The sequence below is a fragment of the Capricornis sumatraensis genome, chromosome 2 (assembly GCF_032405125.1).
Source record: "Capricornis sumatraensis isolate serow.1 chromosome 2, serow.2, whole genome shotgun sequence".
Classification (NCBI taxonomy): domain Eukaryota; kingdom Metazoa; phylum Chordata; class Mammalia; order Artiodactyla; family Bovidae; genus Capricornis; species Capricornis sumatraensis.
Genome location: NC_091070.1, coordinates 48,228,057 through 48,347,027, shown reverse-complemented (window position 1 = coordinate 48,347,027; position 118,971 = coordinate 48,228,057). Strand labels below are relative to the sequence as shown.

At 37.7% G+C, this 118,971-nt stretch overlaps 1 protein-coding gene across 2 annotated transcripts; it reads left to right on the top strand.

Moving 5' to 3' along the window:
* The first annotated feature begins 26,200 nt into the window (after window positions 1-26,200).
* On the top strand, window positions 26,201-118,030 carry NEDD4 (NEDD4 E3 ubiquitin protein ligase). Of its 2 annotated transcripts, XM_068964445.1 has the most exons (25): window positions 26,201-27,751; window positions 65,078-65,128; window positions 66,719-66,780; window positions 69,537-69,639; window positions 74,368-74,534; window positions 76,785-76,902; window positions 76,989-77,156; window positions 81,750-81,815; window positions 84,864-84,983; window positions 86,199-86,402; window positions 87,849-87,929; window positions 88,156-88,214; window positions 88,315-88,369; window positions 89,412-89,477; window positions 94,855-95,084; window positions 95,794-95,915; window positions 104,595-104,665; window positions 106,184-106,279; window positions 106,632-106,705; window positions 106,983-107,043; window positions 110,658-110,717; window positions 110,803-110,910; window positions 111,621-111,717; window positions 114,503-114,575; window positions 115,131-118,030. In XM_068964445.1, the coding sequence occupies exons 1-25, from the start codon at window positions 26,201-26,203 to the stop codon at window positions 115,231-115,233; spliced, it is 3,966 nt and encodes a 1,321-aa protein (XP_068820546.1). In that variant the 3' UTR covers window positions 115,234-118,030. The 2 variants fall into 2 exon arrangements, with proteins under 2 accessions (XP_068820546.1, XP_068820547.1); XM_068964446.1 differs by lacking the exon at window positions 65,078-65,128.
* The last annotated feature ends 941 nt before the right edge of the window (window positions 118,031-118,971 follow it).

Sequence of the window (118,971 nt, the reverse complement as noted above, 5' to 3'; positions counted from 1 at the left end):
CCCTTGGACAGAGGAGCCTGGCGGGCTACCGTCCATAGAGTTGCACAGAGTCGGACGGGACTGAAGCGACCTAGCAGCAGCAGTAGCACCAAAGTTGTATGTGGAAAAAAGTGGGTACTTGGGATCCCCAAGGGACATGAGAGAAATTCTTTTGCTGTGCAAACCTGAATATCACAAGGTTTTCCTTCTCCATGTCTCTTTGTACAAGGGTTACCTAGCACACAATTATTTTGAGCTCAAACACTTTGCCTTTATTTTGTAAGAAGAGTTTATACCTGTGAGATAACTTGAAACTACCTTGAGGTCTTACAAAGCTATTCTTGAAAATCATTGAATTAACCTTCTTAACCCAGAAGAAGAAGGCATGTAATAAAAAAATTAAACAAAGTTCCCAAAAATATTAAGAGGTTGGAAACCATTGAATTGTGATTAAAAGGTTTTCTTTCTAATTCTTTGTCTGTTTCTCTATCATGGCATTTCAGCTTTTTAGCTAGATACTACAATTACTAAAATTACTTACCCCTGCCTAAGGAACCCTTACTTTTAAGTGTAGAAAATAATTGTAGAAATTGTTAACAAGGAAAATTCTGTGGTTTTTATAGTTTGAGAAACCTGAGTTTGGGAATAAATAACAATTAAATTTTTAAAAATTTTAACAGTGATCCTTACGTGCGAGTGACGTTATATGACCCAATGAATGGAATTTTTACAAGTGTGCAAACGAAAACCATTAAAAAGGTTAGTATTCAAAAATTTTTAAGTGTATGTTGTTTTATTTTTGTGTAATGAAATATTGAAAAGTTAGTTATGCTGTGTTTATTGTCTTTTAGACTTTGAATCCAAAATGGAATGAAGAAATATTATTCAGAGTAAGTATGCATTTTATTTCATTATAACAGCAAAGATGTTGTTCTCAATAGGTTAGAACGATAAGTTCTCACAATATTCTAAAATGTATCTTACAAGAGTTTATAAAAATTTAAGAGTTAAATTTAGGTGTCCTCATGATGAGATGGCCTTGGAACCATTTATTTTATTATGAAAAACATGTGTAAGGTAATGAGATAAAGGATGATGTAAGCCTGAATTATCTTATTCTAATTTAATTCGGATGGAGAGACAGTCTTATTCCAATTTTGCAGATTTTTATGTTTTTCCTTAAAGATGATACAATATTTGTGTTTCTCTTAGTCATTTATTAAATACACTGATCCAGACAAGAGATGATGAGAGCCTACCAGCAAGTGGATACATTATACATCCTTCATTCACATTCGTGCCTTCTTAATTCCTCACCCTACTTCACTGTCCTGTAAGAACAAACTCCAGGCTCCCAAGAGGGCCCTCAAACTGACAGTGACACATGATGTAGATGGGAACAGCAATTCAGATAACTGTAGATTGCTCATCAGAAACTGTGTTGAAACAGCATAGTTAAGGTTGTAAAGAAAAAAGAATGATCACCTCAGAATCCTGTATCTAATAAAAATATCCTTCAAGAATGACAGTGTATTAAGGTATTCGAAGCTGAGGAAAAATAAGAGAATTATACTTGGAAAACTACTCTTTTTCTAAAACTAAAGCTAAATACTACTTCTTCTCTGGTAGAATAAATAGTCAAAAAAATTCAGTAAAGATACAGATGTCTTGAACAACATTATCAAATCAGTTTTACTTAATTGACATTTATCAGTTCAGTTCAGTTCAGTCGCTCAGTCGTGTCTGACTCCTTGCCGACCCCATGAATTGCAGCACGCCAGGCCTCCCTGTCCATCACCAACTCCAGAAGTTCACTCAAACTCATGTCCATCGAGTCAGTGATGCCATCCAGCCATCTCATCCTCTGTCGTCCCCTTCTCCTCCTGCCCCCAATCCCTCCCAGCATCAGAGTCTTTTCCAATGAGTCAACTCTTCGCATGAAGTGGCCAAAGTACTGGAGTTTCAGCTTTAGCATCATTCCTTTCAAAGAACACCTAGGACTGATCTCCTTTAGAAGCTGAGGAAAAATAAGAGAATTATACTTGGAAAGCTAAATATTCTTTTTCTAACACTAAAGCTAAATACTACTTCTGCTCTGATAGAATAAGTAGACAAAAAAATTCAGCAAAGATACAGAAGTCCTGAACAACATGATCAAATCAGTTTTACTTAATTGACATTTATAGACCTACCCAACAACAGCAGAACACATGGTCTTTAAAATTGCACATGGAGTATATACTGAGTAAGCTGGGCCAAACCCCAAACCTCAACAATGTTAAACTAATTTAAATCGTGCTAAGTATGGTCTCTGACTGTAATGGAATTAAAGTAGAAATTAGTAACACAAAAATATCTGAAAAATCCACAAATATTCGGAAGTTAACACACTTCTAAATAATACAGGAGTCAAATAAGAATTCTCAAAGAGAATTAGAAAACATTTTAGTAGAATGTAATAAAAATACAGCATCAGTACTTCCCTGGCGGTCCAGTGGTTAAGACTCTGCGCTTCCCCTGCAGGGGGTGTAGGTTTGATTCCTGGTGGGGAAACTAAGATCTCACATGCCACATAATGCGGCAAAAAAAACCCCAAAACACCAGCATCAAATGGATAAAGGAGATGTGGTATATATATACAAGGAATACTCATGAATACAGTGAATACTCAGCCATAAAAAAGAATGAAATAATGCTGCTTGTAGCAACATAGATGGATGGACCTAGAGATTATCAAGTTGTCATACTAAGTGAAGTAGTCAGAGAGAAAAGACAAACACCATATGATATCACTTCTATATGGCATCTAAAATATGATACAAATGAACTTATTTATGAAACAGAAGCAGATTCAAAGACATAGAAAACAAACTTATGGTTACCAATGGGGAAAGGGGGTGGGGAAGGGATAAATTAGGAGTTTGAGATTATCAGATACAAACAATATATATATAAAACAGATAAATAACAAGGTCCCACTGTGTAGCATGGAGAACTATATTTAGGAGATCCAGCCAGTCCATTCTAAAGGAGATCAGCCCTGGGTGTTCATTGGGAGGACTGATGCTGAAGCTGAAACTCCAGTACTTTGGCCACCTTATGCAAAGAGTTGACTCATTGGAAAAGACTCTGATGTTGGGAGGGGTTGGCGGCAGGAGGAGAAGGGGACGACAGAGGATGAGATGGCTAGATGGTATCACTGACTCGATGGATGTGCGTTTGAGTGAACTTCAGGAGTTGGTGATGGACAGGGAGGCCTGGCATGCTGCAATTCATGGGGTCGGCAAGGAGTCAGGCATGACTGAGTGACTGAACTGAAATGAACTGAATAAATTTTACTGGAAGAGAATATGAAAAAGGATATATATATATATATGTTTATATGTGTATGTATAACTGAATCACTTTGTTATACACCAGAAGCTAACACAATACTGTAAATCAACTATTCTTCAGTAAAACAAAAGCAAACAAAACCCCAACAACATCAAAGTTTGTAGGATGTAGCTACAACACTGCTTAGAGAGAAATATATAGCATTAAATTATATTGAAAAAGAAGAAAGGTCTTGAACAATTAATTTAAGCTTCCACCTGAAGAAACTATAAAGTAGCATCATTATAGAACCAACAGAATTTAAACGGCTAAGTAAGGGATGTTATGAACACTTCTGTGCTTGTAAGCTCATTAACTTAGATGAAATGGACCAATTCATTTAAAGACATACTCTACTAAAATTTTAATAAATAAATTACCTGACAAGTTTTGTTAACTCTTAAAGAAATTACACTTGAAATTAAAAACCATCCAATAAAGAGTAGTTCCACTAGTTGAATTGTACCATAATTCTAAGGAATAAATAATTCCAATTCTATGCAGTGTCTTACTGAAACTAAAAGAGAGACTTCTCCCAATTCATTCCTGAGGCCAGCATTATTCTGATACCAAAACCAGACCAAAGACTTTATAAGAAAATTAAAACTGCAGACCATTCATCCTCATGATCATAACCATTCTATGGTAAGTTTGTTAAATTGAGTCCCTTCCATTCTGAAAGGGCAGTGATTTGTTCTCAAATTACTTACAGAAGTGGGTTTGCCTTTCCTTTCTGCAGAACTTCAGCCAGCACAATTATGTGAGTGCTTACGGAATATGTGTTCATAGGGATGGAATCTATGCAACATTTCATCCTTTCAAGGGGCCCAGTTCACAGAGAAGGAGGTGCAAGAATGAGCCCATGACCATGGGATCCATTAATCACATCATCTACCACACCATCTAGAAGCAGGCACTGGAATGGCCTACTGAAAGCGCAACCCAAGCACCAATATGGAGGCAGTACTCTGTAAAGATGGCATGCCAGTTTAATATTTAAGCCAAAAACCTCAATATGAGCTGTATTCACAACAGAAAGTATACACAGTCCAGGAACAAAGGAGTAGAAGTAGGAGTAGCCCCACTTTGCCATCATTTCCAAAGACCCACTGGAGGATCCCTGGAACTCTGGGCTTTGCCAGGGTAGAGATCCAGGTCCCCAGAGGGAGCGCACACCTTCTAGGGGACACACCTTCAAGGATCCCGTTCAACCATGATCTACGCCTGCTGCCAGGGCACTGTGGACTCCTTGTATCCAGGAACCAGCAGGTGACTGAGGCTATTATGTGGTTTCTTAGGGACCAACGGGAGAATTAAATGAGCTCATTATAGGAATCACCCTATATCCTTTTAAGTATTTAATGGTGGTACAAATCTATGATATTCCCACTAGGTTGCCATATCTTTATTTGTTTTTTTAAACAGCTTTATTAAGATACAATTAACAATCGTATGCAATTCAGTGGTTTTTAGTATGTTCATGGAGTTGTTCAGTCATCACCAAAATCTTAAAATATTTTCATCACCTGCAAAATAAACCCCATACCCATTGTTACTCCTCATTTACCCTCAGGATCTGCCCCGTTTCCTAGGCAACTTCCAGTCTACTTTCAGTCTCTTAAAGAGATTTGTCTATTTTGGACATTTTGTTTAAATGGTATTATACATACCATATGTGGTCCTTTGTATCTGGCTGCTTTCACTAAGTATAATGTTTTCAAGGTTCAACCATGTTATAGCATGTATCAGTACTTAATTTCTTTTTATTGCCAAATAATGTTCCATTATATGGATTACCACACTTTATCCATGCATTGGGTGGGCATCTGAGTTGCTTCCACATTTTAACTGTTACGAATAATGGTGGTATGAACATCTGTGTACAGGTTTTTGTGTGGACATCTATTTTCATTTGGGACATATATACCTAGGAGTGGGATTGCTGGGTCAGATGAAGAACTGCCAAAATATTTTTCAAGTGGCTTTACCATTTTTACATTCCTACCAATAGAGTATGAGAGTTCTCACTTCACATCCTTGACAACACTTACTATCATCTGACTTTTTATCACAGCCTTCCTAGTGGGTGCAAAATGATATTTTATTACAGTTCCCTGATGGTTCATGATATTGTGAATCTTCTCGTGAGCTTATCGGCCAGTTGTATATTTTCTTTGGAGAAGTGTCTAGTTAGGTCTTTGCCTGTTTTATAATTAGTTTATTTATTGTTTTGTTATTGAGTTGTCCTAGTTCTTTTTATTTCTCGATACAAGTCTCTTGTCAGATACATGATGTGCAAAAATTTTCTCCCATTCTGGGAGTTGTCTTTTGAATTTATTGATAGTGTTCTTTGAAGCACAGAAGGTTTTAATTTTGATGATGTTTGGTTCCTTGTGCTTTTCTTGTCGTATTCAATAAATATTGCTTTAATTTACTGTTTTCACTGGAGAGAGGACAGTTTCAGAGGCTTCCACTTGGCCTTCTCACTATGATAGTTCTTATCCCACAAGCCATAGATGAAATGGGGTAGTGGTAGTGAGTAGACCCAACTTCCAGCACACTTGAAAAACAGGAAAGCGACTTTTGGGGGACCCACAGAACCAGTAAAATCAGTATAAATTGAACATTAGTCAGGACCCCGTTTGTAATCAGGTCCGTTTAAGTCCTGCATTTTTGTTTTTAAATTTTGTTTCTAGCTGTGCTGGGTCTTTATTGTGGCACATGGGCTCTTCGTTGCAGTGTGCAGGCTTCAGTTTATCTCAAAACATCCATAGAAATTTGGAAGTTAAACAGCATATTTTAAATAAGCCATGATCAAAAAGGAAATTATAAGGAAAATTAGAAATCATTTTAACTGAGTGGCAATTAAAACATACCAGGATATGGATGAGATAATTCAGTGCTTCTTCAAATACAAAAGAAAAAGGATATCAAATTGATGATCTAAGTTTCTACCTTAAGCAAAAAATAAAAAGTAGAGGGAAGAAAATAAGAATGGAAATCAATAAAATAGAACATGGACAAAAAGTAGAGAAAACAAATAAAACTAAAGGTAGTTCCTTGAAAAGATTAAGAAAATTGCTACATCACAGTAAGCCCAAACAAGAAAGAAAACTCAAATGACCAGTATCAAAGAGAAAAGGAATCTCAAAATGTGGGTAGAAATAGATAGTATGGATATCTGGTAGAGGAATTAAAATTATACAAATTTTAAATTTAAAACTGTAATTAAACATTTTCCTATTATTTTTTATCATTTTGATTTCCTATTAAAAAGGATATTTGAAAGTCGGTGCTAAACTCTTGAGTTAGAGATATTACCGCAAAAATAAGAAAGACGACCATTTGAAAATGCTCACCAGGCTTAGGACTCTATTGCCTTGTACTTGTTTCTTTTACCATAATTTCACTGTTACCAAATGTTTTAGCCAGTATTGCTTTATTCTGGGATTAAGCATAGGTCATGCATTTATTTTAATCATAAATTTCCAAATTTATTGTGAGGATAACTAGATAAATTTGTGTGGATCAATGCTAGTTCATCACAGCTAGATACAGAACTGAAAACACATGGTGATTTAGCACTTGCTGTACAAAGGACATAATTATGTGTGGTTTTCTATTTTCTTCTTTATCATTTCATTATTTATAGATAGCACAAACTGTTTTCTATTGAATGTATTCACAGAGAAATGACTATTGAGATAACATAGTATAGTAAAATCTTGGTTATCTGGCATTCAGCCAAATGGAAATTGTGGCCAGAAGTTGAAGGGAGATTTTATATCTTTTAGAAAACATGAAGTTCAAATAAAGCTGTTTTTTTGTGGAGAACTCTTGTTGTTTAGTCACTGAGTTGTGTTCCAACTCTTTGTGACCCCATGGACTGACTGTAGCCCACCAGGGTCCTCTGTCCATGGGATTTCCCAGGCAAGAATACTGGAGTGGGCTGCCATTTCCTTCTCCAGGGAATCTTCCTGACCCAGGGATTGAACCTACATCTCCTGCATGGGCAGACTGATTCTTTACTATTGAACCAGAAATGTTACTGGTAAATTAATAGACAGGACAACTCCAAATTGAAGTTAATCTTCAATCACAAAGTATAGTAAAATCTGCACTTACAGTTGCTCACGTGAGACCAGGAGAGGCGAGTTATCGGGAGGGAAAATAGTCTGACACATTAGGGAGCCATATACTCATTATAGGGGCTTCCCAGGTGGCTCAGAGGTTAAAGCATCTACCCGCAATGTGGGAGACCTGGGTTCGATCCCTGGGTCGGGAAGATCCCCTGGAGAAGGAAATGACAACCCACTCCAGGATTCTTGCCTGGAGAATCCCATGGACAGAGGAGCCTGGTGGGCTACAGTCCATGGGGTCGCAAAGAGTCGGACACGACTGAGCGACTTCACTTTCACTTTCATACTCATTATATGCTCTGTGCGTCAGCATAGCATAGGAGCCTCTGAAAAAGGACCACTCCACTCCCTGTACACCCATGGTGATCAGTTTGTATCTTTGGTATTCACACACATAATGTGTATGTATTCATGCATATATTAGTGTTAGGTTACAGAAGCAACATGTATACCTTAGATAGTTTTATTAAAATAAATAAAAATCAGCTGTAATTTAATTTCCATAAAGCCACCACTAATTGTGTGATAGTCTGGTATTTTTCCTATGTATTTTTATCCATTTATTTATCCTGGCAACCAACTCCAGTATTCTTGCCTGGAGAATCCCATGGACAGAGGAGCCTGGCAGGCTATAGTCCATGGGGTTGGAAAGAGTCAGACACAACTGAGCAACTTAATACTCACTCACTCACAAGGCTTACCATCTACTGTGGAGCCCTATGAACTAGTTTCTCAAAAGTATTACTAATGTGCTGAACCTTGTGAAGAGAAAACATGGGTGCTAGTGAGTGAATATCAGGGGATATTAGAGAATTTAGGGGAGTCCCTAAATGTAAAGTATTTAAAGTAGGCCCTTCTGTAGTGTATCATTTAGGATGCTTTCAGCTTCTAGTAACAGACTCACTGTAAGAGCTAAAATTGGCTTAAATCATAATTGCATTTATTATTTCTCCTCAAGAAGCAGGCATAGAAGAGAGGTAGTGACTGCAGCGGCTGAACGGAGTCATGTGAAGCCCAGCTTCTCTGGGATTCTCTTGGCTTTCTGTCCTTGGTCACAAGAAGCCTGCAGCAGTTCCAAACGACATAACCTCTGATGATGATGTCCAGAGGTAGACCCTATCAGTCTCCTTTAAAAAGTGAAGAACCCTTTTTCAAAAATTTCCCTGGGAGACTTTCATATCTCTTGGGCCAGAATTATGTTGTGTGTATATTTCTAACTCAGTCATGGATAAAGAGAGTGGAATTTCTGGAAAGCTTAGAGGAATCAGAAGTAAGCTCATAGGAGGTGAGGGGGGGTGGGGAGTAGCTGCTGGTATCCCTGACACACATTGTCATCCAGTATTTCAATAAAATCAGAATTCTGTTAGCTAGGAAAAAGGATGGGGGTATCACACAGATAGGAGGCAAAAAGTAAGGCTGCTGTGTAGCCATTTAAAAGGTAACCATTTAAAAATGTTAAAAAAAAAAAAAAGAAAAGAAAAACTGTTTTATGGGCTGTTTAAAAAAAAAAAAAGAAGCAGGTGCCTGGCAGGATTTGGTCCATAAGCTGTAGCTTATTCAATCTCTGTTTAGGGCATTAGGACTTAATTTTTTACTGAATCTGTTCAGAGAATCGTCTTTTTATTTTCTCTCATGTTTTCCTTCAGCTTAGCTATCTGTTCTACATTTTGAGACATTTCTGCAAATTGACCTTAGATTCAGTTCAGTTCAGTTCAGTTCAGTCACTCAGTCGTGTCCCACTCTTTGCAACCCCATGAATCGCAGCACGCCAGGCCTCCCTGTCTATCACCAACTCCCGGAGTGCTCTCAGACTCGTGTCCATCGAGTCAGTGATGCCATCCAGCCATCTCATCCTCGGTCGTCCCCTTCTTCTCCTGTCCGCAATCCCTCCCAGCATCAAAGTCTTTTCCAATGAGTCAATTCTTCGCAGGAGGTGGCCAAAGTACTGGAGTTTCAGCTTTAGCATCATTCCTTCCAAAGAAATCCCAGGGCTGATCTCCTTCAGAATGGAGTGGTTGGATCTCCTTGCAGTCCAAGGGACTCGCAAGAGTCTTCTCCAACACCACGGTTCAAAAGCATCAATTCTTTTAATTCAGCAGTCATTTTTAGTTGCAACACCACTCCATGCCTCTTAATATAGTTTCCTTTTTTGTCTTGTAGATTCAAGACTTCCGTAGATATTTCTAAGGAAACACTTTACAATTTTTAAAGGTGTTTACTTTTGTTTCCTAAGTTTTTTTTTCCCTTGGGGACAGTTTTTATGGTTATACATCTGTGATCTCTGCTAATATAGCTATACTTAACAGTGACACAATGGAAAAATCATCTATTGCTTCTACATATGAAAAGCACAAACATGTAACAATTATATTTTTAGTTATCGTTTATATATTACATATTAAAACTGATGGTTGCATTATTGTTGAACCTCTATCTGAAATCAAAGAGGAACTCTTTCATAATGTGTGTGTGTCTGTGTGTGTTTACCAGAGGTTTAGGTGCCATATGAATATTCTGTCATTAGGGCCATTGACCCCTTTGCTTCAACTTTCTGTTCTTTTGTTTTCAGTTTCTTCAGAAGCCCTGCTTCGTTGCTTTCCTCCCCACTTCATCTCTTCCAGGAAAGTGTTGATATTGCTCACCTGCTGGGCCCTTGCATGTGCATATGATCTTTGCTGTTTTGCTTTTATGCTGATAGCTTATGGTGAACAATGTCGGATTCGTGGTCTCCGAAGATTTAACAAGACCAGGGACCAAGCTTGATCCCTCAAGCGCTTTGGTGTAGCAGAGTTTTATTAAAGTATAAAAAGGGACAGAGAAAGCAAAGATATTACCAGTCCCACTCTCACTGTATATACATTTTAAGATAACAGGATTAGTCAGAAAGTTTTCAGGAAGGAGAAATATGTCCTCAAGCAGGATACGTTATTGTTATATAATCCTTACTAAGGAATGTAGATCTTTTTTTTTTGGTACAGTTCTTCTGTGTATTCTTGCCACCTCTTCTTAATATCTTCTGCTTCTGTTAGGTCCATACCATTTCTGTCCTTTATCGAGCCCATCTTTGCATGAAATGTTTCCTTGGTATCTCTAATTTTCTTGAAGAGATCTCTAGTCTTTCTCATTCTGTTGTTTTCCTCTATTTCCTTGCATTGATCCCTAGGGAAGGCTTTCTTATCTCTTCTTGCTATTCTTTGGAACTCTGCATTCAGATGCTTATATCTTTCCTTTTCTCCGTTGCTTTTCCCTTCTCTTCTTTTCACAGCTATTTGTAAGGCCTCCCCAGACAGCCATTTTGCTTCTTTGCATTTCTTTTCTATGGGGATGGTCTTGATCCCTGTCTCCTGTACAATGTCACAAACCTCATTCCATAGTTCATCAGGCACTCTGTCTATCAGATCTGGTCCCTTAAATCTATTTCTCACTTCCACTGTTCAATCATAAGGGATTTGATTTAGGTCATACCTGAATGGTCTAGTGGTTTTCCCTACTTTCTTCAATTTCAGTCTGAATTGGCAATAAAGAGTTCATGATCTGAGCCACAGTCAGCTCCCGCTTTTGTTTTTGCTGACTGTATACAGCTTCTCCATCTATGGCTGCAAAGACTATAATCAGTCTGATTTCGGTGTTGACCATCTGGTGATGTCCATGTGTAGAGTCTTCTCTTGTGTTGTTGGAAGAGGGTGTTTGCTATGATCAGCGCATTTTCTTGGCAAAACTCTATTAATCTTTGCCCTACTTCATTCCACATTCCAAGGCCAAATTTGCCTGTTGCTCCAGGTGTTTCTTGAGTTCCTACTTTTGCATTCCAGTCCCCTATAATGAAAAGGACATCTTTTTTGGGTGTTAGTTCTAAAAGGTCTTTTAGGTCTTCATAGAACCGTTCAACTTCAGCTTCTTCAGCGTTACTGATTGGGGCATAGACTTGGATTACTGTGATATTGAATGGTTTGCCTTGGAAACGAACAGAGATCATTCTGTCGTTTTTGAGATTGCATCCAAGTACTGCATTTCGGACTCTTCTGTTGACAATGATGGCTACTCCATTTCTTCTAAGGGATTCCATGGAACAACAGACTGGTTCCAAATAGGAAAAGGAGTATGTCAAGGCTGTATATTGTCACCCTGCTTATTTAACTTCTATGCAGAGTACATCATGAGAAACGCTGGGCTCGAAAAAGCACAGGCTGGAATCAAGATTGCTGGGAGAAATATCAATAACCTTAGATATGCAGATGACACCACCCTTATGGCAGAAAGTGAAGAGGAACTAAAAAGCTTCTTGATAAAAGTGAAAGAGGAGAGTGAAAAAGTTGGCTTAAAGCGCAACATTTAGAAAACTAAGATCATGGCATCTGGTCCCATCACTTCATGGGAAACAGTTGGGGAAACAGTGTCAGACTTTATTTTTTGGGGCTCCAAAATCACTGCAGATGGTGATTGCAGCCATGAAATTAAAAGACGCTTACTCCTTGGAAGAAAAAGTATGACCAACCTATATAGCATATTGAAAAGCAGAGGCATTACTTTGCCAACAAAGGTCCGTCTAGTCAAGGCTATGGTTTTTCCAGTGGTCATGTATGGATGTGAGAGTTGGACTGTGAAGAAAGCTGAGCGCTGAAGAATTGATGCTTTTGAACTGTGGTGTTGGAGAAGACTCTTGAGCGTCCTTTGGACTGCAAGGAGATCCAACCACTCCATTCTGAAGGAGATCAGCTGTAGGATTTCTTTGGAGGGAATGATGCTGAAGCTGAAACTCCAGTACTTTGCCACCTTATGCAAAGAGTTGACTCATTGGAAAAGACTCTGCTGCTGGGAGGGATTGGGGGCAGGAGAAAGGGATGACCGAGGATGAGATGGCTGGATGGCATCACTGACTCGATGGACGTGAGTCTGAGTGAACTCTGGGAGTTGGTGATGGACAGGGAGGCCTGGCATGCTGCACTTCATGGGGTCGCAAAGAGTTGGACACGACTGAGCGACTGAACTGAACTGAACTGACTGAAGGAATGTAGAAAAGGAGTTTGTCCTTTCTTCCTCCTTGAGAATCCCAGACCCCTGTCTCTGCCTTGAGAGCCCCAGACCCCTTTCTCCTCCTCAGAGACCCTCGACTTCTTAACAATTTGCTTAGGAATTGACTCTTTCAGTGCCTTTTAGAAATTCCTCTGCTATTATGAAAATAGGATCTCAAGAGGGAGAGAATTAATGTTTGTGTTTAAGCTGTCCTTCTTGATTTAGAATTCTCACCACACGTTTTAAATTGTATTCTTGCATTTACTGTGTGCCTTTGATATACCACCCCCCCCCAAAGTAAACAAGTGTTTTATGGTGTTTTTATAATTCAGTAGGCACCTATTCCTGGAGGAAGAAATGGCAACCCATTCCAATATTCTTGGCTGGGAATTCCCATGGACACAGTGTGCTACAGTCCATGAGGTCACCAAGAGTCAGACACGACTTAACTGAACTACAAGAACAGAGAGCTGTTACATACTGTTAACTTCAAAAATGGAAGGATGTAGTCAGTTTTCTAATGACTGAAAATGAAGGGGAGTGACTGGGGAGGTGACACTTCAGAGTGGAGTTGACATTTGAGCTGAGGCTTGAACAAGGGGTAAAGTTTGGACCTGTTGACTGGAGAAGATATTGCACATGGAGTGACCTTAGCATGCACAGAAGTGCAGATCAGAAAGCTCAGTAAGCAGTAATTAGACTGTTGTGGGATTAGAGCATAGGGTGTTGGTGTATTTGTATGGGCAGGGGACAATTACAGGACACAAGGCTCAAAAGGCAAGCTGGGCTCAGATCATGAAGATCATTCTGTGCCCAGGCATTCGATTGATTTTCTTTAGGCCACTGGCAGTAGCTTTTGAGTACAGCAGTAAAGAAAGCCTAAATTGTCTTTCAGATAAGTCACTCCAGTTACAGTAGGAAAGATAGATTTCAAAGATAAGAGAGTTGAGGTAGAGCCTCCTGCTAGGAAGCTATTAATTATAGTCTGAACCAGGACAGCAGAGGCCTGTTCAGGTCACATCTGATATCAGTTGTCTTAGCAGTACTCATTAAACATCTTCATTGTCTACCAGGTATTTTGTTAGGCACTGAGACTTTTTGTTTTTTTTTTCTTAAAATGTTTTTCATGGCCTTCTTCCCTGTTCTCACTGGGACCATCAAAGGCAAAGCTCTCAACACTTCATGCCTGAGTTACTACAGCCACAGTCCCCGTGGACTCCAGGGTCTCTCTCTAGTCTTGTTTATTTTGTGTATCACTCACAAAATAATATTTACATGTGATCTTCATCATTTTACTTTTTTCCTTTGAAAACTTAATTTTCTCCCATACCAATCAAGTTTTAGTTCATTTTCTGGATATCAGTGCCTTCAGCTTGGCTCTTCCCTAAATAACCAAATTTTTCTTAAGACTTTCTACCATAAAAATGTTATTAGTTGATTTTCCTAGAGCACACTCATTCTGCCCCCATGCCTTTCTCCCCTGTGATCTCCTTACTGTGAGTATTCTCTGTATTTTCTTACTCAAATTCTTCCCATCTTTCAAGTTTTAGCTCAAGTGTCATCTCCCCCAAATATCCTCTACATCTTCCTAGAAAGGATTATTCTCTTACACTGTTTTTCTATCCCCAAAGCATATCTAGCCCTTAATTGTGGCTTCCACCCTCATTGTTCCTGCATGATCACAGTATGACTGCAGGGGTGCCAGCTGTCCTAACCAAGTTCCACATAGGAAACAGGAGTACAGAGGGCAAAAGCAGCAGCTCTTCTAGCTGAGTCAGCCCCATTTAAAGAGCTTTCCCAGAAGTCCCACCAGTGACTGTTGCTAGACTGGCCCCTTTGGTCACCACTAGGTGCAAGAGAACTTTTTTAGAGAGTCTTACTGACAGTTTCCCCGTCCATCACTAACTCCCAGAGTTCACTCAAACTCACATCCATCAAGTCGGTGATGCCATCCAGCCATCTCATCCTCTGTCGTCCCCTTCTCTTCCTGCCCCCAATCCCTCCCAGCTGCAGAGTCTTTTCCAATGAGTCAACTCTTCACATGAGGTGGCCGAAGTACTGGAGTTTCAGCTTCAGCATCATTCCCTCCAAAGAACACCCAGAGCTGATCTCCTTTAGAATGGACTGGTTGGATCTCTTTGCAGTCCAAGGGACTCTCAAGGGTCTTCTCCAACACCACAGGTCAAAAGCATCAATTCTTCGGCGCTCAGCTTTCTTCACAGTCCAACTCTCACATCCATACGTGACCACAGGAAAAACCATAGCCTTGACTAGATGGACCTTTGTTGGCAAAGTAATGTCTCTGCTTTTGAATATACTATCTAGGTTGATCATAACTTTCCTTCCAAGGAGTAAGCGTCTTTTAATTTCATGGCTGCAATCACCATCTGCAGTGATTTTGGAGCCCCCCAAAATAAAGTCTGACACTGTTTCCACTGTTTCCCCATCTATTTGCCATGAAGTGATGGGACCAGATGCCATGATCTTCATTTTCTGAATGTTGAGCTTTAAGCCAACTTTTTCACTCTCCTCTTTTACTTTCATCAAGAGGCTTTTTAGTTCCTCTTCACTTTCTGCCATAAGGGTGGTGTCATCTGCATATCTGAGGTTATTGATATTTCTCTTGACAATCTTGATTCCAGCTTGTGCTTCTTCCAGCCCAGTGTTTCTCATGATGTACTCTGCATAGAAGTTAAATAAGCAGGGTGACAATATATAGCCTTGACGTACTCCTTTTCCTATTTGGAACCAGTCTGTTCCATGTCCAGTTCTAACTGTTGCTTCCTGACGCATACAGGTTTCTCAAGAGGCAGGTCAGGTGGTCTGGTATTCCCATCTCTTTCAGAATTTTCCAGTTTGTTGTGAACCACACAGTCAAAGGCTTTGGCATAGTCAATAAAGCAGAACTAGATGTTTTTCTGGAACTCTCCTGCTTTTTTTGATGATCCAGCAGATGTTGGTAATTTGATCTCTGGTTCCTCTGTCTTTTCTAAAACCAGCTTGAACATCTGGAATGGTTCACGTATTGCTGAAGCCTGGCTTGGAGAATTTGAGCATTACTTTACTAGTGTGTGAGATGAGTGCAATAAAATTAATAATAAGTTAAAATCCCATCTGTATTTTTACATGCTTGCAAATATTTAAATTTTTGAAATTTTATCTTTTATTGTATTTCAGAAAAAAATGGGAAAATAAGAAATCAAATCCACTTTGTTGTTATGGTAAAACTTAGAAAATGGTTGACATGTGATGAGTCTTGGCTTTTGTATTAAGTTTCACGTGTTATTTAAAATACATTGTAAGTAACAAGAACTAGGAAATGGCAATGTTTACAAGCATTTATTTCTTCATGTCTGTGGCTTGTTGTTCACTTCTTTAAAAATTAAAAGTAGAGTTGATTTACAGTGTGCTAGTTTCTGGTGTATAGCAAAATGATTCAGTTATACACACAGACACACAGGTATGTGTGTATATATATATTCTTTTTCATTGTAGGTTATTATAAGATACTGAATAGAGTCCCAGTGTTCACTTGTTTTTAAGAAAAGGTTGTTTTTTCCTTACTTAGGTTCATCCTCAGCAACACCGGCTTCTATTTGAAGTGTTTGATGAAAATCGATTGGTAAGTCCTACCATACAAACATAAACTGTGAAGCGAGGGTGTACTTGTGTAACAAGCAAAAGTAGGCCAGGAATCTGTGAAGTGAGAGATGCTTTTGAGGTGGTTATGGGAAGACTGGGCAAAGTGGTGAATAGAATTATTTTCCCCCGCCTTTCCTGGTGCTCCTCTCTATTCTTCTTTTCTCCCTGTCACCTCTCCTGATTATCAGTTCTCAACAGATTTCATGCTCTTCCTCAAGGTCTCTCACGGCAGGAGATACAGAAAAGTCAGCCTCTTGGCCTGACCTTTCTGCACACTTTCTGTATGCTGGTACCCTGGTTGATAGTCCCAGGCTCAGGAGCCTTCCCCTCCACACTCCAGTGGAGATCTTGAGGTTGCCTGTATCCAGTTAGGACATCCCATCATCTCCCTTATCTCCACTTTTCTATTGAATACAAAGGAAACCTCTCTAACTCATGAAATTAAGTTCTCTAAAGAATTGCCAGTGTTCAGATACACAAAAAGCAAATATAACCTGTTTTTATTTTTATCAAAGGATAGTTGTGATTCCTAATTTCCTAAAGACTGTCTTGAAATCCTACCCTCTTCCTAATTTGTCTTGAAACTGTATTTCAAACCTTTTTAGCATTTTACATTTACATTTTAAACCTGTAAGATTTGAATATGGAGGCATAACAACAGTGTTATATAGTCAAAGCTTATCAATTACTAAACAGAAGCACAGCAAGAATTAAAACAATTTTATTCATTTTGTAGCTAACATAGAAACTAGATTTATTAAAAACTCTAATTTTATATAACAGTTGGTTTTATAGATGTGATAACTGTACTAGTAACAGAAGATATTGGAGAAGGGAATGGCAACCCTCTCCAGTATTCTTGCCTGGAGAATTCCACGGACAGAGGAACCTGGCAGGGTACAGTCCATGGGGTCGCAAAGAGTCAGACACAACTGAGCTACTAAGCTCAGCACAGCACAACTTAAGACATTTCAGATGAAATCATTAATTAGTATCATTATAGGCAAAGGTACTTTTTTTGCAGCCAAGGGAGTCTTCATCACTAACTTGGCAATCTAATTTTGTAAGGCTCAGTGACAGATGATGATTTGCTTATCATTTGGTTAGTCACAGAGCTTTTTATTTTCTGTTTGTATTTTTGCCTTTTTAAAAATAAAATGGAGAATGTTTTCATTTTTTCCTTCTGTTGCTACAGATCTGTTTTCCTTCTAGATGGGACCAGGTAAAATTTAGTATTGGTGTTTTGTAATCATGAAATAAACATACAAAAATATGTATACTATAATATTTATCTTAAATAATAAGACAAATATCTGTATGTTTATTATTCAACTTAAGAACTTGAACATTACCAAAATCTTCAAAGCATCCTTTAACCCTTCCAATAGCATCTCCTTTTTCTCTCCCACAAGTAGTAACCACTATCCTGAAAGTTGTGTTTATCATTTCTTTGCTATTTAAAAAAATTTATCATGTATACATGTATCCCTAAAAAACATAGTGGTTTCCATTTTCATATTTTTGGATTTACTAAAATAGTAGCACTATGAATACTTTCCTCTGTGACATGCTTTTGGCTTAAAATGATATATTTGTGAGGTCAGTCTATAAGAACGTATTTCACAAATGCATAGTTTTCCCTTCATCTGCAAATGCTGTAATACCACAATCTATGTATTTATCCTCCTTAATAGAGAGTGTTGTTTTCAGGTTTGTGCTATTACCAATTGATAAACACTCTTGCTGTGTTTCCTGATACACATGTATGATTGTATCTCTAAGATTCATATTTTGGGCTTGAATTGCTGGTCATGGTATTACTGTGTTATTTTTCCTGTTGTTCGTGATACCAGTGGACTTTCTCCTTGATTCTTGGGCACATCATTGGTGAACTGTTTTATTTAAATTATTTGCATATTGTACACGAGGAGGGATAGCTCATGCTGATGCTTTCTACCCTGCTTATAGCTATCTAGTCTTTTTACCAGTAATCTTAGTATGGTGTGACTCTTTATTGCTGAAACTAATATTTGTCATGCTGATTAGCATTAACACTCCTTGAGCATTTACTGTGTATAGGGTATATACAGGGTGTCATGATATGTCAAAAGAAAAAAAAGCATTGCTTATGATATTAACAATGGATTATTTCTAAAAGTAAAAAGAAAATAATGCATTTATCAGCATATTATAGATCCCTATACCAAAGAGTCAGAATTCCTTGTAGTCCAACTTGTGTTTTGGTATATTAGCTTATAACTCTAGACAAATTATTTAATCCTTCCGAAGATATTTTCTCATGTTTAAAAAATAGGGATAACAGTATTTGCCCTACCTATCTGATAAATACATTATGAAAATAAAATGAGATAGTAGCTATTAAAGCACTTGAAAAATTTTCATCATTAATATAATGTGTGATTTAGAGTTCATGGACTTGTGCATTTATGGTTGTCTGATATGTGAACCGTGAACTTCCTGATGTTCAAGCTGGTTTTAGAAAAGGCAGAGGAACCAGAGATCAAATTGCCAACATCCGCTGGATCATGGGAAAAGCAAGAGAGTTCCAGAAAAACATCTACTTCTGCTTTATTGACTATGCCAAAGCCTTTGACTGTGTGGATCACAATAAACTGTGGAAAATTCTGAGAGAGATGGGGATACCAGACCACCTGACCTGCCTCTTGAGAAATCTATATGCAGGTCAGGAAGCAACAGTTAGAACTGGACATGGAACAACAGACTGGTTCCAAATAGGAAAAGGAGTACGTCAAGGCTGTATATTGTCACCCTGCTTATTTAACTTCTATGCAGAGTACATCATGAGAAACGCTGGACTGAAAGAAACACAAGCTGGAATCAAGATCGCCGGGAGAAATATCAATAACTTCAGATAAGCAGATGACACCACCTTTATGGCAGAAAGTGAAGAGGAACTCAAAAGCCTCTTGATGAAAGTGAAAGAGGAGAGTGAAAAAGTTGGCTTAAAGCTCAACATTCAGAAAACGAAGATCATGGCATCTGGTCTCATCACTTCATGGGAAATAGATGGGGAAACAGTGGAAACAGTGTCAGACTTATAGGGCTCCAAAATCACTGCAGATGGTGATTGCAGCCATGAAATTAAAAGACGCTTACTCCTTGGAAGAAAAGTTATGACCAACCTAGATAGTATATTCAAAAGCAGAGACATTACTTTGCCGACTAAGGTCCGTCTAGTCAAGGCTATAGTTTTTCCTGTGGTCATGTATGGATGTGAGAGTTGGACTGTGAAGAAGGCTGAGCGCCGAAGAATTGATGCCTTTGACCTGTGGCGTTGGAGAAGACCCTTGAGAGTCCCTTGGACTGCAAGGAGATCCAACCAGTCCATTCTGAAGGAGATCAGCCCTGGGATTTCTTTGGAGGGAATGATGCTAAATCTGAAACTCCAGTACGTTGGCCACCTCATGCAAAGAGTTAACTCACTGGAAAAGACTCTGCAGCTGGGAGGGATTGGGGGCAGGAGAAGGGGACGGCAGAGGATGAGATGGCTGGATGGAATCACTGACTCAATGGACGTGAGTTTGAGTGAACTCCGGGAGTTGGTGATAGACAGGGAGGCCTGGCGTGCTGTGATTCATGGAGTTGTAAATAGTCGGACGCGACTGAGTGACTGAACTGAACTGAACTGATATCACATTTTGTGTGTTAATTATAGCATGCCATTTGGGGCATACATGGTGTTCAGTACTCTGTTATGCATTAGAAATATTGTTTTTCTTAAGAAGCTCACTTTACTAGCAAAAGGGAACAAGAAGTAATTGAGAGTGGTGCACATCATTGTAATGCTCTGATTTGTTGCTGGTCCTGAAGTGTACAGATTACCTGAGATGTATTAGAAGCTATAGCCATTGATGGAATAACAAGCTTGATTGTGTAGCAGTAAATTGACCTGTGCACTGTAAATGTCATTTTACCTTCTCCTGTAGCATTCACAACTAAGTTAGAGACACATCCTTTTCCTAGAAAGATTCTCTTTCGAAATGTATGGCAAAGAGCAAATATACTTTAAGGAGAAAGAATTCCTAGTATTCTGGAAAATGTTTGCAATATAAGTGATATGTTTTCAGCCAATTTTAAGAACCTGGGGATTATAAACTATCATAGTTTGGTAATGGTGTTATTGAGGGTGATGGGATGTTTGAGAATGATGTGCCTTTAAATGAATTCTACATATACCAATACAAAAGTTAGTGCTTCTGTGTCACTCAGATCAGTTCAGTCGCTCAATTGTGTCCGACTCTTTGTGACCCCATGGACTGCAGTACACCATACTTCCCTGTCTATCACCAACTCCCAGAACTTTCTCAAACTCATATCCATCGAGTTGGTGATGCCATCCAACCATCTCATCCTCTGTTGTCCCTTTCTTCTCCTGCCTTCAATCTTTCCAAGCATCAGGGTCTTTTCCAATGAGTCAGTTCTTCACATCAGGTGGCCAGAGTATTGGAGTTTCAGCTTCAGCATCAGTCCTTCCAGTGAATATTCATGACTGATCTCCTTTAGGATGGACTGGTTGGATCTCCTTGCAGTCCAAGGGACTCTCAAGAGTCTTCTCCAACACCACAGTTCAAAAGCATCAATGCTTAAGCACTCAACTTTCTTTACGGTCCAACTCTCACATCCATACATGACTTCTGGAAAAACCATAGCTTTGACTTTGTGGACCTTTGTTGGCAAAGTAATCTCTCTGCTTTTTAATATGCTGTCTAGGTTGGTCATAACTTTTCTTCTTCAAGGAGCAAGCTTCTTTTAATTTCATGGCTGCAATCACCATCTGCAGTGATTTTGGAGCCCAGAAAAATAAAGTCTCTCACTCTTTGCATTGTTTCCCCATCTGTTTGCCATGATTTTAGATTTTTGAATATTGAATTTCAATCTCCTCTTTCAGTTTCGTCAAGAGGCTCTTCAGTTCCTCTTCACTTTCTGCCATAAGAGTGGTGTTATCTGTATATCTGATATTATTGATATTTCTCCTTGCAATCTTGATTCCAGCTTGTACTTCATCCAGCCCAGCATTTCTCATGATGTACTTTGCATATAAGTTAAATAAGCAGGGTGGCAGTATATAGCCTTGATGTACTCCTTTCCCAATTTGGAACCAGTCAGTTGTCTCATGTCCGGTTCTAACTTGCTTCTTGACCTGCATACAGGTTTCTCAGGAGGCAGGTAAGGTGGTCTTATGTTCCAGTCTCTTTAAGAATTTTCCACAGTTTGTTGTGATCGACACAGTAAAAGGCTTTAGTGTAGTCAGTGAAGCAGAAGTAGATGTTTTTCTGGAATTCTCTTGCTTTTTCTGTGATCCAATTTCTGGTTTCTCTGCCTTTTCCAAATTCAGCTTGAACATATGGAAGTTCTCAGTCACATACTATTGAAGCCTAGCATGGAGAATTTTGAGCATTTCTTTGCTAGTGTGTGAGATGAGTGCAATTGTGTGGTAGTTTGAGCCTTCTTCAGCATTGCCTTTCTTTGGGATTGGAGTGACAACTGACCTTTTCCAGTCCTGTGGCCACTGCTGAGTTTTCCAAGTTTGCTGGCATATTGAGTGCAGCACATTAACTGCATCATCTTTTAGAATTTGAAATAGCTTGACTGGAATTCCATCACCTCCACTAGCTTTGTTTTTAGTGATGCTTCCTAAAGCCCACTTGACTTCACACTCCAGGATGTCTGGCTCTAGGGGAGTGATCACACCATCATGGTTATCTGGGTCATGAAGATCTTTTTGTATAGTTCTTCCATGTATTCTTGCCACCTTTTCTGCTTGCCATCTTCTGCTTCGTTAGGTCCATACCTTTTCTGTCCTTCATTGTGCCCATTTTTGTATGAAAAGTTCCCTTGGTATCTCTAATTTTCTTGAAGAGATCTCTAGTCCTTTCCATTCTATTATTTTCATCTATTTCTTTGCATTGATCACTGATGAAGGTTTTCTTATCTCTCCTTGCTATTCTTTGGACCTCTGTGTTCAGATAGGTATATCTTCCTTTTCTCCTTTGCCTTTCACCTCTCTTCTTTTCTCAGCTATTTGACTTCTCCTCAGACAACCATTTTGCCTTTTTTGCATTGGTTTTTCTATTGGATGGTCTTGAACACTGCCTCCTGTACAGTGTCATGAACCTCTGTCCATAGTTCTTCAGGCACTCTGTCTATCGGATCTAATCCCTTGAATCTATTTGCCACTTCTACTGTATAATCGTAAGGAATTTGATCTAGGTCATACCTGAATGCTCTAGTGGTTTTCCCTACTGTCTTCAGTTTAAGTCTGAATTTTGCAATAAGGAGTTCATGATCTGAGCCACAGTCAGCTCCCAGTCTTGTTTTTGTCACTGTATAGAGTTTCTCCATCTTCGGCTACTACCCAAAGTGACACGTCTGTGTCACTACCCAAGAGCTGTGTCTGCACACATCCAGCCTCTGAAGCCTTAGGAGACTCCTATATTTCGTATTCTAGGTGGACATGCTGTGCATCTCAAATTTAGTGGTTGTGTTAGTCAGGATTATCCAGAGAATAAAAACCCATAGGATACACATACATGCACACAGAGAATGAGAGAGGGAGAGATAATGAGGTGGGGGGGGATTGATTTATTTTAAGGCACTGGCAAGTCTGAAATCCGTGAGGTGGTACTGGCAGGTTGCAGATTCAAGTAGGAGTAAGGCATCTGAAATCTGTAGGGCAGGGCAGCAAACTGGAAACTCAGGCAGGGTTTCTTGTTACAGTCTTAAGGCAGAATTGCTGCTTCCAGAAATATGTCTTTTTTCTTAAGTCCTTTAACTGATTGAGGGCCACTACCACCCACTCCAATATTCTTGCCTGGAGAATCCCATGGACAGTGGAGCCTGGGAGACTACAGTCCATGAGGTTGCAAAGAGTTGGATACGACTGAAGTGACTTAGCATGTACACACAACTTATGGAGGGCATTTTGCTGTATTTAATATCTACTGATTTAAATGTCAGTCACATCAAAAAAATAGCTCCATAGCAACACTTGGATAGGTGTTTTACTCAAAACTTAGCCAAGTCAACATGCGCAATTAAGCGTCACAGGGGTCAGTGACCTTCAGAGTTCTAGTCAATGATTAGTGTAATCCTGAGCCTGTCCATAGGGGTATATAATCACATTTATTTTCTGTGTAGATAATCAAAAACTAAATATCTCAGAATGTGGGGTCCTGAGCTTCTGTCTAATCCTAAAATATGATCTGTTTCATTCTAGAATATAAAATGCTATATGATTTGCATAGATTCCTCCCAAGTGCGGTCTGCTATCACTCTCCAACCCTTCTCCCCTTGAGGTTAGGGTTGATACTCCTCTCTTGGCATCTCTTTGGCCAGGAGGCTACATCTTATCCCAAGTTCTCCAGGTTGCACACTGCTCTATTAGTGGTACAGATCCTGTGCAATCCCAGACCAGAGTTAGTAATGCAAACTGTTGAACTTTTCTAGAATTGAAATGCAGCCTAGAGTACAAGGAAGTGCATTTGATTTTCATACTTTTCCTTGGCTGAAGCCCTCTTTGCAAATGTTTCAAGTATTCTGCCTTCTTGTCCAGCTGCAGTATTTTGATATTTCTTTAGAAGTGGTAACTAGATCTATCCACCATCCATCCAGCCTCATCTCTGGTGTTACTTGGTGCTTACATTGTTCCAGCGTGATCTCAGGGGAATCAGAAGATATGCTTAGTTGCGATCCTGAAAGCTTGAAATGTAGTTAGGGGACATGAAGCTGATATTTATAGTGAAGCTACTGTAGTTTTACTATAAGAGAAAGAGAAAATGCTTATTCAATTAATTATTTTAACACCCAAAAGAGATTTGCTGATAAACTGGAATTTTTAGACTACAGGCATGAGTGGTTGATCTCATTGATTAGCTTACTACAAATAATCCATTTATTGAGTCATCCCTAACTTAATTCTAGAAGGAAAGCTGAAGTTTTTTTGAAGGCATAGTAAAAAGATTAGGACTCTTCCTTCTATAAAGAAAAAAGGATTATAAAGGAATATGTACTGAAGTCTATAAAATCATAATGTAGATTATACCAAACCAAAAGAGCATAACAATTTTAATACTAAGTTTACAACTGTACACATTCTAAAACATAGTAGTATCTCATTCTAGTCAGAAATAGAATCTAGTAAATTCCATATTTCTGCTTTGTCCTGTCTTAATTGATTAAAAATGTTGTTTAGAAAATTATGATTGAGAACAGATATATCCTAAGTTTTCTTTTTTAAACAAAGTGCAAGTATATGTTTTACATATTTGCTTTTACTTAGGAAAAAAAGCTTACTTAGGAAAGTACAACTTGGGGGTAGTACCATGTGGTGTAAACAACTGAACTATTTTACTTTTTACTTTCCTATGAATGAGCCAGTATATATTTATTACTGGAGTTCCAGCTGTAAAATTCAGGTAAGAAGTTTAAATATACCCTAGAGTATTATTTAAAAATAAATGTGTTTCTTTCAAATAGAATACCAACCTTGGTCTATGACATTTAGGGGAGAAATTAAAATATTAAACTTTTATTACCTAGTAAACTGAAAATAAAGTAAAGGTTAAATAAATACAAAGCAGAAAAAAATGTATATATATACAAAATCACAAAGTCTAAAAGGACAAACAGTTTACTGTTCTCTCCTGCGGGAGCTTTATCAGCAGTAGTAAGTAATTCCATCTTTAGGTCAGTGCTAGTACTCAAAAATGTAAACAAGTATGTACTTTGTCTATATAAAGAAATATGCCATACGGTTTATACTCTTTATAGATATCAAACAACTAAATGAATTGTTTCAATGCACCAGTAGGGGCCAGCAAAGAGCTCTTAGAGAGTTTTTCAGAATAGAGTTGGCATTGAGATATGTTTATTTGATGTGTTAAATCCTTTTTAGACTTCTTTACTTGCCACAACACTCTCTTAAGTGAATGACTTGCATAGACAGTGGAATAAAATATCTTGTGTGCTCAAACTATATTGGGGTATAGTTTTTCTGTCTAATCTGCATATATTTTTAATGGAATGTTTGCTTAGGCTATTTCTTGGCAGAGTTTTAATAGTCAAAATATAAATGGAATCATTTAAAGACTGTACTGCTTGGCTGGAAAGGCCTTAAAATTACAGGAGAAAATGCTTGGTGACAGCTTCTCACAAACGTTTTTTTCTCAGACGTATGCTCAATTTTTGCAATGGTATTACTAGGCAAATTTTGTATTTCGATCCTTCAGCTTTCACTTTTTATAAGTACGTAGTGTTTTGGAAACTAAAATATTTATGTTTGGTTTAATGCTAAACTTTTAATTCGCCCCCACAGTTTTGGTGTTTCCAAATATATACAAACATTTGAACTTTCTCCTTTTAAAAATATTAACAGTCTATATTCCTTTCTACATTTACTGAGTTGACTGGATTCCTAGTATGGCCACTATTTGGAAATGCAATCCTTGATTTGATACTCAATTACATGGAGTTTCGTTCCTACCAACTTCCTGTAATTCTATCCCTATGGGTAAAAATATTAGTGGTCAAACTCTGCTGGAGAAAGTGTAGGCACCGTGATTCACAGAGTTAAATGTTCATTTAGTAGAGCTGGAGTGAAAAAAATACTGTTTCAACTTGAAATGCTAGAAGATTGTTGTTCTTGTGTTACTCATTCATGCAAATTGGAGAAGGTATAATTGAAACAAGGTTGGCAGTGTTTGAGGCAGTGTGCTGCAGCTGAGCTCAGCTTAAAGGTCGCTGGAAATCAAGTGCTTTGTAAGTGAAGGCATTTTGACTACAAGCGATTCAAGACATTTTGGAAACGTCAGTCTCAGGAATGGGCCGTCTTTTTCTTTCATATGCTATCTGGTCTTTAAGGTTTTACTTAGGATAAAGACTACTACTTCTGAGCTCTTTCAGGCACACAAATGATTTTTTCTTTTGCTGCAGTGCAGCTGCTTCTAGCCTGTCTACCGACAGAGATCTTTGTTATGACTCTCAGCCCTTAACATGTTTGGAAATGAGAACAAATGGCACAAAGCTTACGATTGCACTTTGCAGCCAGAAGAAGCAATACTTATCCTTTGTCAGAAACCTCCGGAGATGATTTGGATAGCAGCATTCACATGTGCTTCACAAGACCAACACGGATTTCAACGGCGAACGTGGTTCAAATGAAGCTGACTCCCAAACAGACTGCATTAGCTCCGTTAATAAAGGAAAACCTTAAGTCTCGGGAAAGATCATCTTTTCCTTCACCTGAAAATGTTCATAAAAAGAGCAGCTGTCTGCAGATATCATTACAACCAACAAGGTACAGTGGATGTCTTCAGTCTGGCAATGTCTTAGTTGATGGTGATGATGCTTCATTTACTTGTGTCTTAAAGGATGGCAGTGCTGTGGTTGATAACGAACTGAATGCCACGGATGATGGTAACCTCTTAAGCAGTCCTGCCATTTGCAGTGGTAGTCTTAGTAACTTTTCAGCCAGTGAAAATGGGTCTTACAGCAGCAATGGTAGTGATTATGGGTCCTGCACAAGTATCACCAGTGGAGGTTCATACACCAACAGTATCATCAGTGACAGCAGTGGTTATACTTTTCCACCAACTGATGATACCTTTTTTGGTGGAAATTTATCTTCTGACAGCGCCTCCAATAGAAGTGTGCCAAACAGGAATACTGCTCCATGTGAAATTTTCTCAAGAAGTACAAGTACAGTTCCCTTTGTCCAGGATGACTTGGATCATGGACTAGAGATTATGAAATTGCCAGTGAGCAGGAACTCGAAAATTCCACTAAAACGTTGTTCATCCTTAGTCATTTTTCCTAGGAGTCCTTCAAATACACCACCAACTTCTCCAACAAGTACAGGTATTCTTCCAAGCAAAGGATCCTATCAGACCTCACACCAGTTTATTATTTCTCCTAGTGAAATTGCCCACAGTGAAGATGGCACTAGTGCTAAGGGATTTCTTTCAACAGCTGTCAATGGACTTCGGTTATCCAAGACAGTCTGTACTCCCGGAGAAGTAAGAGACATACGACCTCTTCACAGGAAGGGCTCATTACAAAAGAAAATCATTGTTGCAAATAATAGTCCAAATCAGACTGTCTGTGAACAGCCATCTGAAGGATATTCTTGTGTTTCACTGCATTTTACCCAACAGAAAGCAACTGCATTAGATTGTGAAGCAGCAAATGGTGATTGTAAACCAGAGATGTCAGAAACTGAGCTTAATTCTGATCCAGAGTTTATTAAGCTTATGCATAGGACATCTGCATGTTTACCATCCTCCCAAAATGTAGATTATCAAATAAATATCAGTGGACAGTTGGAAAGACCAAATTTACAGATAAACAAAAATCATGCTCTTTTACAGAGAAGTATTTCATTGGGGGGAACTTATCCAAATGTTTCCTGTTTATCTAGCCTTAAGCACAATTGTTCTAAGGGGGGACCATCTCAATTACTCATAAAGTTTGCATCTGGAAATGAAGGTAAAGTTGATAATTTAACCAGAGACAGCAACAGAGATTTCACAAATGAACTACCTAATTCTTTAAAGCATTCTTATAAGGTAAGTTTCCTTTGGTTTTGGAAAATGTTAGTTTATACTAGAATAGCTCTGTGAAATATTTGGTAAAATTTATTATAACTTGGCTGCTTTATATATTTTCTTGGTCCTTAGCTAGCAAGTATTTTGTAGTCATGAACTTGATATTTGTGAATCTGAAAAGTGCCTAATAGTTTTTTACTCTATTTATTATTTTATCAGCATACAAAATATGCATTAAAATAAAAAACCTTTCCAAAGTGATTTAAGCCATAAAACATTCTGTAGCATAAGAACAGGCTTTAAATAATAATTTTTTTTAATAATATTTTGCCTTAGTATATTTTCCCCTTGAGTGGCATGGTGTTTTAAAGTCTAACTCCGTATTTCATTCTTATTTTCAAAAATGCTCATTTAGTATTTATTTTAAAGCATTATAAATGCTTTAAGCATTAAGCATTTTGAAAAAAAGCCCTTTTAAGCCCTCTTTAAGCGTTATGAAAAAAAGTAAAATATAGAAAGCCACTTAAAGTATTAAACAGTAAAAAGTCTACTTAAATGTGAAACTTTTCTTATAAGTGAACATAGAGAAAATATTTCTTTGAAGTACATATATTTATTTGATCATTGATAAAAACTATTATACTGAATGTTTAAAGCAGAGGAAAAATAAATGGTATTTGCATTTGTATATACCCTTAACCACAGGAATTTTGTTCCACCCTGTTTTTCTTTAGCTACCAGTTAAGGGTGCCTTCTAAAATGTAACTCATTCTTTCAATAATATTGAACTCTAAATTTTACATTTTTATGATTTCAATTCCTAGGTGTTTTCTAGTTATCTTATTAATTTGTTAATTTTGCTTTATTATAGTAGTAATTTAACTCCAGTGAATCTTAACCAAAACAGTTTTTTAGTGTAATTTGGCCATTCCAGAGTATTTTAAGTGTTTTGAACTTGAATAGATTTTTAAAATTTCTGTGTTTGGAAGATCTTGCCAGATTTTAGGAAATTTTAAAAAAAGTATTTCTGACTAAACCAATTCTAGATGACAGTACATGATAGTTTGAGGCAAAAAAAACTTATCTGCTTATCTGTGTTTATATAACACTTACTATCAAAATTAAAGTGTTTTTTTAATTTCTGGGCAAATAAAATATTAAATATTTGCTAATTTGTTTTCTCTCTTTTGAAATCTGATGGATATAATAATTCTTATTATCAATGCCCAGATGTTAATATAAGCAACTACTTTACTGAGGATGAATAAAAATCACATTTCATATTCTGATGTATGTTTTAGAATTGTTAATTTCATTTGCAAAACTTTTAAAACACTAACTGTTAGGAGATTTATAATCCATTCAATTATTTTGTCTCCTAATAAAAGCAATTAAGTGATACTGTGAAAAAACACATTAGTAGTTTGCTAATTGAATTAATGTACCTTATAAATGTATTTAACATTTAATGAAATAATTAACCCGATACAAATAATTGACCTAGAAATATTTATAAAAATATTCTTTAAAGAATTGATTTTGTGATAATATTATAGTTTGTTGTTGTTGATACTTTTGAAAAAAATGGTCCTTTTAATGTTTTAAAATTAAATTTGACTGCCTTTTGTGTGGCTAAAATATATACTTTCACTGGTTTTTCTTTAAAATTGAGTAAGCTAACTTAAACATATTTTGTGACAGCTGAATGCCTAGCTTTCTGCAGATTCTATTTTTTGTTAGATTATTCAATTATAAAATAGTTGAAGTGTGTAATTTGCTGGAAAGCTCTAAGTTGTTCTTCCTCTTAATGTTTATTAAACAACTTTTTATATAAGAATTGTAAACAGCATAGGACCATTAAACTACACATACTAGATCTAAATTGATCTAATTGATTAGTGGTAAATTAAGGGCTTGTTTTAAGAGGAAGATAGTAATGTTGTTTTTTCTAAACATAGCAGTGACAACAATAATGGGGTTTTAGAAATAATCCTGTGTTTATCAATAATTATATATTAATCTAATTATAGTGTTATATTGTAACTCACTTATAAATAAACAGCTCCCAAAATATTTCCCATGACTCCAGTTAGTCTGGGTTAGTATTATGATATGCTGAGTCTGGATTCACATTTAACAAGTTGATATTAGAGTAGCATTTAGTAATGTCAGCTATCTGTACCCAGCAGCCGTGAAATTAAATCACTGCTTTGGTCAGGGACCCTGGTTTCTAAAACATGAAGAGGTCTACAGATTCTTTTCTTCAGTGTTTAGCGTCCAGTCTCTAGCAGAATAGTATCCAGTCTCTAACTCTATAATCAACAGCTCATTAATAGCTAATCAGTTCAATCTAGTGAGAACTTTTATATGTATCTGCAACTTGGTTCTGTGTGTTGTTTACAATTTAGAATGAAGAAGAGACTTTGTAACCTGCATGATCATGTTTATTTCACTTATTTGCCTTCAAAGGATGTACCAATAACTGGCATATATTTATTGTATGTACTTTTTGAGAGACGATATTACTTTTGTAAAGGCTTTATAATCTGGAAGTAGGCATTTGACATTTTAGCATTGTGTGTCTTATCAGCTTGATCAAGAGAGAGATTAAGTAGGTGAAATGGTTTTTATTCAGTTACAGAAATTACCATTAGATTTCTAAAATCTGTGTAATTGTTAGTTTACTCTGTTATTGTTTCACTTTCCCCTATGTTTTAAAAATTTCCTGTGCTGTTAGGATGCTCAGAAATTTCATTGCCCTGTTATTTTAAATACTTTAACATTTGCCCCAGCTTGTTAATGTCTTCCATTCTTCATGTATATGCATATTTTTATCAGAAAGTTTGGCTTTACATTTTTCTTTTTATTGTAAAGGTTTTTGTTTATTTTCTGTTATTTAATCTCAGATAGGTAAATTGCTTAAGCCTGGTATGGTGGAACTTAAAAAAACTCTCAATTATTTCAAAGCCTTTAAAACTAATCTCAAGATTGTACATTTCAATAATATATTTAGTTGTTCTTCCCAAAATAACTGTTTTAAATATACACTATTTTCAGTGTTCCATTATTTTCTGTCCTCATTTTATTAACTTTAGCAGAATATTTAGAGACATTTGGTTATGTTTATTTTGAACACTTAATCTTTCCTATAATAATCAATATAGTTTATAAATATTGACTCTAAAACTGTGATGCAACAATGTTAATGACCAGTTTTAGAAACTTGGCAAGAAGTATGTGCTTGTACATGTGCATTTCTTAGAACTGAAGAACTAAAATACTAATTTCAGGGTGGTTCAGGGAGCTAAATTGTTTTCTTCAGAAATATTTTGCATTTCTCTGGAGATGTTTCTTTAATTCATTCATCTAGCACATGTGTGAGTGCCTCCTGTTTGCCAGGCATGGACTCAAGCTCTGGGAATAAAAGATAATAAAGCACAACGTCTTCCTGGGGGAAATCCCATTCTCCTTAGAGACATATTGGTAGACAAGAAAGATCTCAGACTAAAATGTGATGTGCTGAAACAGAGCGGTTTATGGGAAAGTGAGAAAGATGCAACAATATTTGTCTGAAGGAGAGGACTGGGTTGGTAGTCAAAGGCTTCACAGGGGAGGTGACATTTGAGCTGAATCCTAATGGGTGAGTTGGAGTTCCCCAGGCAGAGAATCAAGGAGGATATTTAGGGCAGGGATTCTCAATCTCAGCACTTTTTTGTTGTGGAGGGCTGTCCTGTGTCTTGTAGGATGTAAGCAGCATCCCTGGTGTCCATTTACTCAATGCCAGTGGCATCATCTCCCTCAGTTGTCACAGTCAAAAAATGTCTCTGGACATGGCCAAATGCCCCCCAGGGGCAAACCTGACTGCTATTGGGATGCATTGCTGTAGGCAGAAGCAAGCACATGTACAAGGCTGGAGGTGTGAAAGAACCGCACTGTAAGCAGTTCAGTATGACTGGAGTACACAGAGTCCAGGTTGTGGTCGATGATAACACTGGAAGTGGTGGGAGTTCCATTGCGTGGAGCACCTCATGCTGAAGGAAAGCAGCGTGTCTCCTGCCGATAGACAATAGTTAGGCGATGGAAGTTGTTATTGAGAGTGTAGTATGCCTACTTTTGTGATTTTAGATGATAATTTTTTTTATGACACCATGGATTATAAGTGAATTACACTTTTCTTCACTTGGCCAACCAGGTGAATAGTGATGGCATGAACTAAGATAGGGAATTCAGGAGAAGGGGCCAGATTGGGAGGGCAAAGAAGAAACCATGAATCATTAAGCTTTTGTCCTGAGAAGTTGCCCTGGTAGTACTGCTGTCAAGTAGGGTAGTTGGAGATATGGGCTCTGGCTCAGGAGAGGAGTGAGAGCTGGAAATGTAGCTTGGGAGTTAAGCATCTAGTCAGACTTCAGTAAGGATGGACTGGAAAAAGCATGACAGTGAGATGGGAGGAGTGATAAATCAGAGTTCTGGGGGCTACTAACTTGGGAGAAACAGTGGAGGAGGAGATAAAAAGGAGAGTAAGAGTCACTAGAGGGGCACAGAGGCCAAAAGAGCTTAGAGGCCTGAAAGAAAAGAGAGTGGGAAATTCAAGGCGGGCAGCACACAGTGCCATGGAATTTATGTGTCCACTGAATGTAGGAGGTCTTCATGACTACTAGGAGCAGGCTCAGGAGAATAGTGTGAAAGCCTGGATGAAAAAAGAATGAAAGAGGCAAGGAAGCAAAGCAGGCATCGCTTGTTTGCTCAGTGTCACAGAAATAGTCATGAGTTAGTGTAGACAAGGTTTATATTTAATGGCTACAATGTAGAGGACATGCATGGTGTTAGGTGGATATAATTGCATAAGACAAATTGTCTGTTACAAGAATATTTCACCCTGTTCTCTAGGAGAAAAAAAGTTCTGTAGCTCCCTGTTATTTCACCTTAGAACAATAGAATAAGTGAGCACAGGCAGAGAAAACTGAAGTGGAGAGTCAGCAATATGAAATGAAGGGAAAAAATTAGGAGTGAAAATGTGAGATGGCCTATGAGTAGGCATAACTCTTGGTGAACAGCATTATTCAAATTTTCTCCTGCCCCTCCCTTCCACCAAAAATAAGACAAAACAAAAATAGAGCTTCTAGGTAGAAAACAAGTCAGGGTTTAAGGCTGCTTCCTAGACACTACTTGGAGAAGAGGCCCTCTGTCTTGCTGTCACCTGCTTATTCTAGGATATGGAGCCCACTGCAGCTACCTGTTGTGAGGCCAGTCCCTTCTAGATCTTCTCTCCCCTTACAGGGAACAGGATAGATGAGAAGAAGCTAGGATCAGAGCCTTTGTGGGCAGAAGGGTCTTGGCAGAGTCCCTGGGTGTGGCCTGCCAATGTGTTGAGGTCAGGAAGATGGTTAGCAGAACAAATGAGTTCTGAGAAAAGGATCCAATGATCTTGTCAGCATATCCACAAAATACCTGAAATCTTGCTCAAGTGTGTGGCTGGGTATTCTTTGTTGGCCAAACGTGAGACTGGAAGGCTATGCTCAGGTAAAGACCCAACACTGAGAGATACAAGAGCTTTTCAAAATAAGAGGTGAACACATCTGTGTTTGTTCAGTGAGATATTGGGAGGAAGCTCTCAACATAAAAGCAGCTGTTGGAAAGTAATTTTACTTTCACTGAAACTTAAAAAACCTGTATAATATAAGTAGAGCAGCTCTGAGAACTTGGAAGGGCAAGAAACTAGCATGTTTATGTACCTTGTAACCCAATTCGTGGGTGGGTCATAATAAAGAACACCTTGACCAAAAGATCCCATGATGTTTCTAGTGAGGTTCTGGAATATCTAGGGGTGGGGGGAGGATCATGCTTTCTCTTGATTTAGATATATTACATCTAAGATAGAACTGTAACACTTAAAAAATTTTGTTATTACCAAGCAAAAAGAAGTTTATATCAAAAATATTGGTGGTACAAGGGACAGTGTCTTTAAATGCAGTTGTTCATTAAATACAGAAACATTCTTAACTGAATTTTTATCTTTTGTCCTTCTTACCAAAGCTGAGTATAGCATTTTATGATATAGCTAAAATAATATATCTAGGACTGCTTCCTTTTTTCTCTCTTTTCTCTCAAATGTTTGTTGGTAAGCTGCCTTCTAATGCTTTAAGGATTGCAGTTAGAGAATAGTTCATGAGGTCATCGTTTGGACTACCAATTTTCAAATTTTCATGTGTGTGTACATCTCCTAGAAATCTTATTAAAAGGCAGATTATGGTATAGTAGGTCTGAGTGGGGCCTGAGGGTTCTGTATATATAACATGCTTCCCAGGTCATACCAATGCTGTTAAAATTCCTTAAACACACTTTGAGAAGCAAAACTTAAGACCATTAAAAAAAAATGAGAACAATAATACAGTTCATAGTTGAAATATCCAGCGAGTCTGTCTTCCACTTTTGCATAAAGAACAACTGTATGTATACCATGGTCAGGGCTAAGCTGATTTGCAGGACGTTTTAAATCCACTTGGACATTTACACTAGTTATTGGTTGAGACCACATAATACAGAAGAGATTGTTTGGACCAAAAGCCATTCAAGAGCTCACTTTAGGGTACTACTGAGAATGTTTGAATCTTACATTGGTTTATGTAATGAAATGAAATGCCATCTATAATCAGTGCTTACTATGAGCTATCCTTTTGATAGATCTATAAGGAGAAAGTGAAAAAAATCCTTTATGTGTAATTTTGTGATGCTACTTAAATGTATATATTCCTTCTTAAGCATAAATTGATATATGAAAATCTTAGGAACTGATCTTCCATTGGAGCAAGTGAAGAAATCTTATTGGTAGCTGAGTTTTTATGGTCTTAATGGCCTAAATTCAGGAAGCCTATGTGTGTGTCAGTTCAGTTCAGTCGCTCAGTCGTGTCCGCCTCTTTGTGACCCCATGAATCGCAGCACGCCAGGCCTCCCTGTCCATCACCAACTCCCGGAGTTCACTCAGACTCACGTCCATTGAGTCAGTGATGCCATCCAGCCATCTCATCCTCTGTCGTCCCCTTCTCCTCCTGCCCCCAATCCCTCCCAGCATCAGAGTCTTTTCCAGTGAGTCAACTCTTCGCATGAGTTGCCCAAAGTACTGGAGCTTCAGCTTTAGCATCATTCCTTCCAAAGAAATCCCAGGGCTGATCTCCTTCAGAATGGACTGGTTGGATCTCCTTGCAGTCCAAGGGACTCTCAAGAGTCTTCTCCAATACCACAGTTCAAAAGCATCAATTCTTCGGCGCTCAGCCTTCTTCACAGTCCAACTCTCACATCCATACATGACTACTGGAAAAACCATAGCCTTGACTAGATAGACCTTAGTCGGCAAAGTAATGTCTCTGCTTTTCAATATGCTATCTAGGTTGGTCATAACTTTTCTTCCAAGGAGTAAGCGTCTTTTAATTTCATGGCTGCAGTCACCATCTGCAGTGATTTTGGAGGCCCCCAAAATAAAGTCTGACACTGTTCCCACTGTTTCCCCATCTATTTCCCATGAAGTGATGGGACCGGATGCCATGATCTTTGTTTTCTGAATGTTGAGCTTTCAGCCAACTTTTTACTCTCCTCTTTCACTTTCATCAAGAGGCTTTTGAGTTCCTCTTCACTTTCTGCCATAAGGGTGGTGTCATCTGCATATCTGAGGTTATTGATAGTTCTCCCGGCAATCTTGATTCCAGCTTGTGCTTCTTCCAGACCAGCGTTTCTCATGATGTGCTCTGCATATAAGTTGAATAAGCAGGGTGACAATATACAGCCTTGACGTACTCCTTTTCCTATTTGGAACCAGTCTGTTTTTCCATGTGTGTGTGTTTAGTCACTAAGTCATGTCTGACTGTTTGCGTATCCATGGACTGTGGCCTGCCAGGCTCCTCTGTCCATGGGATTTCACAAGCAAGAATACTGGAGTGGGTTGCCATTTCCTTCTCCATCAGGGAGTATAAAAGACGTTAAACATTTCACGTTAAGCAATGAGAAAAAGGGAGCATAGCAAGAAAAAAGTTGAAGGTGGGGAGATAGGCAGGCAAAGAGGCAGGCAAATATAAATTTTCTAGAATTGGTTGAATCTAGAGAAGGGGTTAGCAAATGAATAATCTTTTCTGGGCTCTCATTTACTAGAATATTGTTCCCTAAATCAGAGACTGCTAGATCCTTAGTACCTAGAACAGTGCATAGCTCAAAATAGACACTCATTTAGTATTCATTAAATTAATGATCGAAGCCAAGGGACCCTTTGTAATGGGGTAGAGATGGCTGTAGAATCTGGTAGGTGACTAGAATCTGAGGGTGACCAGACAACCTCGCACAAACAGATAACCAAACTGGGGTATCTGAGGGATGACTGTAATGATGAGTGGGAGCTTCTTGATGCTTCATCCTCTGCTTGAAAGAGTGGCACTCTTAAATGAATACCTTGTCCCTGGGGTGGATGCCAATGGAATATTATGACCGTGACTCAAGGATTCGTTTCCACAGTGGAGTCTGATTCATAGCCTACATATTCCACTAACTGGTGCCGTAGAACTGTGTGTCTGGGTAGAGGCTCAGATCAAGTTTTCTAAAAAAGAAGATGGAATGGATCAGAAGTTTTAAGAATATTTAAACATAGGCCATTTGACTAGCTTTTAAGTTCATCATTGTTTAATAAAATGACTTCATTTCAGACTTGATGTAACAGCTGATTTCTCACCATTTTTCTTGGGGTTTTAAGTAACTGTTTTAGCTAAGAATGACCTTTACCTTTTGTACCAAGACTAAAAGACTGAACCCTCTTAAGGAGTCTCAGAGCTTAATGGAAACTCAAGTTGTCTTCTAAGCAAATGAGTTTAACAAGTATTTATCAGAAATAGAATATGTGCCTACTGAGAGTGGCAAATATTATTCCTGGCTTTGAAGAGTTTGTTCTTTAAACAAGAAGACAGCATTATCTGTTTAAATAAAGAACCAGAAAACAACATAATATATAATAATGTTCATATGCCTACTTCAGGCAGGTAAACACCTAAACTCTGAGTTATGGGTTTGTCTATATAGTTTTTAATTAATTCAAATTTTTATCAAGATGACACAGATGCTTGTTTTAAAACTCAGGTGTTTTCTTACTGAAAATTTCCTTTCTGCCTTTTTCTCTGTATTCCCTCTCCCCAGAATTCCTATTAGCCCAAGTTTGTACATCTTGGATTGATCTTATAATTTGCTTTTCTCTTCTGTTTTCTGTTTCTTTGCCTCCTTATTCTGCTTTCTGGAAGATTTCCCCCAAATGTTCCCTTCTCTTTAATTTTAAAATTTTGGTTGCTTTAGTTCCTAAAGTTCTATCTTGTTTTCTGATGATTCCTTATTTTTATTCTTGCTTTAGACGTGCAGTCTCTTATTTCTCTGAGAATATTTTACTTAAGGCTTTTTCTTTTGAGTTTTGTTATGGGTCCTACATTGTGTCTGGTTCCTGTGGGTCACTTTGCTGCTGTTGTTTGTTTCTCTTTGTTATTAGATGAAAAATTTCCTCCAGGTGTCTGGTGAACCTTGGCTGTCTGTTCATATTTGAGAGTGAGTCACTATGAAGCTATCTGGATGCTCTGTAATTGGGTGAGGCTTTTCAGATGGTAAGCTTCATTGTCAGGAGTCTTCTAACTGTCAGTAACTGGAGGTCTTGTCTCAGAGGTCAGTTTCTCCAGAGAAGAAACTTGCAATGATTGCCCAGTTATGTTTCATAGCTGTGGTGAGTGATAAACTAGGAATGGAGGTGATTTATTTCACAAGTTCTGAAACTAAGTTAATTCAAGGTAAATCATGCCTTTAAAGTGATATTTACTTATCAAATTCTTAAGATACTAATTATAATTTAATTAATATACAGTCCGTAAGGTGCCTGATTTGCATAACTTGTCTGAAATACATTGTGTATACATATTCTAGAAGTGAAGATGCTCCCAGAAAGACCAGATTTAAACATCCTTTAAAATAGAATACGTGGTTTCCTTAACACATCTCCCAACCTCTTAAATTCTTGGCAGTATATTTAAATGTAAATGGGGGTGCCTGTCCTCAGAGGAAGAGGATAGAGCTGTTAAAACTGTATTTTGGTATAGACAGAAGGGAGAGGAGACCAGAATGCCCCCCTGGTGGAGTAGAACAATGGATGCTCACTGGCTCACTGGCATGACATCACCTCAACTATGATTGTTTTAACTTGGACAAAATTCTGATGTATTCCTTTCTTTTCCCTTTAAAAAATAGACTTTATTTTAAAAAATTTTTATTGGGGTATAGTTGCATCACCAACTCAAAAGACATGAATTTCAGCAAAGTCCAGGAGATAGTGGGATGGATAAGCCTGGCATGCTACAGCCCATGGGGTTACTAAGTCAAACATGACTTAGCAACTGAACAACAGATAGTTGCTTTATGTTGTGTTAGCTTCTGCTGTATGGCAAAATGAATCAGCTATATGTATGCTTATGATATGTTCTTTTTTAAATTTTGACCCAATATCTGTGAAAGGTTGAATCAGTCAACATATCGTGTTATGTACCACATTTCAAAAAACTCTTTGTGTTAGTGATTATCTCCATATTACAAATAAGAGAAAAAGATCAGAAAAGTTAAAAATTATTTAGTCAGGATCGTAAGTCAGATAAATGTCATATTTGGACCAAAACTCAGCTCCAGTGTTGTATTCTAAAGCCCTTTTCTGCATTTCTAACCAGGAAGACTTCATTCCACACTGCATTAGGGGAAATCTACAAGGTAAATAAAACTGCTTGGGGAAGGTTATTCTAGTAAAAATAAAAGGACAAAAAGAGAGTTGTCTAAAGGAAAATTTCCACTTAGGCTGACTACTACCTGATGAATAACTTTTACTCTCTGAAGAACAGATCAAATCCTGTTCAAGTCCAAATCAAGTCCTTTTTTCTTGCCATTGTTGAGTGAAAGTGAGGTTCAGGGATTATTTAAGCATATTTCTAGAGAACCAGTTTATCTTTCAGACTTTTTCTTTTCTTCTGAGTTGTGATCCAACACTTATAATTACTTTCTTCTTTCTGATTAATTTTATGATCAAATAATGCATTCTGTGTGTTTCTACCTCCTACAACACTCTTTGAGTTTTATTTCTCTTCAATAACTATTATATCATAAACTACCTAAATCATAGTAAACCATAGGTCTTTTTTTTTCTCAAATATTTTTAAAGTTTTTATTGTGGAAAATTTCAAACACGCACACAAGTAGAAAGAATAATGCAGTGATCCCCCATGTATGCCCGCAGTGAACTCTTGAGTTTCAGTAGTTACTAACATCTTGTCAATCAGGTAATCCATCTTTCCCCCTCCTTTTAAAATTAATTTTTACTGGAGTATAGTTGATTTACAATGTTGTGTTAGTTTCTGCTAAGTGAGTCAGTTATATATACATATATATGTACACTCTGTACTATACAGTAGGTTCTTACTAGTTGGGGTCACACAGAGTTGGACATGACTGAAGCGACTTAGCAGCAGCAGCAGTGTGTATATGTCAGTCTCAATCTCGTAATTTATCCCTCTCCCCCCACCCTATAGCCAGGAGATTGTCTTCTACATCTGTGACTCAACTTCTGTGCTGTAAATAGGTTCATTTTTACCATTTCTTTAGATTCCACATATAAGCGATATCATACGGTGTCTGACTTTGTCTGACTCACTTCACTCACTATGACAATCTCTGGGTCCATCCATGTCACTGCCAATGGCATTATTTTGTTCCTTTTTATGGCTGAGTAATATTCCATTGGTACCATGTCTTCTTTATCCATTTCTCTGTCAATGGACATTTAGGTTGGTTCCATGTCCTCCCCTCCTTTTTTTTTTTTAGTAAATCCCATATATCTTATAATTTTACCCATAAATACTTGGAGTGGATCTGTAATGGAGAAGGACTGTTTAAATATACAAAGTACCATGCAGTCATCATTTTTAACAAAATTAACAGTAGTTCTGGACTGTTTTGACTGGATCTCTTTCTAAATCATCTAGGTCATCTTAGTATTGACATAGCTCTGTGTTATGATGTTCATTCACTTTGGGGCTGAGTGAGCCAATTATTAGGCATAGGGTTTTCTATTTCTTTAATCAGATAATTTTTGATGTGTTTGTTACCAACATGATTGAGGCTGTCTTCAGAACCTAAAAGAAAAGTTAGAATTAGGACTTAGAGGTGATCACCTAACTACACCTTACCTCCACCTTAATTACCACAGAGCTGCCTTGAGAGTTCAAATATCTGGGATATCTACCTTCCTAATTCCCTGGTAGTGTGAAAATGTGCTCAGTAACAAATTAGCTGTGTTAATTCCTCTTAAAGCTTCTCTGCATCTTAATTTCATGTTTAGGGAATGAGAAGGATATGAAACTTGTTTTGAAGATTGGAATTTTTTTATCTGTTTGGCAAATAGTTGGTGCTCAGTAAAAAGTGACTATTATTGTTTGCCTTATATTGTTGTGAGAGTATATGAAGGTGTACTTTATAAGGTAATACAGTGCATAACATAATAGTTATTTTTTATATGTACAATCTGAATCATATATAAATCTAAGAATCCAGGTTAACAGTTAAGTAATAGGAAATTAAAAGATGCTTGCTCCTTGGAAGAAAAGCTATGATCAACCTAGACAGCATATTAAAAAGCAGACATTACTTTGCTGACAAAGGTTCATCTAGTCAAAGCTATGGTTTTTCCAGTAGTCATGTATGGATGTGAGGGTTGGACTATAAAGAAAGCTGAGCACCGAAGAATTGATGCTTTTGAACTGTGGTGGAGAAGACTCTTGAGAGTCCCTTGGACTGCAAGGAGATCCAACCAGTCCATCCTAAAGGAATTAGTCCTGAATATTTGTTGGAAGGACTGATGCTGAAGCTGAAACTCCAGTACTTTGGCCATCTAATGTGAAGAACTGACTCATCTGAAAAGACCCTGATGCTGGGAAAGATTGAAGACAGGAGGAGAAGGGGACGACAGAGGATGAGATGGTTGGATGGCATCACCAACTTGATGGACATGAGTCTGAGCAAGCTCCGGAAGTTGATGATGTACAGGGAAGCCATGTGTGCTGCAGTCCATGGGGTCGCAAAGAGTCGGATACAACTGTGTGACTGGACTGATTGAACAGGAAACACATGAAAAGGACACATTAAAAAGTAGTGTGAAAATACAGACTAGAAATCTGGGGAAGCATTTCTTTCCAAGACTCTAAACCAAATATCAATATATATTTTTCAAATGAACACAGTTTTTCCAAAGCCCTATTAAAAATTAAAGCTCAGATCTTTTCACTTATACTCAGTTTTGACTATGCATATTCTTGGAGACAAAACTATGTCAAGACTTGATATTCAAAAGGAAGAAATAACTCAGCAAATTAATAGAAGAAGAGAATTAAAATCTAGAAAGCCCTCCAAGTGGACCACAAACCACTTTTTATGCAGTAACTGGTAGTGCTAAAGAAAGTGGTCCTCTTATTTTTCTCCCCCCTCATTGAAAATGCTGATTCATAAGAGACAGCCTTACTTATCTTACGTCATTGACAGAGTCAGCTTCTAGCCCTAAGGTGATAGATTCCTTCTGTTCAATTTGTAGACTAAACAATTCCAGACTCCTCAAAAGGTGTATTTTAAATAGACTTTATTTTTTTAGAGCTAAGTTTTAGATTCATAGCATTAGTGAGCAGAGGTACAGAGATTTCCTATATTCCCTACCCTGGCCTATGCAGCCTCCTCCATTATCAGTATTCCCCACCAAAGTGGTACATTCATTACAGTCAGTCAGTTTTGACATATCACTATCATCCAGAGTCCATAGTTTAATTTAGGGTCCATTCTTGGTGGTGTATATTCTGTAGGTTTGGACAACTTTAAAATGTCATGTACCCACGATTATAGTGTCATACAGAGTAGTTTCACTGCCCTAAAAATCCTCCGTGTTTTGCATCTTTATCCCTCCATCCCCTGTCCCTGGCAACCCATAATCTTTCTGCTGTCCCTATAGTTTTGCTTTTTCCAGAATGTCACATAATTGAAATCATACAGTATGTAGCCTTTTCAGTTGGGCTTCTTTAACTTAGTGTTAATAATACTCATTTAAGTTTCCTTCATCCTTTTACATAGTTTGATAACTGCTTGGGTTTTTTTTTAGTGCTAAATAATATTCTATTGTCTGTATATACCCTGGGTCTCCCTGGTAGTTCAGCTTGTAAAGAATCCGCCTGCAATGCAGGAGACCTCAGTTCAATTCCTGGGTCGGGAAGATCTGCTGGAGAAGGGATAGGCTCCTCCCTCCAGTATTCTTGGGCTTCCCTGGTGGTTCAGCTGGTATTCCACTGTCTGTATATACCTTAGTTTATTCACCTACTGAGGAACATCTTGGTTGTTGCCAAGTTTTGGCAGTTGTGGATGAACCTGCTATAAATATCTGTGTGCAGGTTTTTGTGCAGATGTAATTTTTCAGCTTCTCTGGAAATATCCCAAGGAGTGTGATTGCTGGATCATATGGCAAGAGTAAGTTTAATTTTTTTAAGAAACTACCCAGATGTCTTCTGAAATGGCTATATTAGTTTTGTTTAATATACATTTATTAATTTTAATTGGAAGTTAATCACTTTACAATATTGTGTTGGTTTTGCCATACATCAACATGAATCCGCCACAGGTATCCAACCATCAATGAATAAGAGTTCGTATTGTTCCATATCCTTACCAGCATTTGGTGTTGTCTGTATTCTGGATTTTGGTCATTCTTATATGTATGTAGTGTTTCACTATTGTTTTAATATGCATTTCCCTGATGACATATGATATTATGCTTATATGCCATCTGTATATCTTCTGTAGTGAGGTGTCTGCTAATGTCTTTGGACCATTTCTTAGTCATGTTATTTTCCTGTGGCTGAATTTTCAGCATTCTTTTTATATTTGGATAATAATCCTTTACAAATGTATTCTTTGCAAGCATTTTCTCCCAGTCTGTGGCTTTTCTTTCATTCTTTTGACAGTGTCTTTCAGAGAGCAGAAGTTTCTAATTTTAAGTCCAGTTTATCTGTTACTATATTTCTTTCATGAATCATGCCTACATTTAAAAGGTCATCACCAAACCCAAGGCCATCTAAATTTTCTCTTATGTTATCTTATAGGATTTGTATAACTTTACATTTAGGTCTGTGAACCATTTTGAGTTAATTTTTATGAGGGGTGTAAGTTCTGTGTCTAGATTCATGTTTTTTGCATGTGATTGTCCCATTGTTTCAGCACCATTTGTTGAAGAGACTATCCTGCTCTTTGCCAAAAACCTACATATTTATGTGGGTCTATTTCTGGGGTTTCTATACTATTCCACTGATCTGTTTGTCTTTCACCAATGGCACACTAGAATATTATAGTTCTACAGTGAGATACTATCAGTCCTCCAACTTTGTTCTTGTCCCTTAATATTTTGTTGGCTGTTCTGGGTTTTTTGTGTCTCTATATAGTAAGCTTTAGAATCAGTTTTCAATAGCCACAAAGTAACTTGCTGACATTTTGATTGGGATTGCCTTGAATTTATATGATATCTTGACAATATTAAGTCTTCCTATCCATGAACATAGAGTATCTCTCCATCTATTTAGTTCTTCTTTGAATTCATTCAACAGAGTTTTGTAGTTTTCCTCATACAGATCTTGTATGTATTTTGTTAAGTCATTTCTTAAGTATTTCATTTTGGGGAGTGCTATTGTAAATAGTACTGTGTGTGTGTTTTTTTTTAAATTTCAAATTCTACTTGCTCATTGCTGATATATAGGAAAACAATTGACTTTTCTTTATCAACCTTTTAGCCTGTGACCTTGCTATAATTGCTAATTAGTTCAGAAGTTTTTTGGTCATTTTTTTTAGACTTATTTTCTACAAAGATGCTCATGTCATCTGCAAATAAAGACAGTTTTGTTTCTTCTTTTCCAATCTGTATATGTTTTATTTCCTTTTGTTGTCTTATTACATAAACTAGGACTTCAGTATAGTGCTGAAAAGGAGTGGTGAAGGGGGACATCATTTATTTGTTCCTGATCTTAGTGGGAAAGTATCTAGTTTCTCACCAGTTAGTGTGATGTGAGGTGTAGGTTTTTTTGTAGGTGTTTCTAATCAAGTTGAGAAAGTTTCCCTCTGTTCCTAGTTTATATCATGAATTGGTGTTGGTTTTTGTTAAATGTTTTTCCTGCACCTATTGTTATGATCATGTGATCTTTCTTCTTTAACCTGTTGATATGTTGGATCACATTAACTAATTTATGAGTATTGAAATAACTTTACAAACTTGAGCTAATACCACTTGGTTGTGGTGTATAATTCTTTTTACACATCGTTGGCTTTAATTTGCTAATACTTTTTTGAGAATTTTTACTGCTATGTTCATCAGAGATATTGGTCTGTGCTTTTTTTTTGTATATAATGTATTCATCTAGTTTTGATATCAAGGTAATGCTGGTTTCACAGAATGAGTGATTGATTCACTTGATTTTGTCTTCTGAAAGAGTTTGGTGTAATTATCTTCTGAAAGAACTGAAAGAATTTCTCTTTTAAATGTTTGGTGGAATTCATCAGTGAATTCCTCTGGGCTTGGTGCTTTCTGTTTTGTTAGGTTATTAATTACTGATTTATTTTATAGATAAAGGCCTATTCAGGTCATCTATTAATAGTTGCTTTAAGATATCACAATTTTTTACTAATAGCATTGTTTTCATTTAAATGAGCTTATAATATTTGAAGACATTAAAATAAATATCTTATTTAGTGAAAGTTACATTGTAATTTGGTTTTTATTTTATTTTTTATCTTTAGGAATCAAATAACCTAACAGTTATCTCTACTTTTTAAATGTTTTCAACAAAAGGTTACTTTTACAAAAAGGGAACATATCCTTGAAGCCCATTTATCTTGATATTAAAATATTTGGTTGGCAGTTTTCGATAAGGTAAAAGCAAAGTAACTCACCATTGTAATTTCACATTTATCTGGTTACTCTCTTTAGGAAATTCATAAAAACTGAATTTTATACAATTCATATAAGCCATTCAGTTTTGTCCATCTAGTGTCCATCTTATGGCTATTCTTCCCTTTAACTTAAAAAAACTATATATTAATATTTGGCTCTTAGGATTTTTGTTAACTTTCTAAAATTAGTTTGGATATCATCTGAATTGTCATTTGTAACTTTTATCAGACAGGTGATAAAACTGCTCTAATGTATTGATGGAAACCAATCAGCTCTTTTTGTTCAAAATGTATAATCTGAGTTTTCCCAAGCTTCATCAGGCACAGGGTACCAGTGCAGGCAAAATAGCAGTTGCAACCCAAGTTTAAATGACTTACCAGTTTTCTTCTGCCCATGAAAGATGCAAGGCAGCTATGAAGTACTCTTCAGTATGGCTAGAGTTCCCAAGAGATGGTTTCCATGCGTTCCTGAATACTAATGCTGTCATCATTGCTGCTGTCTTTTCAGGCGTTGTTGCTTTGGGGTACTGCTACATTCTACTGGGATGCAGTTTCTCCTTCTTTTCTTAGGGTGACTTCTTAGGAGCATTCTTAAAGAGCTTAACTCAGCCTTTCCTCAGGTATGATGAGCTAACCTAATAATAATAAAAAGAAAGGAGTCCTGATTCCAAATACAGTATAGTGGAGAAATCAGTCAATTCAGGGAATACTTATGAGTCCCTGATAAAGAACTAAAATCAGTCTTGAAACAGAAAGTACTGCTTTACTGAAAATTCTTCTAGAATGTCACTGTTCAGTACAGTAACTCCATATGGCTAGTGAGATTTAAATTAGTTTCAATTAAATAAAATTTAAAATTCTTAACCTGATTTGCACTAGATACACCAATGCCCACATGTGATTAGTGGCTACTGCATTAGATAGCATAGGTACAGAATATTTCCCTTATTGCAGAAAGTTCTAATGGACAAAGTTCCTCTAGAATATTACATTTCAAGCTACAAGCCATTGACACCTCTGTAACTTTGACAGTGCTCCAGTGTACTGAGGAAGGTGCCTAAAGCTACAGTGCTTGGTAGTTGATATGGGTGAAGGAGTGAAACCACATTCCAATGGCCTTATTTTTCTCTACTAGTACCTGCCTTGCTGTTCAAGAAGAAAAATTTGGTTTTAAAGAAATCCACTGAGTTCTTATTTTCTAAAACAATAGTAACTAATCCACGTCTTCTTCCCACCACCCCACTTTCACTGATACATTATTTTCTTCAGTAAACATTATATGAGCTTTTAGCTCTTGGAGAAACTTAAAAATCTATTTATAGATCCCCTAAAGTACACTTGATCAGATAAATAGGTAATCAAATTATAAGAATAATCAGTTTCTACTTCTGAATTATGAAAACTTAGAAAGAGTTGTTTATTTCAAAAAGTGAATATTATTAGAGAAAATATTTCATCTTATCACTGTATAGATACTATTGTACCAAGGTTTACTTAAAGAAGAAGAGGAAAAATCTTTGGGGGAATCATTTGATAATTAATTATTTTCTTGTTCTTGAGAGCTGTTTTTGGCCAGTCCCTTCAGGTTTTGTCCAAATGTGTTCATTTTGCTGACAATCAACCTTTGAAAATATTTGCCAGCCACTGTGCATTTTTTGTGCTTAATATTATTTTAATACTATTTGCTGATGATTAGGGAAAATGCGGTTGAAACAGCAGATCACAATCTAAAAGCAGATTTTGCTTTTTAAATGGCTTTTGTTGTGAAACACAAAAGAATAGAAGACATCCTCCCAACTTTCGATAAGCCTATCTTAGCATGGCAGTCAAATGACATATAAATATATGTATATAATGATTTGAATTGTAGAAGAGTTGAAATGATTGTAGCTTCAAGGCTGTTTGCTCATGAATCAAGGGAGTTTGTGGGAGGATCACTTCATTCAAGTAGTCTGCTGCTGCTGCTGCTGCTGCTGCTGCTGCTAAGTCGCTTCAGTTGTGTCTGACTCTGTGCAACCCCATAGACGGCAGCCCACCAGGCTCGCCCGTCCCTGGGATTCTCCAGGCAAGAACACTGGAGTGGGTTTCCATTTCCTTCTCCAGTGGATGAAAGTAAAAAGTGAAAGTGCAGTTGCTCAGTCGTGTCCGACTTCGCGACCCCATGGACTGCAGCCCACCGGGCTCCTCCATCCATGGGATTTTCCAGGTAAGAGTACTGGAGTGGGTTGCCATTGCCTTCTACAAACTGAAAACTTTGATATATTCTGAATTGTCAGCCGTGTTCTCCAGACTCACTAAGTACTAGCTGTTGTTTAATACAATGAAGAAAAGTATTTAATATGAAGTTAAGGGACTTGTAAATTTCAGATTCAGTTACCTTTAAAGATGATTAAATCAGAATCTGGAGCAGTTAACTTAACAATGAACTAAGTAACTTCTTAGCTATGTGTGTGGTATTGTAGGCCCAGTACTATATGGCAAAATTTAGGAATTATTTTTAGCCTTCTTTTTAAACATTGTTTAAACATTCTTAGATTATATTTAAACTATTAAGTGGGGTAGTTTTATCTGAATCTAAGTTTATGTAAGTTGTGAGTTTCACCTTTCATGGATATATTTCAACTTGAGGGTATTGGAGATCGATTCTACTTTTGTGGGACTTGAGTAGTAGAGACGCAAGCCTAATACACTGTCTGACAAACTTTACCAACTATGCAGATTCCAAGAGATATATTCTGTAGGCTAAGGATGAGAGTGTAGCTTCCAGCCGGTAGAGGGGGAAAAAGGTCAGAACAGTTTGGGAAGGCTGAGACCAAGTGTAGGGAAAAGTTTGCACCATGTCTTCGTGAGGAAGACAACCTCTCACAAGCAGAAGAAAATATAGTTCAATCCCTGGGGCAGAAAATGATCCAAGAAAATGATCCAAGCCATAGTCAAAGCAATGAGAAACGCGGGCAGGGAATCAATAAACCCTAGAGGCCAAGCATTACCAAGTTATCCCACTGATAGTTAAATTGAAGTCCAGGTTGAAGACGATAGTCAGATTATTGAAAGTGGAATAGGTCATTTAACCTTTTTGATTACTGCTCCAACACTGTTCAGTGTACTGACCCTCTTGAAATGGGCAAGCAGGAATTGAGTCTATTTCCCAGACAGGAGAAAGGAAATCTGATACTTATTTTGATATCATTGTATTTCCTGTCACATTGCTGATTAAGATTCATAATGCTGGAACTATTACTCTTTTCTTCCTGGTAAGTTCTCTTCACATCATAGAGTACTTCTTCGGATCTAAAGAGTTAGTTTTTTACAAAGGAAGAATTAATTGACATAAAAATGATATAATTTTCTAGTAAGTCTGGCCCATTTCAATTTTTAATGCTAATAATTTATAATTTATCTCTAAGTATTATATACCTATAAAAGCAAGGTATATTGGGATATAACAAAGAATAAAAGTTTTCATTAATCCGTCTCGCATATATATCCATGGAATTCTGTACTTTTCCTTTACAGTTTTCTTTAATTATGTGTGTCAACATGTAGGACTTTACCTCCATGAAATCAAGAACATTTTCCACACTTAGTATGGAGCCTGACTACAGAAGTCAGTCACTAACATTTGCTGACCTCATAAAATTTATGCTCTAGTTAGAGTAGAAGAGAGCTCTAATACAGATGTTAAAATATACAAAGTAGAGTAGAATTGGGCTTCCCTGCTGGCTTAGTGGTAAATAATCTGCGTGCCTGTGCAAGAGACACAGGTTCAATCCCTGAGTTGGGAAGATCCCTTGGAGAAGGAAATGGCAACGTACTCCAGTATTCTTTCCTGGAAAATCCCATGGACAGAGGAGGCAAAGAGTCGTTCACGACTTAGAGAGTAGAATTACAGAGAAGGAAATGAGCAATTTAATCTCTTAAAGAAAAATTTGGGGATTCATTATGTACACACTATCATAGTTAAAATAGATAATAAACAAGGACCTACTGTGTAGCATAGGGAACTCTGCTCAAAATCTGTAATAACCTAAAATGGGAAAAGAATTTGAAAAAGAATACATATATATATATATATATATATAACTGAATCACTCTGCTATATGCCTGAAACTAGCACAACACTGTTAATCAACTATAATAGAAAAAAAAAATTTTAATGGTGTTGAACAGGGCCTCATAAGGAGATAGGGGTTTTTTAATTGGAGTATAAATGCTTCACAGTGTTGTGTTAGTTTCTTCTGTACAATGAAGTGAATCAGCTATACATATACATACATCCCCTCCCTCTTGTACTTCCCTCCCCACTCGGTCCCACTAGATCGTCACAGAACACCAAGCTGAGCTCCCCATACTGTATAGCAGGTTCCATCTCTTTTACACGTGGTAGTACACATACACCAACCCCAGTCTCCCATCATCCCACCTTTCCCTCCCCTCTGTGTCCACGTGTCCCTTCTCTACATCTGCGTCTCTATTCCTGCCCTGCAAATAGGCTCATCTGTAACGTATTTTTCATGATAGTTCTTTCTTTTTTTTTTTTTTTTACTGTTTTAAATTGTTTAAAGTTTGTTTTTAACTGGAAGATAATTGCTTTACAGTGTTGTGTTGGTTTCTGCCATATATCAGCATGAGTCAGCCATAGGTATGCATATGTCCCCTCCCTCTTGAACCTCCTTCCCATCTCCCGCCACATCCCGCCCCTCTAGGTGGTCATAGAGTACCAGTTTGTTCTCCCTGTGTCATTCAGCAAATTCCTACTGGCTATCTATTTCCCATATGGTAATTTACGTTTCGATGCTGCTCTCTGTATTTATCCCACCCTCTTCTTTCCCTGTTGTGTCCACAAGTCTGTTCTCTGTGTCTGCTACTCTGTGTCTAAGAGCTTCCCTGCCAGTAGGCTCATCAGTATCATTTTTCTAGATTCCACATATGTGTGTTAATATATTATATTTGTTTTTCTCTTTCTGACTTACTTCAGTTTGTAAAACAGGCTCTTGGTTCATCCACCTCATTAGACTCCAGTTAGACTCAGATTTGTTCATTTTTATGAGTAAGTAATAGTGCTTTCTATGTATATACCACATCTTCTTTCTCCGGTCATCTGTTGATGGACATTTAGGATGCTTCCGTGACTATTGTAAACAGTGCCGCAGTGAACATTAGGGTACATGTGTCTTTTTGAATTATGGTTGGTTTTCTCAGGGAATATAACCTGTAGTGAGATTCCTGGGTCATATGATAGTTCTATTTTTAGTTTTTGAAGGAAGCTCCATACTGTTCTCCATAGTGACTATATCAGTTTACATTCCTAGCAACAGTACAAGAGGGTTCCCTTTTCACCACACTCTTTCCAGCATTTATTGTTTGTAGATTTTCTTGATGGCAGCCATTCTGACTGGTGTGAGGTGATACTTCATTATAGTTTTGATTTGCATTTCAGGAGATTGGGTTTATATGCGCAGAGGGAAAAAGAAATTGTCCAGGAAGTTGAAGGGAGTTTGAGGGCAAAATACTGGATTTGTTCAGCACAAGCATGAAAACTCAATTGGGAGTCTTATATTAATAGATAAGACTGTAAGGTATATTATAAAAACAAAAATAGAAGACCTAAGTCTGTCTGGAATCCCTATCCAGATGAGTGCTTGTGGCCAACCTCAACACAGGGATGGCGCTGAATGTTTTGTTTTTTTATATTTAAATATTTTATTTTTAACATTTAATTTTGATTTTTAAATATTTTAACATTTTTAAATGTTCCTCACCAGTTTGTAAGATACCTTTGTAAAACCCATCCCATTGACTAATACATTTGTATAATGCCACATGCTATTCCACATTCTTGGAATGTCACAATGTATACTAGTAAAGTTCCTAAAGTCCTACAGGAAATAAACTTTAGAATTTTGTTTAGCCAAATGTTCCCCAATCATGTGACCACCTCTGAAGTCTTTTAGTATCCAGCAGATATTTATTCCTCAGAACACCCTTGAAAATGATGTTTCTATGATACAAAGCCTTCCAAGATTTTGAAAAGAGCATTGCCATCATTAGAAAATATGTTTTTATTTGTACATTTTAAGCTGAAAAGAAATGCAGCTATATAGATCCCTGACTCCTTGTGCTTCTTTTAGAGGATTTCTCTTCTGTGTTATCTCTAAGTGCTGTTTACATTGTGTGTTACCTTAAAATTACCAAGTCCATTTGGATGTAGGCAGGATAAAAACAGATAAATTTAAATGCCCAGCTCATTCATTTTCAGCTATTATCAATCACTGTTCACTTGTCCTGGTTTTCAGGACAAAATCCAGAAATTGAATTGAATAGAGATGTGGTTCTCTAGGTGTAACTAAAAGGTCTTGTAGGGCTTCATAGAACTGTTCAGCTTCAGCTTCTTCAGTGTTACTGGTTTGGGCATAGGCTTGGATCACCGTGATATTGAATGGTTTGCCTTGGAAATGAACAGAGATCATTCTGTCGTTTTTGAGATTGGATCCAAGTACTCTATTTCAGACTCTTTTGTTGACCGTGATTCCTGCCCACAGTAGTAGGTATAATGGTCATCTGAGTTAAAATCAGCCTTTCCAGTCCATTTTAGTTCACTGATTCTTAGAATGTCAATGTTCACTCTTGTCATCTCCTGTTTGACCACTTCCAATTTGCCTTGATTCGTGGACCTAATATTCCAGGTTCCTATGCAGTATTGCTCTTTACAGCATCAGACCTTGTTTCTATCACCAGTACATCCACAGCTGCGTATTGTTTTTACTTTGGCTCCATCCCTTCATTCTTTCTGGAGTTATTTCTCCACTGATCTCTTGTAGCATATTGGGCACCACTGACCTGGGGAGTTCCTCTTTCAGTATCCTATCATTTTGCCTTTTCATACTGTTCATGGGGTTGCCAAGGCAAGAATACTGAAGTGGTTTGCCATTCCCTTCTCCAGTGGACCACAATCTGTCAGACCTTTTAAAACTAAAACCCAAAAAAGATGTCCTTTTCATTATAGGGGACTGGAATGCAAAAGTAGGAAGTCAAGAAACACCTGGAGTAACAGGCAAATTTGGCCTTGGAATGCAGAATGAAGCAGGGCAAAGACTAATAGAGTTTTGTCAAGAGAATACACTGGTCATAGCAAACACCCTCTTCCAATAACTCAAGAGAAGACTCTACACATGGACATCACCAGATGGTCAACAATGAAGTCAAATTGATTATACTCTTTGAAGCCAAAGATGGAGAAGCTCTATACAGTCAGCAAAAACAAGACAGGGAGCTGACTGTGGCTCAGATCATGAACTCCTTATTGCCAAATTCAGACTCAAATTGGAGAAAGTAGGGAAAACCACTAGACCATTCAGATATGACCTAAATCAAATCCCTTATGATTATACAGTGGAAGTGAGAAATAGATTTAAGGGACTAGATCTAATAGACAGAGTGCCTGATGAACTATGGATGGAGGTTTGTGACATTGTACAGGAGACAGGGATCAAGACCATCCCCATGGAAAAGAAATGCAAACAAGCAAAATGGCTGTCTGGGGAGGCCTTACAAATAGCTGTGAAAAGAAGAGAAGCAAAAAGCAAAGGAGAAAAGAAAAGATACAAGCATCTGAATGCAGAGTCCCAAGGAATAGTAAGGAGAGATAAGAAGGGCTTCTTCAGCGATCAATGCAAAGAAATAGAGGAAAGCAACAGAATGGGAAAGACTAGAGATCTCTTCAGGAAATTAGAGATACCAAGGGAACATTTCATGCAAAGATGGGCTCAATAAAGAACAGAAATGGTCTGGACCTAACAGAAGCAGAAGATATTAAGAAGAGGTGGAAAGAATACACAGAAAAACTGTACAAAAAGATCTTCAAGACCAAGATAATCATGATGGTGTGATCACTTACTGAGAGCCAGACATCCTGGAATGTGAAGTCAAGTGGGCCTTAGAAAGCATCACTACGAACAAAGCTAGTGGAGGTGATGGAATTCCAGCTGAGCTATTTCAAATCCTGAAAGATGATGCTGTGAAAGTGCTGCACTCAATATGCCAGCAAATTTGGAAAACTCAGCAGTGGCCACAGGACTGGAAAAGGTCAGTTTTCATTCCAATTCCAAAGAAAGGCAATGCAAAAGAATGCTCAAACTACCGCACAATTACACTCATCTCACACGATAGCAAAGTAATGCTCAAATTTTTCCAAGCCAGGCTTCAGCAATATGTGAACCGTGAACTTCCAGATGTTCAAGCTGGTTTTAGAAAAGGCAGAGGAACCAGAGATCAAATTGCCAACATCCTTTGGATCATCAAAAAGCAAGAGAGTTCCAGAAAAACATCTAGTTCTGCTTTATTGACTATGCCAAAGCCTTTGACTATGTGGATCACAATAAACTGTGGAAAATTCTGAAAGAGAGGGGAATACCAGACCACCTGACCAGCCTCTTGAGAAACCTATATGCAGGTCAGGAAGCAACAGTTAGAACTGGACATGGAACAACAGACTGGTTCCAAATAGGAAAAGGAGTACGTCAAGTCTGTATATTGTCACCCTGCTTATTTAACTTATATACAGAGTACATCATGAGAAACGCTGGGCTGGAAGAAGCACAAGCTGGAATCAAGATTGCCAGGAGAAATATCAATAACCGCAGATATGCAGATGACACCAGCCTTATGGCAGAAAGTGAAGAGGAACTCAAAAGCCTCTTGATGAAAGTGAAAGAGGAGAGTGAAAAAGTTGGCTTAAAGCTCAACATTCAGAAAACGAAGATCATGGCATCTGGTCCCACCACTTCATGGGAAATAGATGGGGAAACAGTGGAAACAGTGTCAGACTTTATTTTTTGGGGCTCCAAAATCACTGCAGATAGTGATTGCAGCCATGAAATTAAAAGACACTTAATCCTTGGAAGGAAAGTTATGACCAACCTAGACAGCATATTCAAAAACAGAGACATTACTTTGCCAACAAACTCCATCTAGTCAAGGCTATGGTTTTCCCAGTAGTCATGTGTGGATGTGAGAGTTGGACTGTGAAGAAATCTGAGTGCCGAAGAATTGATGCTTTCTGACTCTGATGCTGGAGAAGACTCTTGAGAGTCCCTTGGACTGCAAGGAGATCCAACCAGTCCATCCTAGAGAAGACCAGTCCTGGGTGTTTTTTGGAAGGACTGATGCTGAGGCTGAAACTCCAGTACTTTGGCCACCTCATGCGAAGAGTTGACTCATTGGAAAAGAGTTTGATGCTGGAAGGAATTGGGGGCAGGAGGAGAAGGGGATGACAGAGGATGAGATGGCTGGATGGCATCACCTACTCGACGGACATGAGTTTGGGTGAACTCCGTGATTTGGTAATGGACAGGGAGGCCTGGCGTGCTGCAGTTCATGGGGTCGCAAAGAGTCAGACATGACTCAGTGACTGAACTGAACTGAGGTATGACTACTGGATTGGCTGTCTTAGTATCACTTAAGAGGGAGGGGCCAGTGATCTGTCTTTAAGAAGCCCACCAGAGAGGGAGAGGGTGGGATGATTTGGGATAATGAAATTGAAACATGTATAATATCATATAAGAAACGAATTGCCAGTCCAGGTTCGATGCAGGATACAGGATGCTTGGGGCTGATGCACTGGGATGACCCAGAGGGATGGTACGGGGAGGGAGGTGGGAGGGGGGGGTTCAGGATGGGGAACACGTGTACACCTGTGGTGGATTCATGTTGATGTATGGCAAAACCAATACCATATTGTAATTAGCCTCCAATTAAAATAAATAAATTTAAATTAAAAAGAAAAAAAAAAAGCCCTCCAGGTGATTCTGACACTCTGAGCTTTGAAAACGTCTTGAATGGACTAAATCAACCCGAAGCTTTGGAAAGTGTTAGGTTGAAAGCAGAAGCATCTTGGCTGCCTTCTCAACTGTCACAGCTTCATTGATCCATTTTAAAAGGATGATGTTAGTTCATCTTCTAGAACTTAGTTTTAAATTAAATATCTTAGATTTTACGCAACTCTTTGGTTTCTTAGATTTATAGTCAATATATCTTTCTCAACATTGACAGCAGTTTGCTAGTTTCTCATTTAAACTACAGGTACAGTTCTCTAGGATATTAGCTTCTATCGTCTCAAATGTTTGCCTTTTTTCTTTCCCTGGTGGCTTGGCAGACATTCCTAGAAAGAAAAGAAGTAGTATCATAATTTATTGAAGCTCAAAAGAATGATCTCTGTGTCTATTTTTAATCAAGAATGAATATTTTTCTCTCTGAAAGGAAGATCCTTATCCCTTTTATGAGTTGTCCAGCTGTGGGTATTCCCTCATTGACTTATAACTTTATATATTTTGCCCTCTTATTTTCCTTTGTTTAGAAATGCAGTTTGGAAACAATAGGAAAAATCGATGAGCCCTTCATCTTTTTTGAAGGAGGGGAAGTTGTAATAAATGCAAAACCTTCTTCACTCCTTTAGTAGTTTCCTGGTTTAGGGACACACTACAATGTAAATTGCTATAAAAGTAGGTTAGATATACTAAAATTTAATTTTGAAAATTATTATAAAATCCTGTTTATGCTTGATATGTAGTACAACCTGATAACAGTTTACTCTTGCTTTAGATTCCTTCTCTTCTATACCATATGTTGTTTATTTAATTTTTATTTTATAATTAATTTTTTTAGTTGCTCTTCAACATTGTATTCATTTCTGCTGCATAGAAAAGTGAATCAGCTACACATATGCACATATCCTCCTTTTTTTAATTTTAATTTTCTTCCCATTTGGTCACCACAGAGCACCATGTAGAGTTCTGTGAGCTATACAATACTGTATTTTTTTAATGGTTTTTGTTTGAAAAGCCTCACAATAAATTACAAACTACATTTCAAAGGATGTAAAGATAGAGGAACAGGTCAAGGTAAATCTTCAGCTTTCACAAGTCTGTGATGATTCTAGAGTCCTCCAAAGAAACTGAAATTCAGAGCAGGAAAATTCAAAGTGAAACTGATATAGACAGTGGCTTTCCCGGACTCCCTTCCTACCCCCATCTATTAGGTTAAAATCCCTTTTAAAATGTGAGAGTTGCTAAAGGCTGTAGGATGCAAGTACTGAAATTGTCAAGCAGTATGAAGCTATTATCAAAGAACAAGTACAGTTTGTGTCTTACAGTTAAATCTGCCAGACAGGCTGGCTAGCCAGAGAAAGTCACGAGTTTGGTGTGGTGAGTGTTTGCTTTAAGCAAAGACATCCAGTCTCCACAGCACTGTGATTTTATAGCATAGATCAGATTATACTGTTTGTTTAGCTAACACCATTTTCCCCTCAACATACTAAAAATGATTAAATCAGTAAATCTTGAACTTCCAGAAAGATGTGTAAAATAAGCAGATCATAATATAAAGTGAGTTAGTATGTAAGAGGGAAGGTAGAAAAACTGTAAAAAGTGAAGGAAACAGCAGTTTTACTTACTAAGATTTGTATGTATTAGAAAATAGTTAAGTTGAATTTAGCATGATTTTCATAATCCTTGTTTAATTATAATATTTAGGATGTGGTATACATTCATGTTGTATGAATTTTGAGAGTAAGGATATTCATTAAAAATAATAGTTTTATAAAATTTTAAAAGTAGGAAATATATGGTTTCTTGTTTTTTTTTAAAAAAAATACTGTAAATGAGTCCATTCATAAAAGTTCTGCTTATTTTTCTCAGAGATTCACATGTGCTAATATCCTCTAAGTCAAAATATTGACTTTTCATGTGTTCAAATCAAGAAAACATTTATCCTCTTAAGATAAACAGTAGAATGAGAGTTTAAATTTTATCTTATACAAAGAGGTTTTTAGATAATTTCACTTTTAGTATCTCAGGTTCAGAGTTTTACATTCTACTCTTCTCTTTTGTGATCTCTGAAATAATTCTTGATCTGTTGACTTAATTTAAATAATATAATCAATCATGGCTTGAGCATTTTATAGATAGGAATTTGTTTCTTTTTCACTGCCTGCCTCAGTAAATTTTTTTTTAGGCTATTAGTGATCTCTGCAGAAGAATCATGACATTTTCACATAGAGAATTTGAAAGCTGTTGTGTGAAGACAGTAGTTATTGAGCAAGATATTCATTTAAATGCAAACTATCTTAAATCTTTAATCTTGATCTTATCTTTGACAACTTACACGTGCTTTTCAGCTTACTCAGGACACTGCTTCCTTCTGTAACATCCAGTCAGTCACTGAGATCTGCTTCCATTTCAGATTAGTTCTGGTTAGTTTAGCGTAGTATTTATTATTACACAAAATAAAAATTATCTTGGGTATATCTGAAAAATTATAAATACAACCTTATTTGTTGAAACATTGCTTGTGTGTGTATGCTCAGTTGTGTCCAACTCTTTGGGACTCCACCAGGCTCCACTGTTCATGGAATTTTCCAGCCAAGAATCTGGGAGTGGGTTGCCATTTCCTATTCTAGGGGATCTTCCTGATCAGGGGATCTTCCTGCCCCAGGGATTGAACCCACATCTCTTGTATCTCTTGCAATGGCAGTTGGATTCTTTACCATTGTGCCACCTGGGAAGCCCTGGGCAAAAGACAGAAACAACCTAAATATCTGAACTAGCTAAATAAATTTCAATATTCCATACATTGGCATATACTATATCCCCATAGGTAAAATATCTCATTGTGGACCAAGATTGGACAAGGCATTAGAGGTATTGAAGAGTAAAAAATTAAGATACATAAGAGTGTATCAGAGATCACTCTGAATGGTTTCAGACACACCAAACACAAAAAATAACAGCTATTTTCTCTGGGTGGACAGAGTGTAGAGTTAGATGGGTGGAGGCTAGGAAGTTTTTTCTTTTAATTTTGTACCCTGTGTGTGTGTGTGTTGTTTTAGAATGAACTTGAAAAATCATCTTTATTATAAATTACTGATAATAGACTTGCTGATAGCTAAGTCTGAAAATTGAAACTATGTTATATTTAATGACCAGGTGTAAAGTTCATTTTTAGTGATTAAAATGTATGATTGAAATGAAAAGTTGGATATTACAGCAGAAAACTTTGGCTCTGTTGCTTGGCTCTGATGATAAGGAAGTGATTCTTCCTTTAATATTTTGCTCTGTACAGTAGATTTACTCTGGGAAGTTATCTGTAACTCAGATTTAGTAGAAACATTTTTTAAAGCCAAGTGTTCTTCAAAGCTATGACACTTTAACATACCTGTTTTTTAAATTCTGACTTTTTTTTATAACGTTGGGTTCTTGTAAAGCAGAGCATTCAGCCGCTCTGCAGGTTTATCAAAGTTAATAAGTTTGTCTTGATAAACTTAGAGCCATGTATATAGTTCTAGTTGAAATTTTTCAAAAATAGCAATTTGGATTTTTATCTTTTAATGTTACAAAAATTGTTTTAAGAGATTAAAATTTGTATCTTTAGAAATTGGAAAAAGTATTTTTTGCTGACTAAACTGTACCCTAGATGGTTGTTTAAAATCACCAGCTGTTCTAAATTCTTTCTCAGATTTTCAGGCATTCTTCAATGACTTCTGTTTTACCAAATGCAAATTTGCTTTATGAAGTGAGCTGTATGCAGTTCAATATAAGAAATAATTCTTACAAAGAAGTGCTTGAGTATTCAGTTTGGAACAATTGGTTGGCTAGGGAAACATTAATGAACATCACAGACTGACTTGCCTTCATAGGAATGAATTTTAAACTATTGCTTTTTCTTTGTAAATGGAAAAAGAACCTCTGATTGTCCTATATTTATAGTAACCATATGTCCCAGACTTTCCAGGATAGTTCCAAGTTTTGTATTCTCCATCGCCTCAGACCATGCACATTGATTTTTAGTTTGGAAAATGTGTTCCTTCTTCCAGGGTTAGAAATATGGTTCTTTGGGATCATTTCATTTTAAGTAGATGTTAGGAAGCTCATTTTAGATCACCTCTTTTAAAGAAGGAAGATTTGTTGCAAGAACTTTCTAAAATGCATTTTTATATATGAGAAATACTTGAGACAGGGAACGGTTCAGGATGTGGAATTTTTTGCTCTATGCTCTTATCCACACAGTGCAATCAATGAAAAAAGGAATATGGGATAAGATGTTTTCTTTCTGTCCCACAGTGACCAGGCACTGCCTCTGTAATGGAGACTGAATCTCTAGGAAAGATTTATAATAAGAAAGAGGTTTTAAGAACTAAGGAGCACAATAAACACATGAAACTGTGCTCAGCATCACTGATCATCAAGGAAATGCAAACAAACCTTAATGAGATATCACTTCACACCTATTAAGAGGGCTGTATCAAAAAGATAGATAATAATAAGTATTGGCAAGGATATAGAGAAATTAAAACCCTCCTACAGTACTGATGGGAATGCAGAAGGTGCAACCACTTTGGAAAGTCTGGCAGTCCCTCAGAGGATTAAAGAGTTACCATATTACTCAGAAACTCTACTCCTAAGAATATACCCAAGAAAAATGAGATCATGTGTCAGTACTAAAACTTGTACTAGAATATTCATAGCAGTCTGATTTATAATTGCCAAAAAATGGGAATAGTCCAAATTTAATCAACAGATAAACAATATGATATATCCATATAATGTAATACTTAGCAGTAAAAAAGGAATAAGTGCTGATACTTGCTACAACATGAATGAACCTTGAAAACATTTCTTGTAAGTTAAAGAAGCCAGTCATAAAGAACCTCATATATAGGACTTCATTTATGTGAAATGTCCAGAATAGGTAAAGCCATAGAGACATAAAGTAGATTGGTGGTTGCCTGGGGCTAAAGAAAGAGGAGAGAAATGGGGAGTGACTGCTGATAGATACGGATTTTCTTTTGGGGGTGATGAAAATGTTCTAAAATTGATTGCAAACTTTAAGTGGTTGAATTGTATAGGATGTGAATTATATCTCAGTAAAGCCATTGTTTTTTAAAGTGGGGTGTCTTTTGCTCATTGGTTGAGACATTCTGTTTTATAGCAGTGGTTCTCAACCAGGGACAGTTTTGCTACCCAAAGGACATTTGGCAATGCCAGGAGATATTTTTGGTCATCACAACTGATGGAGGAGTGCTACTGGCATCTAATTGGTAGAGACCTCGTGATGTCGTGAAATCGCTCAGTCGTGTCCGACTCTTTGTGACCCCATGGACTGTAGCCCACCAGGCTCTTCCATCCGTGGAATTTTCTAGGCAAGAGTACTGGAGTGGGTTGCCATTTCAGGATGCTGCTAAACATCCTTCAGCACATGGAACAGATCCCACAGCAACAAAAAGTTTATCTGGCTTATATTGTCAATAGTGCCCAAGTTAAGAAACCCTGTTCTCTATGTGTGTTACTTTAGTGATAAGGGACCACATCAATGTTTTTGAAGCACTAAAAGATCATGAATCATCAAACAGATAGATGCTCACTGAATTCAGTTTACTGTGGACAGGGCTATTCAGTAAGACTAAATCCACCGAAAATGTTTTGTCGCTTTACCTGGGTAAGCCTAAACCTAAGTTAATTAGATAATTCAGTTAACCAAAATGTTTTATCCCTCAGTTATCCTGATTGAGATTCGACTGTATTTTGTTGTGTTTTACTTTGTTATTCATAGCTTCTTAAAGATCAAAATTTATGGGATATAACATCTGCTTGCCATAAAAAACAAAAAAAAGAAATATACCACAGCATAGCCTTGAGGGTGTCATTAAAGGCAACTTGTCCATTTCAAAAATTATCATCAGTTCATGTTCAAGAATAGGAATATGCACCTAAACTAAGCTAATTTGCTAGGCTTTCTTCTCCAGTCACGCTCCTTTAATGGCATGTATCTATTTGAAATGTTCAAAGACGGGTCCATAGTAAAGGGAGCAGAGGTTTCATTATAATATCTAGCATTTCAAATATAATGGCTAACATTTATTGAATTCTTCAGTTCAGTTCAGTTCAGTCACTCAGTCGTGTCCAACTCTTTGCGACCCCATGAATTGCAGCACGCCAGGCCTTCCTGGCGTGAATTCACTCAAACTCACGTCCATCAAGTCGATGATGCCATCCAGCCATCTCATCCTCTGTCGTCCCCTTCTCCTCCTGCCCCCAATCCCTCCCAGCATCAGAGTCTTTTCCAATGAGTCAACTTTTCGCATGAGGTGGCCAAAGTACTGGAGTTTCAGCTTTAGCAACATTCCTTCAAGAACACCCAGGACTGATCTCCTTTAGAATGGACTGGTTGGATCTCCTTGCAGTCCAAGGGACTCTCAAGAGTCTTTTCCAACACCACAGTTCAAAAGCATCAATTCTTCGGCACTCAACTTTCTTCAGTCCAACTCTTACTGCATACTATGTATTATGCAAAGTATTTTGTGTATATTAAATAATTTAATTCTCATTAAACCCTGTTAGAGATTCTTTTTTCTTCTCTCCTGTCTTGAATCCTCTGCATCTTTCCTTACCATGTTGTACTCCCTTATTTTGGCAAAATATATCTTCCATTACCTTAGAACACCAGTGTCTTTATTCTGCTTTCATTATTGGAAAAGATATTTTGGCTGGGTATAGAATTCTATACAAGATACTTTTTTTTTTCTCTCAGAATTTTGAAAGCATTATTTCTTGTCTTTCAGTTTGGAGTATGATCTGTTTTGTATCTCTCAAAGCTCTTGAAATTTCTTTATCTCGGGTGCTTTGAAATGTCACAGTGATGTGCCTTGCTGTGGGTCTTTTCTTTAACCGTTTTCCTTAATACTCAGTGAGGCCTTCCACTGTCAAATTTCATTTTCTTGCGTATAAGGAAAATTTCTTAAAATGCCTCTTTGATTATCCGTTCCCTGTATTTTTTTTTTCTTTCTGGAATGCCTGCTACTTAGAAGTTGACTTTTAGAATTTATCCTGTAATTTCCTTACTTGGGGAATTCTGCAGTCTTTTTCTTTGGTGTTTTAGTTCTGCTTTCTGAGAAATTTCTTTAACTCTATCTTAAACATTTAATTTCAGATAATGTTTAATTCCCAAGAGTTTTTTCTTGTTTTTTTTTTAATTGCTTTTTTTTTTTTCCATAACTTTGTATCCTATTTGCTAGATGTTTGTCTCTTATCTCCAGGAACATTAATTAGTTTTTCTTAAGTATTTCTCCTGCAGTCTGACTTAATTGTTATTCATTTGACTCCCTTCTTGCTCCTTGTTTTTTGGATTAGGTCTCTCTCTTTTTTTTTTCTTGCAGTAAACTTTCCTCAAATAGTTAATCATCTTTAACTGTCCATAATGTGTAAGATGCAGGGTTTTTTTCCTGCTGATATGATGCATTGAGAAGTGTACCAACAGCATTTTTATAGTATTCTTACCAAAAAATCCATAACCTAAATACAGCCATGAAGAAACAATACACAAACCCAAATGGATGGATATCCTATAATTAGCCAGTACTCTTTTAAAATGTCAAAATTATGAAAAGCAAAGAGACTGAGGTACTTTCCAGATTAAGAAACTAAGGAGACATGGCAATTAAATGTATGATCCTAGATTGAACCCTGGACCAAGATTAGTAAGATAGTTTGTGAAATTTGAGTAAGATCTGTAGATTAGTTAATGTTATTCCTGGTTTTTTAATGAAACTCAATAGCAAAAAGCAAACAATCCAATTTAAAAATGGACAAAGGATATAAATAGATGTTTTTCCGAAGAAGACATACAGATGGCCAACAGACACCTGAAAAGATGTTCATTATAACTGATAAGGAAAATGCAAATCAAAAGTATAATGAGATATATAATTTCATACACGTCATAATGCCTACTTTCAGAAAGAAAGTAACAAGTGCTACCAACGATGCAGAGATAAGGAACCCTTATGCACTGTTGGTAGGAATGTAAATTGGTACAGCTACTATGAAACACAGTATGGAGATTTCTAAAAAAATTGAAACTAGAACTGCCATATGATTTAGCCATTCCATTTTGGAGTATTTATCCAAAGGAGAAAAATACTAACTTGAAAAGATACATGCACTCTCATATTCAAAAATACACACACACACACACACCATGGAATATTATTCAGCCATAAAAACAGAATTAAATATTGCCATTTGCAACACCACGGATGGACCTCAAGGGCATTATGCAAAGTGAAATAACTCAGAGAAAGACAGATAATGTATGCTCTCACCTATATGTGGAATATAAAAATAAAACAAGCAAAAACCAAGCTTATGCAGAACAGATTGATGGTTGTCAGAGGCAGGGGATGAGGAGTGGGGTAAATCGGTGAAGGGAGTCAAAAGATACAGACTCACAGTTTTAAAATAAATAAGTCTTGAGGACTTACTGTACAGCATGGTAACTATAGCTAATAATACTGTATCACATATTTTAAACTTGCTGAGAGTAAATCTTAAAAGTTCTCATCATAAGAAAAAAAGTCTGTTTAATTATGCTTGGTGACCAATGTTAACTAATTTTGTAATGTTGATTATTTTGCAATATGTACAAATATTGAATCATTAAGTTGTACATCTGAAACTCATATAACGTTGCATGTCAATTATTCCTCAATTTAAAAAAATTAAGTATGTAGATGGATACATGCAAGAAAGTCTCAGAGCAGTTACTTAACGGTTAATCCTAGTTCCCTTGGGGAACTAAGATTGGAAGGGGAGGAACTAGAGTCAGAGGGTCAAGGTTTCCATAAGCCTGTGTGTGTGCTAAGTCACTTCAGTTGTGTCCAACTCTTTGCAACCCTATTGACTATAACCTGACCCATCTCCTCTGTCCAAGGGAATTCTCCAGGCAAGAGTACTGAGTGGGTTGCCATGCCCTCCTCCAAGAACTCTTCCCGGCCCAGGGATCAAATCTGCATTTCTTCTGTCTCCTGCATTGCGAGACTGGTTCTTAACCACCAGTGCCATTCATGAATTGATTAAGATTATGAGTGACAGATATTTACAGTCTGTTTTATATATATAGGGTTTTTTTTTTACAATTAAAAAAGCTTAAGAATAAAAGATTGAATAAACAGAAGTGTTAATATTTCCTCTAAAAAGAGTTTGCCTAGTTTTGATCATTGTGCTAGGGTTATGTGAGATGTTAATATTTGGGAAAGCTGGTGACTTTATTCTAAAAATATTTTTCTGCCTTTTCTTCTTTCTCTGTCTCTCTCTTTTTCTCTTCTCTTTCCCTTCCCCCCTTCTCCTTTCTAGAACTTCACTGCCATATATATTACGCTGCTTGGTATTTTACCACAAGTCCTCTTTTTTTATATTATATAAATTCTATTGATGTATCTTCAGGTTAACAGAACTTTTCTCTAGTCATTTTCAATCATATGTTAAGCCGATCCACTGATCTTCAATTCCTATATTCTATTTATTAGTTATATATGTATTTCAAGCTATACATTTAACTCACTTTTATAATTTCCATTTCATTTTATATTTTTCATTTCTTTTATAGATTCCCCATATATTTGTTTATTATGACCTTATTTTCCATTTTATGTCCTTGAACATCTCTGTAATAGTTACTTTAATTTTCCTTTCTGCCAGTTCCAAGACCTGGATTATCTTGTCGTCCATTTCTGTTAATTACCTTTTACTTCTGAGTCCTATTTTTCTATTTCTTAGTATGCTTAGTGACTTTTATTGTATATAGGACTGTGTAAGTGGCACATGATGAAGACATTGAGTTTGATCATCTTTCCCTGAAAAGTTGATTTTTGTTGTAGCAGGTTGGTAACTGAATTCTAAATGCTAGCTTCCCTAGGAAAACATCAACTATGAAATCTATGCTGAGTCCTTTCAGCCTTTAGGAATTTGGGTAGTTTATACATGGATCTGGAGGGACACTTATGGCTTCTTCCTTTAGGGAGTTGTCCCCCTCACTTTCCAGTTAGACTGTTGACTTTAAAATAAGTTTTCAGACTCCTCAAATGAGTAAGATTTTGGATTTCTCTTTGAGTTCCAGTCATTCAGATGAATTGTGGAGTACTGCCAGGTGAAAAGCCATATAAACAGGAATCCTACCTAGTACAGTTCATTCTTTCAAGGACTGACTCCTTTCTAGTTTCCGCTTGCTTTTGGTCATTCTGTGTTGCTTTCAAATAGTTGTTTAATATATTTTCAGAGTATATAGTTATTATCTTCAGAAGACTCAATGTAATTTAGTCTATTCTGCCATTACCAGAAGTTGTACCATATCACCTTTAATTTTCCATTGATTTTTTCATAAATATTTCATAGGGTTAAACACAAAAAAACTTCTATATATTTTTATGAATGATGACAATAGCTATCAAAGTTTTCCAGAAAGATCAAGCATATTACTAATGTTATTTTTTTCTTTTTTCTTTGGTAGACAAGAGATGATTTCCTAGGTCAAGTGGATGTTCCTCTTTATCCATTACCGGTTGGTATAGATGTGCATGATTTTACTTTCTAATGTTTATTCTTTTTATTTTAATAAATCCTTAACATATACACAATATAGTAAATGTAAATATTTGATTTGTAAAGTGTATAGTGCTGTTAATTCTTGAGCCTCTTATTTTCTGAAAACATCTCAATTTTCCATTTTAATTTTAAGATTCCCTTATATGAACCCCAGTAAGAAATAGAGATGGGAGGGGAATTTGGGGGAGATTGAAAATACTATATGTACGGCTGGATCACTTTGCTGTGCACCTGAAAGTATCACAACATTGTTAATTGGATATATTCCAATACAAAATAAAAATTTTAATTTTTAAAAAAAAGGCCTAAGTGAACTTAGAAGCTATGACAAGAGCCTGAATTTTTTTTAAGAAGGAAATAGAGAGCCCCTGAAGTTGGTTGACATCATGAAAGCATTGTTTGAGGAAGATCAGTTTGAAAATATTTTACTGAAAACTAGACTGGGGAAAGCTTAGTTTCACAGAAAGAAACTGATCAATTACAACAACATGGGCGTGAAACTGAATCTGGACCAACCTTATAGCAACAGAAGAAAACAGATTCAGGAGATATTTCATTACATGATATTATTGGACCAGGAGTTCAAGTTGAAAAAAATGAGATAAGGGTGGTATCTCAAGCAAAAAGAGTAGGAGGAAAGCCTTTTTTTTTTTTTAGATACGGTAAGTTTATTTTTGGCCATATTGCAATCAGTAAAAAACAAGAAAAATGAAACTTACATCAGGCAACCGAAGAGGTATAAAAATAAATTGTGTAGGGAAAAAAGTCTGGAAGGATTGAGAGTTATCACTGCTGAGGTAACTGCAGAATCTCTGAGAAGGATGGGCTGTCCAAATGAGGGGGATGAAAGTGCTGAAGCCCAAACACTGAAAGTTCATCGGTGTGCTTCTGTCAAAGGAGAAAGAAGACAGACCAAGAGAATACAGAAAAGAACCAAGTGAAATGATGTTATGAGAATTTAAGCGTTTCTAGATGTAATGGGTAGTTTAACAATGTCAAATGCAGCAGAGAAGTAAAGAATAATAAAAACAAAGGGCTGTTGAACTTGGTAAGAAAGAGAAGTACTAATTCTTGATCAATCTTTTCAGATGTTTATTGTCTCTCTACAGTCCTTAGACATTGCAAACTTTTAATAATGAATTTAATCCAGTCTTATTTTCCAAGCTGCTTACTTTTTTTGTTCTCCTAGAATTGCCTCTGTGGTCTAACCACGCCAACATTTTATTGAATACATACTCCATATTCTTTTGGGGCTCAAACACACTAACCATTCTCTAGTGTTTTTCTGCTTTTACTCTCCTTTTGGCTTCACAAACACCTGCTCAGATAGTTTTATACTGACTTGTGCTGCCAGGAGCAATTCCTACAGTGCAGAAAAGTGAAAGTACTGTCAAATCACCAATTGTAACCATTTAATAAGCTAAATCTACTTTTTTTCTGACTTCTAACTTCAATTATGCCTTAAGTCATAGTTTATGAATATTCTTGAAAAGTATAAATTTTTGTTGTTATAGATATATCTTGAAAACCCACTGTTTTATTCTAGACAGAAAATCCAAGAATGGAGAGACCATATACCTTTAAGGATTTTGTTCTTCATCCAAGAAGGTCAGTAAATATAAAATAATAGCTTATGAAGGTTTTTTTAAAAAATCATTATGCTTTACAGTAGCCCCTTTGGAAAATCAGTTTAAACCTTTGTAAATAAGCTACTTTTAAATATTAGTTTTTTAAAGCTTTATAGCTGTTTCTGATTAAAAAGTAATTTCTGGTGATCTAGTGGTTAGGACTTCACCTACCAATGCAGGGGGTGCAGGTTTGACCCCTGATCAGGGAGCTAAGATCTCACATGCCCCACAGCCTAAAAACCAAAACATAAAACAGAAGTAATATTATAACAAATTCAATAAGGGCTTTAAAAATGGTCCACATCAAAAAATCAAAAACAGTTATAGATGCACAGTACAAAAATTCTAAAAAGATAGAAAAGTGATCATACCCCTTCTCCCTAATATTTATCAGACTAGAAGAATGAAATATGTCATTACTTTATATGTATTTTAGATCTTATACTGTGTGTAATTTTGTCATACTGTGTTTTGAAAAATTGCAAACATCAATTTATCTAAAAAAAAATACCTAGGGAGTTCTCTGGTGGTCCAGCGGTTAGAACTCCATACTTTCACTGTCATAGCCTTGGTTCAGTCCCTGTAGGGGAACTAAGATCCCCTAAGCTGCATGGCACAGCCAAAAAAAAGAATCCAACTTGATACAAAAATATTTTCAAGGAAGTATAGCTACATTTTGCATACTTTCATTTTAAAAAAATTTCAGAAAACTCAAATATTTAGAGAAAATAACATGAGCAAAGACTGTAATTTAAAACCCAAATAGCATGTTCATAATTCCATTTTCCTAAACTGAATTACTTGATTTTTGTCAAAAACTTTTAAGTTTAAGCTTTAAGTAAAACCCCTTTTGATCTTCTGTACCACATAATCTAGTAAAATCTAGTTAAGACATGTATGGGAATTTACTGACAAAAAGGTCAAAGTAAAGCTGAGGAAGGACATCTGTGCAAAACTATTTGTTTTCTCTTTAAAACTAGAAAATGCAATTGAACTTAGTAAAATTTTTGATTAAAAAATTTTAATATTCATTGTAATATAAATTTAAATAAAGGGAACAGTGGTCTTTGTGTTCATATATACTGTCTATAAGAGAAGTCACATTTAATTTCTGTAGAAGTCGCGCACTGTGAGTCTCTTTTCTTGCTTTAATTTTGAACTGATTGTGACATCTGTATACCAAGAATAACTAAATAGTTCTTCTCTTATTTGGTTGCCCTAGTAACCTGCTTTTCAATTTGTTGAATGCTTTCTGGTGTCTTTATCTTTAAAACACTATAACAGTTTACATCTTCTGTCTGCAGTGGGTATTGCTGCAAGTGCAGAAAGAGTTTTATCCAACTACATTCTTAGATGATTTTTGAACATCAATAAATTTAAACCCACAGGCTTATTATCTAGTTGGAAAAATATAATAAAACCTATCATTGTAGAGAAACTCTCCTATAAAATATTACCTGAGTAAATTTTCTGTATCTATCTTTTATAAGAAGTCATAGAGTGTTCATACCCCCTTAACTATGGAGGCACAAGTCACATTAGTGGTCTGGAAATAAGCATCGGGGGCTTACTGACCAGTCAGGGAAGGACACTTTCCAAATCCATGAGAACTGTGTAGAGAAGAACAACTAAAAAGATTAAGAGAGGCATAGGGGAGTGCCTCTTGAAGACAGGAGGAAACATTAGGACCCTTATGTTTTATTATATAAGTGTCTTTTTGGATAAAAAATTATCCAAAAAACAAATATCGAAAACTATGACAAGCAAGGATTTCCTAAGTAAACAGGATGCTGTTATAAAATTGGTGGGGGCAATAGACAGAGTTAGATCTTAAGTTAGAATCTTAAGAAAGACAGGTTTAAATAAAAAAATTGAATGGGGGGACTTCTCTGGTGGTCCAGTGGTTCAGACTCCGTGCTCCCAATGCAGAGGGCATGGGTTTGATCCCTGGTCAGGGAACTAAGATCCCACATGCTGTGGGTGTGGCAAAAATAAATTTAAAAAAATTTTTAATTAAATATTACTACTCTGGACAGCAACCCTTAACTTAGACAACTCATTTTTCTAAGAGGTGGTATGAGATACAGTATGAAAGTAGATTAGATAAATTAATATATGACAGATTCAAACAGCTGTCAAAGACATTAGGTTTCAGATAGTTATCGGACCTTGCTCTCTACTTTTCTGTTATCTTATACAACAAGGCTAGGTTATTATCCCTAAAGCACATCTGTGAGGATGCCTTTCCCTATCCTCCAAATTCTATGCAAAATAAAATCTAAAAGTTCTACTTCACTTAGACCTCATCAGCTAGACCATTCCCGCCTCCTTTATATACCCTGTAATTCAGCCAATCTCAGCTACTTCCATTTCCTTAACTGTACCCCCAGTTTCCCATCTGTTTCCTTATTTTTGCCCTCTTCTCTACTCTTATGCCTTTCCCTGACTGCCATAGGTCAAAATCCTCCCCAGTCTTCTAGCCCAACTCACATAACAGCTTCTCTTTCAAGATCTCTCTGATCTTTCACTTAAACTTCCATAGTTCCTTATTTATCTCATAACAATTATTTATTTATGGATGTTTCTTTTTCTCCACCATCTAGTCCTTTTGCTTCTGCATTGAAGCTTGTCTTGAATCTCTCCTAGTAAGCTAGTAGATGTTCAATGAACTCTTATTGAATGAATGGTTTTCTTCCTAGTGTTAAAGTTGTATGAATTATTATTTTCTTTCTACAGTCACAAATCAAGAGTTAAAGGTTATCTGAGATTAAAAATGACTTACTTACCTAAAACCAGCGGCTCAGAAGACGATAACACAGAACAGGCTGAGGAATTAGAGGTGAGATTTTATAAATATTTGGTTAAACTAAGAAGAAAAATATCCAATTTCTTATTTTCCTATACTCTAAAGAAAAAATAACTACTTAATAAAGTTAAATGTGTGCAATAAAAATTACTTCCCTAGACATTTGTTTATTTTACCCCATAATTTGTTAAACATTTCTTTCCTCTAAGGATATTTCTGTGAAATGAATGGCCATTACTGATGGCATTCTTAAAGCTTAAGGAATAGAGATTACAATGTTTATAAATGAAAGCATTTGTTGTAATTAAGTCATTAACTGTTTCTAGTTTTTCAGAGTTTTCTAAAACCATGTCATGTGCCCTCTCTATTAAAGTAAGAACACAATTTATTGTTTGAAAGTTACATATATGGAAAATTTGAAGATGCTAATTAGGAACTCCTTTATGAAATGTAATTCCTGTTACTTTTCCTGTCACGGTTGGGGTGGGTGTGGGAGGGCTCATAGAAAACGAGACTAAGAGAGAGAGAGAGAGAAAATTCAAGTGATCTAATAAAAAGCCACATTTATTGGGGGCCGAAAGAAGTTAACCATCTTCATGGGTGACAGGATAAGAGGAAGTCCAGTCAAGGATTTGGGCAGAGACACCTGCATTTGGGGTAAGTGAAGAAGAGGCAGAGAACATGTATTTGGAATAGAATTGGACAGGGACTTGGAGCCTGCAGTCCTAGTCGCAAGCTCTGCCACTTGTGAGCTGAGTGACCATGTGAGTCTCAACCCTCTCTAGACCTCAGGTTCTTTCTTGCAGAATGACAGGGTGGACTGCTACCCTCTAGGGTTTCTTCCGGCACAAAAAATTCGTGATCTGAAAAGGGAACAAAAACATTTGCCTCCTGAGGTTCCCACTTAACAAATGTTATCATCAGAAGATAGCAGCTTATTCTAACTACACTGACTGAAAGCACCCTTTGTTGTGGCATGAGTTTGCTTTGGAGGGGTTATATGTGTGCTTCTTCCTCAGTAGTCATGCTTTTTTGATTAAGGGTCTGCTAAAGTTTCCAGAAGGACTGTCAGGATGAGGGACCCTTCCCCAGGGCTGGGCTCTGCATCACACACCCAAACATCTTGAGAAAGTTTGATAACAAGCAGTGCTTTTGCAACAAAGATTCCTGGGAATATTTATATATGCACTAATGAGATTTTACTTTGTAGGGGAATCTGTAACAACAAAAAGAAAGAACTTTTTTCTTTAAATAGGTAGCCTTATTACTCTGGTGACCAAGGAGCCTTAACATCCTCTCTCATGTCTAATGCCCTTATTTGATACCTTTTTTTTTTCTTTGTAGTTTTTCTGTGATGTGTCATATAATAATCTTTTTTTTTCTTAATTTAGAAATTTATTGAGTAGAATTTTCTCTCTAACTGGCATTTTAGTGCACAGGGAAACCTGAATAATGGAATTCTGTTTGAAATGAAGGATGTCTGCTATAAAGAAAGAAAATTCTTTATTTAGTAACTTAAAAAAGTTTTAACAGCATTTCATTATTTGGTAACCTGCTCCAAGTTTTGCCCACACGCGTGTATCACAGGTACCTTATTCACAGTTCAGTTTCTGTGGGTAGAGCTGCTTCACTTCATTTTGTGGTCTCATGTCTCAAGTTTGAATTCCCTCAGAATCCACCTTATAATTTCAGTAGATGTAAGCATGTAGGAGTTTATTTATGAAAGGCCCTAGGAATTCAAACACATGAATCTGTGCTTATTTATCTTCTGTGTAGCTAATGACCAGAGAAGTCTTGTCTTTGACATCTGGTTTGTGACTGAATATATAAAATCCTACCATTTAAAGAAAACAGTTGTAATTTTCAAAAGAGGCTCACTCTTGGGCAGTATATACCCTAGTAGGATAAAGTTTGGTAAAGTGTGACTGTAGTACATAATTATGTAATATTTTTTTTGTACCCCTGTAACTTTAGGTTTAGCTCTATGTATTTTATGTGGTTACTACTACTGTGTTTGCTGTACCTCTGAATGCTTTCTTTTTGACCATCTTTGACTGTTAAATTGTGGGCAGTTGCACATTAGCTTTGAGATTAGTAATTAAGTAACATACATTGATCCTTAGAAAATTACTTTGTGAAGAATATTAGCTGATACATGTTTAATAAGGAGGCATTCTATACTGAAAATGAAAACCCATTCTTTCTAAATAACGTTCATATTTAGAAATGGGTAAACAAATGGCTAACTATACTTCTCCCCTGAACTGAAACAGGTTTTTAAAAAATAAGCCCTTAATTAAATTAGTTTTTTTCCCCTCCAGAAGTTTACTTGAGGAACATAAATTCAATAAAAAGAACTTTAATAGAGAAATCTTTTAAGAAGATTCTAAAGAAATATTTTTGGTACCATTTTCCAAGCTCTGAATATTTTTATAATCCTCTACAGCAGTAGTGAGGACCTTTTTATTAATAAATTTTATTAATCTGCAGAAAAATAATCAGCGACCATATTTTTTAAAATTGGTCCTTTTTTTCCAAGAGAGTGAAATGTAAAAATTCAACTCACATTCTTTTAAAATTGAGACCAGAGAAATAAAATGTGATTTGATATGTACAGACTGATTTTTAGATGCATAGATCTTCTGTCATAATCATTTAAAGGAAAGGAAGCGAGAGAGAGAAGGAAGGTAAACATCAATGGAGAGAAAAAGTAGAGGGAAGGGAGAGAGAATGGAGTTCCTAGCAATAAAAAGAAACAAAATTAGCAAGATGTCAGTTCCTATAGAAGAGATAAAAAGGAAAAAAAAATAAAGAAGGAGAAAGAGAAGGAATCTGTTTTGCCTCCCATCCATATCTCTTTTCCTGGAATAATTTTGTCTGTATTCCTCTCTCCTGTGCCTCACCTTCCATTCCACCTCAGTCTATAACCCTCTCCTTGGAACTAGCCAAAGATCACCCCTCCTGCAGCCTCATCCTGTTTTGTCTGCTGCCAGAAAACGATCGTTTTCTTCCCGAGGTCTCCCTGACCCTTCCTGTTCAGACCCCACTTTCCAAAAGAGAATTCTCTTATATCTTCTAAACCATCAGCTGGCTGGCACAGCAGTCCTCCAGTGCTAGATCCCCAATGTCTAGGTAGAAGAAAAAGACTCTCTCTATATTAAGGAAATTATTTTTTACCTATTATTATGGTACGAAATGTACCAAATATGTTCCCCAGTTTGTCTCTCTTTACTTTTATTTAGTAGTTTTTGCCATGTACAAATTTGGGGGATTATAATCAAATCACTCAGCCTCTTTTAGGCCATCTGGGTTTGATGTCATACTTAATGGTTTTTTTTACTCTTAGAATATACTTTTTTAATATCCTAGATTTGTTCTAATACGTTTTGGTTTTACTTTGTAACATTTTAAATATTGCTCAATCTGTAACATTCTGGTTATAAGGTATGAGGTAGCAGTGCAAATAATTTTTCCTTTTTTTTTTTTTCTAAGTAATTTGCTTATCTTCCTACAGATTTGAAATGCCTGTGTCATATACTGAATTCTATAAATTGGATTCTCTTTCTTAGCTTTCCAATTCTATTAATTAATTGTGGTTTATGGTATGTTTTATCTGATAAAGTTTATTTTCACTCTTCTTTTTTGGAATTGTGCTGATTATTTTTGCTTGTTTTTGTTCCTATTTAAACTTGAAAATGGCTTTGTCATGTTATTTTTAAAAATCCATGATGTAGTCTTATTTAAATCTTGACAACTTTATAAATTAACTTGAGGAGACTTGATGTCTTTGTGAGATTAAATCTCCCTAGCCAAGATCACATTGTCTTTTCATTCACTCAGGTCTTCTCTTGTGTACCTTTTAGGAGAGTTTTGAAGTTTTCATTGCTAGTTTATTTATACTTCCTAACCATATCGGTGTTTAGCAGAACCTTTTACTGACTGCCTTCTCTGTTTTGAGGTTTCTTGTATAAAATCATGTCATTAACCCTTACTACTTTTTTCAAATAGTTCCTTACTCTAACTACCCTAGCTAAGGTTTTTTGTATGTTTGCTGCTTGCTAGTCTCAGAGGAAATTTCCAGTGCCTTCCTAGCATATAAACAAAACAAAACTTTCTTTCTTTGGCTGTTTTATGACTTGACCAAAATGCCATTCCATGGTCCAGAGGAGAAAGAGAAAAGTCAGACCAGAGAATCATAATGTCTTTTCAATCACCATTTCTAAATCATTTGCCCTTCCCTATCACGCCTCTACATGTTTGACCTTCATACAGCAATTTTTTTCAGGTTTCAGAGAATTATTTACTTCCACCATTAACAAGGAGCTTTCTCTCTGAGAGAGACAATGCTCAATAAGACACGATCCCTGTTTATAATTTAGAGAATAGTGTAAGGTTGAACTATGCTTCTCCATTTCTTAGTGTCTTCCAATGCTGTTTATTTTAAAGTTTTCCAAGTCCTTTTTCTCCTATTAGACATGTTTTAAATTTTTTCAAAAAAAATTAAATTTTTTCAAGCAAAATCTAAGTGTTATCATTTTGAAAAAAAAAAAAAAACCTTCATTATCATCAGATATTCCTGGTAGGTGTTAAGAGTTGACAGTGTGCTCATTCTGTCTACATAGTTTCTGAAACTGGGTATGCTCAATTTCTTAAAATTTCCTCTAGCATAATTTATGGGCTTTCCAGGTGGTGCTAGTGGCATTAATTTATAAGGTTAAAAAAATTAAGCATAAACTTAATTGTCACCATTCTGTTTTTCAGCCTGGCTGGGTAGTTTTGGACCAACCAGATGCTGCTTGCCATTTGCAGCAGCAACAGGAACCTTCTCCTCTACCTCCAGGGTGGGAAGAGAGACAGGATATCCTTGGAAGGACCTACTATGTAAACCATGAATCTAGAAGAACACAGTGGAAAAGACCAACCCTTCAGTATGTGCTGGTGACTTTTGTGTTTGTAATCTGAATACATTTTGACCACTGATTTCCATTTTGAAGTCATGACTCAAATGGATTCATAATAGTATGGGAATCCAAAGACTGTAAGAATACTAGGATTTTTTTTATGGTGCAGGGGATAAAAAGTGCTATCTTAGGTGTTTGTTTCTTAAAATGATTTGATAGTATTAAAAAGTATTTGAATTACAAATATCACCCTTCTGATTGCTTCTTTAATTTTAATTAATTGTCAGCTATTTCTGTTTTAAATCATTATATAGCCACAAAAAGAACATTTTTCATTCTAGACTGATTTAGAAAATCTTGGAGATTTTTTAGTTACTAAAATATAATGAGAAGTTGATTTTTACAGCACAGTGTTTTTAAAATAGAAGTTATTTATAAAATATAAATGACTCAATAATAAGTTCTTTTGTTAAACACCCATTTGCCAGTCTGGTCAATGTGTACATAATTTCTGATGTATCCAAATCAAGGACAGAATGGCCTTTCTGATTTATGTATTCTGATTTAGGTATTCTGATTTATGTCTCCTCAGTGATATTTTTGTTTTATTATCATCAGACTGGTATTTATAAATGGGGCTTTCCATGTGGCATTAGTGGTAAAGAATCTGCCTGCCAGTGAAGGAAATGCAAGAGATGTGGGTTCAGTCCCTGGGTCCGGAAGATCCCCTGGATTAGGAAATGGCAACCTGCTCCATTATTTTTGCCATGGAAAATACCATGGACAGAGGACCCTGGTGGGCTATGGTCCACGGGGTCACAAGGAGTCAGACACACTGAGCAGCTGAACACACACACATGGTTCAAGCACTGTTGTTGTTTTTTTTCCTTAATTTTGGCTGCATTGGGTCTTCACTGCTGCACACACAGGCTTCTCTTTTTCCAGCGTGAGGGCTATAGAACACATGGGCTCAGTAGTTGTGGCGCTCAGGCTTCTCTAGTTGCAGCATGTGGCCTCTCTATTTGTGACACACCAGCTTAGTTGCCCACGGCTTGTGGAATCTTAGTTCCCTGACCAAGGATTGAACCTATGTTCCCTACAATTGGAAGGTGAATTCTTAACCACTGGACAACCAGAGAAATCCCCAAGCACTTTTGTAGATGTTTTCTGTTCTCAAATACTTCCAAAGCAAGTTGATGATCCAGCTGCTTTGTGTCACAGAGGCATTGATCTCTGTAGAATAGCATACAGATTACAAGACTGAATGCATGATAAAATTCTGAAACATCTTGTTGTATATCTCTGTATTGTGGCAAGCCTAACTTGAGCAGAATCACATTTCTTTCACTGTGGTTGAGGTTGCTTTCAAGCCAGTAAAAATCATTTATTTAGGGGGAAAAATGTATGAGGCATTCCCTTAGGACCACTATGTTTTCTCCAGCAACTGTACAGCAAGAATTGGTCTTCTGAATATCCTGGGCTTATATGGTATTAGATAAATTAACAGTAATCTTGCTATTAAATACTTATACAAAATTCTTGATCTTATGGTCTGGCTGTATTAAAGATGACTAGCTAGAGTAGTATAACTAGTGAATGACTGTGGAAAGGATATGCAGTCTGATTTACCATGCCTTTCCTAAATTCAGACACTCCTTTACTACTGTCCTTTCTCAGGACAGGCCCATTACTGTATATGATCAAAAATAGATAACCGTTTAATCTATAATCTAATAAGTTTTTAATTATAGTATCCTTATACTATCTTTCCTTCTGCCTTCTGCATTCATTCATGGGAAACTAGAGGGTTGACCCTTGGCTTAAGATCAGTTCTGGAAAATGTTACTTTCTAATTCATGAAGATATATATGCAACTCTTAAAAAGCTTCTGTTTTATGAACTTTCTAGAGCTACTTCAGATTTTACTCTTGTAATAACATGGTGAAATAATAATGTAATAAAATTACTTATGCAACACTCAGGTGTTCATTCATTCAACAAATATTTTTGAGTGCCCATACACGAGACATTTTCCTAGGTACAGTGATGAATGAAAATATTGTGCACGTTACACATTTTCACAAAAACTTTTAACTCCATAAGGTACTCTGAAGGTACTGTTGTGCCTACAACTTAATTTGAGCGTGTTGAACTAGCCTTCGGGCCCAAACTATAAATTCTGATCTAATATGGATACTTTCTAAATGAACCTAGAATTTTTAGCTATCATTTAACTCTCTTCAGGCACGGGTGATGGCTTTTACATTTCTAATACAGGGACAACCTAACAGATGCTGAGAATGGTAACATTCAACTGCAAGCCCAGCGTGCATTTACCACCAGGAGGCAAATATCTGAGGAAACAGAAAGTGTTGACAACCGAGAATCTTCTGAGGTAGAAATCATTTTCTCTTTCTTGTTGGTAGACATATGTTATAGCAATTGATTCAAGTATGTAGCTTAAGCTTCTGTTCATTTTAGAACTGGGAAATTATAAGAGAAGATGAAGCCACCATGTACGGCCATCAAGCCTTCCCTTCATCTCCACCATCAAATAACTTGGATGTCCAGACTCATCTTGCAGAAGAATTGAATGCCAGACTCACTGTTGGTGGAAATTCAGCCACTGGCCAGCCAGTATCCAACTCAGTAAGATGCTTCTTAGATTTTGGTGGTGCTTCAGGATTTTATATTTTTATATATAAGTATTATATATGTATTTTATATATAAATATATGTGGACTTTCCTGGTAGTGCAGTGGTCAGGAATCCACCTGCCAGTGCAGGAAGTGTGGATTTGATCCCTGGGTCAGGAAGATCCCCTGGAGAAGGAAATGGCAACCTGGGAATATTCTTGCCTGGGAAATCCTATGGACAGAGGAGCCTGGTGGGCTACAGTTCATGGGGTTGCAAGAACCAGACATGACATAGCAACTGAGTACTCACACACACACACAAACATACATTATTCCATTCAATATCTAACCTTTACATAAAAGGTTGTCTTTTTTCTCCATTTTTGTTGGGATATAATTGACATAATACATTGTGTTAGTTTAAGGTGTACCACATAATGATTTAATCTATATATTGCAAAACTGTAAGTTTAGTTAATATATAATACCTTGCAGTTTTTTTCTTGTGATGACAAAATATTGTCTTAAACTGCGCATGATAATGTGTAAGGGACTTTTGTACTTTACAGTATGGCCATTTTCAAATTTCCTCACTAACAGTATGGAGCAGAGTTGTGGAAAATCCAAATGGTCATTGGAGTCTAAATATTCATTACATAAATCAATGCCCTTAGCCACAGACTATCAGGAACACACTTGTAATTGAACAAGTTGAGTTTATTATTCATTTCAGCAAGGGGAATACAAACCATGAACATCTTGGTAATAGTATGTTTTGAAAGACTTAAAGGATTTCAACTTGTGTTAGGTGATTTTCAGGAGGGTTTAAGGAAGCAGGATCTCATATTGGATGCTATCAGGAAGCAGGGATAATTCTGTGATGTGGTGTCTTAAATCTTATCTGTAGCAAGGCTAAAGCTATGATTAGCAAAAGCAGCAGTCACTTGTATCTGCCAGGATAGGGAGATATTTGGTATCTTGTGGCTTGGACAGTGTTCATGTTTTGCTGTGTTTAGGCATGATTACAAAGTAGTCTTGGTTTTGTCTTGAATTGTGCTGATGAGTGCCAGGCCAAGTCCTGGGTGCTGGGGTTACTCTTCTCCTTTTCAGGGATACCACACATGTCACTAACACATATGTGAAAAAGAGCTGATATACTTTGACTAAACAAGGAGATAGATGACCTTCTCACTCCAGAAGCCACTATAAACTTGCTATCTCTGGGGTCCAAAAGCCAGTATTCCAACATACACTCTCCTGATGGGACCCTTGAGGCTAACTCTCCCGTCTGTATCAAAGGAGACATTTCGATGGAAGACAAGGAGGTGTCCAAGGATATTGTGGTCATTTCCTTTTGGAATTCTGCACTTTCCTTTCATTAGTAAATATGGAGGGCTGACTACATATTGGTTATACGCTGGTTAAAATATCTCTAGAATACAGTTCACCCGTCTGTTTAAGTATTGCCCATGGCTGCTTTCACAGTAAATTAACAGAGACAAGAAAGTCAACAAAAACTACTTACTATCTGGACTTCTGTTTTAGCACCTTTCTCATGATGCTTCAGTGTAGACAGTTTTATGTAAATGCCTATGTGAATATCCAAGAGCAGATAGGCCTGCCTGCTTCCTTCCCCTCCTTTCTTCCATCCATCTATCTTCCATTCATGTCATTTCGTGTTTTTGTTTGAGGAGTGGGAAAGATCAAAGACTTAAAGAATAAGCTATATTGATTTTCTGGTGACATCCTATTCTCTTTCCTCCTGTTATTTTTATTTTTTTAATTACTAAAGTAATAGGTGGCATCTATACAATGGCATACTATGCAGTCACTGAAAAGAATGAAGTGTCTTTGAATACATATGTTTTATGGAACAAAGAAATATTGCTCAGTGGAAAACTGAGGTACTGAGCAGTATGTTTGGTGTGTTACCATTTATAAAATTATTTACATGACAGAATAAATATGTGTATCATATTTCTTGAAAACTAAACTAGGTAACCTTGCTCAGCTCTGAAGAGAGAAACAGGGTGAGCAGAGCATATATCTTTTGTACCTTTCAAATTTCTTACCATGTGCATATTAATTCAAAAAAGTTAATTTATTATTTTTAAAGTATTGTATGGTCATGGTTAAAAATGAAACGGTACTGAGGTGTATAAAATAAAAATCAAGTTTTCCGTCTTACCTCTGACATATGCTCCATCAGTTGCCATTAATGGTTTGGCATATATTGTTTTTTAAATTTATTTTATTGAGATATAGTTGATTCACAATGCTGTATTAATTTCTGGTGTACAGCACAGTGATTCAGTTATATATATACACACATTCTTTTTCATATTCTTTTCCATTATGGTTTATCACAGGATATTGGATATAGTTACCTGTACTATACAGTAGCACCTTCTTGTTTATCCATTCTACGTTTAATAGTTTGCATCTGCTAATCCCAAACTCCCTGTCCATCCCTCCCCCATTCTCCTCACCCTTGGCAACCACAAGTCTGTTCTCTGTTTATGACTCTGTTTCTGTTTTGTCGATAAGTTCATTTGTGTTGTATTTTAAATTCCATGTGTAAGCGATATCACATGGTCTTTTTCTCTTTGATAATCTCTAGGTCTGTCCATGTTGCTGCAAATGGCATTATTTCATTCTTTTTTATGGTTGAGTAATATTTCAGCGTGTGTGTGTACACACACACACACATACACACACACACACACACCATATCTTTTTTTTGTTTTTTATTTCTAATTGAAGGGTAATTGCTTTACAATATTGTGTTGATTTCTGCCATATATCAACATGAATCAGTCATAGGTATACATATATCCCCTTCCTCTTGAAATTCCCTCCCACCTCCCATTTCATCCCCTCCCCAGTTGTCACAGAATACCAGTTTGAGCTCCCTGAATCATACAGCAAAATCCCACTGGCTGTCTGTTAGATATATGATAGTGTATGTTTCCATGCCACTCTCTCCATTCGTCCCACCCTCTCCTTCCCCCTGCTCCTCATGTCCACAAGTCTGTTCTCTGTGTGTGCTTCTCTGTGGTGCCTTGCAAATAGGTTCATCAGTACCATTTTTCTAGATTTCCATGTATACATGTTAATATTCAATATTTGTATTTCTCTTTCTGACTTACTTCACTCTGTATAGTAGGCTCTAGGTTCATCCACCTTATTAGAACTGTCTCAAATGCATTCCTTTTATGGCTGAATACTACTTCATTACATATATGTACCGCATCTTCTTTATCCATTCATCTGTCAGACATCTAGGTTGCTTCCACATCCTACCATTGTCAGTGGTGCTGCAGTGAGCAGTGGGGTACATGTATCTTTTTCAGTTAATAGTTTTCTCAGGGTATAAGTGGTTTGGCATATATAGTCTTAAACATTTTCTGTGTGCATAAAGATGCATGCACACATATTTGTATATCAGTTTTTTAGCCTGAGATCATCTTGCACACACTTTTTGGTAACTTTTTTATGTACTGTATCATAGACATTGGACCATTTCAGTTAATATAGAGGTGCTCTTTTTATAACCACTACCAGCAAAATAATCAAACATCATTCCCTTGTGCAAGTAACTTTAAGCTGTTTCTCCAGTTTTCTTTGATGGTCTTCAGATTGTTTACAGTTCTTTGTTCTTGTAAACAATCCTACAGTGGCTCCTCTGAATTAAGTTCTACATATATTATAAATGTTAATGTCATTAAGTAACAAAGCTAAAATATTTCAGAAAGTGACAACAGCATGCCTAAATAAGCACAGGAAAGAAAAAATACTGGATTTCTAGGAAACAAGCAATCTTGAATGTCCAGAGGGTGGCTTGTGAGGTAAGAGGGCTGGAGTCAGCCCTGGAAGCTCACTGGAGCTCTTCTGGAAGCTCACTCACATTGTGTTCTGTACTGTAGATTTTACCCTACTGACAGAAGAAGTCGTTGAAGGGCTCTGAGTGAGAGAATGGTGATGAAATCTGTGCTGCAGAACGCTCTCTGGCTGCAACTCGTGGTATGGAGAGCAGATTTAAGCAAAAAAGACTTGCAGCAGTCAAATCTGTTAGGATATTGCCACAGTAATAGTCAAAGTGACAAGTGATGAAAACTTGAAAAAAATTTTTTAAAGTGCAAGGGAAATGCATTTGAGAGCTTGCAAAGAAATAGAATGAGTAGGATCTGGTGACTGACCTGGCCGTAAGGGACAGGAGGGGAGAACTCAGGGGACTGACTGCTGTCTGCATCAGGGTGTCAGCTGCTGGCCTCTTAGGCTGCCCACTGAAGACAAGGCATACCTGAGAGGGAATGGATTTGAATGGGTGTGGACAGGGAAAAACTGAGTCCAGTTTTGAACACAATAAAGGGCTCTCTGTTAGACATTCAAGAAAAGGTGTCCAAGAGATGGTCTAGGACTCAGGGGGAGAATTGTGAGCTGGAATTTGGAAAGTGTTTGGTGTTGAGCAAGGCTGAGAGAATCTCCATGTGGGTGGAGTGGGTGTTCATTTTTCTTCCCCATCACACCCACCCCACTACCTTATCTGCCATTCAGAGACAAAGCAGAGACCTAAAGTTATCATTGTTCTTTTTTTATATATAAGAATCATTCCAGCAGAAGAGGCAGCTTGCAAGCCTATACTTTTGAGGAACAGCCTACACTTCCTGTGGTAAGTTTTAGCCCCTCTCCTCAAGTCTAAATAAAAATATAAGACTCAGCAACGTTTTTTTCTTTTTGGAACACTGAATGTGAACGTTTGCTCCAGCATAGTATCTGGGCTCTGGGGGATGAGGTTAGGGGAGGGGAATGGGGTAGGTAGTCCCTTTAAGGACAAAACACAGAGAACTGTCTCTCTCATAGTGAGAAAGCCAAGTCCCCATGTGCCGGTGGCTGTGGGTGGCATTCAGGCTTGGCAGGTGAAGTGCTGTGCAGGCTGGATGTATTGCCTACTGATCAGGACTGTGGTATCCAGGGGCCTCTGCTCTGTGCCCAGCCTATGTGTCTTGTAGCTGTTTCGGCCCCAGACATGAAGCTACATCAACAGCTGGTCATATGGGCGGGTGTGCACACGTGTCGGCAGGCTCAGCAGCCAGGATGGAGTTTGTAAGCCTCAGTCTTGTTTTCCAGGCTGCCAAACCATCCACTGCCTCTTCAGTAGCATCTCTAGCCATGACCTTGACTAGAGCTTAGACTTTATAGCTTCAGGATTTTTAGTCTCCCAGCCTCCATCCTCTTTCTGACTCAACTCTCACCTGGGTTTGAACCCTGGGTTGGGACGATCCCCTGGAGAAGGGAACAGCTACCCACTCCAGTATTCTTGCCTGGAGGATCCCATGGACAGAGGAGCCTGGTGGGCTGCAGTCCATGGGGTCACAAAGAGTTGGATACTACTGAGCGACTTTCACTGCTTTGAGTTTGTCTCTTCCTTATATGGTCCCCACTTATTTTTTAAACCAAATGTAAATGTCCAGGCTCCTGGCCCCTTGAGCTTCCTCTATCCCTTAGCCACCTATGAACTACCCCACCACCACCACCTTCACTCCTGCCTGGGCTCTTTCTTCCAAATTGTGTTCCTATGAATTCTCTCCCTTTTTGGGTGTGTGCGTGCTCCACTTCCCCACTTGGCACGGGCACCTCACTTTTTTTCTACCAACAGTTTGTGATTTTTGAATGGCAGCCTATATGTTAATTTTGAAAAGTGGGTTTTTTTTTCACTTTTATGGGGGTTCCAGCAAAGGAATTCACAGGCTCAAAAGGCCTTGAATTGGCTGATCCATCTAAAAAGGTGGCCCTGCACCCAGAGAGGAACATGGGCACTGTGCGGAGGAAGGAGGTAGGGGCACCCACCTGTGCGTTTGGCCCAGTCGGTATCAACCTTCAACACGAAGGTGGATGTCACAGGAAGACTGCCCTCCCTAGCCTTCCTCTCACTTAGTGCCCCGTGTCTAGCCGTCTCCACTCACCTTGTTGTTCAGTTGCTCAGTCGTGTCCAACTCTTTGCAACCCCATGGACTGCAGCATGTCAGACTTCCCTGTCCTTCACCATCTCCAGAGTTTGCTCAGACTCATGTCTGTTGAGTTGATGATGCCATCCCATAATGCCATGATATGTCATCCTCTGTCCACTCACCTGGAGCCACTTAAACTGAGATCCCTAGGCGTCTCTCCCACTGCATTTTGCATTGTCCTCTATGCAGTGAAACTGGTGAATTTCTGATTCACTGACAGGCACTCATCCAAGAAACACTTTTAAGTGTACCAAATGAGCTACAGAATCTAGAGATGATTTACATTTTATGTACTGGAAAACCTGTTTCCATGCCTTTTCCTTCTTAATACATTGATTAGAGATTTCTTTGCTTTCACAAAGCTTTCTTAAGGTATAATTTACATACCATAACATCCATCCATTTTTAAGTACACAAATGAGTTTTAGTAAATTTATACAGTTGTGCAGACACTACCACGGTCAAGTTTGAGAATACTTCCATCACCACAAAAAGTGTTCTTAATCCTAATACCTACTCTTAGCCCCAGGTGACTACTCGTCTGCTTTCTGTTGCTAGTTTTGCCTTTTCTAGGAATTTCGTTTAAGTGGAATCATACAGTATGCCATCTTATGCATCTGGCCTCTTTCACTTACTACAATGTTTTTGAGATTTATCCATGTTGCTGCATGTTTCAGGAGCTCATGATAGTCCATCATTGTAGATGTGTCTACACCATCCCATTTATCTACTCACTAGCTGTTAGACATTTGTAACACTGGGCAACTTTGAATTCCATTATTTTATAGACTCAGAGCTCATTACAACTGTCAGCAACGTACATCTACCTCTGTGTATCTACAGAACAGTGTATCTAGTGAACAGACTAGTGGTCATAGTTTTTATATTAAGACACATTAGGGAACCAGGCCAAACGTTGAAGAGTCTAATCTAGCTCAAAAGACAAAAGGAAGGTCAGACCTGGACTGTTTTCAGTAAACCTGGAAAACTAGACCTCTTTTGTTCATTAGCAATAAACTACAGTAATCAGCACTTCCCCAGCCTTCACAGAAAGAAAGCAGGGGTAACTTTTGACTTGGCACATATGGGTGATAATTTCTGTGGTTTGACTACCTGTGTTCAAATCTCAGCTCCATAATAGCAATGTTATCTGTTAGGAAATTACTTCCATTTTCTAAAACTACAGTTTTCTCGTAAGTAAAATGGGCCAGTAATCTTAATTATCTTATCAAGGTTTGTGTGGCAGTGAAATGGCATGGTCTGTGTGAGAGCAGTAAGTGGTTGTTACCACTTGCATGTTGTTATCACACTCATCATTATTGTCTGCTCTGTTGGTTTTTTTTTTTTAAGTGAAATGCTGTGCACTTTAAAGTATGGTTTAAAACATGATTCGTTTTAAAGAGAGTTATCAGTGAAAAAGGAGATATGGTCCTTTAAAAATGATTCTTTCTGGGAGCTTTCCTGATGGTCCAGTGGCTAAGATTCCATGCTTGCAATGCAGGGGAACAGGGTTCAGTCCTGATTAGGCAACTGGAGCCCACATGCTGCAGCTAAAAGATCCTGCATACAGCAACCAAGATCCCGTGTGATACAGCTAAGGCCCAACACAGCCAAATAAATAAATATTTTAAAAAATAGTAATGATAAAATACAATAAAGAAGAAGGATTCTTTCTTATTAATATTTAATTCTGTTATTCTTCACTGTAGCTTTTGCCTACTTCATCTGGATTACCACCAGGTTGGGAAGAAAAACAAGATGAAAGAGGAAGATCATACTATGTGGATCACAATTGCAGAACTACTACCTGGATAAAGCCCACTGTACAGGTACCATGCAGTCTGTTCATTATGGTGTTTTCTTAGGTAACTTAAACCATCATATTTCTATGGGCGCTGTTATAATATACCACTTAGTAGTAGATGCTGGATACTTCTAATTATTTTCTGATATTGGTGCTGTCTGTCGTTTCCTGCAGATCTCTAATATATGTGAGTCATTACTGGTTATTAGGTAAAATAAGTCCATTTGGGACTAGGAGGACAAAGTAAATGATCTGGTTTACTGGGTAATTTTGTAATTTGAATGGTTAAGATCATTATTTTGCTAAAAATAATCTTGGTGATTAGCATCTATCAAAGAACTTTGTCATAATGACACTGCGTCCTTGGCAACAGTTTGCCTTTTGTATTAATAATATTTCTTTGTAAGTAAGCATTTAGCAAAATGTCACAATTTCTCTTGAGAAATTTTTTTAAACTGAAAAGTACAGAGAATAATATAGTAAGTATCCATTTTCTTAAAACACTTAATTTACCACCATTAACAGCTCACCGTATTTGGTTCTAGATTTTTTGTTTTTTAAAATACAATACAGAGGAAAAGATTTTATCTTTTAATCAAGCACTTGACCCTGCTACCCAGAGGGAAATATCACTGTGAGCTTGTTGGGAATTCTTCCTGCCTATTTTATGTACTTAGTAGAGAGCTAAACAATGCAAAATATTATTTATGTCCATGTGTCAAATTTAACAAAGATATTATGTAATTCTAAATATTTTTTGCTCACTATTGCTTTAAAATCCTATCATGTTGGTTTAAATATAGATCTATTGGGTTTTTTTTTTAGCTGCCTTTTATTTTATCACAAGAATATATTACATTTCAGTTATCCATTTCTGTAGTGGCTGTTTGCCATTTATCTTGTCTACCACCATTCGAACCCATTTTTTGTGTGGGAAATTCCCACTCTATGTGAGTCTTTGGGGTGAGCAAAAAACAACCTTCTCTAGTTGTCAGTGCGGCTTCCCTGCAACTAGGGTTAACAGACTGTTAACCGCATCTTACTGCTCAAGAATTAGCTGAGAAATTTTAAATTGTTTTAAAAACAAACTTTGACAAAGCACTTTATTGGAGAAATGAGCCTCCAGTCTTTAGGCCTGTTTATAAGTGTGTGCGCTGTTTGCAGATTCAGTTACCTTTTTAACCACAGCTATTTGTATGTTCTCTGTAAACATTACTACATAATTGAATTAATGTGCTAGGCCACAGTGGAGACCAGTCAGCTGCCGTCAAGCCAGGGTTCTTCTGCAGGCCCTCAGCCACAGGCCCCCGCTAGTGACGCAGCACAACAGGTGACCCAGCCATCTGAAATGGAGCAAGGATTCCTCCCCAAAGGCTGGGAGGTCCGGCACGCACCAAACGGGAGGCCTTTCTTCATTGACCACAACACCAAAACCACCACCTGGGTAACTTCAGTGGCTTCCAGTTTAAATTTGTAATCACAGTAATAATCACTTACGTGTAGTTCTTGATAATCTTTATAAGTATACGTTAATACGGGCTTCCCTGGTGGTTTGGATGGTAAAGAACCTGCTTGGAGTGTGGTAGAGACCCGGGTTTGATCCCTGGGTCTGGAAGATCTCCTGGAGAAGGGAATGGCTGGCTACCCAATCCATTCCTAGTCCTTATTTAAAAATATGTTGAATTCTTAAGAGTATTATTTATATTCAGTATATTTATACCTATTTTTAATATCGGGGGGATTCTTAAGGCTATACATTTACTTCCTGTTTGCAGTGGGCTTTTGTTTTGTTTTTTGGCCATGCCACATGGCTTGTGGGATCTTAGCTCCCCAAGCAGAGATTGAACCCATTCCACTCTTCAGTGAAGGTATGGAGTCCTAACTACCAGGGAAGTCTTGTGTTTCTTGTGTTTGCAGTTTTTAGCTCCCTAGCCATAAATGCCCAGGAAGATATTTAGTCATAATCATTTCCCTTTATATGAGGCCTCTAGTTCCAAAGTACTTTTGAATCCATACCTCATAATATTCAGAAAGCCTTATGAGCTAGGTAGAATAAGTATTTTTATTTTAAGATAAGGCTTAAAGTTGTTGAGTAGTTGGTTCACCACTAATAGAAAAACTACTGAAAATTATCAGTAAATGCAGAGATTTTGATTAATAAATTATTTAAAAGTTACCAATATGCCTAAATTAAAATTATATAATACATTACTTAATAAAACAATATTGAAATGATAATATTTAAATAAATCCAAATAAATTAAATTTTGTTCTTTCTTTCAATAATTTGAGTTGGCTTTAATAACCTTTTTGAGCTTACCTTCTTATCTCTTAAAATTAATAAATTAATATATAATAAATTAACAGCTTAGCATCTGTCTGGGTACCAAAAAGCATGTTCAAGGCCTCAGAAATAACACATGCTCCAGCTTTATGTCCACTCTTACACCAGTTTTTATTTAGAGAAGAGCCCTGTGTAGTGACATAATCCTTAAAGAGTGGGCAAAATACTCTAAATGGTTTGTGTGAAAGAGCAAGTAAGTTAATACGGATCCTTCTCAAGATCTAATTGAATTTTTTTTAATTAAAAAAGAAAAAAATTTTTTTTGACCTGCCGCAAGGTATGTAGAATTTTAGTTTCCCAGTCAGGAATCGAACCCATGCCCCCTGCGGTGGAAGCGTGGAGTCTTAACCACTAGATTGCCAGGGTCCCTTAGAACTGAATATTGTAGCCTATGAAGGAGAGATTTTAGATGAGAACCTATTATTTCATTGAGTAAGCAAATGAAAGTGAATCCATTGATATTAGAAAACATAGTAACAGATTGACTTTCATGATTTTAAAGTTTGTGTGTATATATTGTTTTCTTTATTTACTCTACCAAAAAAGGAAGATCCAAGACTGAAAATTCCAGCTCATCTGAGAGGAAAGACATCACTTGATTCTTCCAGTGACCTGGGGCCTTTACCTGTAAGTTTATAGAACTGTTACCCATCTAACTTGACTGTCTCAAACGTTTGTATTTTGGAATGAAATAGTTCTTTCACAACTATAATTAATATTATTGTTGAAGTGTTGATGTCTTCTACCAAGAATGGAATATACAAATTAAATCAACCATATAACCAAAACCATTTTTCTGCCCATACACTGAAAACCTGTTCCTAATATAAATGAAATATGTTCTTCATTATAGCCAGGATGGGAAGAAAGAACTCACACTGATGGAAGAATCTTTTACATAAATCACAGTATGTACAGTGTGATTTTTTTTTCCCATTACATTATCTTCTGTAATATCGAATTTTTTGCATGAGAATAAAGAATCTCTTTTTTTCTCTCTTTCTTCAGATAGTAAAAAAACACAATGGGAAGACCCTCGTTTGCAGCATGTAGCAATAACTGGACCAGTAAGTCTCTTTGTATCAGCATCCTCTGATGGGGTTGTCCTCTTACTTGTGTCTTCAAGGACAGATGATGAAGGGTATAGCTCTAAATAAAGGTGTTGAGAGGAAAGCACATTTGCAAATCTCTCCTCTCCCCACCACCCATACACTCAGTCTCAGTTATTTGAAAAGGGCATTTAAAGTAGTTACCTTTACTCTACACAACCACCTTGGGATGCCAGTGAGCAAGAAAGTTAACTCAGTGAAGCTAACTCAGTGAGGCTGCTGTGCTCAGACTAGTACTTGAAATAATCTGAAAAAAGAATGCTGGAATCCTCAGCAAAGCAGATAGGAACCAAGAGTGTATCTGATGAGAAAGCCGACAGTGCCTTGTCAAATCAGGGTCATGTCTTGAACTTTTTGGTTGAAATCATTGTAAATACTGGTATATAAGACATTCATATTTAAAGTACAAGTATTACTATGTATGAATGTTTATACTACTCTTGAATCAGTTTAATGATAGGAAAATAAATTTCCTCTTTTATATAGCTTCTTTTTCAGGTTATAATTGTTTTCTAATTCACAAAAATAAGTAAAATTGAAGATACAATTCTTTTAGATTACTCTTGTGACTCCATGTTTAGTCTTTTAAAGTAATGGATAAAAAAGGCAACTCCTCAGAGTTCAAGGAAAAAGTACATTTTTCAAATTGTTCCTTTAATGGAGAAATCACTTTGAAAGTCTCTTTAGAAATGGAAATTTTCATTTCTAATATTTCTTTACTTGGAAGACATTTCTGTTTCTGGCCTATTGCATTTCAAGAATACTGCATGATGAAAATTGCAGCCATAAGAATTGCTGGATACAATTTTATCTTAAACAGAGAAATTAAAATTTTTTAAGTTTTATATTTCTTTTTCTTTGAATTAAACTTTTCTTTCCAAATATTCTCTTTTAATGCCTTTAACTTATGTTCATAAAATACCCAGAGGGGAGTTTTTTAAATTGTTCCAGAATAAAACAACTTAAACCTTCTTTATTTTTCCAAAATTTTTAACTCAAGGCAGTGCCCTACTCCAGGGATTACAAAAGAAAGTATGAGTTCTTCCGAAGAAAGTTGAAGAAGCAGGTTAGTGATACTTATAATGAGTTCTTAGGAATGTTTGTCATATGGGCTGAAAGCATGGGAAGTACATTTGAAAAAGTAATAGAGAATTTATTATATATGAACAATTTTGGATAGCTTCTTTTAGGGAAAGGATGCTTATTTTTTGAGTAGCTGTAATATATGATTAGAGTCTAGTTATTTTATGTCTGTATTTTTCAAATAGAGAAAATAGTTTTAAAAATTTGCTATTGAAGAGCTCTAACTTGAGTTCCTCCTGGGTTTGTGGGGCTTGGGTTTTGTAGAAACTGAGCAAGAGTAACTCAGGAGATTATCCTGTGGCCTAGACTTTGCTTGTATAGGAGGACTCTCTGGATTCTGCTTCTACTTGGACTCCTGTTTTCCATTGTTAGTCATTCATTCTTTACAACTTCATTATAATACATCTCTGCATAATTTGAATGTACAGCTGTGATTGGAGCAGTCCTCTTGTTGTTTATCTCCTTTTGCTTATCAGATATATTCACAACACTTTTTCCATCACCACAAATTCAGTGTGTTTGGAACTAAATCTGCCCATCTATTTCATTTCTCTTGGTTATGACAGTTTTTTTAAGTAATTGCTTTTTTAAAATTGAAAGAGCCTTTAAGTTCCATAATGCTTTACAGTTTTCAGAGGTTTCATACACATCACTTCACTTCAGTCACTCAGTCGTGTCCGACTCTTTGCGACTCCATGTATCGCAGCACGCCAGGCCTCCCTGTCCATCACCATCTCCCGGAGTTCACTCAGATTCACATCCATCGAGTCAGTGATGCCATCCAGCCATCTCATCCTCGGTCGTCCCCTTCTCCTCCTGCCCCCAATCCCTCCCAGCATCAAAGTGTTTTCCAATGGGTCAACGCTTCTCATGAGGTGGCCAAAGTATTGGAGTTTCAGCCTCAGCATCAGTCCTTCCAAAGAAATCCCAGGGCTGATCTCCTTCAGAATGACTGGTTGGATCTCCTTGCAGTCTAAGGGACTCTGAAAAGTATTCTCCAACACCACAGTTCAAAAGCATTAATTCTTTGGTGCTCAGCCTTCTTCACAGTCCAACTCTCACATCCATACATGACTACTGGAAAAACCATAGCCTTGACTAAACGGACCTTAGTCGGCAAAGTAATGTCTCTGTCTTTGAATATGCTATCTAGGTTGGTCATAACTTTTCTTCCAAGGAGTAAGCATCTTTTAATTTCATGGCTGCACTCACCATCTGCAGTGATTTTGGAGCCCCCCCAAATAAAGTCTGACACTGTTTCCACTGTTTCCCCATCTACTTCCCATGAAGTGATGGGACCGGATGCCATGATCTTCGTTTTCTGAATGTTGAACTTTCAGCCAACTTTTTCACTCTCCTCTTTCACTTTCATCAAGAGGCTTTTGAGTTCCTCTTCACTTTCTGCCATAAGGGTGGTGTCATCTGCATATCTGAGGTTATTGATATTTCTCCCAGCAGTCTTGATTCCAGCTTGTGCTTCTTCCAGCCCAGCGTTTCTCATGATGTACTCTGCATAGAAGTTAAATAAGCAGGCTGACAATATACACATGGTTTTATATAAGTCCATAATAACCCCTTTTTCCCCCACCTCTGTATTGCCCCTCCCCCTGCCCATAACCACTAGTTGTTCTCTCTCTCTCTCTCTCTTTGGCTGCGCTGGGTCTTTGTTGCAGGGGCTTCTTTCTCTTCACGGCAGTGCTAGGGCTTCTCATTTTGGTGGCCTCTCTTGTGGTGGCACTGGGGCTCTTAGGGCACATGGTCTCAGCAGTTGTGGTTCCTGGGCTCTAGAGCACACGTTCAGTAGTTGCCGCGCACAGGATCAGTTGCCCGTGGCATGTGGGATCTTCCAGAACCAGGGATCAAACCCATGTCTCCTCCATTGGCAGGTGGAATCTTTATTACTGAGCCCCCAAGGAAGCCCTGTTCTCTGTATCTGAGAGAGGGATGACCGTTTTTTAACACCTTTCTGATTTGCTCAGGCTTCTCCCCTTGCCTGCAGTTTAGGAGTACTGCCACTAGGTGGCTACGTTGGGTTACACTTCCTTGCCTTCCAAGCTGGAAGCCTGGTTTTCCAAAGATTCAAGATAGTTTCTGCTGCCACAAATTTTTCTCATCCAAAACAGGACAGAAATGAACTACAGTACTTATTTAGTGCAAATATGCCTTAATAAAATCTAAAAATATCTTCAGTGTTTTAAATGCATCTTCAATAATAACCTTGTTTTAAAATTGCTCTGGAAATTTGTTTTCTACTTCTTAACATTCTTTGGCATTCTAAGTCTGTTTTGAATTATTTATATGGTAAATATCTTCACTCTTAATGACAAGACACTGGTGGAATAGAAGTGTTAGCTTCTCTGTTTGCCAGTCTGAACACTTATAAACATGTTACAGTGTCTAATGGTTGATATTCTCTAAGCAGCAGGTCACAGAACACAAAACCATAATGAAAGTAGTAATTTTTATTGAGTTCTGACCACATACTAGGCATTTTCCTTAAGTTACATGTATGATCCTTGTGTAATCTCTGTAATAACTCTATAATGAAGGGACTATTATTATCCATTACTACTATAATGAAGGACTATTATTATCACATCTTAGAGTTGAGGAAGCTGAGGCCCAGAAAAACTAGGCAATGTGATCCAGTTCCATGGTTATTAGCAGCAAAGCCAGATACAAACCAAGTGGTGCAATGCCAGAGTCCATCCTCCTAACTCACATGACATACCAGATTGGGGATTAAGAGAAGAAATTACCCAGAATGCAAGAAAGGTATATAAGAAGGTGAAATTATGAAAGAAAAGATAAGAGACATGAAGCTGTTCCAGAAGAAAAGCCCAAGGAAGAGGCCGAGAATCTGAATCCTCAGTTTTAACAAAACGTCCCAAGCAGGATTTAAGAAATAAGACACCTGTCTGGACACATCACATCACAGCAAAAGAGCAGAACATCAAGGAGGAGATAACAATGTGTGAAGCAGTGCTCCAAAGCCTTGAGGTGCCTTTATCGTTTCCCTCCACCTCATCCTTAACATGTCATTAGTTTGGATTAAGGGTGGCTAATCATTATTGAGATCACTGTGTGCCAGGCACTGTGTCAGCACATGCAATGCATTGTCCCAGTTATTCCTGAAAGAGCTCCCTAAGGGTAAATACTTTTATCGTCCCTATTTTATAGATGAGGTAATTAAGTCTTAGAAAAGATGTGCAAGCTGAAGCCAGGACTTGAACACAGGGTCACCTGACTCCAGAATCCATGCATGATCCACCACTCAGCTCAGATGTGGAAATTGCTCCTGTGGCCTCCCTTCTGTTGCTGTCGCTCACTCAGAGGGTCCATTCATTTTCTGTCACTCAGGCTGTTTCAGGGGTCTTTCACTGACCGGTGTGTCTTTTGTCTCCCCTCATGTGTGCTTAGTTGCTTAGTCATTTCCAACTCTTTGAGAACCCATGGACTGTAGCCTTCCAGGCTCCTCTGTCCATGGGATTTTCCAGGCAAGAATACTGGAGTTGGTTGCCATTTCCTCCTCCAGGGGATCTTCCCAACCCAAGGATTGAACCCCAAGGTCCTGTGTCTCCTGCATTGCAGGCAGAGTCTTTACCCGCTGAGCCACTGGGAAAGCTCCATTGAAATACCTTTTAGATCTGCTGGTGTCAGCCTCTGAGGATGTAGCTAGCAGTCTGATCCTGTGACTTCCTGCTCAGCAGCTCTTCCTAGGCAGCCTTCACACTGTCTACACTGTTCTACCCTGCGGCCTCAGAGTGCTTCTGCAACTCCTTCTACCCGAATCCCTCTCTTCTTCCCCTCCCCCTTCTGTACCATCCAGCTCTCAGATGGCTGGGACCCTTCTCCCTGCTTGCTGTTCCTCAGCCCTTCTCTCCCTTCCCACCCCAGACAGGACTTTCTCTCGAAGCCTCCTTGGTTGTCTCACTTGTAATTAATAGCTCGTTTTTTTGTTTTTGTTTTTTTTGCCTACAAAACTTTGCTTCTGTTTCTGTTGTTAGCAATGTTTCTACTCTTTTAAATCTCAGAATTAGTAACATTTACATTTGTTTCTCACACACACACCACATTGTAAACTCCCTGTGAAGAAGTGACCACATTTTATGCCATGTTTTCATTCCCTTTTCCTCCCATCTCTGGGTTCTTTGCAGTACCTACCTATAGCATGGACCTGGCCCAGAGTGGGCCTTGAGTAAGTGCTTGTTGAGTCACTTACCTGCACTAGTGGCTTGCCCACTGTCTAAAATCATAAAATTGCTTTTGTCCAGTCTTACCAGTTTTTTAAATTGCACAAGCAGCAGAGGAAATTGTTTATGGTTTACTTCCTCTGCTGCTCACACAGGGAGGATGTATACCATACTTCACTTGCAGCCCTCAGCCTCAGTAGTTGTGGCACATGGGTTTAATTCTCCACAAAACTTATGTTATACTTATATTGCTTATATAACCTGCTTATATCATTATGTTTCTAAGGGCTTTCCCACTTTTCCTAAGTATTTTGTGAGTGAAATTGATTTAGAGCTAATCCTCTTTCCTTTTCTTGATTCTACAGAATGTTGATGGCATGTTTTCTTTTCATGGTTTCCACTGGAACACTGCACGCAGAGTACTCAAAAATAAAATATTCAGATATATTTCTATATAATTTACAGTAAGGTCTGCCTAAAAGCATAGTTATCTACATTTGTCATATAAGCAAATTATGTACAAAAGATAAATGAGGCAATGTAGCTCATTCATTAAGAACAGAGGAAAAAGAAAAAAAGAACAGAGGCTCAGAAGCTAAGACTTTCTTAACTTGTATCTTTAGTTTCTTCATCCATAAAATGAAGACAATAATAGTAGGCTCTTTATAGTGTTGTTATGAGGAGTAAATGAGTTAACCCATTAAAATTCTGGGAACAGTGTTGGCACAGTCTGTAAAAGTTAGCACCTGTTAATGAGTGAAGTAGACAGGCTCCAGAGAGGAAATATGGAGGGCAGGGGAGAACCCTAAGCTGACAGGCAAACAAGTATTGATAGCAGGCAGTGACTTGACTGACTGTCGGTCACAGAATATCTTTCTTGGATCTTAAGGTGGAAATGACTGCTCATGAAATGCCTTCATATGAGTGTTACTGTCACCATCAATAGCTGCTTCTTCAGTGAAAATGAGAAGTCTTTGTTATTACGTGACTAGAGAAAATGCATGAGTTCTTTAATACTGTTGAGGGAGTACAAGACAATATACCTAGGCCTGTTTTCCCTGAAAAAGGATCTTGGGCACAGGAATAGAATGCAGTGAATTTTATAACGTTCATGACAGAAATGTGTGTTGAACTGATTTAAACAGTCTCTCTTCTCTGGATTTTCAGAATGACATTCCAAACAAATTTGAAATGAAACTTCGCCGTGCAACTGTTCTTGAGGACTCTTACAGGAGGATTATGGGGGTCAAGAGAGCAGACTTCCTCAAGGCTAGACTGTGGATTGAGTTTGATGGTGAAAAGGGACTAGATTATGGAGGAGTTGCCAGAGAATGGTTCTTTCTGATTTCAAAGGAAATGTTTAACCCTTATTATGGGTTGTTTGAATATTCTGCTACGTAAGTACCTTTACAATGACTGTACAGAAAAAAAAAAAATCACTGTTTTGAAAATAACAGAGTAATGTGATGGGAGGGAAATGTAAGTCACAACGTGCCAGAAAAGGGGAGAGGGTAACTAATGTTGTTTCAGAAATAACTTTTAAAAGTTACAGTGAAATATACATAACATGAAATTTACCATTCTTATCATGTTACATGCATTCATTGTTGTGCAACCATCACCACCATCTACCTCCAGAACTTTTTCATCATCCCACACTGAAACTGTATCCTTTAAGCGTGATCTCCCCTATTCCCTGGCATTAACCATTCCACTTTCTGTTTCTATGAACTGGATTATTCTCAGTACCTTGTATAAGTAGAATCATACAGTATTTGACTTAACTGACTTAACTTCATTAGCATAGTGTTCTCAAAGTTTATCCATGTAGTAGTATGTGGTAGAATTTCCTTCCTTTTGAAGGCTAATATCCCATTATGTGTCTATACCACATTTATTTATCCATTTAACTTTCAAAAACATTTGGATTGTTTCCACCTTTTGAACAAAATGACTATTTTTAAAACCATTAAATCCAGGGATCTAATATGGTTGTAATAGAGTTGAACAACTGTAAAAAGAGGGAGACATTTTACAATTAATTGTCATATTAAATTTTTTATATGAAATATAGAAGAGAGCATTTAAATGTGGTTGTCTTTACAGGGATAATTATACCCTACAGATAAATCCCAATTCTGGACTGTGTAATGAAGATCACCTTTCTTATTTCAAGTTTATTGGTCGGGTAGCTGGGATGGCAGTGTATCATGGCAAACTGTTGGATGGTTAGTATTTTTTTTAATTGGAGGTTAATTGCTTTACATGTTGTGTTGGTTTCCACAATACATCAATGTGAATCAGCCGTGTGTGTGTGTGTGTGTGTGTGTGTGTGTGTGTGTATCTCTCCTCCCTCATGAGTCTCCCTTCCACCCAACCCCCCACCCCACCCCCCTCACTTGCCACAGAGCTGAGCTGAACTCCCTGTGTTATACAGCAGCTTCCCACTAGCGATCTTATTTTACACATGGTAGTGTATATGTTTTTTTTCTTTTTCTTTTTATTACATGTGTTCCCCATCCTGACTCTCCCTCCCCATCCCATCCCTCAGGGTCATCCCAGTGCACCAGCCCTGAGCACCCTGTTTCATGCATCGAACCTGGACTTCCAATCTATTTCACATAGGATAATGTACATGTTTTGATGCTATTCTCTCAAATCATCCCACCCTCACCTTCTCCCACAGAGTTTAATGTCTGTTCTTTACATCTCTGTCTCTTTTGCTGGCTTGCATATAGGGTCATCATTACCATCTTTCTAAATTCCATATATATGCGTTAATATACTGTATTGGTTTTTCTTTTTGACTTACTTCACTCTGTATAATAGGCTCCAGTTTCATCCACCTCATTAGAACTGACTCAAATGCATTCTTTTTAATAGCTGAGTAATATTCCATTGTATATATGTACCACAGCTTTCTTATTCATTTGTCTGCCGATGGACATCTAGGTTGCTTCCATGTCCTGGCTATTGTAAACAGTGCTGCGATGAACATTGGGGTACACGTGTCTCTTTCAATTCTGATTTCCTCAGTGTGTATGCCCAGCAGTGGGATTGCTGGGTCTTATGGCAGTTCTATTTCCAGTTTTTTAAGGACTCTCCACACTGTTCTCCATAGTGGCTGTACTAGTTTGCATTCCCACCAACAGTGTAAGAGGGTTCCTTTTTTCTCTGCACCCTCTTCAGCATATATTGTTTGTAGACTTTTGGATAGCAGCCATTCTGACTGGCATGAGATGATACCCCATTGTGGTTTTGATGTGTATTTCTCTGATAATGAGTGATGTTGAGCATCTTTTCATGTGTTTGTTAGCCATCTGTATGTCTTCTCTGGAGAAATGTCTATTTAGTTCTTTGGCCCATTATTTGATTGGATCGCCTATTTTTCTGGAATTGAACTGCAGGAGTTGCTTGTATATTTTTGAGATTAATTCTTTGTCAGGTGCTTTGTTTGCTATTATTTTCTCCCATTCTGAAGACTGTCTTTTCACTTTGCTTATAGTTTTTGTTGTGCAAAAGCTTTTAAGTTTAACTAGGTCCCATTTGTTTATTTTTGCTTTTATTTCCATTGCTCTGGGAGGTGGGTCATAGAGGATCCTATGATTTAAGTCAGAGAATGTTTTGCCAGTGTTTTCCTCTAGGAGTTTTATAGTTTCTGGTCTTACATTTAGATCTTTAATCCATTTTGAGTTTATTTTTGTGTATGGTGTTAGAAAGTGTTCTAGTTTCATTCTTTTACAAGTGGTTGACCAGTTTTCCCAGCACCACTTGTTAAAGAGATTGTCTTTTCTTCATTGTATATTCTTGCCTCCTTTGTCAAAGATAAGGTGTCCATAGGTGCATGGATTTATCTCTGGGCTTTCTACTTTGTTCCATTGATCTATGTTTCTGTCTTTGTGCCAGTGCCATACTGTCTTGAGGACTGTTGCATTTTAGTATAGCCTGAAGTCAGGCAGGTTGATTCCTCCAGTTCCATTCTTCTTTCTCAAGATTGCTTTGCGTATTCGAGGTTTTTTTGTATTTCCATACAAATTGTGAAATTATTTGTTCTAGTTCTCTGAAAAGTACTGTTGGTAGCTTGAGAGGGATTGCCTTGAATCTGCAGATTGCTTTGGGTAGTATACTCATTTTCACTATATTGATTCTTCCAATCCATAAACATGGTATATTTCTCCATCTATTTGTGTCATCTTTGATTTCTTTCATTGGTGTTTTATAGTTTTCTATATATAGGTCTTTTGTTTCTTTAGGTAGATTTATTCCTAAGTATTTTATTTTTTTCATTGCAATGGTGAATGGAATTGTTTCCTTAATTTCTGTTTTCTCATTGTTAGTGTATAGGAATGCAAGGGATTTCTGTGTGTTAATTTTATATCCTGCAACTTTACTATATTCATTGATTGGCTCTAGTAATTTTCTGGTGGAGTCTTTAGTGTTTTCTATGTAGAGGATCATGTCATCTGCAAACAGTGAGAGTTTTACTTCTTGTTTTGCAATCTGGATTCCTTTTGTTTCTTTTTCTTCCCTGACTGCTATGGGTAAAACTTCCAAAACTATGTTGAATAGTAGTGGTGAGAGTGGGCATCCTTGTCTTGTTCCTGACTTTAGGGGAAATGCTTTCAGTTTTTCACCATTGAGGATAATGTTTGCTGTGGGTTTATCATATATGGCTTTTATTATGTTGAGGTATGTTCTTTCTATGCCTGCTTTCTGGAGGGTTTTAATCATAAATGGATGTTGAATTTTGTCAAAGGCTTTCTCTGCATCTCTTTAGAAAATCATATGGTTGTTATCTTTCAATTTGTTAATGTGATGTATCACATTGATTGATTTGCGAATGTTGAAGAATCCTTGCATCCCAGGGATAAAGCTCACTTGGTCATGATGTATGATCTTTTTAATATGTTGTTGAATTCTGTTTGCTAGAATTTTGTTAAGGAGTTTTGCATCTTTGTTCATCAGTGATATTGGCCTGTAGTTTTCTTTTTTTGTGGCATCTTTGTCTGGTTTAGGTATTAGGGTGATGGTGGCCTCATAGAATGAGTTTGGAAGTTTACCTTCCTCTGCAATTTTCTGGAAGAGTTTAAGTAGGATAGGTGTTAGCTCTTCTCTAAATTTTTGGCAGAATTTAGCTGTGAAGCCATCTGGTCCTGGGCTTTTGTCTGTTGGAAGATTTCTGATTACAGTTTTGATTTCTGTGCTTGTGATGGGTCTGTTAAGATTTTCTATTTCTTCCTGGTTCAGTTTTGAAAAGTTATACTTTTCTAAGAATTTGTCCATTTCTTCCAAATTGTCCTATTTATTGGCTTATAGTTGCTGATAGTAGTCTCTTATGATCCTTTGTATTTCTGCATTGTCTGTTGTGATTTCTCTGATTCCATTTCTAATTTTGTTGATTTAATTCTTCTCCCTTTTTTTCTTGATGAGTCTGGCTAATGGTTTGTCTATTTTATTTATCTTCTCAAAGAACCAGCTTCTAGCTTTGTTGATTTTGGCTATGGTCTCTTTTGTTTCTTTTTCATTTATTTCTGCCCTAATTTTTATGATTTCTTTCCTTCTACTAACCCTGGGGTGCTTAATTTCTTCTTTTTCTAGTTGCTTTAGGTGTAGAGTTAGATTATTTATTTGATTTCTCTCCTGTTTCTTGAGATAGCTTTTATTGCTATGAACCTTCACCTTAGCACTGCTTTTACTGAATCCCATAGGTTTGGGGTTGTTGTGTTTTCATTTTCGTTTGTTTCTATGCAAATTTTGATTTTTTTTTTCTTCTGTGATTTGTTGGTTATTCAGCAGTGTGTTATTTAGCCTCCATATGTTTGTATTTTTAATAGTTTTTTCCCTGTAGTTGACATCTAATCTTACCACATTGTGGTCAGAAAAGATGCTTGAGATTATTTCAGTTTTTTTTTTTAATTTACCAAGGTTAGATTTATGGCCCAGGATATGATCTATCCTGGAGAAGGTTCCATGTGCACTTGAGAAAAAGGTGAAATTCGTTGTTTTAGGGTGAAATGTTCTAGAGATATCAATTAGGTCTAACTGGTCCATTGTATCATTTAAACTGTGTTTCCTTGCTAATTTTCTGTTTAGCTGATCTATCTATAGGTGTGAGTGGGTTATTAAAGTCTCCCACTATTATGGTGTTACTGTTAATTTCCCCTTTCATACTTGTTAGCATGTGCCTTACATATTGTGATGCTCCTATGTTGGGTGCATATGTATTTATAATTGTTATATCTTCTTCTTGGATTGATCCTTTGATCATTTATGTAGTGTTCTTCTTTGTCTCTTTTCACGCCCTTTATTTCAAAGTCTATTTTATCTGATATGAGTATTGCTACTCCTGCTTTCTTTTGGTCTCTATTTTCATGAAATATCTTTTTCCAGCCCTTCGCTTTCAGTCTATATGTGTCCCTAGGTTTGAGGTGGGTCTCTTGTAGACAGCATATAGAGGGGTCTTGTTTTTGTATCCATTCAGCCAGTCTTTGTCTTTTGATTGGGGCATTCAACCCATTTACATTTAAGGTAATTATTGAGAAGTATGGTCCTGTTGCCATTTACTTTGTTGTTTGGGGTTTGAATTTATAAACCTTTTCTGTGTTTCCTGTCTAGAGAAGTCCTTTAGCATTTGTTGAAGAGCTGGTTTGGTGGTCTTGAATTCTCTCAGCTTTTTCTTGTCTGTAAAGCTTTTGATTTCTCCTTCATACTTGAATGAGATCCTTGCTGGCTACAGTAATCTGGGCTGTAGGTTTTCTCTTTCAGCACTTTAAGTATGTCCTGCCATTCCCTTCTGGCTTGAAGAGTTTCTATTGAAGATCAGCTGTTATCCTTTTGGGGATCCCCTTGTAAGTTATTTGTTGTTTTTCCCTTGCTGCTTTAAATATTTGTTCTTTGTGTTTGATCTTCATTAATTTGATTGATATGTGTCTTGGGGTGTTTTGCCTTGGGTTTATCCTATTTTGGACTCTCTGGGTTTTTTGGACTTGGGTGGCTATTTCCTTCCCCATTTTAGGGAAGGTTTCAACTATTATCTCCTCAAGTATTGTCTTATGGCCTTTCTTTTTGTCTCTTTCTTCTGAGACTCCTATGATTCAAATGTTGGGGCATTTAACATTGTCCCAGAGGTCTCTGAGGTTGTCCTCATTTCTTTTACTTCTTTTTTCCTCTCTGCTTCATTTATTTCCACCATTCTATCTTCCACCTCACTTGTCCTATTTTCTGCCTCAGTTATTCTACTGTTGGTTCCCTCCAAAGTGCTTTTGATCTCAGTTATTGCATTATTCCTTATTGATCGACTCTTCTTTATTTCTTCTAGATCCTTGTTAAACTTTTCTAGCATCTTCTCAATCCTTGTCTCCAGACTATTTATTTGTAACTCCATTTTGTTTTCAAGATTTTGGATCATTTTTACTATCATTATTCTGAATTCTTTTTCAGGTAGACTCCCTATCTCCTCCTCTTTGGTTTGGTTTGGTGGACTTTTATTATGTTCCTTTACCTGCTGAATAGTTCTCTGCCTTTTCATCTTTTTAGTTTGTTGTGTTTGGGGTGGCCTTTCTGTATGTTGGAGGTTTGTTGTTCCTCTTTATTGTGGAGGTTCCTCCCTGTGGGTGGGGTTAGATGAGTGGGTTGTCAAGGTTTCCTGGTTAGGGAAGCTTGCATCAGTGTTCTGATGGGTGGAGCTGGATCTCTTCTCTCTGGAGTTCAATGAAATGTCCAGTAGTGAGTTTTGAGGTGTCTATAGGTTTGGTGTGACTTTTGGCCACCTGTATTTTTGTGCTCAGGGTTATGTTCTTGTGTTGTTGGAGAATTAGCTTGGTATGTCTTGCTCTGAAACTTTTGGCTCTTGGGTGGAGCTTGGTTTCAGTGTAGGTATGGAGGCTTTTGGATGAACTCTTGTCGATTAATATTCCCTGGAGTCAGGAGTTTTCTGGTGTTCTCAAGTTTTGGGTTTAAGCCTCCTGCCTCTGGCTTTCAGTCTTATTCTTACAGTCGCCTCAAGACTTCTCCATCCATATAGCACCAATGATAAAACATCTAGGTTAATGATGAAAAGATTCTCCGTAGTGGGGGAAACCCATAGAGGTTCACAAAGTTACATAGAGAAGAGAAGAGGGAGGAAGGAGATAGAGGTGACCAGGAGGAGAAGAGGGGGTATCAAAAGGGGAGAGAGCAGTCTAGCCAGTAATCAATTCCCTATTTGCTCTCCACAGTCTGGAACACTCAAGAGAGTTTCACGGAGTTCCATAGAGAAGAGAAGAGGGAGGAAGGAGATAGAGGTGACCAGGAGGAGAGGCAGGGAGTCAAAAGGAGAGAGACCTATCTAGCCTGTGATCAGTTCCCTAAGTGTTCTCCACAGCCCAGAATACCCAAAGAGATTCACAGAATTAAGTAGAGAAGAGAAGGGGGAGGGAGGAGATAGAGGTGCCCTGTGGGAGAAAAAGGAGTGTCAAAAGGGGAAAGAGCAATCAAGCCAGTAATCACACTCCTGAGTAAAAATGGGTACTGACGATTGGATTCTTAAAGGTACAGAAATGATAACAAATATCGAAAAGCAAAGATTAAAAATCTAGAGTAGAGATTAGACTCTCAAAAATACAGTATTAAAAAAAACCCAAAATTGCAAAAGTTATAAAAAATATATATATGAAATGTGCTTTAAAAATAGGGTCTTTTTTTGCAAGATGATAGTAGGTTTTAAAAATGAAAATTAAAGGAATAATAAGGAACTTAAAAATTAAAAAACTAAAAAATGATAATAGTAAAATATATCTAGGAATGTCTCTGGAGCTGTTGAGGGCAGTGTGGGGTCAGTTCAGTTTCAGATAGTTCCTTGTTCCAGCTTATACTTCTTCCCAGGGTCTATGCTGCTGCTGCTGCTAAGTCACTTCAGTCGTGTCCGACTCTGTGCGACCCCATAGACAGCAGCCCACCAGGCTTCCCTGTCCCTGGGATTTTCCAGGCAAGAACACTGGAGTGGGTTGCCATTTCCTTCTCCAATGCATGAAAGTGAAAAATGAAAGTGAAGTCGCTCAGTCATGTCCAACTCTTTGTGACCCCATGGACTGCAGCCTACCAGGGTCCTCTGTCCATGGGATTTTCCAGGCAAGAGTGCTGGAATGGGTTGCCATTGCCTTCTCCCTCAGGGTCTATAGGTCCCTTCCAATGTAGCCAATGCTAACTACAGGGTTTTAATCTGTTGCGCCTGTCACTTCCAAAGTGGTTCCCTCTTCTTTGTTTATTTTGGCTTCCTCTGTTTGCAGGTCTCTTCAGTATGTAACTTCTGCCCTGATACAAGGGGGCAAAAGTGGTCATTTATTTAGGCTCACTCGTTCAGTTGTGCTGCGGGGAGGGAGGAACACTGCAAACAAATATCACTGGCATGTGTGGGGAGTGCTCACAATGTCTGGGCCACACTGGGTTTGCCCCCACACATAGCATGTGTGCTTTCCTGGTCTACACTGCTCAGGCTCCAGGTTGCTCCACAGGGGAACTGTCTAAGGTGGCCCTAGGTTGCGTGCACTTTCCAGGTCTAAACCGCTCATGTTCAGATTCTCGGGTACTCCACAAAGGCACAGACTCAGTTGGGACTGCGTTTTGTGCCCTTCCCAGGTCTGAGCAGCTCAGGTAACCAGGTGGTTGGTGAGTGCACACTCCCCAGGTGGGGCAATGCGTCTTATCACCTCTCCCATTCCAGATCCTCAGTTTCCTTGGTGCGCAGTGGGAGCACCGTCTCAGGTGTGCCATGTATCTCCTCTGGGGAGCTGATCTCTGGCTGCGACCCTCCTGGCAGATGTCAACTGTCCAGGATCCCAGGAAGACTTGGTTAGCAACTGGAAGTCTACTTGCAGTTTGGTATAGGATGCATCCTTGGGGCCGAGTTTGCCCCTTGCCTTCTGGCCCTGGCTGCCACCTGCCTGCCTCTCTGCCTCCAGTGAAGGATGGGCTGGTCTGCTGTTGGCTAGCTCTCCTGTGGTATTTGCTCTTTGTTCTGTGAGCGAACCCTGCAGTGCCTTAGGTTAGAGCTTTTCGCGGGAAAGTTCTCTCTCTCTCTTTCCTCTTTTTTTTTTCCCCTCTCTCTGGCTATCCCACAGTTTGGGTTGCTATCTCACGTTAGCTCCCTCAGATTGCCCTCAGGGCATTCAGGCCCGGTCCTTACCCTAAGCAATGCCACCTACACCTCCCTGTTCAGCCCCCGCTTGCTGGTGGCGGACGCCAGCATCTGGGCTACTTCTCTGCTGGGAGTTGCAGTTAGGCGTGTAATCTGTGGGTTTTATTTATTTATTTTTCCCTCCCAGTTATGTTGCTCTCTGAGATCCCAAAACTCCCCACAGACCTGCCAGTGAGAGGGTTTCCTGGTGTTTGGAAACTACTCTTTTGTGACTCGCTCCCCCGGACGGGTCTCCATCCCTAACTCTTTTGTCTCTCTTTTTATCTTTTGTCCTACCTCCTTTCAAAGACAATGGGCTGCCTTTCTGGGTGCCTGGTGTCCTCTGCCAGCATCCAGAAGTTGTTTTGTGGTATTTGCTCAGCGTTCAAATGATCTTTGGATGAATCTGTGGGCGAGAAAGTGGTCTCCCTGTCCTGTTCCTCTGCCATCTTAGTACGGCCCCCTGGTAGTATATATGTTTTAATGCTACTCTCTCAATTCATCCCACCCTCTCCTTCCCTCACTGAGTCTGCAAGTGTTCTCTATGTCTGTGTCTCTATTCCTGCCTTGCAAATAGGTTCATCAGTACCATTTTTATAGATTCCATTTATATGCATTAATATATAATAGTTATTTTTCTCTTTCTGATTTACTTTACTCAGATCGTTAATATTAAGCATAAAACTTTTTGGTATGTAATTATCTGATTTCTTTTGCTTGGTAATCATTTTAAATATATTTGATTTTTTGCAAGGTTTTTTCATCCGCCCATTTTATAAGATGATGCTGCACAAGCCAATAACACTTCATGATATGGAGTCAGTGGTATGTCTTTTTCACTTATCATATAAAGTATAATTTAACAGGCAACTGAGTATTTTAAAGACTTACTTTTTAATGATAAAATCAACAGATGTTCCAAATATAAATGAACGTTTCCCCCAACATTTTATTTTGAGAATTTACTAACATAGAATAGAGTTGAAAAAGTTTTACAATGGATATGTGTATATCTACCACCCAGATTCTGCAATTGGCTTTTTTTTTTTTTCCACAATTGGCTTTTTATCGTACTTACTTCATGACATACTTTTCCACATGTCTGCTCCCCCCATCTCCATCAATCCATCTTATTTCTTTGATGCATTTCAAAGAAAGTTTCAGGTATGAGTAAATTTCTCCCTAAATACTTCAGCATGCTATATACAATAATTTTATGTGTCTCTTGTATCAGTATTTGAATTGTGATCATTTGTGATAAATGACATGTTTTCAAACTGGCAGTCCAAAGCAAACTTTTGAAATTAGGCTACTACAGAGAAACAGAAACCCAAGAATTAAATCCTTGGCTATACCCTTATAACCCATGCTGAATAGCATCATACAACGTGTAGAACACAAGGATTCCAAGGCCTCTGCCATGGTACCAAGTCCCTTTCTTGTGACATATTATCAGTATGAACATCATGTCCATGCATGCTTAGTTGCTTCAGTCATGTCTGACTCTTTGCGACCCTATGAACTATAGCCCTCCAGGCTTCTCTGTCCATGGGGTTCTTCAGGCAAAAATACTGGAGTGGGCTGCTATCCCCTCCTTCAGGGGATCTTCCCAACCTAGGATTGAACCTGCGTCTCTTATGTCTTCTTCACTGGCAGGTGGGTTCTTTACCATTAGCAATGTGGGAAGCCCATGAACAGTATAGTTCTTTATAAATCATAACATTGCATAGTTATTGGAGTTAGAAAATTAAGGTTCTGTATTTAATTTGAGATTTTTCTTCAATTTAGGGCCAAATATAAATAGCAGTCTCCTCAGAGTTACTTAAGCATTTCAAACACAGTCTCATTGGCCATATGGACTGGTGCTGAGAGCCCCTGAATATCATGGAAGTTAGGATCTATCTCAGAACTGATCCTTTAACTGGATAATAAAAATCTGTACCTCCACTGCTTCTAAACAGAAGTAGACTTCTAAACTTTTAAGCAGCACCATGCTATTGATAAATGCTTTTTTTTTTTGGCCACACCCTGTGGCATGCTGGATCTTACTTTGCCAACCAGGAATGGAATTCGCACCCCCCCTGCAGTGGAGGTATGGCATCCTAACCACTGGACTGCCAGGGAAGTCCCAATATCTGTATTTATACTCATGTACTTACTACTCATCTCTTTTTGTAATGTGTGTGTATGTGTGTGTGTGTGTGTGTGTGTGTGTGTGTAAAAGAGATCCATCTGACCTTTTCATCTTCTGTCCAGTTATTCAGACCTTCGGCTACTTTCTTTGCAGATTCACATATCTTCTTTCTGTACAGAAATTTTAAATATGCAATTTATCCCATTTAGGATAGTGAATATTACAATTCATTAAGATGGATTCTTGAAAATGATCCAACAGAATTGGACCTCAGGTTTGTCATAGATGAAGAACTTTTTGGACAGGTTTGTAAATTTTGATTTATTTAAATTGTACACAAATTGTGAAGCTTTAGAACTTAAGTTTAATAACAAGCAAAATTTTATAAATTTAGACATTAAATAATGCATATACTCAACACATTTCTGCATTCTATTTTAAAATTTATTTTCCCATAACAAAAGCTGTCTCTCAGAAAGAATTTCTGCTTCTTTGACTTTTGACTCATTCCATATGTATTTTAGTAAAACCAGTATTTCAAGTTTCCTTAGCTTTTGAGTGGATTTAATTTAAAACACCAGGCTTCTTAGATAACTGTAATATGTATACTTTATTTTTTCACTAAAATAACATACAAGGTATCATTCTTAATTTCAGACACATCAACATGAGTTGAAAAGTGGTGGATCAGAAATAGTTGTCACCAATAAGAACAAAAAGGAATATATTTAGTGAGTATTTTGTTATACTTTACTATTTTTAGTAAATACTTCATTGGAAATAATTTTGTACTTCTTCCTGTGAAGATTCTTTGTTATCTTCTTTTTCTTTCTCTAGAGTCAGAGTCTCAATATTCTTTTCTGTAACAATTCTATAGTTTTACTTACTCATTCAGTTCTTGCCTTGGACTTAAGCTAGTATTTAATTTTTGTTTCTAACCAGAATACGTGTACCTTAACATCTTTTCTTATTCCCTGTGAAAAAGATAAAATGTTTTATTTCTTCTAGTCTTGTAATACAGTGGCGATTTGTAAACCGAATCCAGAAGCAAATGGCTGCTTTTAAAGAGGTATTCATTTTCTTTTGTTTCCTATCCTATAGTTTCAAAGCACGGTCTATATCATATCAGAGAAAAAAGGGGCCTTATTGTATCAGAGAAAAAAGTAGTATATGATTTGCTTTTTAAAGCCATTTTGAATTACGTTTTCATACTGAAGTAAAGTGTTACTCACTCAGTTGTGTCCAACTCTGCAACTCCATGAACTGTAGCCCACCAGGCTCCTCTGTTCATGAAATTCTCCAGGCAAGAATACTGGAGTGGGTTGCCATTTCCTTCTCCAGGGGATCTTCCCCACCCAGGGATCAAACCCAGGTCTCCTGCATTGACAGATTCTTTACTCTCTGAGCCACCAAGGAAGCCCATGTTTTCATCCTGAAGTAAAGTGAAAGTCACTCAGTCGTGTCTGACTCTTTGCAACCCCATGTACTATACACTCCATGGAATTCTTAATGCCCGAATACTGGAGTGGGTAGCCATTCCCTTCTCCAGGAGATTTTCCCAACTCAGTGATCAAACCCAGGTCTCCCACATTGCAGGTGGACTCTTTACCAGCTGAGCCACCAGGGAAGCCCAAGAATACTGGAGTGGGTAGTCTATCCCTTTTCCAGGGGATCTTCCTGACCCAGAAATTGAACTGGGATCTCCTGCATTGCAGGTGGATTCTTTACCAGCTGAGCTACCTGGGAAGCCCTTGTTTTCATACTAATAGAGTATTAAATGAATAGATGTTGAGTTAAAAAGCAATCATTCAAGAACTCCATGCAATAAATAGTCCTCCGTAGCATGGACCCCCCCTCACCTTTTATAGTCCCCTCCCCTCACCTTAAGTAAACATAGGTGAACAAAGGTGCAAGAGTCCTAGAGGGATGTGGAATATATCAGCAGACCCCAATCTTTTTGGTCCCAGGGACTGATTTCATGGAACACCATTTTTCTGTGGATTTTCGGGTCAGGTGGAGGGATAGTTCAGCAGTAATGTAAGTCATGGGGAATAGCAGATGACGCTTCACTGGCTCACCCACCTCCACCTCCTGCTGTGTGGCCCAGTTCCCCAGACCAGCACTTATTCATGCCCTAAGGGTTGGGAACTCCTGAAAAGTGAAAGTGTTAGTCACTCATCACGTCCAGCTCTTCTCAACTCCATGAACTGTAGCCCTCCAGGCTTCTCTGTCTGTGGAATTCTCCTTGCAGGAATACTGGAGTGGGTAACCATTCCCTTCTCCAGGGGATCTTCCCAACCCAAGGATTGAACCCAGCTCTCCTGCATTGCTGGCAGATTCTTTACTATCTGGGCCACTAGGGAAGACCCTGGGAACCCCTGGAACATGCCATTTATGTCTTTTCCTAAATGGGATCATGCCATACGTGTTGGTTTGTGACTCCCTTTCTTCTTTTGTCAAATACTTGTTAGAGGTGTTTCACATATCACGATATATAGTGACCTTTCTTTGTAGCTGTATTTTATTCATAATGTAAATTCATAAGTCACTAAAAATTCCAAATTGATGAGCATTTAGGCTGTTGCCAGAGCACTCATTTCCTAAGCTAATTAAAAGACTTCTGTTAAATATCACACACTTTTTCATTTATTCAATACTGAGCACTGACCATGTGTCTGGTGCTATGCAAGGCAAAAGGACGTAGGTCCTATTGTCAAGGAGCAGAGAATCTAAGGGTGAAATGGACCAGGGAAGCCCACAGTACTAGGTGAGTAGAGAAGAGAGGTAGAAACCAGAGCAGGGAGAGGTGGGGGCAGGGGCATGGGATGGGTAGAGGGATTGGCCAGCCACAGAGAAGAAGGAAATACAGTTCCAAGCAGAGGGAGCAACACATGTAAAGTCTAGTAATAAGACAAACTGGGCACACATTAGAGAAAATACAAGCAGTTGTACTGGATGAGAGGATGCAAGTGTTAATTGCCCAGCCGTGTTTGACTCTTTGTAACCCCATGGACTGTAGCCCACCAAGTTCCTCTGACCATGGAATTCATCAGGCAAGAATACTGGAGTGGGTAGCCATCCCTTCTCTGGGGGATCTTCCCAACCAGGATCCAACCTGGGTCACCTACTTTGCAGGCAGATTCTTTACCATCTGAGCCAATGGGGATGTAAGAAGCGAACTAAGTCTGGAGAGATGGGAGGAACCAGATGATGAGGGGCCTATTTGTTTGGTGTTTTCTCTGAAGTCCAGTGAGGAAGAAAGGTGACATTAAAGGCTGCTAACAATAAAATACCAAGATTCAGTGTATATTTTGCTCAGATCTTTCTAAAAGTGGTATGAATGAATAGTAAGCTAGAGGAGGGCAAGACAAGCAGCAGAGGCTAGTCGAGCAAGTGCTGGAATCACCCCAGGGGAAATGATCAGGACAGGGGGAACAGAGCAATACATGTACATGAATGATACTCAGGAAGGGAGATTTATAGCTCAGGGTGCTTTAAAGGATGGAGACCTGGGGACTGTCTGCTTTCTGTGGAGCTGTGGACTAAACAAGATGGAAAATTCAAAAGAATGTTAAGAATGGTGAAAGTGGATAGCCACACATGGGGATGTGGGAACACCAACATTTAAGGAATGGACAGGAGGAAAGGAGACATCAGAGAAAATCAGCAAAGGCAGAGACATAAGAGGAAAACCATCAACAGCAGACAGAGTTTCAAGAACAAAGGTATTGTCAACAATATCCTAGTATAGAGAAGTCAGATAAGATAGGGAACTAGAAAGTATTCATTGGATGTAGCCACAAAGTTGTCTTTGACTTTCTCCAGGACAGTTTCAGGGAAGCATTGGTGAAGAGGTCAGATTGCAGTGGTTGAGGGATAAATAAGGGGGAGCAAGTGGATTTGGTAATGTGTAGTAACACTGTCCAGAACATGGATATGAAGAGAAGAAAGGGGGGTTTGCTTTCTTATTTTGTTTTGAAAGTAGATATGGCTTGAATAAATTCAGATGCATCAAGAGTGAGTTAATAGGGACTTCCCTGATGGTCTAGTGGTTAAGACTTTGCCTTCCAATGCAGGAGGTGCAGGTTCCATCCCTGGTTGGGGAACTAAGATCCCACAAGCCTCGTGTCCAAAAAACCAAAACATAAAAGCACTGTTGTAACAAATTCAATAAAGACTTGAAAAATAATCCACATCCCCCAAAAAATCTTAAAAAAAAAACCAACCAAACCACGAGCTAGTAAAGGTTTGGTGAAGACATCCTTGGGGAAACAAATGAAGCACAGAGAGGAAGTGGTCCCTCTCTCCACTGCAATGGGGACAAGACCCTCATGGATGTTGGTGCTAAGTGGGGGTGCAGAATGTTGAAGGGAATTCCATCCGGCAGAACTGCTTTTATTTTCTCTCTCAAATAGAAATTATCTGCTGTAAAGGGCAACACAGAGAAGAAGGAAGCTTGAAAGGTGTGAGGTGGTTTGAAAATAGCCACTTTGAGGAATCAGTGGGAGAACGGACATGTGTACTTTCTTGCTGACATTGAAATGTCAGTTAAATAGCCCATGAACCATGTAGGGGTAGGAATCTGTGTGGGTATGGGATTTCGCCAGTCCCACCCAGTAACTGAAATATGGAATTGTCCATTGACCCCACTAACTAGGGTTTTAAATACATTCTTTCTTCTAGGGATTTTTTGAACTGATACCACAGGATCTCATCAAAATTTTTGATGAAAATGAACTAGAGGTAAGAAATATTGCTTTTATCTTAAAACAGGACTTTTGTATCCCTGATTTTTCTGGTCTACAGTTTGACATTTCTTCTTACGTAGCTTCTGATGTGTGGCTTGGGAGATGTGGATGTGAATGACTGGAGAGAACACACAAAGTACAAAAATGGCTACAGCATAAATCATCAAGTCATCCAGTGGTTTTGGAAGGTAATAGGCGGCTTCCATTTTCTTATGTTACTTTTTGATAGATTCAATCATATTTACCTATACTAGTGGATCACATATAGATAAGACAAAAAATATATTTTCGCTCAGTTAAGGAATATGTTATTCAATTAAGTTCTTGGTGAAAATGAAAAATATGTTTTTAAATTTTACTTTTAAACCAAATTAACTTTTTGGCCAACCTAGTATATAGCCCCACAAAAATTATTTTTTATTTTGTACTATATACATTTACCTCCATACATACTTATTTGTAGGTAAGTAAAATGTAGTAAGTGGCAGTGTTAGCTGAGAGAGATAGGCTCTTGGTTCCTTACTAAAGAAGGGATTCTTCAAGGGAACTTGTAACCTGCAGTGTATTCTCTGGGACTCCTACTTGGCTCCTTGGAATGTGATAGACAAATGGGTATGCCAGTAAATACAATTTTTAAAAAGCCACATAGTCACATCCAAGAGGAAACTTTGTCACTTTGTTAGGCTATAACCCCATTCTAAACAGTTACCATGAAGCCTTGGAAATGGAGTCTCAAGAACTTTGTAAACCACCATAAACACAACTTGAAGTAAAGGAAACATGCAAATTTCATAAGTGATGATTCAGGCTCTAACTAAACTCTGGTAACATTTTTCAGGGTAGTTTTGTTAACATTTTTTCCAGTGATGTTCCTAAATGCTGCTTTTATTTTATGCAGGCTGTTTTAATGATGGACTCAGAAAAAAGAATACGATTACTTCAGTTTGTCACTGGCACATCACGTGTGCCTATGAATGGATTTGCTGAACTGTATGGTATGGATTTTCCATAGATCATTTAAAAATGGAGCTGATGCCAGTTGTCTTTTTCATGACTGACTAGTCTTCAGTCTTCTTTCATGTATACAAATGTTTAATTAATTAAAAAGAATTCATAGTTTTAAATGATTACAGTTAGATACACTGCAGAAGATCAAAATATATGTACACCTACTATTTAGTTGTTGTTGTTTGTTGTTCAGTTGCTAAATCATGTCCAACTCTTTGCAAGCCCGTGAACTGCAGCATGCCAGGCTTGCCTGTCCTTCATTGTCTCCCGGAGTTTGCTCAAATTCATGTCCATTGAGTCAGTGATGCTATCTAACCTTCTCATCCTCTGCTGCCCTCTTCCCCTTTTGCCTTCAGTCTTTCCCAGCATCAGGATCTTTTCCAGCCAGTCAGCTCTTCACATTAGATGGCCAAAGTACTGGAGTTTTAGCATCAAAGTACTTCAGCTTTAGCAGAAGTCCTTCCAATGAATATGCAGGGTTTATTTCCTTTAGGATTTACTGATTTGATCCCCTTGCAGTCCAAGGGACTCTCAGTAAGATAGCAAAAGAGATAACTGAACGCAGGAAATGATTCCAGTTACTTTCCATTCTTGGAATTTAAATTTGATTCCCACTCTGCATTCTGTTACAGAAAAAAACATTGCCGTGGTGTGATGGTTTAAGATAGACAGCATATAAAGTTCTGCAGGGTGTTAATAAGTGTACAACAAAATACAGAGTGTATCATAGTGAAATACATTTGAGGGAAAGAATGGAATAAACACAGTTAAATATTCTATTTATTGGAATGGCATGTACTTGCTTTAAAAGATATCAAGAAAAACAACTTCTTCAGAGGAGGTATAGCCAAGATCAGAACCCTTCTATCCCTTCCTTGGCCTATGTGGATTCCTTGTTAAGCTTAACTGAACATCTGTTTGTAGAACCTGTCAGGCAGCTGACTCTTCTCTCCCAAGGAGAAGGATGAGACTGTAGAGTTGCCACTCAACAACATGCTCATTCCCCACCTGACTGGATTTGTCTTTCCAGTGGTTTCCCCTGACTCACATTCCATTCTCTCTTCCAGCTCTTTATCCAGTCAGTAGAGAAAATCAAACCAGGGCAAGCACCCCCTCCATCTCTAGCTCCACTGTCCTCCTATATGCAGCCCAGAACTACAGTCACCCACTGGTGGCATGCATTTTTTGGAATTTGGAGGAGATACTTCACATACTGGCTTCCCTGGTGGCTCAGATGGCAAAGAATCTGCCTATGATGTAGGAGATCCAGCTTTGACCTCTGGTTCAGGAAGATCCTCCAGAGAAGGGAATGGCTATCCACTCCAGTATATTTGCCTGGGAAATTCCATGGACAGAGGGACCTGGCTGGCTACAGTCCATGGGGTCGCAAAGAGTCAGACATGACTAAGCAACTAACACACTATCTCATACACAGGTCCAGAGTTATTAGTGTTAGACTATGAATTCAAATTCTTATGGATTTACAAAAGAAGTAGAAGTTGCTTCAGAATGTTAATATTACAATACAGTATTATCCAGCCAATAAAAAATATGTTACGGGGACTTCCCTGGCAGTTCACACTTCCACAGCAGGGGTTTGACCCTTTCCACTTGGGTTTGAGCCCTATTTGTGGAACTGGCATCCCATATGAAGTGTGGCTTAGCCCCCAAAGAAAGAAGAATTATGTTACATTTATATTGGTTGACTTAATAGGGGAGTTTTTCAAATGGAGTGTTCAGGTGAGAGAATCAAGAGACAGGAAAATATATGATTCCATGTTGTGGAAAATACAATGACAAAAGTACTAAACTGTAGATATAATTGTGATGGGTGATGTGTGAACAGCAGTGCTTTTTGAGAAAACAGAAGTATGGAAAATAGTATTTTTAGTACTGCTTCTGACAGTTATACTCTCACACACATATTTGGATATGAGTCTGAGACATAGAGAAAAGTAAGGAAGGTGACTCATCAGGTTGTTAGCATTGATGACCTGGGAGGTTGGAGGACGTTGAGAATTGCAAAAGAAATAATTGAATAAAACTCCAAAGGAAGAAAAAGTTTCTAAGAATATTCATAATAAGAGAAAAATGTAGCATGTATAAATGATCCCATGCACATAAAATTCTATGCATATGCAGAAAAAGATTAATGATAGGATATTTACTTAGATTTAACAGTGAAATTTCAGGTGATCTTTACATCTTTCATTATATAATCTTACTGCAAAAAAAAGCAATAGAGAAAAACAATCAGAAAAAAATTAAAGCTGTTTTCAGTGGGACTCAAAAAAATGCCCATTTTCTTTGTACCGGGAGGAGAAGGGGATGACAGAGGATGAGATGGCTGGATGGCATCACTGACTCGATGGACGTGAGCCTGAGTGAACTCCGGGAGTTGGTGATGGACAGGGAGGCCTGGCGTGCTGCGATTCATGGGGTCGCAAAAAGTTGGACACGACTGAGTGACTGAACTGACTGATGATAGAGGTGGTATATGAAAATGCACGGCTGGGGAACAGCAAAAGTCCCATTAGACATGCCCCCCAGGTCAGAGTGGTACCTTGACCACAGACAAACTGATAGGAGTCCTCATTTCGTGGCTGGATAGTAAAGTCATCAGCCCAAGATAGCATTATTTCTTTCAAATTTAAAGAAACTAGATGAATGATCTGTGTGTTTTAAGTTCTGCATTAGCAAAAGTGAGCTGTGAAATGTTCAGGAGCTCCTATAAAGGCTAAATGAAACCAAAGTAACTTCTCTTCCTTGTAGGCTCAAACGGACCACAGTCATTTACAGTTGAGCAGTGGGGCACACCTGAGAAGCTGCCAAGAGCTCATACCTGGTAAGCAGTTTCTTTGACCCTAGAGAACCAAGTCCTCAGAGAGAGAACGTCCTCTCTCAGTCTAGACACAGAAGGTCTAGTTCCCTCTGTGGTGTGCTGGTAGCAGATGAGGTGGGGGATGGGAGGGAGAGGATGGAGAGACAGTAAGACTAACTCAGGAACAGGTGTTTCTTTACCAGTCAGGCTTGGGCTTTAAGTCCGGGTAGCTGAACATGGGAGAGACACATCTGAACTGTTGATGATATGTTGCCTCCATCACATGAATGATAAGCCATTCTACAAAGGGCTAGAACATTTCCTCTTGAAGGTTCAAATGACAGGAACCCAAACATTTGGAGGTCAGGGTGGAGGTGAGAGGTCACCACCAAGAAGTCATGAAGAGAATCCACACCTTAGGTCCAATCCTAGACCTTCCTTCTCCCTGAGGAGAAAAGGTCTTTTCCTGCTGTTGGAACATTCTGTCACAAATAGCTGCACTGTGAATAGTTTGCCCTGGGAACTTGCTTTGTCACTTTGTCACTGTCCGTCATAACCAGCCTGTCTCTGTTCTTTCAGCTTTAATCGCCTGGACTTGCCACCCTATGAATCATTTGAAGAATTATGGGATAAACTTCAGATGGCCATTGAGAACACTCAGGGTTTTGATGGCGTTGATTAGATTTTAAGTAACCATTTATGGTGTTTTACTGCCACTTTTTTTTTAAAGCAAAATCTTGACTTAAAATTTTCCAGGAAACTACTAATCCTTGGCCATTGATGCTTCTCAGATATTGGAGAAAATCGTGTCAACAAATTAGAAGAGCTAGTATGACAACTCTTCCATTATTTCATTCATTTTAGTAATGTGTTGCATTTACATAGTTGTTTCGTTCTATTTTGAGTTCACACCCAAGGATTTAAGTCCTGTGTGCCTGAAAACGTGAGATTTATCCTTGGATTTACCTCTTTTACAGTATTTGCCAGGCAGTTCTTTCTTAAACTACTGAAATGATAACTGTGAATACCTGTGATAAGTGACATGTGTGAAAAGTGTGATTTTTTTGAGAAGGAGAACTGAAATTTGGGGTAAAAAACTTCAATACTGAGTACACGACAATATATTCAATGCTGCCTGCAGCTAGTTATTATTTTTTAGACCTGCCTACCGCATGGGCAGTAGCAGGTTTTTGGAAGAATCTTGCAAAGTGTGTTACCTATATTTTCAGTCAACTGATTCACTTACAAAAAGCTGTCTACTTCTTCATTTTAAAAGTATTTGGCTTTTGTTAGTATGCGGTTTTACTAAACAAGGTAGTTCATAGGACATGTGAAGCAAATTCAGAATTGCGAAGGTTGAAAGGTATCAGTGCCTCCCTCTTGCCTGTATATCCTATGGCTCATTGATAGAGCCATTACTCTTTACTGTTTTCATTTAGTTAAAAGAATTCCTTCTTCAAACTAAAGCTTGACAAAGCAGTATTCCTAAATATGCCTTGAAGAACTAAGTTAAATGTATAATACTTGCCTTTACTAGTCATTCTTTACACTTGCACAATTATGTAGTCCTTACATGTTTACAGGGTTTATTATGTTTACAGATTAAGCTAATTTCTGTAGTTGCATTTTTATATTTTTAGTATTTCACTTTAGTCAAACTAAATAATTTGTTAAAAATTACCAAAGAATAGTTACAGTGCATCATTTGTATTAAATTTATTACCATGTTTCTTATGCTTTTTAAAAAACTGTTTACTATGAAAATATTTTGCTATAAATCCAAAACTCTAGGCAAAATGCTAGAGATAGACTTCTACTTTAGCTAAATAGAAGTACATAAAAATCCTGTGCGTGCATTCAACAAAGGTTTACTGAATGCCTGTGATATGCATAGCTCTGTCTAGGCCAAAGGGTGAGAGTTGTCAGCTTCAAAGAAATCCATCCCCATCCTCAAGGAACTTAGAGATGTGTAAAGGAATTTTGAAACAATCAAAAGTCAGGGTGAGCAGAATAAGGCAAAAGGGAAAGTGTTCCAGTGCACCTGCAAAGGTAAAGTGTGCCAAGGCTGTATTTATATATTTTATACCTATATTGGAATGATTGTATAGAAAAATGCTCTTGAAAAAAGTTAAAGCTATTTCTCAATATGGTATTTTGGTGATTTAGGGATAATTGTAAATATATGTTATGTCTTTTCAAATACACACACACACACTCCAAGAGGTGTAAAAAAGTATATCTGGCTGTTGGTTACAGTTTGCTGGGGTCTAATACCATGTGTACTTTTCAGCACCTGGTAGGGATCTCATAAGTGACAGAAGCAAAGCCACTTTCCCAACATCACATCAGCAGCCCAGCTTAGAGAAAGTAATTCACAGATCCATGCACCCTCTGTCTTATCTTCTTCTGTGTTAACCAGCATTCAGGGGAAACACCCTGCTTTTATCACTTACGAAATGTTTAAACTGAAGCAACATACTTCACCTCTCTGGGTTCCTGGTTCTTCATCTGTCAAAGGAAAATAACTATGTATGCATGCTCTCATTGTAAGATTGTTGTCAGTTCCAGAGAGATGCTCTGTAAAGTCTCATACAATCAGAAGGTACTTTGTGCCGGCCATCAGATTTTGTCAAATCAGGTGTGAACATGAACCACACTCCCAAAGAGAAATCTCTTCATTTAAACATGAATTGACTGCTAACAGACAGGGAAGGATCATCTCTGGTATTGAATATATACAAATCTATGTATACGTATTTTTATCTGTATATGGATCTTACCATCAGAATTCATTTTCTCCACATGAGCAAAGTAATGTTAAGATGGGCCAATGCATTTTGGAATGTTCTCATTATGTAGAACTGAACGTGAAAACTGCTTTTGTTAAAAACAGATTTTACCACGTGATTGTTTAAATATCACTTCTGTCAAATATGGCAGATTTCAGAGCTTGAGAAAATATATAGCTTGCTTTTCATCTGACTCATTCACTTGGATGATTCTGTGACTCAGATAAAACAGCATATTAATAAGACCAGACACTCCCACCAGCACCCAGCCACAGACCAGCATCTGCTTCATTTTCCAGGTATGCAGTGATGGTCTGAAAGGACCCTGTATTAAGCAACACAGCCCCTCATCCCAAACAGCAAAGTATCTCAAAACACATTCTACAGCTGGAAGTAAATAGGGTCATTTTCTTAGAGCAAGGATGTCATATTTTTTTAGAACTTATAAGCACATAATTTTAGCCTATATTTTCTCTGTAATCAAATTTTAACAGACATAAAATTGTATTACAAACGCATTTCATCCTAATTTAAAGGTTTTAATTGTTTTTGTTTCTTATTTATAATCTGAAATTCCAGAGAATTATCAAGTCAAACAACTCTTTTGAATTATAAGCCACTTGATATTGTTTTCTAAAATCTTCTGATATGGGAAATATTACCAAGATTAATGTATCAAATTTTATTGCATACTTTAAAATATAAAACCATTTTTAAAAATCTTGATACCATAAATAAAGTTCTAGCAAAACCAAAAACTGTGACTTATTTTTCAAATAGAACTGTTTCCAAGCCATTATCCTTGGTGATAGCTCCTGATATTGTTCTTTGCAGCAAAACAAAGAATTCTCAAGATGACCTTGAATTTATAGCAGATGACATAGCATGATTATAAACTCAACTACAGAGAATCTCTACTTTACAGACAAGTCATGTTCCCAAAATCTGGTTGTTAGTAAACTATCCAGAAGACAATGTAATAGTATATAAATGGACTAGATTTCAGACTTGCTATTCATTCAAGATGGGCACAATAAAGGACAAAAATCTATTTCTGCTTTATTGACTATGCCAAAGCCTTTGACTGTGTGGATAACAATACACTGTGGAAAATTCTGAAACAGATGGGGATACCAGACCACCTGACCTGCCTCTTGAGAAACCTATATGCAGGTCAGGAAGCAACAGTTAGAAGTGGACATGGAACAACAGACTGGTTCCAAATAGGAAAAGGAGTACGTCAAGGCTGTATATTGTCACCCTGCTTATTCAACTTACATGCAGAGTACATCATGAGAAACGCTGGGCTGGAAGAAGCACAAGCTGGAATCAAGATTGCCAGGAGAAATATCAGTAACTTCAGATATGCAGATGACACCAGCCTTATGGCAGAAAGTGAAGAGGAACTCAAAAGCCTCTTGATGAAAGTGAAAGAGGAGAGTGAAAAAGTTGGCTTAAAGCTCAACATTCAGAAAATGAAGATCATGGCATCTGGTCCCACCACTTCATGGGAAATAGATGGGGAAACAGTGTCAGACTTTATATTTTTGGGCTCCAGAATCACTGCAGATGATGATTGCAGCCATGAAATTAAAAGACGCTTACTCCTTGGAAGGAAAGTTATGACCAAC

Bases quoted from the DNA above. Each gene is read 5' to 3' on its own strand.
- NEDD4 (XM_068964445.1), top strand. From the start codon at position 26,201: ATGGCACAAAGCTTACGATTGCACTTTGCAGCCAGAAGAAGCAATACT. The intron at 76,903-76,988 runs GTAGAAATCATT...TGTTCATTTTAG, and splicing joins ACAACCGAGAATCTTCTGAG to AACTGGGAAATTATAAGAGA. The intron at 114,576-115,130 runs GTAAGCAGTTTC...CTGTTCTTTCAG, and splicing joins CTGCCAAGAGCTCATACCTG to CTTTAATCGCCTGGACTTGC.